The sequence below is a fragment of the Silurus meridionalis genome, chromosome 10, assembly GCF_014805685.1.
Source record: "Silurus meridionalis isolate SWU-2019-XX chromosome 10, ASM1480568v1, whole genome shotgun sequence".
Classification (NCBI taxonomy): Eukaryota; Metazoa; Chordata; class Actinopteri; order Siluriformes; family Siluridae; genus Silurus; species Silurus meridionalis.
Window position 1 is genome coordinate 25,291,387 of NC_060893.1, and position 141,214 is coordinate 25,432,600.

The window sequence follows — 141,214 nt, forward strand, 5'->3', positions numbered from 1 at the left end:
AAGTCAATGAATAGTTTTAAGATGTCTCTGCTGGCAGGTCTCCCCCTGAACGCTATTCATCCACTGCAAATGATCCAAAACGCAGCTGCACGACTTGTGTTCAATCTGCTCAAGTTCTCCCACACCACCTCACTGCTGCGCTCCCTTCACTTCCAGTAGCTGCACGTATCAGATTCAAAACACTGATGCTTGCCTACAAGGCCAAAAATGGACCAGCACCATCTTACCTCAGAGACCTCATCACACCTCACACTGCACCACGCTGTCTGAGATCCTCCAGCACTGCTCGACTGGTACCACCTTCTCTCAGAATGAAGGAGCAAAACGATGTACTACAAATCGGAGTGCGTAGCCACGGTGACACTGCACTAACTCTATCTTCTTTTATTATACCCCAGACATTGTGTATGTTTTTAAGTTTAAATAAAAAGAATTGTACGCTGTGAAGAAGTGCAGGGTGGAAACTAAACAAATTTTGGTCTTCCGCTTAATACATTCATGAGGGAACTCAGATTGTAAATATGTTCTGCACTTAAAAAGGATTGCGTTCGGTACACGTGTGCACCAACACAAAGCCCTGTACCCTGCAGTGCTGCTTTCTATATGAGACATTCATATGTTTTCTACTGGGTCTGTGTCATGATCACAAACAGGAAACCAGTTTGACAGGTGAAAAGACACGTAAACTCAGACCACAGCATTTCCACGGCTTCCTCTTGTCCCTCAGTAGCTCATCAACCTGCAATGTTCAGAGTTTCTCCTTAGTGTGCAACAGAAGATGATGATGGAGCTCTGTATTTTTCTCTCTGTCCTGCTCATGGACGGTGTCTTCTCTGCTTCAGGTGAATAGATGATATGAGAGGTTTGTACACATGCATGCTCAGATAACAGGGTGTGACTTGACCTGCTCGTCATTTTCCAGGTGCATTCAGTCAGAGCAGCACACAGGGGAAGGAAATCGTCCTGTTCTGTAAAAGCGAGGGATCTGTAAGCTGGGACAAGCGTGACGACAGAGGGAGAATCGATGTCTTCTTTGTTCAAGATGAGAAAGACACCATCGTATGTAGACGTGACCCTGATCGATTCATCGTGTTATCTGATTCCTCACTGCTGATAAAGCAAGCGACAGAGTCCGACTCGGGGATTTACCACGTATTCTAATGATGCTGCCTCTAGAACATGCCCTAATGCCGAATACACAGAAAAATGAAGTACTGATCAGAAGAAAACAATGTTTCTATTGTCAAAATTGCAAGAAAATCAATTATAACAATGGGAAAACATCTATTGTTATGTAGACATCACATAGAAATGCAAAATATATTACATTTTCACAATTATTTCTCTCTTTGTATATTGTTTTGTACTGTTAAGTGTCATCTTATCATTAGGCCAATTGTACATTTCCACACCATAAGACTGCATTCATTGTCTGATAGATGATATGTTATGATATGATATTCTTGGGATCATAAACCCTTTCTTTCCTCCAATTATCTTTTCTTCTACCATTCTGCTACTGTTATTTTCCATGTTTCTGTACTAAACAGTGTTTTCAGATGTTTTTTTAGCGTATCCAGTGGAAATTCTCCTGAGGTAAATTTACCTTCAGGAAGGTGTCACCTTCCTTTTGTTCACCTTGGAATGAATTCTTCTATCACCCACTTTAGTTGTCTTCAGTGGTCTTCTTATTTGATTGTTGCTATGTTCGCTATTTATAATTGCACAAAACTGGCAAAACTCTTTCCCTCTGATTGGTCAGTTTTGTTGTTTAAGCATAATGCTAGCCTTTTTTTTCACTTCCATTGACTCCTCTTTGGAATAATAGTGATATTTAACATTTCCATGGACAGCTGGCAAATGCAAATACAACACTTGGAATTGACCTTTTATCTTCTAAATTGATTATAAAACAAGGAGGAACCATCCCACACATGGCCACGAAACCTCTTCTCTGTCAAACATATGTTACCTTTAAACTTGTAAAAATGGGGGAATTGTTTTTTTTGTCTTCAACAGAGATCTCAAGCATCTCATACACAGCTACATCCACCAGGAGAATCACAGGTAATAGTTCTTTAAAAAAGTAGATTAGATTCAAAATGTTGAGACAGACAGGTCTTTCAGGAACAATGGCATGTGTGTGGTTATTAGTAAAGGAAACCTTTACCTTTAACAAAACAAACCATATTTTACTGCACTGTTGTGTTCAGGGAGGATTACCAGACACAACATTTAGAACAAAAACTACTACAAAATGTCTGCTAAATGAATGTCTGTCTCTGTCTGTCTGCCTTCCTACTTACCTGTATGTCTGCCTCTCTGTCTACCTGTCTGTCTGTCTGTCTGTCTGTCTGCCTTCCTGTCCATTTGCCTACCTCCCTTAATGTCTGCCTGCCTGCCTTCCTACTTACCTGTATGTCGGTCTCTCTGTCTGCCTTCCTTACTGTTTGTCTTATTGTCTGCCTGCCTTACTGTCTACCAGTCTCTCTTCCTGCCTCTCTGTCTGTCTGTCTGTCTGTCTGCCTGTCTGTCTGCCTTCCTGTCCATGTGCCTACCTTTCTTAATGTCTGCCTGCCTTCCTACCCACATGTATGTCTCTTTACCTACCTCCCGATATGTCTGACTCTCTGTCTGCCTGCTTGCCTATCTGTCTGTCTCTCTGCCTGTCTGCATACCTGTTTGTCTTTCTGTGCACTTCCGACAACATACAAAAACAGCACTTGCACAAGAACTCACAGATTAACCACAACTTCAGCTTTCACAATTACATCTGCTTGATCATGGTCTCTGTTCTGGGTTTATTTTCTGAAAGAAAGATAGCAACTGTTTTTACTTTACTGAACACAAACACTCATATAAATTACTTGTTTGTCTACAGTGTACAAGTTATACAGTAATACACAATGGACAGGTTTCTTCCTCAGGTGCAACACAAACAAGTGAAAGTATAGTCAACACTAAACAGTAAAGAAAAAGTAAAACCACTACGTATCTAACTATTCCTTTTTTCACTGCATATTGTTTTGTTCTATTGTTATCTCTCTCTTATTTCCACTGTTATTTGTCTGTAAGTCTGTAATATGAACATTCATATTTCCAAAGCTTAGCTACAAGGTTTTAGAGCATTGCCATATGTGTCATGCCAATAAAGCAACCTTTTAATAAACTCTTTATTTTCTAATTTCTTTAGAGAGCTCGACCAACACGTACACAACTGCTACCTTCAAGAGAACTACAGGTACAAGCAAAAAGTTTACAATTGTTTTTCTAATAACTTATTAGTATATTAGGTTAAACATGTTGAGACAGACAGGTCTTTCAGGAACAATGGCTTCTGTGTGGTTGTTAGTAAAGGAAACCTTTACCTTTAACAAACCAGAAACCAGAGAACAAAGAAGTCAGAACAAAACTACTACAAAATGTCTGCTAATTTCCTGTCTGTCTCTGTGCCTGCCTCTTTCCATGTCTGGTTTTCTGCCTGTCTTCCTGCTTGCCTACCTGTTTGTCTGTCCATCTGCCTGCTTGCCTGCCCTCCTGTCTCTCTGTCTGTCTGCCTTCCTGCCTCTGTCTGTCTGTCTGCCTGCCTTTCTGCCTCTCTATTTGTCTGTCTGCCTTCCTGTCTCTCTGTCTGTCTGCCTTCCTGTCTCTTTGTTTGTCTGCCTGCCTTCCTGTCTCTCTGTCTGCTTGCCTTTCTGCCTTTGTCTGTCTGCCTTCCTGCCTCTCTGCCTGTCTGCCTTCCTGTCTCTCTGTCTGTGTGCCTTCCTGTCTCTCTGTTTGTCTGCCTGCCTGCCTTCCTGCCTCTGTCTGTCTGTCTGCCTGCCTTCCTGTCTCTCTGTATGCCTGCCTTCCTGTCTCTCTGTCTGCCTTCCTGTTTCTCTGTCTGTCTGTCTGCCTGCCTTCCTGCCTCTCTGCCTGTCTGCCTTCCTGTCTCTCTGTTTGTCTGCCTGATTTCCTGTCTCTCTGTTTGTCTTCCGCCTCTCTCTCTGTCTGCCTTCCTGTCTCTGTTTGTCTTCCTGCCTTCCTGTCTCTCTGTTTGTCTGCCTACCTTCCTGTCTCTCTGTTTGTCTTCCTGCCTCTCTGTCTGTCTGCCTTCCTATCTCTCTGTTTGTCTGCCTACTTACCTGTCTCTCTGTCTTCCTTTCTACCTATCATCCTGTCCATCTGTATTCCTGCCTACTTGTCTGACCTTGTCAGGTCTCAGTTTTGGGTTTATCTTCCCAAAAGAGAGACAGCAACTGTTTTTACTGAACACAAGCACTGATATATCAACAATATCCACACGTCTCTGCACTGCTATAGCTTTTACATTTGTTCACTGTACATATAATATATATATATATATAATCACCTGTGTCAGGTGCTTTCTCGGCCGCTTTCTCTGAAGCTTGCGGCTTCCATCGCGCACATATGGTGCTCGTTTATCATCATCACCAGCTCCTATTTAAACTTCCACACTCTCACTGTCCGTTATTGTTGGTATATGTTGGTTCAGGGTGGTCGTTGTTATCGCTCATACATTTCCCGGTACGTGTCTTCCCACCGGCACTCTCTCAACGGCTGTGCTTTTTTTCCCAAAGCTGCGCCGCGCCGCTAACTAACAGCAGAGATTCACCAGTATACAATACAACACCTGTAGCAGCTGTAAGACTTGATTTTTCCGCCACTTCCGCGAGTTCTTCTGCGGCTGTACCGAGATAACCGACGTTAAATGGCAAATTATTCCCCCCTTGTGCTCGAGATATTAGGGTTCGGTGACATGGAAAAGTCGACCAATAAAAAATGTTTAGAAAAAGCGAGAATTTGGCGGTTCCACTTCAAAAACGTCGACTTAATAGGGTTGTCGAGTTAACCGAGGGCGAGATAACCGGGTTCCACTGTATATATATATATATATATATATATATATATATATAATATGCTGTACATATACTACATATTTATTTGCACTTCAATTTACACAATTGCTACTATTTGCACTTCTGGTAGATATTAAACTGCATTTCGTTGTTGTGTACCTGTATGATTCAATGACAATAACATTATATCTATCTTTATTTCTATATATAAATGACTTGTTTGCCTACAGTGTACAAATTGTACAGTAATACACAATGTCTCATGGACAGGTTTCTTCCTCAGGTACAACACAAAGAAGTGAAACTATGGTTAACAGTAAACTATTTATCTTCTCATTTCCTCAGAGAGCTTGAGCAGCACTTATACCACTGCTTCCTTTGAGCAGACCACAGGTACTTACCATAAGAAGTGTAAGTTGTTTTAAACAGAAGTGTCTCCCAAATGAATAATGTAAATGTATTTTTTTTGTCTTCTTTTTCTTTTTCTTCTTCTTATAAATATTAGTATTCTTTTTTATTATTATATCATCATATATACATCCCCACTGCAAACGTGTAGTGTTTTATGTTTTGTTGAGAGACACAATTATGCTACTTTAATTTCTCTGCAACAAACTCAGTAATGTAACAGTCTGAAGTCTGATTTTGGAAGAAGGAATTGAATGGTGTTGAAATTGGATCTTGTTCAGGATCCCTCTCACTTTCCAGATCCTTCTGTGCTCCAAAACAACCCCGAAACCATTAAACTTTCACCTCCATGTGTGAGTGTGGGGGTGAGGGAGTCTGATCACATCTTCTCTCCTGTTCTCCTTCTCACACAAGTTCTTCTGGTAGAGACACAAACATCTCATTGAAACTCCACAGAACTTTCATCCACTTATTTACTGTCCAAATCATCTGCATGCATGTGTCTCAAAAACCATTGACATATTGTCGTTTTAAAAAAATCTTAAAAAAAATTGTCAGTGTTTTTACTTTGCTTTCACTAGGACTTTAAATTGGCAAGAACTTCCAGTAAAGATGCAACACAAAAACACACAAAAAAACAAACACAAATGGGAAATGGGATTATGTATGATGTGTTATATCCTCCTTTAGTATTTTGTCAATCTCTTGCCTCATCTCTCTCTCTCTCTCTCTCTCTCTCTCTCTCTCTCTCTCTCTCTCTCTCTCACTTACTCTCTCTCTCTCTCTGTAGGTGGAGTCAGTGAGGTTAAGCGAGGGCTGATGTTTGGTGGTGTTGGTTTGGCATTTCTTTCCTTCCTCCTGGCCACAGTGGCTGCAGGCAGAGCGATCCTTCATCAAGCCTGGCAGGCCGGACGAGACTCGGTTCATCATGAATCACACTACAGATAACATTCGATTTGATCAGCCGGAAAAAAATATAAAATATTTGAATATTGTATTCTGCATTTAATCATTCCTATAGACTATAACTTGCTTTACTGTCCAGCTATAGCGAGAAAACTCTCAATATTAAATATACAGCGGAACCCGGTTATGTCGATGTCCTAGGGGGTCGCCAAAAAGCATCAAAGTAACCAATGATCGAGATAAACGAAAATCAATATGGCGGCAATATATTAACGTGCTTGAAATTTCTTTATGTACATGATGTGCGTTAATAAATGAGAATGTGCATGCACGTGTTTTTGAAGGGTTTTTTTACACAACAGAGTTGGCGCAATTTGTTTGATGAAGGCATGCTATAAAAATACATAAAGTACATGTTTGTTAACTGTCAGGAACCCACCTGCCACGCCCCCTTCGGCCCCCTTCAGCGTGTCAGGTGCTTTCTCGGCCGCTTTCTCTGAAGCTCCCGGCTTCAATCGCGCAAATATTTTGCTCGTTTATCATCATCACCAGCTCCTATTTAAACTTCCACACTCCACCGTCCGTTATTGTTGGTATATGTTGGTTCACGGCGGTCGTTGTTATCGCTCATGCGTATTTTTCCCAAAGCGCATCGCGGATTCCCCCCCGATCCTGCCGTAGTTAATTCTATGCTTTTGCTGCTCATCCCACGTTCCGCTCCTACCAAGTGCCACGCTGCGCTTCTACCCAGCGCGGCTTTCGCCTCCTGTTCATCGCATAACATTTAACAACAAAAGGCATATGTGCACTAACTAACAGCAGAGATTCACCAGTATACAATACAACACCTGTAGCAGCTGTAAGACTTGATTTTTCCGCCACTTCCGCGAGTTCTTCTGCGGCTGTACTGAGATAACCGACATTAAATGGCAAATTTTTCCCCCTTTGTGTTCGAGATATCAGGGTTCGGCGACATAAAAAAGTCGACATAACCGATAAAAAAATGCTCAGACAAAGCGAGAATTTGGCGGTTCCACTTCAAAAACATCGACTTGAAAGGGTTGTCGAGGTAACCGAGGGCGAGATAAGTGGGTTCCACTGTATTTAATTTATATTTTCTTAAAAATATCCACTAAACCTAATAAAGTGTCATATTAGCATTCATATGGGTCAATTATCCGAAAGAAGAAGAAGAAAATGGGTCAATTATCAGGCGTATGAGCACATTTTCAGGCTGGGAGATTTCAAAATAATATTAAAAGTAAAGTGCTAAACGATTAGCACAGTAGTATAGTTGAATAGTATTAGTGTATAATAGCATTGAATAGAGTAGAACTGTAATAAAGTAGAGTAGAGAAGTAATAAAAGTCAGAGTTCTTTGTGGTAACAGTTTATAAATAAACTGTGATGGTCAGGTGTTCACTTACGTTTTGGCAATATAGTATCTGTATCTGCCTCTGTTTCCTGCTGAGGACGTCGCCATTCCTCCCTGCCCCCCTAAGGACATTTTTCTTCTTCTCTGGCCTGCTGAAGATAATGCTCTTTCCCCATGTTGTGCTGAAGATGACGCTCTTTCCCCGTGTCATGCTGAAGATGATGCTTTTTCCCCATGTCGTGCTAAAGATTATGCTTTTTCCCCATGTCGTGCTGAAGATGATGTTCTTTTCCCATGTCGTGCTGAAGATGATACTCTTTCCCCATGTCGTGCTGAAGATGATGCTTTTTCCCCATGTCATGCTGAAGATGATGCTTTTTCCCAATGTCGTGCTGAAGATAATGTTTTTTCCCCATGTCGTGCTGAAGATAATGTTCTTTACCCATGTCATGCTGAAGATGATGCTCTTTCCCCATGTCGTGCTGAAGATGATGCTTTTCCCCATGTCGTGCTGAAGATGATGTTTTTTTCCAATGTTGTGCTGAAGATTATGATCTTTCCCCATGTCGTGCTGAAGATGATGCTCTTTTCCCATGTCGTGCTGAGGACGTCGCTCTGCCTCCCTGCCCTGATGAGGATGTTGCTTTTCCTCTATGTTGTGCTGAGGATGTTGCTTTGTTCATTGGAAGTTTGATTTGTTTTTTGGGGGATTGGTGCCACTGCACCTCATAAAGTCATGATTATTTGCACACCCAAATCACAGTCACTAGTGATTAGCCCTTGTATGTCGCCTCACTGTTCACAGTACAGTGGGTCACACAGTTTGCACTAGTAAAATTAGATATCCGAACTTGCATCCTCTCCCTCGTTATTATCCAACATCAATATCCACATGTGTGTATGGAAACAATAACTGGGTGTGAATACGTTCTATAAAAATGAAAACTGCACTTTGTCCCATCAAAAAACGTCTGGAGTGTACAATCTCAATTACAAAAAAGTTGGGACAATGTGCAAATTGTAAATAAAAACAGAATGCAATGATTATCAAATAACATAAAAACAAATTTGATTCACAATAAAACAAACATATCAAATGTTTAAACTGAGTAAATGTAACATTTTAAGCGGAAAATTCGATAATTATGAAATTGATGGCTGCAACACGTGGACAAAATTATTAACATTAAACAGTCAGAGAAACATTTTGTAACTAATGAGGTTAATTGACAGCAGGACAGTAAGATGAATGGGTATAAATAGCGAATCTTAGAAAGGGTCTCTCAGAAGGAAAGATGGGTAATTTTCCATTAAATTCATGAATTCATGTACCTTTCCCCAGTTGAAACATTTAATATGTTTTATATGTTCTATCATGAATAATATCTGGGTTTATGAGATTTGCAAATTATTGCATTCTGTTTTTATTTACATTTTACACAGTGTCCCAAATTTTTTTTATGGAATTGGCCCTTTGTGGTCTTTCAGGACACACCCATTGCAAGAGAAATTTGTGAGAGTAACGTTTAATTATGTTGTTGATAGAAACAAAAAATTACTTCCTTTTTTGGTTTACTGGGAATGTGTAGTAAGAAGTACCAGCTATGAAGCAAGATTCACTTAGACAACATCGTGTTTTACTGCTTCCTGTTACGGACTTCATCTCATGATGACCTACATCCTGTTTCTTACCACTTGACTATTGATGCACAGGAGTGAAAGACGTACTGGTGTGAGCGTTATTACATTGAAACACATTAACTATTCCTCCGTGTGGTTAGAACAGATGTCTGAGATGAAGCTGTGGCTTGTTCACTTTCTCCTCCTCGGCTGTGTCTGATTAATGCTCAGGCTGGTAAGTGGATCAGGAATTTTAGTAGCTTTTTTATGTTTACATGACTTGCTGTGGAATGACTTCTATTCCTGGCTAATTACTCTATGCGATTTTTTATTTACTCGTTCATTTTTCCCCACATCATCACTTATCTTTAACTGTGTGTGATGTTCTTCATGTGTCGGATGTTGCTACATAAAATACATTTTAAAGAGAGTTTATACACGGTGTGACTTAGAAAAAGGGAAGTCTGATGTAATGCGGGGAATTTTATCAGTGACCTCCTGAGTAATGCGATAATAAAGCTCTATCCTTCAGTCCATCTAGAAATGTAATCCTTAAAGAGATTGTCGCAAATGATAGGAGTTCCTCCAGGGCCAGATCTCCCCCAATCTCCCTACATGATTCAAACACATTAGCTCGTTCATTTCTTTACTGTGTAGACACACAACACAATTCTGTCTTGATTAAAAGCAGTTTTCAGTTTTTTTGCTACATTTAACAAGTAATTTCTGCTCATGTTTTCCAGCAGAATCTGAACAGAGAATACTAGAAGGCACTATTGTCACTATTCCATGTGAAAACGAAGGAGGAGTAACGTGGAGTAAACGAGCTGACAGAAAGAGAGAGATCATATTCAAGGCTTCACCCGGAGAACCCCCTGTCCAGCCCAAACCCGATCCCAGATACAGCGTATTAAGCAATTTAACACTCATAATAAAGGACGTGTCGGTGTCAGACTCGGGGGTTTACTACTGTAACAGCACCGCTGTGGTCAAGCTGAACGTCGTTCCATTACCAGGTCAGTGAATACATAAAGATACCTTGGCAGATTTATAAATGTGTGGAAAAAGACTCCAGTGTGAGAACTTTGTGACCGTCAGACGTTTCAGACATCAGCTGAGTTTGCGGTTTTTCAGTAGAGCTGTACTGAACTAAGATAAAAGTAATGTTGCTATGGTTACAGTTATAACAGGAAACCTGATGTGTGTGTTGCAGCTTTATCAGAGACCTTGAGTGATGATATGAGAGGATCTGCCACCAGACTCAGCGGTAAGAGAACGTATCGTCCTGAAGAAGGAAGGAGAAACTCTGTGCACACTTTACAGCAAAGAGAAAATGCATTATTTATTTAGAGAATCAGAAATTTGCCTATTCAGCGTATTTGTTTAAACGCAGTGAATCAATATTGTGGTTCAAATGTTGCTTTCGCTCTGCATGCTGGGAGTTGAGAGTGTGAGCATCTCAAGGGCAAGAAGAACTTAGTGTTTTTTCTTGATCGTTCTTAATTTTTCATATCTGCTTTGTGTTTCTTTCATTTCCTTTACAAGAAATCTGAAGTTTTTTCAGTGGTTGTAAAGTAACAAATTAAATGTAATAGCGCAGCAATAGTGACAATCCCGCTGATGTAATGCCTCATGGTGCAGCCAAAAATCGACCCGTTTCAGGAAGCACTTCGTTTCTATGACAGGAAACACATTGAGATTGAGAAAAGGGGCACATGGGGCGATCTATTGATCTATTCAATGAGGTTTTTATTGTGAAGATAATTTTCAAATGTGCAAATACAACTTCAAATAAATGTGATTTAAATCTCTCTCTCTCTCTCTCTCTCTCTCCACAGGAGGATTGTTTGATGTGGAACGAGTTCTTTTCATCAGTCTGGCTGCTCTGTTTCTTTCCTCACTACAGTAAATGCACAGCCTCAGCCTGGGGGATTTGACTACGTCTGACTTCTATAATGCAATTAATATATAATTAAAGGATCTGTTCTGTTGTGCATGATTGTGTTGTAATATAATGTTGATAAATGATTTTATTCTGGACATTTTTAGTGTTTTTCTAACATAATTCTGTGGACCCAATGGCAAACCGCAAATACATTTCCAGCATGAAACCTATTTCGATAAGCGCGGGTGACGCATCCAGTCTGTGTTCTGGTTTGCGACAATGTCAGCCGCTGTCATTATTGTGTCCAGATACAGTCACAGTTACTGATCATTATTTGTTCTTTAATTATACGTATAAGTTGCAAAATGCCTATGAGGTGGTATCAAAAGCTTTGTGCTGAATGTCTTCCCTCAGACACCTTAAAACTTGGCAGTAGAACTCGCTTTCGATGAATTCAAAGTGGAGCTGTGGACCTGCCTCGTCCTTTCCGGTCGTGGAGATGATGGGCTGCTCCATTGTGGAGACTGTTGCCTGGTCTCAGGGCCATACACCCATGCTTCATCGCCGTTAATGATCCTCAACATGAAGGACGAGTTGTCCACAGCATGCTGACAGAGTTCTTGGCAGACTTTGAAGCAGTGTTCCTTCTCCTGAGTCCGCAGGCTGGGAACGAACTTGGCAACACGACGCATGTTCAAATTTAATGCGAGGGTCGTCTGGACTGTTCCATATGACACACTGACAATGGCAGTAACATTGCGGATTGTTCTCCGACGATCGTCATGCACAAGTTACTGAAAGGTTTCGACATTTTCGGGAGTTGAGCTCGTTGAAGGTCTTCCTGATCCCTTATCGTTTTCCAGTGATGTTCTTCCTCTATTGAAGTGCATGCCATTAATAACACCATGAACAACTTGTCGAATCATGTCTAACGTCTCTGTGCCCAGTTTCTTAAGCAGAATTTCACGTTAACTTGCTGTCCATGATAAAACCGCAGACGTGGTAACACACCAGTTACACAGCTCCAGATGTACACACTCAGATGTCCTTTGGAACACTGACTTATGAAGGTCGGTGCCCCCTGTGACTCTGAGTGCAACCTCGTGTTGCCATCTGGTGGTGTGTTACAAAAGTAGTCTCGAAATTTTTGATACCACCTTGTATATTATAGCTAACAAACGTTTTTTAACACTCGTTATGCAAAAGCAGTTTTGGTTAATTTTGAAACATTAAATTCCCAGGACTGCTCTTTAGCACCTGGGGAAAAATGTAATAATAAATAAATGTATAAGTAAATCACAAAATCGAATATTGTGTAAACTGTTAGCAATGTGAGAGAACAATATAGAAATAATTTATAATATATTATAAAAATAAATTTAACTATAATTATGAATAAAAATAAAATAATGTGAAAAGCACATTACAGTAAACACATCATGGACTTCCATATTTGCATATTTTCATCAGATTGAACTTGGTTTCATTTACAAAAAGAAATTGCTTTAATGTGGCTTTTGCATGGAATTAAACAAAAAACACGAATTGTTTTTAATATATATATATATATATATATATATATATATATATATATATATATATATATATATATATATTGTATATATGGTAAATTGTTAGATTAAGTGATAAAAAAAAACTTCTGTAATATTGTATTTGTGTGCATTCTTCGTTTTTTTATCCACCTCTTGTATGTCCTCTTCATCCTCTTCCTTCTTGTTCACCAACTATCATATACCATCTTTCTTCTCTTCCTTCTTGCTCACCACTTTTCATACTATATCCTTCTCCTCCTCTACTTTTCTTCACCTCTCATATGTCCTCCTACTCTTCCAACCACCTCTCATACCTTCTTCCTCCTCTTCCTTCTCTTCCTCCTAGTTCAACACCTTCCTTGTTCACCATCTATCATATGTCTTCCTCCTCCTCATCTTCCTCATTCACCACCTCTCATACGTCCTCTTTCTCCTCTTCATTTGGTTTACCACCTCAATTACATCCTATTCCTCATTGTTCACCATCTTTAATATGTCTTCTTCATCTCTACCTCCTCATCCATGATATGATCCCCACTTTATAATCTAACTCTTTATCTCTCATACATCATTTTCCTCCTCATCCACCACCTATTTTCTCCTCCTTATCATCCACCACCCCTTATATGTCCTCCCTCTGCTCTGCCACCACTAATTCATCTTCTTTCTCCTCTACATCTTTAACTACCATTTCTCATTTGTCCTCTTCTTGCTTTACCTCCTTATCTTGTTTATCTTGGTTTGATCAGATCTTTTTAAAAAGGAGAACTATTTTGATTTGTGAGTAAATGATATGTGATCTGTGCAGAAGTGTAACCCGGCTGATATGTGCAAAAGGAGTCTAACTATCTGAAAGTCTTGCTAAAAAAATTTATTGATTCCACAAATGGGTTTAGGCCACTGTTTCCGGGTTTAAAGATTGGAGATTAGCATTTAAGTAAAAAAAAACTGTAATCTACAGCCGTGGCCCTAAAAGCTCCATTTGCCTGCATATTTTCACACAGATTTATGTGTGGTTATAAACACTTCTTATACACTTCTTATACTGTAAAACTTTAGTGTTCTACTTGCCCTTGGATTAATGGGGAATGTTGATGAAAAGTGCTCACCTTCCTAGACATTCTAGACAGTGGAAGCCGATGCTTGGTAAGCAGATTGGTAAGCTATCTCTGTGCTCTTTGGAACCCTGTATTTGCTCATGTTGTGAGGTATTATTTCTATCATGTGTAGTATATTTTTCAGGGTATTTGTACATGTAAGTAAAAAATTTTAATCCTTACCTATATTTTCTACTTGAAAAATCTTACTATTGTTGGAAAAATGCTGAAATTGTTGTTGAAATCCAATTCCCAGAATTAATACTTCTTCTTTTGACTTCTCCCATTAGGGGGCGCCACAACGAATCATCTGTCTCCATACCCCCTCAGCATTCTCCTACTGATATACCCCATGTCCCTCCTCTGCACATGTCCAAACCATCTCAATCACACCTCCCTCACCTTGTCTCCAAAATGTCCTACATGCGCTGTCTCTCTAATAAACTCATTTCTAATCCTGTCTATCGTCTTCACTCCTAATGAACATCTCAACATCTTCAGCTCTGCTACCTCCAGCTCCACCTCCTGTCTTTTACTCAATGCCACTGTCTCTAAACCATACAACATCTCAGGACTCACCACAGTCCTATAAACTTTCCCTTTCACTCTCACAGATACTCTTCTATCACAAATCACTCCTGCTATCACTCTTCTCCACCCACTCCACCTCCGTTATACCTCCACTACATGTTGTACTGCATACTTAATATTTCACATTTAAATATATTTGCACCTTTTTTTAAGTACCACCTTATCGTTATATAATACAATTGATCTGTTCTTACTTTTATATTTTGATTTTATGGACCTTTTACTTAATGCACAATTTGTCTGGATTCATTTCACTGCAAGTTGTATCCTGCATATAACTGTGTTGAGTGGAAGGCAGCCTTTGTGAACCCAAGACTATCTGGTTATGCCATATGTGATATTCAGACTCCATCAGTCAAAATGCCAAACAATGTCAAATATAATGCTTTTTGGGCTTGGACAATTTTAAGGATGGTTCATCAACACCTTTGTAACCTTCCTCTTTGGTGGAAACTCTAAGATTTACAAGTGAACAAGCCTTCCGTTCACCTTCTGGGTCTGGTAAAGGTCTGGTATATAAACTGCATATCTATACCAGTCTATTCTTAGCTTAGCATTCCTAGTCATGTAGCCATACTGTTCTCATGTTGTGTTACGGTACATATGATCCTACATTGTGTTACATCTAAATCCATGCTTTGTTACATCTAACCCATTTTAGTGGTTCATTCTGACCCCATTGATGGGTTACATCTGATCCCTCAATGGTTACATCTGACCCCTAGATGTGTTACCTGCTATGCTGATGATACACAGCTGTATATTTCAGCAAAGCCAGATGAGAGAGATCAGCTTAACAATGTTGAGGAGTGTGTAAAGGACACTAGACAGTGGATGCTTGATAACTTTCTTCTGCTCAACTCAGATAAGTACTTTTACTAGGACCGCATGCAGCTAGAAGCAAACTTTCTGATTCCGATTTTCTGATTTCTGAGCATCTCTAGATGGTGTTTCTGTTTCAGTGTGTACAGCAGTGAAAGACCTTTGTGTGATTATCAACCCTAGTTTTTCCTCACGTGAATAATATTACCAGGATCGCCTTCGTTCACCTAAGAAAAAATGCTAAAATTAGAAATATGATGTCGTTACAGGATGCAGAAAAACTGGTTCATGCTTTTGTAACATCTAGATTAGACTACTGTAACGCTTTACTGTCTGGGTGTTGGAGTAAGTGCAGAAATAAGCTTCAGTTAGTTTAGAATGCAGCAGCAAAAGTCCTCACTAGATCTAGAAAATATGAGCACATCACCCCTGTTTTAATCAGACACTGGCTCCCAATTACATCTCACACTGATTTTAAAATACTACTACTGACGATAAAGCACTTAACGGTCTCGCACCGCAATATCTGAGTGAACTTCTGTACCAGTATGATCCTCCATGCCTACTTAGATCAAAAGGTGCAGGTTATTTGTTAGTACCTCAAATAATATATACTACAGCAGGGGGCAGATCTTTCTCCTATAAACCCCACAGTTATGGAACAACATTCAACCAGTGTTCGGGACTCAGACACAGTCTCAGTGTTCAAGTCGAGGTTGAAAATATATTTATTTAGTCGAGTCTTTTATCAGTAGATTTTTTTTAGGTAAAGGTGCAGATCTGGAGGGATCATGGATATAGAGTGTTTGGTGAACTGGTATATTTGTATGCTGTTGTCCCTCACATTCACACGTTCACTCAGGTTTGTTGACGGTGGTGTGGTGGGTCGTCTCTTATCCCAGAGATCCCTCATGTCTGTGTTACCTTCTGGTACTCCCTTTTAGTTATGTTGCCATAACGAGTCTTGCCGAGTCCAAACTGCACAGTGACATTAACTTTCATACAACAGTAAGGACACATAATAATCAATATCATTCTGTTCCTGTCACCCTCTTCTCTCTCTCTCTCTCTCTCTTTCTCTCTTGGTCGAGTTATGTTCCTGTCCTCTCCTTTATCTCTCGAAACTGCCCACTTCATCCAGGCCTGCCTCTGGATGGTGTTCTCTTTCAAACATTCGTTCGGTATCTCACTATGGGAATCGCCTCGGGCATGACCAATCCTGGAAGCATCAATCACACCACGTCTGTCGGCTGACAGACCAATCACGACAGTGATGCGGGAGTCCCGCCTCCCTATATACACCGCTGCTGGCGGTCCCTGCCTCATTCTCGTTCTCTTCCCCGTGAAGATCCTTTTAGGAAGCTATCCTCAGCAGATCCTCTGGGGCGGTCGCTAACTGTTCACAGAGAGGCCGTTAAGGTACGCCACCGAGCGGCTGCTTCTTGGGAGAATATCCACTGTCAAAGATATTCCCTTCTGCTTTTTTCTTTTCACATCGCGTCAAGCGAGTATTTGCATTATTGTTCGAGACCCGTTTTCGAGAAGCACGTCGTGGTGATCTCGTTGTTTTCATTTTTTCCGGTGATTGCACCTCCGTTATGGCGACTGCGAGTTCATCCGGGTGCACGGCAGGAGAGTTTAATCCTGACCGTGTGCATGCGGTCTACGATCTCAGCAAAAGACTCTCATCCCCTGTGCATCGTGTGCTTGGGAGTTCGGCACGCTCAAACCGTGCTCGCTAACCCCGAGTGCTGCCCGCACTGCGCTCTTTTCCTGTCAAGGGTTCGAGCGCCGCCTGCGAGTCGCGACGCGAATAAGGAGACCCGTGTCTCTCTCCGCTGCCCGCGGAGAGGGACGAGGCTGCTTCGCAAGTACAGTGCAGCTGGGGAGAGTTGATGGACGAGGTTTCTCCTGTCCTTCCTTCACTCTTCGAATCACACTTTCTGCTGGATAACAAGGGTGTGGAAGAGGAAGATGATGAGGTCGCTCATTTTTTGGAGGAAGATTTGGAGGACGATGAGGAGGATGCTATCCTCCCTCCTGATCTTCTCTCCAGGCCTGGAAGTGCTATGGGCCTTACCCCCGTGCCAGGTGAACTGGACCTCGTGGAGGTGTGTAAGAGAGCAGCCAAAAGACTTTCCATCGAATGGCCGTCTCAGCAGGTGCATTCCGACGCTGAGAGGGATTTATATACAGGAAGAGGCTGCCATCGTGCACTTCCCCAGTTATGCAGCTGATTCCTGCTGTACCGGCGTGTGTCACAGAAATGCGTCGTTTTTGGGACAAACCCTTCTCGCATAGAGTGCCTGTTAAGGGTTTCTCTAGGCTGGAGGTGCACGATATGGAGGTTTTGGGGATGTACAACCCACCCCCCATAGAGCTGTCGGTGGCTAGCCACCTCCACCCAAATCGACGAGCTGCTCTATCCTCCTCCTCCCCTTCTCTGCCAGGACGTACAGAAAGGCTGTCTGCCTCCCTTTTTCAGAAGATCTACCGCTCCTCGGCCCTGGCGGTTAGAGCTCTGAATGCCACCTCCATGCTCACGGCCTACCAGGCAGAGCTCATGGAAGAGATGGGGAGGCAGATTGATGCTGGGTCACCAGATTCAACCTTGTGGGAAGAGATCTGCGTCATTGCAGATCTCAACCTGCATTCCTTTAGGGAGCGGTCCAGAGCTGCAGCCGCAGCATGGGCCTCGCTGTGGTAGGCGAAAGGGCCCTGTGGTTGGGTTTGACGGGCTTATCGGAGAGGGAGAAGGTGGAGTTCCTTGATGCCCCGATAGAGCCAAAAGCCCTTTTCGGGGCTGCGGTGGCGAATATATATATATATATATATATATATATATATATATATATATATATATATATTCGCCACCGCAGCCCCGAAAAGGGCTTTTGGCTCTAACCCAGCCATTAGGGAGGCACAAGCCAGTATCAGCTTAACAATGTTGAGGAGTGTGTAAAGGACACTAGACAGTGGATGCTTGATAACTTTCTTCTGCTCAACTCAGATAAGTACTTTTACTAGGACCGCATGCAGCTAGAAGCAAACTTTCTGATTCCGATTTTCTGATTTCTGAGCATCTCTAGATGGTGTTTCTGTTTCAGTGTGTACAGCAGTGAAAGACCTTTGTGTGATTATCAACCCTAGTTTTTCCTCACGTGAATAATATTACCAGGATCGCCTTCGTTCACCTAAGAAAAAATGCTAAAATTAGAAATATGATGTCGTTACAGGATGCAGAAAAACTGGTTCATGCTTTTGTAACATCTAGATTAGACTACTGTAACGCTTTACTGTCTGGGTGTTGGAGTAAGTGCAGAAATAAGCTTCAGTTAGTTTAGAATGCAGCAGCAAAAGTCCTCACTAGATCTAGAAAATATGAGCACATCACCCCTGTTTTAATCAGACACTGGCTCCCAATTACATCTCACACTGATTTTAAAATACTACTACTGACGTATAAAGCACTTAACGGTCTCGCACCGCAATATCTGAGTGAACTTCTGTACCAGTATGATCCTCCATGCCTACTTAGATCAAAAGGTGCAGGTTATTTGTTAGTACCTCAAATAATATATACTACAGCAGGGGGCAGATCTTTCTCCTATAAACCCCACAGTTATGGAACAACATTCAACCAGTGTTCGGGACTCAGACACAGTCTCAGTGTTCAAGTCGAGGTTGAAAATATATTTATTTAGTCGAGTCTTTTATCAGTAGATTTTTTTTTTTAGGTAAAGGTGCAGATCTGGAGGGATCATGGATATAGAGTGTTTGGTGAACTGGTATATTTGTATGCTGTTGTCCCCTCACATTCACACGTTCACTCAGGTTTGTTGACGGTGGTGTGGTGGGTCGTCTCTTATCCCAGAGATCCCTCATGTCTGTGTTACCTTCTGGTACTCCCTTTTAGTTATGTTGCCATAACGAGTCTTGCCGGAGTCCAAACTGCACAGTGACATTAACTTTCATACAACAGTAAGGACACATAATAATCAATATCATTCTGTTCCTGTCACCCTCTTCTCTCTCTCTCTCTCTCTCTCTCTCTTTCTCTCTTGGTCGAGTTATGTTCCTGTCCCTCTCCTTTATCTCTCGAAACTGCCCACTTCATCCAGGCCTGCCTCTGGATGGTGTTCTCTTTCAAACATTCGTTCGGTATCTCACTATGGGAATCGCCTCGGGCATGACCAATCCTGGAAGCATCAATCACACCACGTCTGTCGGCTGACAGACCAATCACGACAGTGATGCGGGAGTCCCGCCTCCCTATATACACCGCTGCTGGCAGTCCCTGCCTCATTCTCGTTCTCTTCCCCGTGAAGATCCTTTTAGGAAGCTATCCTCAGCAGATCCTCTGGGGGCGGTCGCTTAACTGTTCACAGAGAGGCCGTTAAGGTACGTCACCGAGCGCGGCTGCTTCTTGGGGAGAATATCCACTGTCAAAGATATTCCCTTCTGCTTTTTTCTTTTCACATCGCGTCAAGCGGTATTTGCATTATTGTTCGAGACCCGTTTTGAGAAGCACGCCGTGGTGATCTCGTTGTTTTCATTTTTCCGGTGATTGCACCTCCGTTATGGCGACTGCGAGTTCATCCGGGTGCACGGCAGGGAGAGTTTAATCCTGACCGTGTGCATGCGGTCTACGATCTCAGCAAAAGACTCTCATCCCCTGTGCATCGTGTGCTTGGGAGTTCGCACGCTCAAACCGTGCTCGCTAACCCCGAGTGCTGCCCGCACTGCGCTCTTTTCCTGTCAAGGGTTGAGCGCCGCCTGCGAGTCGCGCGAATAAGGGAGACCGTGTCTCTCTCCGCTGCCCGCGGAGAGGGACGAGGCTGCTTCGCAAGTACAGTGCAGCTGGGGAGAGTTGATGGACGAGGTTTCTCCTGTCCTTCCTTCACTCTTCGAATCACACTTTCTGCTGGATAACAAGGGTGTGGAAGAGGAAGATGATGAGGTCGCTCATTTTTTGGAGGAAGATTTGGAGGACGATGAGGAGGATGCTATCCTCCCTCCTGATCTTCTCTCCAGGCCTGGAAGTGCTATGGGCCTTACCCCCGTGCCAGGTGAACTGGACCTCGTGGAGGTGTGTAAGAGAGCAGCCAAAAGACTTTCCATCGAATGGCCGTCTCAGCAGGTGCATTCCGACGCTGAGAGGATTTATATACAGGAAGAGGCTGCCATCGTGCACTTCCCCAGTTATGCAGCTGATTCCTGCTGTACCGCGTGTGTCACAGAAATGCGTCGTTTTTGGGACAAACCCTTCTCGCATAGAGTGCCTGTTAAGGGTTTCTCTAGGCTGGAGGTGCACGATATGGAGGTTTTGGGGATGTACAACCCACCCCCCATAGAGCTGTCGGTGGCTAGCCACCTCCACCCAAATCGACGAGCTGCTCTATCCTCCTCCTCCCCTTCTCTGCCAGGACGTACAGAAAGGCTGTCTGCCTCCCTTTTTCAGAAGATCTACCGCTCCTCGGCCCTGGCGGTTAGAGCTCTGAATGCCACCTCCATGCTCACGGCCTACCAGGCAGAGCTCATGGAAGAGATGGGGAGGCAGATTGATGCTGGGTCACCAGATTCAACCTTGTGGGAAGAGATCTGCGTCATTGCGGATCTCAACCTGCATTCCTTTTAGGGGAGCGGTCCAGAGCTGCAGCCGCAGCATGGGCCTCGCTGTGGTAGGCGAAAGGGCCCTGTGGTTGGGTTTGACGGGCTTATCGGAGAGGGAGAAGGTGGAGTTCCTTGATGCCCCGATAGAGCCAAAAGCCCTTTTCGGGGCTGCGGTGGCGAATATATATATATATATATATATATATATATATATATATATATATATATATATATTCGCCACCGCAGCCCCGAAAAGGGCTTTTGGCTCTAACCCAGCCATTAGGGAGGCACAAGCCAGTGCATTCTTAGTGCCGGTCCCAAGCCCGGGTAAATGGGGAGGGTTGCGTTAGGAAGGGCATCCAGCGTAAAACACGTGCCAAATCAAATATGCGGATCACAAATGAGAATTTCATACCGGATCGGTCGAGGCCGGGTTAACAACGACCGCCACAGGTATCGTTAGCCGACAGGGTACCGGTGGAAATTGGGCTACTGTTGGCCGAAGGAGGAGAAGGAGAGGAGGAAGACGTCTACAGAGACGGCAGGGAAAGGAGCAGTGTAGGAGAGTGGAGGTTCGGGTTGGTACTTTAAATGTTGGTACTATGACGGGTAAAGGGAGAGGTAGCTGATATGATGGAGAGGAGAAAGGTAGATATGTTGTGTGTTCAGGAGACCAAGTGGAAAGGGAGTAAGGCCAGGAACATTGGAGGTGGGTTTAAACTGTTTTATCATGGTGTGGATGGAAAGAGAAATGGTGTAGGGGTGATTCTGAAGGAAGAGTACAGTAAGAGTGTAGTGGAGGTGAAGAGAGTTTCTGATAGGGTGATGATCGTGAAGGTGGAAGTTGAAGGGATGATGATAAATGTCATCAGTGCCTATGCTCCACAAGTTGGCTGTGAGATGGAGGAGAAGGAAAGATTCTGGAGTGAATTAGATGAAGTGGTAGATGGTGTACCTAGGAAAGAACGGTTAGTGATTGGGGCGGACTTTAATGGGCATGTGGGTGAAGGGAACAGAGGTGATGAGGAGGTGATGGGTAGGTATGGTTTTAAGGAGAGGAATGTGGAAGGGCAGATGGTGGTAGATTTTGCTAAAAGGATGGAAATGGCAGTGGTGAACACTTATTTTAAAAGAAGGAGGATCATAGGGTGACGATAAGAGTGGAGGAAGGTGCACACAGGTGGACTATGTGCTATGCAGGAGATGCAACCTGAAGGAGATTGGCGACTGTAAGGTGTTGGCAGGGGACAGTGTAGCTAGACAGCATAGGATGGTGGTCTGTAGGATGGTTTTGGAGGCGAGGATGAAGAGGAGGAGAGTGAGGACTGAAAGAAGAATAAGATGGTGGAAACTGAAGGAGGAAGAGTGTAGTGTGAGGTTCAGGGAAGAGGTCAGAGAGAGGCTCAGTGGTGTTAAGGAGGTGTTGGATGATTGGGCAACTACTGCAGGAGTGATGAGGAGGCAGCTAGAAAAGTACTTGGTGTGACATCTGGAAATAGAAAGGAAGACAAGGAGACGTGGTGGTGGAATGAGGAAGTGCAGGAGAGCATAAGGAGAAAGAGGTTGGCAAAACAGAAGTGGGATAGACAGAGTGATGAGAAAAGTAGGCAGGAGTACAAGGAGATGCGGCAGCAGGTTAAGAGGATGTGGCGAAAGCCAAGGAAAAGGCATATGAGGAGCTGTATGAGAGGTTGGACACTAAGGAAGGAGAAAAGGATTTGTACCGATTGGCCAGGCAGAGGGACCGAGCTGGAAAGGATGTACTGCAAGTTAGAGCAGTAAAGGATGGAGAGGAAATGTGTTGACTAGTGAGGAGAGTGTGTTGAGAAGGTGGAGGGAGTATTTTGAGCAGCTGATGAATGAGGAAAATCAGAGAGAGAGAAGGTTGGATGATGTGGAGATGGTGAAGCAGGATGTAGATAAGATTAGTAAGGAGGAAGTGAGAGCAGCGATTAAGAGGATGAAGAGTGGAAAGTCGGTTGGACCAGATGACATACCGGTGGAAGCGTGGAGATGTTTAGGAGAGATGGCAGTGGGGTTTTGACCAGATTGTTTAACAGGATTTTGGAAGGTGAGAAGATGCCTGAGGAATGGAGAAAGAGTGTGCTGGTACCGATCTTTAAGCATAAAGGAGATGTGCAGACCTGCAGTAACTACAGGGGTATTAAGTTGATCAGTCACACCATGAAGTTATGGGAAAGAGTAGTGGAAGCCAGGCTGAGAGAAGAGGTGACCATCTGTGAGCAACAGTATGGTTTCATGCCGAGGAAGAGCACCACAGATGCCATATTTGCTTTGAGAATGTTGATGGAGAAGTATAGAGAAGGACAGAAGGAATTGCATTGTGTATTTGTGGATTTAGAGAAGGCGTCGACAGGGTGCCAAGAGAGGAGTTGTGGTACTGTATGAGGAAGTCAGGTGTGTCGGAGAAGTATGTAAGGGTGGTGCAGGACATGTATGAGGACAGTGTGACGGCAGTGAAGTGTGCAGTAGGTACGACAGACTGGTTTAGAGTGAAGGTTGGACTGCATCAAGGATCGGCCCTGAGCCCTTTCCTGTTTGCAGTGGTGATGGACAGGTTGACGGACGAGGTCAGACAGGAGTCTCCCTGGACTATGATGTTTGCGGATGATATTGTGATTTGTTGTGAGAGTAGGGAGCAGGTTGAGAAGAGCCTGGAGAGGTGGAGATATGCACTGGAGAGAAGGGAATGAAACTCAGTAGGAGTAAGACAGAGTACATGTGTGTGAATGAGAGGGAGGGCAGTGGAGTGGTGCGGTTGCAGGAGAAGAGCTTCAGAAGGTGGAGGAATTCAGGTACCTGGGTTCAACAGTGCAAAGTAATGGAGAGTGTGTTAGAGAAGTGAAGAAAAGAGTGCAGGCAGGGTGGAGTGGGTGGAGAAGAGTGACAGGAGTGATTTGTGATAGTAGGGTATCTGCAAAATTGAAAGGGAAAGTTTATAGGACTGTGGTGAGACCTGCGATGTTGTATGGTTTAGAGACAGTGGCATTGAGTAAAAGACAGGAGGTGGAGCTGGAGGTAGCAGAGCTAAAGATGTTGAGGTTTTCGTTGGGAGTGACGAGGATGGATAAGATTAGAAATGAGTTTATTAGAGGGACAGCGCATGTAGGATGTTTTGGTGACAAGGTGAGGGAGGCGAGATTGAGATGGTTTGGACATGTGCAGAGGAGGGACATAAATTATATTGGTAGAAGAATGCTGAGGATGGAGCCACCAGGTAGGAGGAAAAGAGGAAGGCCAAAAGGAGGTTCATGGATGTGGTGAGGAAGACATGCAGGTAGTTGGTGTAAAAGAGGCAGATGTAGAGGACAGGGTGGTGTGGAGACGGATGATCCGCTGTGGCGACCCCTAATGGGAGCAGCCGAAAGAAGAAGAAGAAGAAGATATATATATATATATATATATATATATATATATATATATATATATATATATATATATATATATATATATATATATTTATATTGTGTATATATGGTAAATTGTTAGATTAAGTGATAAAAAACTTCTGTAATATTGTATTTGTGTGCATTCTTCGTTTTTTTTATCCACCTCTTGTATGTCCTCTTCATCCTCTTCCTTCTTGTTCACCAACTATCATATACCATCTTTCTTCTCTTTCTTCTTGCTCACCACTTTTCATACTATATCCTTCTCCTCCTCTACTTTTCTTCACCTCTCATATGTCCTCCTACTCTTCCAACCACCTCTCATACCTTCTTCCTCCTCTTCCTTCTCTTCCTCCTAGTTCAACACCTTCCTTGTTCACCATCTATCATATGTCTTCCTCCTCCTCATCTTCCTCATTCACCACCTCTCATACGTCCTCTTTCTCCTCTTCATTTGGTTTACCACCTCAATTACATCCTATTCCTCATTGTTCACCATCTTTAATATGTCTTCTTCATCTCTACCTCCTCATCCATGATATGATCCCCACTTTATAATCTAACTCTTTATCTCTCATACATCATTTTCCTCCTCATCCACCACCTATTTTCTCCTCCTTATCATCCACCACCCCTTATATGTCCTCCCTCTGCTCTGCCACCACTAATACATCATCTTTCTCCTCTACATCTTTATCTACCATTTCTCATTTGTCCTCTTCTTGCTTTACCTCCTTATCTTGTTTATCTTGGTTTGATCAGATCTTTTTTTTAAAAAAAGGGAGAACTATTTTGATTTGTGAGTAAATGATATGTGATCTGTGCAGAAGTGTAACTTCGGCTGATATGTGCAAAAGGAGTCTAACTATCTGAAAGTCTTGCTAAAAAAATTTATTGATTCCACAAATGGGTTTAGGCCACTGTTTCCGGGTTTAAAGATTGGAGATTAGCATTTAAGTAAAAAAAAACTGTAATCTACAGCCGTGGCCCTAAAAGCTCCATTTGCCTGCATATTTTCACACAGATTTATGTGTGGTTATAAACACTTCTTATACACTTCTTATACTGTAAAACTTTAGTGTTCTACTTGCCCTTGGATTAATGGGGAATGTTGATGAAAAGTGCTCACCTTCCTAGACAGTCTAGACAGTGGAAGCCGATGCTTGGTAAGCAGATTGGTAAGCTATCTCTGTGCTCTTTGGAACCCTGTCTTTGCTCATGTTGTGAGGTATTATTTCTATCATGTGTAGTATATTTTTCAGGGTATTTGTACATGTAAGTAAAAAATTTTAATCCTTACCTATATTTTCTACTTGAAAAATCTTACTATTGTTGGAAATATGCTGAAATTGTTGTTGAAATCCAATTCCCAGAATTAATACTTCTTCTTTTGACTTCTCCCATTAGGGGGCGCCACAACGAATCATCTGTCTCCATACCCCCCCTCCCCACCCCTGTCCTCTACATCTGCCTCTTTCACACCAACTACCTGCATGTCTTCCCTTACCACATCCATAAACCTCCTCCTTGGCCTTCCTCTTTTCCTCCTTCCTGGTGGCTCCATCCTCAGCATTCTCCTACTGATATACCCCATGTCCCTCCTCTGCATATGTCCAAACCATCTCAATCACACCTCCCTCACCTTGTCTCCAAAATGTCCTACATGCGCTGTCTCTCTAATAAACTCATTTCTAATCCTGTCTATCGTCTTCACTCCTAATGAACATCTCAACATCTTCAGCTCTGCTACCTCCAGCTCCACCTCCTGTCTTTTACTCAATGCCACTGTCTCTAAACCATACAACATCTCAGGACTCACCACAGTCCTATAAACTTTCCCTTTCACTCTCTCAGATACTCTTCTATCACAAATCACTCCTGCTATCACTCTTCTCCACCCACTCCACCTCCGTTATACCTCCACTACATGTTGTACTGCATACTTAATATTTCACATTTAAATATATTTGCACCTTTTTTTAAGTACCACCTTATCGTTATATAATACAATTGATCTGTTCTTACTTGTACTTGTTCTTTTATATTTTGATTTTATGGACCTTTTACTTAATACACAATTTGTCTGGATTCATTTCACTGCAAGTTGTATCCTGCATATAACTGTGTTGAGTGGAAGGCAGCCTTTGTGAACCCAAGACTATCTGGTTATGCCATATGTGATATTCAGACTCCATCAGTCAAAATGCCAAACAATGTCTCAAATATAATGCTTTTTGGGCTTGGACAATTTTAAGGATGGTTCATCAACACCTTTGTAACCTTCCTCTTTGGTGGAAACTCTAAGATTTACAAGTGAACAAGCCTTCAGTTCACCTTCTGGGTCTGGTAAAGGTCTGGTATATAAACTGCATATCTATACCAGTCTATTCTTAGCTTAGCATTCTTAGTCATGTAGCCATACTGTTCTCATGTTGTGTTACGGTACATATGATCCTACATTGTGTTACATCTAAATCCATGCTTTGTTACATCTAACCCATTTTAGTGGTTCATTCTGACCCCATTGATGGGTTACATCTGATCCTCAATGGTTACATCTGACCCTAGATGTGTTACCTGCTATGCTGATGATACACAGCTGTATATTTCAGCAAAGCCAGATGAGAGAGATCAGCTTAACAATGTTGAGGAGTGTGTAAAGGACATTAGACAGTGGATGCTTGATAACTTTCTTCTGCTCAACTCAGATAAGTACTTTTACTAGGACCGCATGCAGCTAGAAGCAAACTTTCTGATTCCGATTTTCTGATTTCTGAGCATCTCTAGATGGTGTTTCTGTTTCAGTGTGTACAGCAGTGAAAGACCTTTGTGTGATTATCAACCCTAGTTTTTCCTCACGTGAATAATATTACCAGGATCGCCTTCGTTCACCTAAGAAAAAATGCTAAAATTAGAAATATGATGTCGTTACAGGATGCAGAAAACTGGTTCATGCTTTTGTAACATCTAGATTAGACTACTGTAACGCTTTACTGTCTGGGTGTTGGAGTAAGTGCAGAAATAAGCTTCAGTTAGTTTAGAATGCAGCAGCAAAAGTCCTCACTAGATCTAGAAAATATGAGCACATCACCCCTGTTTTAATCAGACACTGGCTCCCAATTACATCTCACACTGATTTTAAAATACTACTACTGACGTATAAAGCACTTAACGGTCTCGCACCGCAATATCTGAGTGAACTTCTGTACCAGTATGATCCTCCATGCCTACTTAGATCAAAAGGTGCAGGTTATTTGTTAGTACCTCAAATAATATATACTACAGCAGGGGGCATATCTTTCTCTTATAAACCCCACAGTTATGGAACAACATTCAACCAGTGTTCGGGACTCAGACACAGTCTCAGTGTTCAAGTCGAGGTTGAAAATATATTTATTTAGTCGAGTCTTTTATCAGTAGATTTTTTTTTTTAGGTAAAGGTGCAGATCTGGAGGGATCATGGATATAGAGTGTTTGGTGAACTGGTATATTTGTATGCTGTTGTCCCCTCACATTCACACGTTCACTCGGGTTTGTTGACAGTGGTGTGGTGGGTCGTCTCTTATCCCAGAGATCCCTCATGTCTGTGTTACCTTCTGGTACTCCCTTTTAGTTATGTTGCCATAACGAGTCTTGCCGGAGTCCAAACTGCACAGTGACATTAACTTTCATACAACAGTAAGGACACATAATAATCAATATCCTTCTGTTCCTGTCACCCTCTTCTCTCTCTCTCTCTCTCTCTCTCTCTCTCTCTCTCTCTTTCTCTCTCGGTCGAGTTATGTTCCTGTCCTCTCCTTTATCTCTCGAACTGCCCACTTCATCCAGGCCTGCCTCTGGATGGTGTTCTCTTTCAAACATTCGTTCGGTATCTCACTATGGGAATCGCCTCGGGCATGACCAATCCTGGAAGCATCAATCACACCACGTCTGTCGGCTGACAGACCAATCACGACAGTGATGCGGGAGTCCCGCCTCCCTATATACACCGCTGCTGGCGGTCCCTGCCTTATTCTCGTTCTCTTCCCCGTGAAGATCCTTTTAGGAAGCTATCCTCAGCAGATCCTCTGGGGGCGGTCGCTTAACTGTTCACAGACAGGCCGTTAAGGTACGTCACCGAGCGCGGCTGCTTCTTGGGGAGAATATCCACTGTCAAAGATATTCCCTTCTGCTTTTTTCTTTTCACATCGCGTCAAGCGAGTATTTGCATTATTGTTCGAGACCCGTTTTCGAGAAGCACGTCGTGGTGATCTCGTTGTTTTCATTTTTTCCGGTGATTGCACCTCCGTTATGGCGACTGCGAGTTCATCCGGGTGCACGGCAGGGAAAGTTTAATCCTGACCGTGTGCATGCGGTCTACGATCTCAGCAAAAGACTCTCATCCCCTGTGCATCGTGTGCTTGGGAGTTCGGCACGCTCAAACCGTGCTCGCTAACCCCGAGTGCTGCCCGCACTGCGCTCTTTTCCCGTCAAGGGTTTGAAAGCGCCGCCTGCGAGTCGCGGCCGCGAATAAGGGAGACCCGTGTCTCTCTCCGCTGCCCGCGGAGAGGGACGAGGCTGCTTCGCAAGTACAGTGCAGCTGGGGAGAGTTGATGGACGAGGTTTCTCCTGTCCTTCCTTCACTCTTCGAATCACACTTTCTGCTGGATAACAAGGGTGTGGAAGAGGAAGATGATGAGGTCGCTCATTTTTTGGAGGAAGATTTGGAGGACGATGAGGAGGATGCTATCCTCCCTCCTGATCTTCTCTCCAGGCCTGGAAGTGCTATGGGCCTTACCCCCGTGCCAGGTGAACTGGACCACGTGGAGGTGTGTAAGAGAGCAGCCAAAAGACTTTCCATCGAATGGCCGTCTCAGCAGGTGCATTCCGACGCTGAGAGGGATTTATATACAGGAAGAGGCTGCCATCGTGCACTTCCCCAGTTATGCAGCTGATTCCTGCTGTACCGGCGTGTGTCACAGAAATGCGTCGTTTTTGGGACAAACCCTTCTGCATAGAGTGCCTGTTAAGGGTTTCTCTAGGCTGGAGGTGCACGATATGGAGGTTTTGGGGATGTACAACCCACCCCCCATAGAGCTGTCGGTGGCTAGCCACCTCCACCCAAATCGACGAGCTGCTCTATCCTCCTCCTCCCCTTCTCTGCCAGGACGTACAGAAAGGCTGTCCGCCTCCCTTTTCAGAAGATCTACGCTCCTCGGCCCTGGCGGTTAGAGCTCTGAATGCCACCTCCATGCTCACAGCCTACCAGGCAGAGCTCATGGAAGAGATGGGGAGGCAGATTGATGCTGGGTCACCAGATTCAACCTTGTGGGAAGAGATCTGCGTCATTGCGGATCTCAACCTGCATTCCTTTTAGGGGAGCGGTCCAGAGCTGCAGCCGCAGCATGGGCCTCGCTGTGGTAGGCGAAAGGGCCCTGTGGTTGGGTTTGACGGGCTTATCGGAGAGGGAGAAGGTGGAGTTCCTTGATGCCCCGATAGAGCCAAAAGCCCTTTTCGGGGCTGCGGTGGCGAATATGCGCCAGCAATGCGACCTTCGCAACAAGGATGGTGAAGCGTTTGAGGCATGCCTCCCAAGAAAGCCTCCTGCTCGCCCTCCCCAGCCCGCACGTTCATATTTCGCCCCTGCATCCAGAGAGAGACAGCCTGGTTTCAGGGCTTCTAGGCAACCCCCACCCCAGCAGTCAATGCGCGGGGAGGCTCACCAGAAACAGCCCCAGCCCAGAAACAAGACCTCTTTTGCAGCGGCAGCTGCTAGGCATCGCCCAGCGGACCCTCAGGAAGGGAAGAAAAGGCGGGTGACCTAGCCTGTGGTCTGATTTTGGGTCAAAAGAGAGGTGGCAGCACTCTCGGAGTTTCTGTAGCACCCCTCGACTTATCTCAGGAGTCTTGTCCTCCCCCTCCAGCGAAAAGGCGTTGGGGAGCGTTTCTAAGACTGTGTTCGACGAACGAAATTTCTCCGGTTGGAGTGTTGGCACCAGTTCCCCCAGTGCCCGGAAAGTTACTTCTCCCCTCTCCACCCGCGGGGTTATGCAAGAGAGAGAGCAGAATGTTCCATGTTCGTCCAAATTTATTAAAGATTTGTTGACAGCAGAGGGCGAATCTGCTCAGGTTTTGGAGGACGAAATAACCTCCTTACTGAGCAAAGGGGTAATTCGATCGGTGCCGCGAGAGGACAGCCAGCTCGGCTTTTACTCCCGGTACTTTGTCGTTCCCAAGAAAGGGGGGGGTCTCCGTCCCATTCTGGATTTACGGAACCTCAACAAACACCTCAGAAAGTACAAGTTCAAGATGCTCACTTTGAAAGCTTTGTACAGTGTTATTCGTCCCAGAGACTGGTTTACATCAGTGGATCTGAAGGACGCGTATTACCACATAAGCATTTATCCGACACACAGGAAATTCCTGCGCTTTGCCTATCAGGGCACAGCCTACGAATATTTGGCGGTTCCGTTCGGGCTAGCTCTAGCTCCGCGGGTCTTTACCAAATGTATCGAAGCTGCACTGTCACCGCTGAGAGCATTGGGTCTCAGAGTGTTAGCGTATTTGGACGATCTCCTCCTCTGTGCTCCGTCACGGCAGCGAGCGGAGGTGGATACGAGTGTGCTTCAGTCTCACCTGACTGGCTTGGGTTTCAGGATAAACGAGACAAGGAGCTGCTTGGTGCCCACACAGGAAATAATATACCTGGGTCTCAGATTGAACTCAGACCTGTATCAGGCTTTTCTGTCAGAAGAGCGCATCAGGTCAATTCGCAGTTGTCTCTCTCTTTTCCGGAGAGGAAGGAAAGTTCCATTCAGACTCTGCTTCGGCGGTGTCTGTCATACCGTTGGGACTGTTGCGAATGAGAGATTGGTTTATGGCGCAGTGCTTATGTCCGAAGCGCCACCTCAATCGCAAGGTGATAGTGACGTCACTGTGCTTACGCGCTCTCCATCACTGGAAAAATCGCGATTTTCTCGAGTCGGGAACCCCGCTGGGGGCTGTTTCCCTGAGGAAAGTAGTGACGACGGATGCGTCACTCGCAGGTTGGGGTGTGGTGTGCGAAGGCAGGATAGCGAAAGGGAAATGGCCCGTTTCGCTTCGGTGCGCGCACATAAACTTTCTGAAGCTGTTAACGGTGTTTCTAGCTTTGAAACATTTCGTGCAATTTCTTCGGTGTCACCACGTATTGGTCAGATCAGACAACACAACGGCGGTGGCGTACATAAAGCGCCAGGGCGGTACGCGCTCTCCTCGACTTCACCGTCTAGCGCGAGATCTCGTGGTGTGGGGCATGGAGCATTTCCTGTCGCTGCGAGCGACTCATGTGCCGGGAATGTTGAATGCGGGGGCGGATCTCTTGTCCAGGGGAAATCCCCTGTACGGGGAGTGGTCTCTCCATCCTCAGGTGGTGAACCTGTTATAGGAGAGATTCGGCCGGGCCGCCGTAGATCTCTTTGCCTCGCACGAAAACACTCATTGCCCTCTGTTCTTTTCTCTGGCGAGTAACGGTTCACCTATGGGTGTGGATGCGTTGGCCCACCCGTGGCCAAACGTTCTGCTTTACGCATTTCCTCCACTAAGTTTGATCGTGCCGACTCTACAAAGAGTAAGAGAAGGCGGTCACTCAGTCATACTAATCGCTCCGAACTGGCCAGGGAAAGTGTGGCTGACGGAGATTTTCCAACTCCTGCACAATCGACCCTGGCCTCTCCCGTTGCGCAGGGATCTCCTCTCGCAAGCGCGCGGAGAGATTTTTTCACCCGGCACCGGACAGAGTAGCTCTCTGGGCCTGGCCCGTGAGAGGATGAATCTCAGCGTCGATGGTTTGCCTCCGAGGGTGATTGAGACGATTCAGAATGCGAGAGCTGCTTCGACGCGCTCTGCGTATGATAGGAAATGGAATGTGTTTGAACTGTGGTGTGCTCAGAGACATATCATCCCTTTTCACTGTTCTGTGGCAGATGTGTTGTGCTTTTTGCAAGAACTTTTGGATAAGGGCAGGGCTTTTTTAACCGTTAAGGTTTATCTCGCCGCTGTTTCTGCATGCCATGTAGAGATTGACGGTAATACTATCGGTCTTCACCCGCTCGTGTGCAGGTTTATGAAGGGAGCGCGGCATCTGAGCGCGTTCTCAAAGCCGCTGGTTCCGCCATGGGATCTGTCAGTGGTCCTGTGCGCGCTCTCTCAGTCTCCTTTTGAGCCGATAAGGAGTGTGGATTTAAAGCTCCTGTCGCTGAAGGTCGCTTTGTTATGGGCTCTTTCTACCGCGAAACGGGTTAGTGAACTTCATGCTTTGTCGGTTCATGACTCCTGTATGCGTTTTGCTTCGGATTTCTCGAGAGTGGCTCTCAAGACTAATCAGGCATTTATCCCTAAGGTGAGCGAGTCAGCTTTCGCCTGCAGACAGGTGGATTTGATGGCTTTTCATCCGCCTCCTTTTTCCTCAGCGGAGGATGAGCGACTTCACTGTCTGTGTCCTGTCCGTGCGTTACGTCACTATGTTAACAGGACGAAGGGTTTGAGACGGAGTAATCAGCTGTTTGTTTCATGGGTTGATTCCCGTAAGGAAAGTCCCGTTTCCCGGCAGCGCCTGTCCCATTGGCTCGTGGAGGCTAATTTAATGAGTTATAATAGCGTGGGTCTTAACCTTCAGGAGGGACTGAGGGCTCATAGTACCTGAGGCTTGGCCACTTCGTGGGGGCTTTTTAAGGGTGTTTCGATTCAGGACGTCTGTGCAGCAGCATGCTGGGCTTCGCCGCACACTTTTGTCCGTTTTTATAGGCTGGACGTCTCGGAGCCTTCGCTGGCTCATTCCGTCAAGTCAAGTCAAGTTTATTTGTATAGCGCTTTTCACAACAGACTTTGTCTCAAAGCAGCTTTACACAAATCAACAGTGATGGTGAATGGTGTGAATTTGTCCCTGATGAGCAGCCATGTCGACTGTGGCAAGGAAAAACTCCCTTAGATGTTATGAGGAAGAAACCTTGAGAGGAACCAGACTCATAAGGGAAACCCATCCTCATTTTGGGTGACATCAAGAGTCTGATCATAAATCTTTCAACAATACAGAACACTGGAGAGTAAGAAATAACATGATTACTGGAGTATAAGATTATAAGTGATGTTCTTTCTGCAGTCTTAAACAGTCTATATGGTTAGTAGCTCCGAGTTTTATGAGCTCAGCATTTGTGATCACCACAGATCCAGCATCAGCTTCTCTATGCCAGAGCCTTTAAACACTCCAGGAGGTCCAATGTCAAACTCCACACATGTAGCGGGATCCAAATGGCACTAGTACGTCTCTAGATGGTTCGGGATGTTTGTGAGTTCGGCATCTACTTCTTCAAAAGGTCCGTAATCATCACGAGGTGGGAGGTGACTGGAGCTGGCCAAACCTCGGGGGTGTCTCGGGATGGGGAGAGAAAGAGAAGCAGTGGAGAGGAATTAGCGTAGCTGCTGTTAATGATATTAACAGCACAAGTTGATAATGTGCATGTGATCAGATGTTCTGGAGCACAAGGTTATGATGTGATGTGTGTTATGTGTAGGCTTTGCTAAAAAGATATGTTTTTAATCTACACTTAAACTGGGAGAGTGTGTCTGAGCCCCGAACACCGTCAGGAAGACTGTTCCAGAGTTTAGGAGCTAAATGTGAAAATGCTCTACCACCTTTAGTGGACTTTGCTATTCTAGGAACTACTAGAAGCCCAGAGTTTTGAGATCTCAGGGAGCGTGGCGGATTGTAGCGAGTTAAAAGACTGGATAGATACATGGGAGCCAAACCATTTAGTGCTTTATAAGTGAGAAGTAATAGTTTGTAGTCTATTCGAAACTTAACAGGAAGCCAATGTAGGGACGATAGGATTGGGGTTATGTGATCATATTTTCTTGACCTTGTAAGAACTCTGGCTGCTGCATTCTGGACTAACTGAAGCTTGTTTATTAATGATGCAGGACATCCACCTAGTAATGCATTACAGTAGTCTATTCTGGAGGTCATGAACGCATGGACGAGCTTCTCTGCATCGGATATGGACAACATATTTCTTAGCTTAGAAATATTTCTAAGGTGAAAGAAGGCTGTTTTTGTAACTTGATTGATGTGATTTTTGAAAGACAAGTCGCTGTCTAAAATAACACCCAGGTCTTTTACCGTTGAACTAGTGGTTACAGAGCATCCGTCTAAATGCAGGTTGAGATGCTGGAGCTTCTGTATACTAGTTTTTGGGACTCTGAGGTAAAATATCTATATTAGCGACGTCTGCGCCGTGGGATATTATTAAGTCTAATGTGTGGTTAAAGCGATGAGTTGGTCTGGTGACGTTTTGTTTAACCCCAAAAGAGTTTAATAAGTCAACAAATGATAATCCTAGAGCGTCGTTTACATCATCTACATGAATATTAAAATCTCCTACAAGCAGCACTTTATCAAAATTGATCAAGAGATCTGATAGAAAACAAGCAAACTCTTGAAGAAAATCAGCGTAGGGCCCTGGGGGTCTGTACACGGTTACCAGAGCGAGTTTTCGATGTATGTCTGAAAGTACAACTTTAAGAACGAGCACTTCAAATGATTTAAAGCTGAATCCTAACATCTGACTAACATTAAGAGAGGCAGTATAAATGGTTCCTACACCCCCCCCACGACCAGTCTGACGCGGCTCATGCTTATAAACATATCCTGACGGTGTCGACTCGTTTAGACCCATATAATCACCTGGTTTAATCCAGGTCTCAGTGAGACAGAGTGCATCGAGATTATTATCTGTGATCATCTCATTCCGTCCAGAGTGTGTAGTACAGTGGAACCCGGTTATGTCGTTGTCGTAGGGGGTCGCCAAAAAGCATCGAGGTAACCGATGTTCGAGATAAACGAAAATCAAAATGGCGGCAATATATTAACGTGCTTGAAATTTCTTTATGTACATGATGTGCGTTAATAAATAAGAATGTGCATGCACGTGTTTTTGAAGGGTTTTTTTACACAACAGCGTTGCCGCGATTTGTTTGATGAAGGCATGTTCTAAAAATACATACGGTACATGTTTATCTGTCAGGAATCCACCTGCCACGCCCCCTTCGGCCCCCTTCAGCGTGGCAGGTGCCTTTTCGGCCGCTTTCTCTGAAGCTCCGCTTCAATCGCGCTCATATGGAGCTCGTTTATCATCATCACCAGCTCCTATTTAAACTTCCACACTCTCACTGTCCGTTATTGTTGGTATATGTTGCTTCACGGCGGTCGTTGTTATCGCGCATGCGTATCCGTGCCTTCCCACCGGCACTCTCTCAATGGCTGCGCTTTTCTTTTCAAAGCGCATCGCGGATTCCCCCCATCCTGCCGGTGTTCATTCTATGCTTTTGGATGGTCATCACACGTTTCGCGCCGCCAAGCGCGGCTTTCACCTCCCGTTCATCGCATAACATTTAACAACAAAAGGCATATGTGCACTAACTAACAGCAGAGATTCACCAGTTGTCAGAAATCCACCTGCCACGCCTCCTTCAGAGGCTGTCATTGCCTCCACGTGCTAACAAGCTCGCAGCGCAAATCATGCACAGCTGAAGCACGTTATTCACTCACTCCCGGCTCCCATACTAACCGCTCACTCACCCACGTGTATCCTCACTCACTCCACGGCTGCGTTTACCTTCCCCAGCGCACCTCGGACTTTCGACGCTTATTATTGGACTGCCGTTTGCCGGATTATCCTGATCTACGCGCGTATTTTGTGTTGTCTCTGCCTTTGTTAAATAAAGTTTCTGTTTGCCGTTACTCCGGCTTCCGCCTCCGCACCACGCCTAACACCAGTATACAATACAACACCTGTAGCAGCTGTAAGACTTGATTATTCCGCCACTTCCGCAAGTTCTTCTGCGGCTGCACCGAGATAACATAACCATAATCGACATAACCGTTAAAAAATGCTTAGAAAAAGCGAGAATTTGACGGTTCCATTTCAAAAACGTCGACTTAATAGGGTTGTCGAGATAACCGAGGGCGAGATAACCGGGTTCCACTGTATATATTTGTGTATATATTGCAGGTATGGATATGTAACACTACTAGTAATGGCGCGCAAACCAACAGGGCCTGGGCTCCAGCGATTGGTGGTGAGTTAGCTGGATTATCGGTAATCTAGGTGTTACTAAAATATATAATTCTTTGTCACGGTGAATCCAAAAAAAAATAAAAAATTTTAATAAAGAAATGAAATGAATTAACAGTAGGTGTTTACTATCATTCTCGCTTAAACCAACTAAATAACACTTAGTGTGGTGAAGCTTTCCTCTAAAAGAATATCACATTCAAATACACAAGTCAAATGCCAATGCACAATGAGACAAATATAGCGTAGTTAAATAAAGACTATTTTATTTTTTGTTTGTAAGGAAAAAAAAAAAACCCTAAAGCTTAAAAGAACAAAAAAAAAATATTGTCAGTAGATTATATAGTGAATAAGGAATCAGAACCAGCTTGGTAGAGAACTCAACTGAATAAATTCAGCAGCTAGCTGCTGTAAAATACCACTAGGAATAAACACAATACCCGAAAACAAAACCTCCACCTTGAAAGTGTGTAAAGTGTCCTTGACCAAGCGCTTGGATTTCGTTGGGGCCCAAATACGGTGGTGCACTTAAGGTAATTCAGCGATGAACTGTCAGACTGTTTACTCACTCAGTTTTCCGCTCTGCTACGGTGAAAACTCACCAACTCGCACGGATAAATGTCTACGTGTAGGTTTTGGTCGGTCTTTCAGCAGAAATCCAGGAACCAGTCCGACGCTGAGGAGAAAAAAACGCGTATCCCGCCAGAAAATGGCTACTCGCTCCTTACTCGGAAAGGTCAGCCTCCTCTCCCTTAACACGTGGAGCTGTCCCGGTTCAAACACGAGGTCCGTAAATCCTTTCAGGGCAGTTTGTAACAGCTCAGTCCCGAAATTCCACGAAAAATTATTGTGGAGAAAGCTTTCAGTCTTTTTATTCCCGCCGGCAGAAAAGTCCAAAGAAAAAGCGGCAAAGAAACCGGAAAAAAAAACCCTCTCTTAATCCCTCGCGCCAACTCTGCTCTTTTTTTCTTTCTCAAAACCATATCCGTGCCCCTCCCCCATTCTGATCTTTGTCCATTCCAATTGGGTGATTAACAACACACCAGAACTAAATAGAACACCTCATTGGTTATTATGGGAATGACTCAATTTACATGAAATATTCAAATTTCTGTGTATGTACAAAGTGATGTTGAAACATATATAAAATATTCATATATAATAATAAAAATAATAATAAAATAAGAACACACAAGAATAATGATATAACAATGTTCACTGGGTTACACTCTCCCCCCACCAAATTCCAGCATGTCCCCATGTCTGGATTACAGAACCCCCCGGAAGAATAAAATAAATAACTGACAAAAATATGCACAAACCTGACATGAGGAATGCTAACTCTAGATTTACACTCTAGGAACTGTGCAGGGAAAAATCTTAGAGGTTCTTAAACACATATCACACAATGCTTGAGAATTACACCACCACACATGTCGGTTTCCATCAGGTTTACGAAAACACGAACACTTTGGGCTATGGTCATAAACCCTATTGACGCAAGAAGCAACCAGTGTCTCCTTAATAGGTTTTCCTAGCTCAGGATATGTAAACCTCTCAGGAGGTTTCCTTTGCCTCTCAGACCTCCTTACTTCATCAGCAAGCACATTCGACGGTTCCACCCCTGAAGTCACAGGAACAAGGGACTCGGATAGGTTATCCGTCTGGTCAAGCTGCTGTTCACATACACTTCAAGTCAAGTCAAGTCAAGTCAAGTGGCTTTTATTGTCATTTTTACTATACACAGTGGTACACAGTACACAGTAAAAACGAAACAACGTTCCTCCGGAACCCTGGTGCTACACAAAAACAACAAAACAACATAAAGTGCATCGAGTGCAGCCTGGTGCAAACAGTGCAAACAAAAGAACAGTACAGACAGACAGAGTGCAGACAGACAACACAAGACAAGACAAAAGACAAAAACCAAGTATAGCGCCGACTAGTAAACCTACTGTATACTTACATATACAGTACTGTGTGAGGTGAATGTAAAACTATACCCAGGAGAAAATACAAACAGAAAGAGCAATGTAGTGCAAAAACAGCAGCAAGGAGGTGCAAAGACAGCATGTAAACATTATACTGTAGTATAAAAGGTGCAAAAACAGCATGTAAACATTGTACTGAATATAAACATTGTACTGAATATAGTATAAATAATAATAAATATATAAATGGTGATGGAGTGGATCGAGATGAGTGATGAATGTGTTTAGTCCAGGTTGTACAGTTCAGTTCAGTAACAGTAACACACAGTGAGTGTGTGTGTGTGTGTGTGTGTAAGTGAGTGTGTGTGAGTGTGTGTGAGTTCTGTTCAGTTCTGTGTGTTGAGAAGCCTGATGGCTTGTGGGAAGAAACTGTTACACAGTCTTGTTGTGACGGCCGAATGCTTGGAACCGTTTTCCTGATGGTAGGAGGGTGAAGTATGCGTGTGACGGTGTGTGTGATCGTCCACAATGCTGTGTGCTTTGCGGATGCAGCGTGTGGTGTAAATGTCCATGATAGAGGGAGAGAGACTCGATGATCTTCTCAGCTGTCCTCACTATCCTCTGTAGGGTCTTGCGATCCGAGACGGTGCAATTCCCAAACCAGGCAGTGATGCAGCTGCTCAGAATGCTCTCAATGGTCCCTCTGTAGAACATGGACAGGATGGGGAGGAGGTGGGCTTTCCTCAGCCTTCTCAGAAAGTATAGACGCTGCTGGGCTTTCTTGGTGATGGAGCTGGTGTTAAGTGACCAGGTGAGGTTGTCCGCCAGATGAACACCAAGGAATTTGGTGCTCTTGACGATCTCCACAGAGGATCCATCGATAATCAGTGGAGATTGGTCGCCTGAGCTCTCCTGAAGTCCACAACCATCTCTTTCGTTTTGTCCACGTTCAGAGACAGGTTGTTTGCTCCACACCAGGCAGTTAACCGTTTCACCTCTTCTCTATATGCTGACTCATCGTTCCTGCTGATTAGACCCACCACGGTCGTGTCATCAGCGAACTTGATGATATGATTTGAGCTGTGCGTTGGTGCACAGTCGTGAGTCAGCAGAGTGAACAGCAGTGGACTGAGCACACAGCCTTGAGGGGCTCCAGTGCTCAGTGTGGTGGTGCTGGAGATGCTGTTCCCGATCCGGACTGCCTGAGGTCTCCCAGTCAGGAAATCCAGGATCCAGTTGCAGAGAGGTGTTCAGGCCCAGAAGGTTCAGCTTCTCGATCAGGTGCTGAGGAATGATTGTGTTGAATGCTGAGCTGAAATCAATGAACAGCATTCGTACATATGAGTCCTTGTTATCCAGGTGGGTGAGGGCCAGATGAAGGGTTGTGGAGATGGCATCGTCCGTGGAACGGTTTGGACGATACGCAAACTGCATTGGGTCCAGGGAGGGTGGAAGCTGTGTCTTGATGTGCCTCATGACAAGCCTCTCAAGCACTTCATCACGATGGGAGTGAGCGCGACGGGACGATAGTCATTGAGGCAGGAGACAGTCGATTTCTTTGGCACAGGAACGATAGTCGTTGTCTTGAGGCACGTGGGAACAACGTTACTGCTCAGGGAGATGTTGAAGATGTCAGTGAAGACATCTGCTAGTTGTTCTGCACATTCTCTGAGCACCCTGCCAGGAATGTTGTCAGGTCCAGCAGCCTTCCGTGGGTTAACTCTGCATAGAGTTTTCCTCACTTCAGCTGTGGTTAGACAGAGCACCTGGTCAGTGGGAGGAGGGATGGTCTTCCTCGCCACCACGTTGTTCTGTACCTCAAACCGGGCGAGAAGTCGCTCAGCGCATCTGGGAGGGAGGCGTCACGGTCACAAGCAGGTGATGTGGTCTTGTAATTCGTGATCACCTGGATGCCCTGCCACATGCGCCGAGTGTCTCCACTGTCCTGGAAGTGGTCGTGGATTTTCTTCGCGTGTGCGCTTTGCCTCTCTGATAGCACGAGACAGTTTGGCCCTTGCTGTTTTAAGGCCGCCTTGTCCCCTGTTCTGAAGGCAGAGTCTCTTTGTTTCAACAGCGCACGACGCTTGCAGTCATCCACGGCTTCTGATTGAGCGTGTAGTGATGGACTTGGAGATGGTCACATCGTCAACGCACTTGCTGATGTAGCAGGTCACTGATGATGTGTACTCTTCCAAGTTGATGGAATCGCCGTAGGTTGCAGCCTCTCTAAACATGTCCCAGTCAGTGCACTCAAAACAGTCCTGAAGAGCAGAAGTAGCTCCTTCTGGCCAGGTTTTCACCTGTTTCAGAACCGGTTTAGGCGTCTGATGAGCGGTCTGTATGCTGGAATCAACATAACAGAGCAGTGGTCTGAGTATCCGAGATGGGGCGGGGCTCCGCACGATACGCGCCGGGATGTTTGTGTAAACAAGATCCAGCGTGTTCGCTCCTCTCGTTGCAAAGTCCACATGCTGATGGAGTTTAGGAAGCACAGTCTTGAGATTCGCATGGTTGAAATCTCCGGCGATAATAAACAATCCGTCGGGTGAGCATTCTGCAGGTCGCTAATAGCGCCGTAGAGTTCACTCAGTGCCTCTTTAGCATTAGCACTGGGAGGAATGTACACTCCGACGATGTAAACTGTGGTGAATTCCCGTGGTAAATAAAAAGGTCTGCATCTAACAGTCACAAACTCCACTAGCGATGAGCAGTAACATGAAACAAGCACAGAGTTCTTACACCATTCCGTGTTGATATAAACACACACGCCACCACCGCGAGTCTTACCGCACAGAGCTGTGTTTCTGTCGGCTCGAAACACGGTTAGCGTCTAGCTGGATGGCGGCGTCCGAACTCTGTCGCTGAGCCACGCCTCCGTGAAAACAAAGACGCAACAGTCTCTAAACTCTCGCCGTGTGGTTTGCTGGAGTCGGATGTAGTCCAGTTTATTATCCAGGGAGCAGACGTTTGAAAGAAAAATGGACGGGAGAGCCGGCCGGCTAGGGTTAGCATTTAGCCTAGCACGGACACCCGCCCGTTTGCCGCGCTTCCGCTTCCTCGAACAGCGCTGAGGTCTCCTCTCCGCCACCGGCATCAGGTAACACCGAGGGCTGGGGGCCTGGTCTATGTGGCCGAGGTCGCAGCAAGCCGAGGTCGCGAAGGTTGTTGATAAGATCATCATGCAGATTGTTGGTTGCATGATGCCTGTACCGTAGCAGTGTCTGGTGGTCGTACACATGAACACAGCTGACTCTGGTGTCCATGTATTGTGGAAGGTCGGGCTAAATATGGTGAAAGCACCATTTTTGGATCCGGAGAGGCCGCTGCGAGCTACTGCCGCGCCGCCATCTTGGATGTATTCCACCACTTACTAATTCTGTGTCGACATCTCCTTCATCAGGAGCCTCAACTTGACTTCCCAACATTTGACCAACATTGCTGGCATCAGGCACAATAGCAGCCTTTTCCCCAAGTGAACAGTGACCTTGATGTTCAACCCCTAAAGAGTTAGGATAGTAATCCACAAAAGTACCATATTCTGAATCAGAATCGGAGGATGAAAAACCTCTCTGCTCAGGGTAAACAGGTTCAGAAATGGGCTTGTCATTTTCATTTTGTCTCTTTCTGGTTCTACGCAATGGCATAGAGCTCGAACTTTCACCTACAGGACTCACTGTCAATTGTGATTTCAAAAGCAAGAGGTGGTTTCTATGCAAAACCTTTTTAGGCCCCATACCGCTCTCTGGTACCAATTGATAAACAGGCAAGTTTGACAACTGACTCTCTACCACATATGGTATTGAATTCCACCGATCGGCAAGTTTGTGCTTGCCTTTCAAACCTAGGTTCTGAATAAGCGGTCCCCGGGGTTTAGACCCTGGGAATGCACTTTCTTGTCATACCTCAGTTTGTTTCCCCTGTTTGCTCGAGCAGATGCAGCACTTGCCAATTCATATGCATCCTTTAATTGTTGTCTCATTCCTTCTACGTAATTACCATATGTAACTGGCACCACTTCCTCAGACTGAACCCCCAATGCCACATCCACTGGCAACTTGGGCTCTCTTCCAAACATGAGGAAGTAAGGTGTATATCCAGTTGTTTCATTTGGTGTTGAGTTGTATGAATGAACCAAGTGAGCAATATGCTGGCTCCACTTTGTTTTCTGTTGTGCATTCAAAGTACCAAGCATATTGAGAAGTGTCCTGTTAAACCTCTCGGGTTGCGGGTCTCCTTGTGGATGGTATGGAGAAGTACGTGATTTTTTTACTCCCAACATAGTCAACATCTCTTTGATCAAACGACTCTCAAAATCCGGCCCCTGATCAGAGTGTATTCTATTCGGTAGACCATAATGAACAAAATACTTCTCCCACAAGGTCCTCGCAACCGTCAAAGCTTTTCTGGTTGCAAGGAAAAGCCTGAGCATACCGAGTGAAATGATCAGTAATCACCAGCACATTACTTACATTTCGGGTGTCTGGTTCAATTGTTAAGAAATCAATACAGACCAAGTCTAGGGGTCCAGCACTGCTCATGTGTGACATAGGCGCACGTTTTTGGGGCAAAGTCTTTCTCATGATGCAGCGGTCACAACTTTTGCAGTAAGTTTCCACTTCCGATTTCATTTTAGGCCAGAAAAAACGATCTGTTACCAATGCATACGTTTTCTCAAAACCCAAATGTCCATTACTATCATGAAGGGACCTCAGTACTGATTCTCGGAACTCAGTCGGAAGCAACAATTGCCATATTTCCCTACTGTCTGGTTTAATCTTGACTCTGTACAAAAGGTCCTGACTGACTAGCAATTTATCCCACTGCTTCTTTAAGAATCGCATATCTGGATGGTCAGACTGAATGCTATCAGCAGGGTGTTTCTGCCTGATTGCAGACCACACTAACCCAAGACAAGGATCCTTCTGCTGAGCCAAACTCAATTCACTAGGCCACAAGTCAGGTAAGTACCCAGTGGTCAGGTGTGTATAGGCACATGAAGCTATTTTACCTTTGTGTATGCAAACATCCTGCGGCTCATGTGGTGCTAGAACATTACCACTTCCGGCTTCGTCCTCTGTACCTACAGATTGACAAAGAGTAAATACCTCAGAAGCTGAGAGCTCATGCAAGCCTTCTTCACTTCCAGGGTTGCAATGTGGTCGTCTCGACAGAAAATCTGCATCAATGTTTTTCCTCCCCTGTCTGTACCTTAAACTGAACTGATAAGTAGATAGCGCTGCTAACCATCTGTGACCCGTAGCATCTAATTTATCAGAAGTCAAAACATAGGTCAAGGGATTGTTGTCCGTTCTGACCTCAAAAGTTACTCCGTACAGATAATCGTGTAGCTTATCAACTACAGCCCATTTAAAAGCCAAAAATTCCAGCTTATGTGCTGGATAGTTCCTTTCAGAGTCAGAAAGACTCCTACTAATGAATGCCACGGGGCGCAATCCTTCAGGATGGTGTTGGTAAAGCACTCCGCCCAGCCCATCCATACTGGCATCAACATGTAACACATAAGGCAGTTCAGGGTCAGCAAAAGCTAACACGGGAGTTTGCGTCAAACAATGTTTCAGCACCTGAAATGCCCTTTCACAACCATCATCCCATCGTGAACCAAATGGATCGGATGGCCGGAAAGGCTTATCAGCAACAGGCTTTGTGATGTTTCCCCCACCTTTTTCATTTCTGTGGATAACCCTTAAGCAGCTGGTTGAGTGGCCTGCACAAACTAGAGTACCCTTTCACAAAACGCCGATAGTACCCACAAAATCCCAGAAATGATCTTAATTGGGTAACTGTCTGAGGTCTTGGCCAGTTCACAACTGCTTCTACTTTAGATGGATCAGTAGCGATGCCATCTTGTGACACTATGTGCCCAACATAAGTCACAGAAGTCCTGCAAAACTGGCATTTGTCCAATGACAACTTTAAACCTTCCTCTTTAAGCCAATCCAGGACTTTCAGTAGACGTTGGTTGTGCTCTTCAAGCGTTCTACCAAAAACAATCAGATCGTCCAGATAAACCAGCACCTCTAGAAAATTCATGTCACCCAATGTCTTCTCCATGGCTCTTTGAAAAGTTGCAGGTGCCCCAGTAATCCCTTGTGGCATGCACTCAAACTGGTAAAACCCTAATGGGCAAATGAACGCAGTCTTTTCTTTATCTTTTTCTTCCATGGGAATCTGATAATACCCACTTCTCAAATCTAGTACACTGAACCACTTGCTTCCAGCTAAACTATGGAGTGCCTCTTCAACTCGGGGGACAGTGTACTGATCAGGCCTAGTGCGTCGGATCAATGTTCGGTAAACGACACACATTCGCAGTTTACCGGATTTCTTACGCACAACTACGATAGGAGAGGCATAAGGGCTTCTGGATTCAGAAATTATACCACACTTTTGCAATTCCATTAAATGATTTCGCACGTCTTACAAGTCACCAGGAGGTAAGCGCCGAGAACGCTCACGAAAAGGGGTTTGATGTGTCAGCCGTATTTCATGCTTTGTATTTTTTGACCGTCCCACATCCCATTCATGGCAAGAAAATACATCCTGTCTCTTCATCAATTCTTTACACAAGTGCTGCTTGGCATCTTCAGGTAAATTCGAATCCCCAAAATCAAACGATGCAGGAGTTAGTGCCTTTGACACCAAACTTTTGGCTAAGGTGGGCTGAGGTACAATCTCAACAGGATAAAGATGTGCAATGGCCATGCCCTGTTTCACAATGACATTTTTGGTAGACCTGTTTCTTAAGGTAACAGTCACAATGCGATTAGATATTGCAGACACTGTCTGCACTTCAGATCTCACTAGCAAGTCACCTGAAACACTAATGTCATCAGACTGATCGATCAAGACATGCATGTCTGTAGGTTTCAAAGACAGTTTAGGTTTACCCCGAATTTTACGCCATTCCCCAGGCCCTACAACAACTGGTTTACGCTGGGTGACCCACACAGTACCATGCCTCTCACAATCATCAGGTGAATCGTCCTGCTTCTGAATCTTCTCATAAACCTCTCGTACTACAGGGTGTATGCACAAGGTTTGTAAGAAATGGTCACCTAGCTTCCGTTTACAAGCCTCAAACAAACGTCTAACAATATTAGTGTTAGTCCCTAACAAAATGGCAATTTTTCTCTCTGCTTGAGAATCTGGACACACCAGTGCAAGTGTGTCAACAACTTGTGGTAGTCCTACCACATTTTCAGTGAATTCAAGCTTAATGGAGAGATAACCATCATATGGGTATTTATGTGAACTCAAACCCCATATCTCAAGATTTTCCACCGGTAACAGTGGTAAGTGTTTCAAATAAGCATCATAGAAACTTCGATAAAGGATAGTGACTTGAGAGCCACTATCAAGCAAAGCTTTGGCATAAACGCCTTCAATTTGAACGGGCACTTCTGAAGTTGGACCAATCAAACCGGATGGAATTCCTGAAGAACAAGTCCTTTCTCTTTCAGAACAAGTTTTGGAACTGGATAAAATAGGAGCTCTGTGCCGTTCCATCACAGTACCCCCTAGAAGTTTCCCAACATCTTGCTCTTACTAATCAGCTTTTGATTCACTTTCCTTAGATTTTCAGTTCACTGACACACCCTCTTTGTGTGGCCATCCTCACCACATTTGTAACAGAAAATTCCAGACTGAGCCACCTTAGAGGTGCTCTTCTTATTGGGAACTTCTGTAGCACTAGCATCAGCTACCTGGCACACAGGGCCAGTAGCATTGGAAGAAGGCTCAGAAACAAGGTTGTTTGTGACAGCCTGTAAAAGCTTGGACACTTGTGCTGTGAGAGCACCCACCTCTTGCTTTATACTGTTCAATTCAGACATGGAGGAGACTGGGGCAGCAGAGGTAGCAGCAACTACTACTTTCTCACCCTCCCTAGCCTTGATCCAACCCTCTTCTTCCCTTACTTCCCGTAGCAACTGCGAAAAGCTAGGAGGATCGCGTAAGGTATGGGTCACTCTCAGCCGTAGGTCTACCATATCAGTCATGCGGGCACCTCTAACTACCTGCTCCATGCGCATACGATCTAACTCAGCTACTACCACTCCCCCTTTCACAAGCAGGCGGTGAAGAAGCTTGTCCAGTCTATAAATGAAATCAGAAAGCTTTTCGTTCTCCTTTTGGCAAGTACTCCGAACGTTGCAAGCAGATCAGATGCACTTTCAACATCACCGTAGACAGTTTCAAGAGCAACTAAATAATCAGCAGACGTAGCAGCAGGATTACTAACTTTCAGAAATCGGATTATGTCCGAAGCCGGTCCTCTCGGACTTTCAACAATTCGCTGTCTTTTTACAGAATCAGCACACTGCCACTCGCTAATCATTTGGCCGGCCTGCTCCATCCAGGGGTCATACTCTTCCTCCCCAGCCGGTACGGGTTTCACACCTGAAAATACTCTTAATCTCCTGTAACCTGACGGGTCACTGGGCACATGAATACACTTATTTACAAGGCGATCAATAGCATTCACCAAGTCAAGATTTACATTTACATTGGAGGACTGACTTCGGCCCAACATAGCCTTTACATCCTCCAGTGACTTTCCTTCCTGCTGCAGCATAGATTGCAACTTTTCTTGGAAAACAGCATTCCCCACAGGTGGATCTGCCACCATTCTTTCAGGTACATGTACCTTCCAGGGCCCCACCTCATTAGGAATACCTATCTCTGGTGGTACAGTGTCTGAATCAATATCATTACTAGTTTCAAGCAACAGGAACAACTTGGTCCCTGTAGGATCTCTCCGTCTACCATGGATCCTGGTACGACCAAATACCTTCACTGTATTGAGCACATCTGCAATAGTCTCATCCCTCACATCTATTGGGATATCACTAAGTAGCAAACACCGAGATGGATTTATCTGTGCCTGACGACCCCATTCACCAGCTTTAGAAATATCCATTTTTTTTTTTTACAACCCTACTAAACAAAAACAATATAATATATATTTACTTTTAATTTTCTTTTAAGAGAAGGCTCCAAAATGTAACACTACTAGTAATGGCGCGCAAACCAACAGGGCCTGGGCTCCAGCGATTGGTGGTGAGTTAGCTGGATTATCGGTAATCTAGGTGTTACTAAAATATATAATTCTTTGTCACGGTGAATCTAAAAAAAAAAATAATTTAATAAAGAAATGAAATGAATTAACAGTAAGTGTTTACTATCATTCTCGCTTAAACCAACTAAATAACACTTAGTGTGGTGAAGCTTTCCTCTAAAAGAATATCACATTCAAATACACAAGTCAAATGCCAATGCACAATGAGACAAATATAGCGTAGTTAAATAAAGACTATTTTAAAAACAAAACCTCCACCTTGAAAGTGTGTAAAGTGTCCTTGACCAAGCGCTTGGATTTCGTTGGGGCCCAAATACGGTGGTGCACTTAAGGTAATTCAGCGATGAACTGTCAGACTGTTTACTCACTCAGTTTTCCGCTCTGCTACGGTGAAAACTCACCAACTCGCACAGATAAATGCCTACGTGTAGGTTTTGGTCGGTCTTTCAGCAGAAATCCAGGAACCAGTCCGACGCTGAGGAGAAAAAAAAACGCGTATCCCGCCAGAAAATGGCTACTCACTAAAGGTCAGCCTCCTCTCCCTTAACACGTGGAGCTGTCCCGGTTCAAACACGAGGTCCGTAAATTCTTTCGGGGCAGTTTGTAACAGCTCAGTCCCGAAATTCCACGAAAAATAAATGTGGAGAAAGCTTTCAGTCTTTTTATTCCCGCCGGCAGAAAAGTCCAAAGAAAAAGCGGCAAAGAAACCGAAAAAAAACCCCTCTCTTAATCCCTCGCGCCAACTCTGCTCTTTTTTTTCTTTCTTAAAACCATATCCGTGCCCCTCCCCCATTCTGATCTTTGTCCATTCCAATTGGGTGATTAACAACACACCAGAACTAAATAGAACACCTCATTGGTTATTATGGGAATGACTCAATTTACATGAAATATTCAAATTTCTGTGTATGTACAAAGTGATGTTGAAACATATATAAAATATTCATATATAATAATAAAAATAATAATAAAATAAGAACATACAAGAATAATGATATAACAATGTTCACTGGGTTACAGATATATATACATGTATTTGTTTATATAAATGTGTTTTTGGTCATGTACACGTGTGTACGTAAGGGAATGACAACGGGTGATGAAAACATCGTGGTTCGGATGTTTGTCATTTCTCTCACTTTTCCACTCTCTTCAATGAGAGGGATTATCTCTTTTTATCACATCACTGAGTTGGTTGACGCCTGCTTCGGACAGCATATCTGCAATACGGGAGTTGTCTATATCCCATAGTGCAGAGGCGATTTCTTTAAGACTGCAAGGGAAGCTCGGCTTCCCTTATAATGTCACAAAATTAATGGTCAAATATGTACTATTGTATTAACATTTTATTGACTAAAAATGCGTTAGAAAACGTTCATCTCAAAGACGAGTTCGTTCAGAATCAGTTACATATAGCAGGTCGGCTGACTCGATTTCCTTCTCATACATTCCCGCAGCGTCACAGTGCATTTCCCTATTGAAGCCCAGCGTCCATTGACTTCAATGGGGCTGCTTTGAACGGTTTTTTTCAGCGCTTCGAAACTAGACGGTCATTGGATAAACGCTGCGATTATGTCCCGCCCACGGACGCTCAGCGTCTCTGGGGTGAATGGGAGTGGGCTGGCCCGGACTCCGAGCTTCTGCGTGATGATTGGAGGGTCTGTCGAAGACTGCATCTCCTTTTGACTGACAGCGATTCTGTACTATAAGGAATCACTGAAGCTATTCGCTCAGTCCCATCGCGGATTTCTCAAGTTCAGTCGAAATAAAACTGCTGCAACCTATTTCTTTGATATTTGCTTGGCGAAATTGCTTGATTTTCATCATACATTTCACACAATTATACACCACATTCCTTGTTTCAGTTTTACAGAGTTTAATATTTTTTTAGATCGTTCATTCATTCATTCATTCATTCATTCATTCATGGCCATCACTTTGATTCAGGAAGACTGAGGTCAGAACTTCAAGTCCTGTATTCAGATCAGGACTTGCAGGGTAACAGGGGAAAGCTGTGTGATTACTTGGTGTTCCTTAAAGACATGGAGTTGGACAGTGCAATGCCTCAGCTTTACAAACTGTTCTCATTAGTGGCAACAATTGGAGCTACATCTGCAGGTGTAGAAAGGAGCTTCTCCTGTTTAAAGCGACTCAAGTCCTACACCCGAAACACAATGGGCCAAGGCCGTTTAAGCAGCCTAGCTCTGCTGGCCATTGAGAGGACACTGGTCAAGTCACTTGAAAAGACTCCTAGTTGGTACGACAGGGTCACAGACCATTTTCTTGAAAAGGAACGTAGGGCAGAATTTACTTTTAAATAAATAGACAATTTTATGATGTAGGCCGAAAATGAGCTTCCCCTCTCTGACAGACCAGTAGCCGCCACTGCCATAGTGAGATACTGAACAAATGTTTGAAAGAGAACTTTAGGTTACTTACGTAACCCCGGTTCTCTGATAACAGGAGTGAGGTATCTCACCACACTTCCCTCCTTGCAGTGCACGGAGAAGAGATATGTGAGAATAAGGCAGGGACCGCCAGCAGCAGTGTATATAGGGAGGCGGGACTCCCGCATCACTGTCGTGATTGGTCTGTCAGCCGACAGACATGGTGTGATTGATGCTTCCAGGATTGGTCACGCCCGAGGCGATTCCCATAGTGAGATACCTCACTCCTGTTATCAGAGAACCGGGGTTACGTAAGTAACCTAAAGTTCTCTTCAATTGGAGGTGACTCTCTGCAGCTGGGAACAGTTTCACGTCATCAGACTGGAATAGTGTAACAGGAGCTTCGAGGATGGATTTGGATTGTAGTTAATGTCAAGAGTCTGCTACACTGACTCAGGACTAGTTTGCATCTGATCACCATCACTGCACCTCAACATCATTTATCTGTAATAAATGATCATTCAGTGACACCCAGATGAGGATGAGGTTCCCTCTAGAGTCTGATTCCTCTCAAAGTTTCTTCATTCTGCCATCTCAAAGAGTTTTCCTTCACCACAGTCACCACTTGCTCACTCATTAGGGACAAACTTACACTTATAAAGAACATCTTATACGTTCTTTATTACCACATTATCTGTGTAAAGCTGCTGTGAGACAATGTCTATTGTTAAAATGGTTCTACAAATAAAAATTAATTGAAATTTTCCATCTGACACCCAGATGTGGTTTTCAAATTACTGGAACCTTGTCCTGTGGTCTGATGTGACTAAGATAAACCTGTTTGCTCTGTCTGCACAGATAGTGTTCAGCATGTGGCCACAACTTCAGGCCACAACTAAACGGAAAAACACAATCTACAAAGTAACACAGAAACTGGAGCACGTGAACCACATGCTCACACACATACAGATATAATACTCTTGAAACTGTATTTATCAGTTTCTTCTCAGCATGAGATGAAGACTGTGAAGATGCATTGTATTTTCCTCTTTCTTCTTGTTACGGAGTGTGTGATCTCTGCTCATTCTGGAAAGTAGAGTGGACCAGTAAGACAGAGCTTCTGAATTTATATTTATCGAGCAGAACGATTTTTATGAAGATTTGAATGTGTGTTATGGGACGCCACAATCAGTTTGTATATTGAAGTTAGCAGCATGAAGGTGTATTGAGTAGCATTTCCACCTCACAGCTCCCTGGTTCGATCCTGAGCTCGGGTTTCTGTCTGTTCTGCCTTCCTCTGAGTTCTCCAATTCCCTTCCATGTTCCACTATGCCATTAATCATGAATATAGTGTGTAGCATCCAGCTTGTATTTTACCCCTTTTGGGAAAAGCTTCAGATTCAGTGTAAGCAAGAAAAACTTACTCAAGATGGATGAATTAAGAAGGAATGCTTATTCAAGTGAATCTTTTTGATTCATATTTTACTGTGGATATGGAATTTGAGGTAAACCTTTTGATTTGATTTAATTTAGGTCTCTAGCAGTTGTATCTATGTTGGTGTTAAATTTGTGTTTGTTGTTCGTACAAAAAAATCTGACTTATTTGTAATAAATCATTTCTACATTGACAGGCCAGTTTAGCCATAGTGGCACAGAGGGCACCGACATCATCCTCCGCTGTGAAAATGAGGGAAAAGGTGCTTGGAGCAAACGCACTGATGGTGGAAGAGCAGAACGCTATATATTCCTGAATAATGAAGATACAACCATGTACAGACATGATCCAGACGACCGCTACACTGTGTTACCTGATATGTCACTCATGATAAAGCGTCTCTCTCTTACAGACTCGGGGATTTACTACTGCAATGGCAACGCAATGATAAATCTGACTGTGACTCCTTTATTAGGTCAGTGACATGTGTACTGTTCAGTGCCTGGGCACCTTCTGTGCACCTTCGCTGTATGTTCAGATCTTTTCTTTCTGCACATTTGGGCTTTTCCATCACTTTGGTAATGGTTCATATTGGTACTAGAGCTTTTGTGGTTCATTTCTATATTTTTTATTTGCTTTTATGATTCATCGTGCTGATCTTGTGGTATATATCTTTATGAGCAAAAACACTATATAGCAAACCCTAAACGTTTTGGACATTTTGTGATGACATCAGTGGTGCTGGACTTGTGTGTTAATGTATCTATAATCCTGAGTATAAAATAATGGACTAAACACCAGATGGTGAAATATGAAGCTTTTATTGGGCATATAACGAATCATTATGACCAAGAATCGTTCCATTCAGGAGGGGTATCTCACTGTTTAGGATGACTTAAATCCCATTCCATTAAATCACACCAAACTGACACTTTTGAAGACTTGAGCAAAGCCTTCAAGCTCCACATGCTCAGCTGTAATGACTGTAATAACAATAAGCCGCTCTGGAAAATAGTGTCTGCCAAATGCCATAAATGTAGGTGTTCACTGTTTATTTAGCTTCAGAAGAGTTGATGAACTCCGACGTCTGAAATTTTACAAACATTATCATGATTTTTATCTTCGTGTACAGAAAGTCTACAGCAAATTTCGCAATGAGATGCATTAAGTGACTGATTAAGCATGCATTAATGCATTAAGAGGCACCCGAGAGTCTCAGAAATGCATTCACTTAATTCTTGCTCATCTGAATGTTTTGTTATTCAGACCTCTCAAAGCTTTACATGGCTGTTTAAAGTTGAAGTACATCTGAAGTCTGAATATTGATGTGTATTAAATCCTGTATTGACAGTAATAAATCCTCAGTTTGAGTTTGCAAAAACAATGAAAATGGACAAATCCAAGCTTAAGACAATAATCAAATATACGAGGTGGTATCAAAAAGTTTTGAGACTAGCTCTGTTTTAACTCTGTCTCGTTCTCTAAATGTCCTTCCTCAGACACTTAAAACCTGGCAAAATAACTCACTATTGAGGTTCTAGCCACTGGGGATGAATTCTGAATGCACAATGTAAAAAAATTGGACTGTTCCGTATGACACAACTACAATTTCAGTTAAACTTGTTGAAGATCTTCCTGATCCCTTTTTTCCAGCAAAGTTCTTCAGCTCTTGAGGCGTGTGTGCCACTCAAAACACCTCAAGCGAATAGGTGCAGCATTGCTGTAAACTTGCTGAATTGTGTCAGATGATCTGGCCAGTTATATACAGTGAGGAAAATAAGTATTTGAACACCCTGCTATTTTGCAAGTTCTCCCACTTAGAAATCATGGAGGGGTCTGAAATTGTCATCGTAGGTGCATGTCCACTGTGAGAGACATAATCTTAAAAAAAAAAAAAATCCAGAAATCACAATATATTATTTTTTTACTATTTATTTGTATGATACAGCTGCAAATAAGTATTTGAACACCTGTCTATCAGCTAGAATTCTGACCCTCAAAGACCTGTTAGTCTGCCTTTAAAATGTCCACCTCCACTACATTTATTATCCTAAATTAGATGCACCTGTTTGAGGTCATTAGCTGCATAAAGACACCTGTCCACCCCATACAATCAGTAAGAATTCAACTACTAACATGGCCAAGACCAAAGAGCTGTCCAAAGACACTAGAGACAAAATTGTACACCTCCACAAGGCTGGAAAGGGCTACGGGGAAATTGCCAAGCAGCTTGGTGAAAAAAGGTCCACTGTTGGAGCAATCATTAGAAAATGGAAGAAGCTAAACATGACTGTCAATCTCCCTCGGACTGGGGCTCCATGTCAGATCTCACCTCGTGGGGTCTCAATGATTTTAAGGTAGGTGAGAAATCAGCCCAGAACTACACGGAAGGAGCTGGTCAATGACCTGAAAAGAGCTGGGACCACCGTTTCCAAGGTTACTGTTGGTAATGCACTAAGACGTCATGGTTTAAATTCATGCATGGCATGGAAGGTTCCCCTGCTTAAACCAGCTCATGTCCAGGCACGTCTTAAGTTTACCAATGACCATTTGGATGATCCAAAGGAGTCATAGGAGAAAGTCATGTGGTCAAATGAGATCAAAATAGAACTTTTGGGTCATAATTCCACTAAACGTGTTTGGAGGAAGAAGAATGATGAGAACCATCCCAAGAACACCATCCCTACTGTGAAGCATGGGGGTGGTAGCATCATGCTTTGGGGTGTTTTTCTGCACATGGGACAGGGCGACTGCACTGTATTAAGAAGAGGATGACCGGGGTCATGTATTGCGAGATTTTGGGGAACAACCTCCTTCCCTCAGTTGGAGCATTAAAGATGGGTCAAGGCTGGGTCTTCCAACATGACAATGACCCGAAGCACACAACCAGGATAACCAAGGAGTGGCTCTGTAAGAAGCATATCAAGGTTCTGGCATGGCCTAGCCAGTCTCCAGACCTAAACCCAATAGAGAATCTTTGGAGGGAGCTCAAACTCCGTGTTTCTCAGCGACAGGCCAGAAACCTGACTGATCTAGAGAAGATCTGTGTGGAGGAGGGCCAAAATCCTCTTGCAGTGTGTGCAAACCTGGTGAAAAACTACAGGAAACGTTTGACCTCTGTAATTGCAAACAAAGGCTACTGTACCAAAAATTAACATTAACTTTCTCAGGTGTTCAAATACTTATTTGCAGCTGTATCATACAAATAAATAGTTAAAAAATCATATATTGTAATTTCTGGATTTTTTTTTTAGATTATGTCTCTCACAGTGGACATGCACCTACGATGACAATTTCAGACCCCTCCATGATTTCTAAGTGGGAAAACTTGCAAAATAGCAGGGTGTTCAAATACTTATTTTCCACACTGTACGTGGAATTTCACATTTGCGCTTTGTTCTAACTTGCTGTCCATGAAGAAATCATAGCTGTGCAAACCAAAACTTGTCTTAAAACTTTTTGATTCCACCTCGTAGATAAGTAAGTGATCTAGGTATTTAAAAATTACGCTGTGGTAAAACAGTGTGTTATTGCTGTTTCCATATTAATATACACTGCATGTGTTTTGGGGAAATGAATAAATAAATAAATGTTCATGTTTTGGCAGACGGATTTAGTCAAAGCCGCACTGCAGGGCGAAACATCAGACTGGCCTGTGACTACGACAAGGAAGTCTTCTGGGCAAAACACACTGGTGACAAAATAGAGTTTATTCATTTTGATGAAGAAGAACAAGATGCGTTTATATGTGGTCATGATCCAGACAACAGATATATTGTTTTGCCTGATTCATCGCTTCTTATAAAAAAAGCTTTAGCTTCAGACTCTGGGATTTACCTCTGTGATGATCTAATCGTTAAACTGACAGTCCTGCCGTCACAAGGTGGGTAGATTTTTTTCTTTTTTTACAATTTTAAAACAATGGTAACACTTTTTTGGTATATTCAAAGAATTGTGACAAAATGGATATTTGTTCTGACATTGGGTCATATCAAGAATTCGATTAAGTACAAGAGAATACAGTTGTGGGTCATGCACTTCAACCTCAGGCCTTCAGGGGTGTCCTGCCGGAATCAATCCTCCCCTTAATGCACCCAAAAGAAAAGCTATAAAATGAATAGAATAGATTATTGGGAATAATTCAACACATATTCATAAACAAAAAAATCATAGTGTTTAGGCCAGCAGAGAAAGTCTTGCTGACCCTGATGGCCTTGCACAGGGAGAATATAATACTGAAACTGGTCCTTACTATGTAACAGTTTCTTCCCACAAGTTTCATGGTGTTAGACTGGACTGGGCTGATGGATAATGTACTTTAGTGCCTCTTTGGCACAACAAAAGAGTGTATGTTTCATATAAACCCTACCTGACTGTGTGACCGGATAACATCAGAACAGTACCCACAAAATAACGACTAATAAAATCAGCCATAACCAAAACCAATGACCCAGATCTAATTTCCGGTTTGATTTTGAAACAGGGTGGTCGGATGTTTTTCATCCGGATTATTATTATTATTATTATTGTTCAGATTGACTGTTCTAATTCTAGGTTTGTCAGATTCCTTGATGAACACCTACACGGCTGCATCTGCCTCCAGAAATGCCACAGGTAGGACAAGAAAAATTGCAAGCAGCCTTTTCCATGTGAACCATGTGAACCACACATTTACAGACATTTGTTGCCTAAGAATCAACAGGAAAGCAAAGCTATAATTTCAGACTGATGTGTAGTTTAAATCATGCGATGTATGTCTTGATCACAAACAGTGGTGAAATTCTCGGACTGTAGGTGCAAAGACCCAGTTGAACAAAATAGTTAGCAGGGTGTCATTGATGCTGCAGCTGCTGCTGTATTGTCTTTTGCTATTTTGTTGCTATTTTTGTTTGCTGTTATGCAGAACCCGATTGGAAAGATGATGTCTACCAAATTTGGTGCTGATTAGACATAATTTCCAGAAGGAATAGCAAAAAAGCAGGTTTTAGCAAAATCCAAGATGGCCAATAGGTCCATTCAAGTTGATCTGGATTTCAGATGTTGGTGTGTTTGGATTTTGATAGGAACGACAGACTAGTTTAAGGTGGAGGTTGGATTGCATCAAGGATCGGCTCTGAGCCCTTTCCTGTTTGCATTGGTGATGGACAGATTGAAGGACGAGGTCAGACAGGAGTCCGGATGGACTATGATGTTTGCGGATTATATTGTGATATTGTGACCTGAGATGTTGTATGGTTTAAAGACAGTGGCATTGACGAGGAGACAGGAGGTGAAGCTGGAGGTGGCCGAGATGAAGTTGAAGATGCTGGACATGATTAGAAACAAGCTTCATGATTAGAAACAGCACATGTAGGACATTTTGGAGACAAATTGATGGAGATTGTTGGACATGTGAAGAGGAGGAACATGGAATATATAAGTAGAGGAATTCTGAGGATGGATCCACTAGGCAGGAGAAAGACCAAGGAGGAGGTTCATGGATGTGGTGAGGGAAGACATGCAGGTGGTTGGTTTGAAAGAGGCAGATGTGGAGGACAGAGTGATATGGAGATGGTTAATCTGCTGTGGAGATCGCTAAGTAGAAGAAGAAGTAAGTGTGTTTGGATTTCAGATGTTGGTTTTGTTCAGACAGGTCTCAGGATGATCTAACTTAAACTAGATAAAGATTGGACATTTGGAGGAGTAGTTGGCAGTTACAGTAGATAGATGGCAGCATTTTTAGCATGTTATTGTAACATTTGGCCAGGAGGTGGTGCTGTAACATTGTCCTGAAGATGATAAACTAGGTTTGTGTCAAATTTGTGCACAAATACAGCCTTACTTCCTGTTTGATCTTTTTGCTGACAGATTCCCTGAGGCATTTTGAAGGATTACGTTTTAAAAACAAGATGGCAGAAATTGTATTCATAGTGGGATTTTTGTTTTTACATTTTGGGGATATGGTTCAAAAGTCAAAAGTTATGACCATTTACATACTTCCAAATAAGTTTTTTGATTTACCCAGTGGTGTTACTATAGCTCACTGGAAACATTTGCCCATGTTTGGTCAGAGCCCCTCTCTTGTTCAGTATTCTTTTCACCAAACAGATTATGGGCTGCCATAAACACCCTATTAAAGGTTTTTTATAGAAATGTTTTTAATATATTTATCTTTTCCTGTTGTTTGTTCTTCCAATCATGCTTTGACAGTCAATGCCACGGAGAACTGAGAAAATAGTGGGGAAATGACTTGGAGAAAACACAATTCTGAAGGGAAAATGGACGTCTACATTTCTCTTTTTAAGGGTGAAATCTTCATATGCAAACTTGATCTGGACAAGCGCTTTAAGATATTACCTGATTCATCACTCAGTATAAGGAATGTCTCTTTGTCTGACTCCGGGGTTTATTACTGTAAGGATTTCCCAATGGTCAATTTGACCATCACACCATTATCTGGTAGGTAAATATCGGAGTGATTGATGACTTGTCAATCAATTAAACTAACAATTCTACAAACTAATATCTATATTCCCATTGAATGTTTAATCATGATCCTTCTCAGTGTTTCAAGCAGTCAATCTTCTCAAAAATACATCTCTTTAAAACTAAAGAAATTAAACCATTTAGTCAGGAGCTGTTAAAGTGATAAATTCCCTTGCTTGCATTACTTTATCTCAAGACAGATTTGAACAGCAGGGATTATAATAATTTTCTAGAAGAACAGGAAATGTTGTTAATAAAGTTTGGTGTTACACATGGTTCTGTTCTAGGCCCACTGCTCTTTTTACTTTTTTTTACTGTAAACGTTTTTATAAACTTGCTGTTAGCTTTAATTTTGAGATGATTAAAATGCATGTCTGCAGCAGGTGTACACTTTAATAAATTAAGACATTCTTTTGAAAAAGGAATCAAGAAAGTTCACATGTACCTTAAAAAAAAAACATCGAAACACAGAGTCAAATGTCCAGCAGGGAGATTATAGGACTTTTAGAGACATTTTCCATGTAGACATTTTCTTCTTAGTTTAAAATAGATTTAATCTACTTTTTTCTCATGAAAATATAAAGGTGGTCATAACAAACTTTTCCACCTCGCTTTCTAAACCTTTTGTATCCTTGTGTAACATAAAGGAATTATTTTTTTCCCCCTGACTTACACATTACAACAAGAAAAACATTCACCTTTATTTTTTTCAGCCGTGTTTAACCAGACTCGTACAGAAGGGAACAACTTCATGCTCTACTGTCACAGCATGGAAAGCGCTTTCTGGACCAAAGGCACCAATGACAAGAGCTATGATGTCATTTTTGCTCAAGATAAACAACACACCGTCGTGTACAGACGTGACCCAGACAAACGTTATGTTATATTACCTGATTCATCACTTGTTATAAGGAATGTCTCAGTGTCAGACTCTGGGATTTACTACTGTAGGCATTCTCCAGCGGCCAATCTGACCGTCTTCCCGCAGAAAGGTGAGAACGTACAGGGTGGTGCAGGGAAATAGGGAATTTTGGAACTAGGAGTTGGTAAATCTGGGGTGTCGGTGATTGTTTAGAACCAGTATGAGCTCCTTTAGAACCCCTTGCTATTAGTTATAATAAGGCAGTGAAGTGGTGCACAATGGCCTTTCAATATAAAATCATTTACAAGGATGCTAATAGTGTGAGTGTAACAGGAAATTTCAGCTTTGTTACCAGTGTGGACGTTCAACAGTCCCCAAGTGCTGTTGAACAGCCTGCACATCAGGATATCAGGGAGGTGGTAGCTTAATGGTTAAGGACTTTGGATCAGAAGGTCGTGAGTTCAAATCACAGCCACAGCGAAGCGAGCTCATGGGAACTCCTCGTTCCAAAATTTCCCATTTCCTTGCACCATGCTGTATTTATGTAGTAATCTTTTTAAATTATTATTATTATGTATTTATTCTGTAAATGTTTGGATATGTGAAATATTGTTAACTAAAAGACAGGCAAGAAACATACATGCCACCATGTAAACACCAGTTTGCTGTTTATTAGTCTTCTTTTTCAAATGTGGATTACAGTACTGATGTGCAAAAGGCTTTTTTTATTTATATATATATATATATATATATATATATATATATTTTTTTTTTTTTTTTTTTTTATCTGTGAAAAGCAATTGGAATAAAAGAGCTTCAGCTCTGAGTGTTGCAGGAACAAAAACATAAAACAAATCATAAAAACATTTATATTAGAAGTTCTTGGTTCAGTAGAAAAACTATTTAAGTTTTGAAATAATTCCTAATGAAAAAATATTCTAACATACAATAAATCTCTCTGCCTGTAGGTGGAGTGAGTGAGGTTGAGCGAGGGCTGATGTTTGGTGGTGTTGGTTTGGCGTTTCTGTTCTTTCTCCTGGCCACAGTCGCTGCAGGCAGAGCGATCCTCTGTGGATCCTGGCAGGTCGGACGAGACATTGATCAGAGAAGAAGCTGAACTGCTACAGCTTCTTTAATCAGGCGAAGAATTTTAGAAGATCAGTAATTTATTAATATGCACCACTGATTCCAATGCTTTCTTTAATTTTTTTTTTACGTTTTTTATAATACAAAAATGTCGGTAATGTTCCATAAAAACTATTAAATTCTCTCTTTTTTTAAGTATTTTTTTTAATAAGTCCCTTCTTCTGCCTAATTTTGCATGAAATAAACTCCACAAGTTTCTTAACAGCTGCAGCAGCACCCTGACCCTCAGCAAAGATCTCTGGGGAAAAGGGGAGGAGTTTGTGTGAGGTAGGAGACGTCATTTATCCAGTCACGATCAGAAAGAGTCAGTATGAAGATTAGAGCTAAAGTTTAACATTGAGCTGCTTCTCATCCATCTCCAATAGGGTTTTAATTCTACACACTGCTGATGTTTCTGTATTTCCTCTCGTCACTGTGCTGTTGCTCTTCCTGTAGTTTCTGCTGAAATAAAGATGAGTTTTGGACGTTGTGTTTCTTTTATTGGAGTTAATGGTGATGATCAGTGTGATGAGAGAGTGGGATTAGCTGCAGATTCAGTGCTGTGTGTTTCAGTGCTTCACTGAGTTTCACTGAAGGAAGTTGAACATCTGGTGAAGTTTCTGCTCTATTCTTGGAGAAATGGAACTCGTTCAGGCATGTTAATGCAAATCTCACTTACACCTCACTGCTCCTCATGGGGTTTCAGCTTAAAGTTGTCTACTTAACACAGAATTAATATTGAATCTGTTAAGGTTCTTCCAAACATCTTAAACAAAATGTTTTAATTTTAGACAGTTAAAAAATAAACCTTTTACTTGACCCTTAGCAAGTTTGGCAATTAAAAGGTTTTTCTATTCAATTGTGTGGGAAAAATGTTAATTAGACAAATAACTCATGTTTGAATTTACTTTAGGTGAGATTGTGGAAGTCACTGAATTCTATAACAAATCAATCAATTGAGGATCTCTCACACTTCTGGAGGTAGAGGTGGTGAAACAAAATTGCTTTGAGAAGACATGAGGAAGAAAGTTTGAGAGGAATCAGACTCAAAAAACTGTTTAGTCAAAAAGTGCAATTATAAAGTATGTTTTGTTTGATGTGATCAGCTGTTCACTGTTGGAGTCTTGAGTACAACAAAGTTCATGGAAATTCTAATCTAAACCCATCAAAGTAGAATTTTCCATATGAAATGCAGTCCAAATTTATCTTAATGGTTAGTAATTGTGTGCTATAGACAGTAATTTTGTGTATCTTCAGCTTGTCAATTTTTAGGGCATCCTCTCACAAAGCAAGCTGTGTCAAGATCATTAAAAGGGAGATCCAGAAGGCAACAGAGACATGAGGGATCCCTGGGACATACAGTATAATTGTCAGGGCTCCGAGAGAGGCAAAGCCAGTGCCTGCACGGAGCGCTTCTCCATCCTATTAACCACCAACACCTGAGCCTCATCTACCTGATCTACTTAAGGACCTCGGCTCTGCTCTCAGGTTGTCTGTTATTGCACGTTGTGCTAGGAGAGCTAGACGTATTCCGTAACTACGTGTGGACCTCGCCTCTTCCAGGCGCTTCGGGAGTTTTCCCATCATTCTACGATAACGTTATCGGACTTTGTGGACCTTGCCTGTCCAGGGCGTCCTGCGGATATCTGCTCTACCCTTCGGTATCCAGAATGGACTTAGTGGACCTCGTCCCTCCAGGGCGTACCACGGATACACCTGCTATTGCTGGTTTTCCCTTCTCTCACTTCCTATCGATTCTTCTCATGAAAACTTGTTCAAACCACTACGGCCTCCACCTCCGTTTCTCATATACCAAGGTCTTTTACTGTACATGGAAAGACTGAAAAAGTATTCAGAGGTATCATGTAATCCAAAATCTTACATATATCTGCATGTGGTCTGTGTTAGAGTACTGCTGTTTTATTAAGGTTTAGTAGAAAATAAACATCCACTGTCTAATGTCATTTACACACTTCTCAACATTGTTAAGCTGATCTCTCTCATCTGGCTTTGCTGAAGCATTCTGTATATTGTCAACATAGCAATGGAAGCTAATATCATGTTGCCAAATAATTTCACCCAAAGGCAGCATATATAAAGAAAAAAGCAATGGGCCTAAGACAGATACCTGCAGAACACCAGACTTTAACTCAGGAAATGAGGAAAACTCACCATTTACTGTACATCAACAAATGATCATGACCAGTCAAATAAGACATAAACCAGGAGAGAGCTGTTCCCTTTATTCTAACAACATTTTCAAGTCTATCAAAGAAAAGATTAGGATCAATAGTGTCAAAAGCTGCACTACATTTAAGCAACACAAGCGAGGAGTCAAAACCCTGATCAGAGGCCAGTAGCAGGTCATTTACCACTTTAACCAGGGCTGTATCTGTGCTATGATGAGGCCTAAATCCTGATACATTTTAGGAATGTTATTTCTATTCAGGTATAAGCATGATTGCTGCACTACAAAATTTTCTAGAATACTGCAAACAAATGGGATGTTTAAAATTGGCTTCTAGTTGGACAGCTGACAGGCATCGAGGTCATGTTTTTGAATTAGGAATTTGAACCCCATTTAAAGCTTGCATTAGTTTAATGTAATTTGCAATTATCTGTGCTGTTTTTAGGTTGCCATATGCTAGTCCCCTTTGCACCCACTGCAACTAAGAATGGTTTCACATGAACAGCATAAAAATCCATGAGGTTACTGTTGAGGGTTAAACTTAAGAAGCATTCAAATGGATTTGGACTGTGATTAATTTAAAGAGTTTGTTACAACAGCTTAGGGTTTTTAATTGCCCTGAAAATTTGTGTCTATCTGTGAACATTTGATAACCTCAACAATGATAGAACTATAATAAGTGATCATTTGGTGTCACCCAGTTGAGGACGGTTTCCCTTTTGAGTCTGGTTCTTCTCAAGTTTTTTTCCTCATACCATCTCAGTAGGTTTTCTTGCCACTTTCGCCACTGGCTTATTCATCATGTTCATGTTTTTGTCTGCTTGACAGGACCATACAAATTATTGCTGCACACTGCAACAAGTAGGTTTGCAGGCCATCGTCTTAAAAGGAGCCTCTCTGAAGTTGTTTACAAGAAAGTTAACAGTTTGCTAAAGGCAATCTGTCCAAGAGCATGAGTTACTGGAACCATGTACTGTGGTCTGATGACACTAAGATAAACTTGTTTGGCTCAGATGGTGTCCAGTATGTGTGGTGATGCCCTTGTGAGGAGAACCAAGAAAACTGTGTCTTGCCTACAGTCAAGCATGGTGGTGGTAGCATCAAGGTACTGGGGAGCTGCGGTTTATTGAGGGAAACATGTACTGTGACATTCTAAAGCAGAACATGATGCCCTCCCTTCAGAAACTAGGCCGAATAATGACAACTGCCTTGCTGAGAAAGCTGAAGCTGAAGGTGATGGAGTGGCCAAGTATGTCTCCAGACTTGATCCCTGTTTAGCACCTTGGGGATCCTCAAGCGGAAGGTGGAGAAGCACCATGTGTCTAACATCCAGCAGCTCTGTGATGTCATTATGGAGGAGTGGAAGAGGATCCCAGCAACAACCTGTGCAGTTCTGGTGAATTCCATACCCAGGAGGATTGAAGCAGTGCTAAATAACACTGGTGTTCACACTAAATATTCACACTTTGGACACAGTTTTAACATGTTCCCTTAGGGTGTACTGACTTTTATTGCCAGTTTGGACAATAATGGCTGTATGTTGTTATTTTCAGAGGGCAGTAAATCTGTACTGCTTTACAAACTGCACATTAACTACTCGAAAATGTATCCAAGTAACATTTCTATACTATTGTCCCTTGAGGAGATACTAAAATGGTTGCTGAAATGGGGTGTACTTACTTTTGATGTACACACAGTTTGTACACAAATGAAAACCTTCTCTAGGGCCGCATATTATTGGTTATTAATTAATAAAAACGTATCCACAGTTCAATAAAGACTTATGTGGATCAGTGTGGTGTGTTTCCTCAGCACCTGCAGTCTCTCCCAGCTGCAGCAGTGTTTCTCTGTGCTTCTTACTGACTGAGGTTTTTGTATGACGCTCAAACACTGTGTGATCACCCAGCTACCACTGATCTTATGTAAACTCTGACAGTAATAATCTCCTGGATCTTCAGCCTGGAGTCCACTGATGGTCAGAGTGAAGTCAGTCTTAGATCCACTGCCACCGAACCGAGCTGGAGTTCCTGAGAACAAGTGACTCACATAATGTACTAGGAGTTTAGGAACTTCTCCAGGTTTCTGTAGGTACCAGGCGAGACAGTCATATGATACACCAGATGGCCCACAATCATGCCACACAGCAGTGCTGAATTTACAGTTGATGGTAACTGTGTCTCCTGGAACAACAGTTTGCACTGAAGGAGTCTGAGTCACAGTCACCTGACCTCTGGATCCTGTAGAGAAACATAGATTGTGTGTGTATGCAGTAAAGTGGTGTAGAATCAGTATTAAATGAAGTGTGTGAGGCTGTGAGTCGATGTTAAACTCTCACCTTGAGTCCAGAGGGCCAGTGTGCAGATGAAGATGCTGATCAAAGTCATGGTTGCTGTGGGTGAAGATGCTGAGCAGCAGCTCTCAGTCATGAAGTGTTCAAGTCACAGGAATATAAACCCTAACCGAGCACTGAAGCAGGAGCTGCTGATGCAAAGTGTGTGTGTGTGTGTGTGTGTGTGTGTGTGTGTGTGTGTGTTGCAGTGTGTAGGTTTTTGTACAGCGGTTTCATTAGAATGTATCACTGTGGTGGACTTTTGGTGGAGGCTCCAGACTTATTATAAACAGTAAGTGTATTTTGTTATTTTTAGACAAAAGCAGTTCATTTTACACTCTTTTTCTCACATGATTTTTATTTATAAACTTCAGATAAACATAATATTAAAGGTATATATTTCCCTGGAATCCAGGTCAAAGTTTTGTAATGGACAGTCCAATCATTTTATATTGTTGTATTTGTTACAACTATAGAATATTGTTTAGAATCAACATCCAGCTGAAGCCAGCAGTGACCAAATTTAGATTTTTTTCAACTGATGTTTAGTAACTTGTTTTATTTGAATTCTTCCAAATTCTCCAGTGTTTTCTCCATACACTGAAACGGCTTAACACTATGAACAACCAGTTTCTTTATTTGTTTCATCTGACCAGGAAATACTTCTGTAAAAGGCTGCCGATCATCTGTATCTGGATTTTATTTCTGAGTCTCTTAATAGTGAATGTACATATTTTCCTGTACATATTTTCCAAGTTCCTCACCGATGAACTGTTTGTGTTTGAGTTGTTTGTCCAGATCTTGGTACCTTTATTTGTTCTAAAATCAAGCAATCAAACTTGTGTTGGTTCACAATTTATTTTATTCACCGGGTCCTGCCAGAGCTGCTTGTAATTTCCCATCAGAACCTTTAAAATGCCATTTCACTGATTTCTGGAATCCTCCAGACAGAGTTTTAAAATGATCCCTGTAGTGCAAATGTACCAATTGAACATATTTCTAGCTGTTTGTATGATGTGTATGTGTGTGTTTGTATTTTCAGAGGCTCCCACTGTGTCTCTGCTCCCTCAGTCCCCCCTGCAGTCGTGTGATGGCTCGCTGCTCTGCCTGCTGTCTGACTACTCTCCACAGGGGGCACTGGTGAGCTGGATGGTGGATGGCTCAGAGGTGAAGGACGGGGTTCTGACCAGCGCAGAAGAAGAGAAGAAAGGCCGTTACAGCCGCAGCAGCACCCTGACCCTCAGCAAAGACCTTTGGGGAAAAGGGGAGGAGTTTATCTGTAAGGTCTCCCATAGCAACGCCATTCATCCAGTCACGTTCAGAAAGAGTCAGTGTGAAGACTAGAGGATACAAGATAGAGTTTAACATCGAGCTGCTTCTGATCTACACACTGCTGATGTTTCTGTATTTCCTCTCGTCACTGTGCTGTTGCTCTTCCTGTAGTTTCTGCTGAAATAAAGATGAGTTTTGGACGTTGTGTTTCTTTTATTGGAGTTAATGGTGATGATCAGTGTGATGTGAGAGTGGGATTAGCTGCAGATTCAGTGCTGTGTGTTTCAGTGCTTCACTGAGTTTCACTGAAGGAAGCTGAACATCTGGTGAAGTTTCTGCTCTATTCTTGGAGAAATGGAACTCGTTCAGGCGTGTTAATGCAAATCTCACTTACACCTCACTGCTCCTCATGGGGTTTTAGCTATATAAGTTATATAAGTTATTTTATTCAGTTGAAAAAATATATATATTTCCTGAGCCTCAGTAAGGTTGGGAATTGAAAGGTTTCTCTATTCAATTGTGAATAAAAAAATAATTAGACCATGAACTCAAGCTTGAAGTTACACAGGTGTTTAAAACTACATAATCCTTCATGGATACAGTATAATGGGATTGTGGAAGATTTTAAACTCACTGAGCTTTATATATATATATATATATATATATATATATATATATATACAGTGTGGCATATTTAGTGCTCAAGCCACAGGTGATGGTGGTGAGATACAACTCCTTGAAAAGACATGAAGAAGAAAGTTTGAGAGGAACCAGATACAAAAAAACTGGGTAGTGTGATCAGAATGATTCCCTTCTATAACTCTCTCACTTAGGGTTTATACTTTGTGATCAATGGTTCGTTGTTGGAGTCTTGAGTACAACACTGATCATAGCAATTCCAATCTAAATCCATCAAAAAAGAATTTTTTTCATATGAAATGATTAGTAACTGTTTACCATCCACAGTAATCTTGTGTATCCTCGGTTGTCAATTTTTTTTGAGGAATCCTCTGGTAAGACAAGCTGTGGACTGTGATTAATATAAAGAGTCTGCTACAATGGCTTAGGGCACCAATTGCCATGAACAAATTTGCATGTAAATGGCCATCAGTGAACATTTAATTACCTCAACAATGATCAAACGATAATAAACTCTTTGAGTCTGGATCCTCTCAAGATTCCTTCCTATTACCATCCAATGGAGTTTTCTTACCAATTTTGCCACTGGCTCACTTATTAGGGCTGAACTTAAAGGAACTAAATTTACTCAATGTAAAAGTATATTTGTAACCTATAGATTTCTGTAAAGCTGTTTTGGGACAATCAGCATCATTAAAAGAGTTTTACAAATAATGTTGAAATGAATTGATTTAAATTGAATTTCTAAAACTTCTGCTTTTCTCTGTTTGAGAGAAGCTTCTTTGGGTACAGATCCCAGGACCACGATAAAAGATATTTTTCTAAAAGGATATTTTGCTTGTGGTCTTATTATTAAATTCTGCACACACAATTTGTACACAAATGAAAAACTTCTTGAAGGCTGCATATTATGATTAATAATTCATAAAAAAATGATCCATAGTTGAATAAGGACTTCTCTGTCAGATCATTAGTGAGATCAGTGTTGTGTGTTTTCTTGCATTGTTAGTGTGTGTTACTGTGTGTATCACATCCTCAGCACCTGCAGTCTCTCCCAGCTGCAGCAGTGTTTCTCTGTTCTTCTCACTGACTGAGGTTTTTGTATGACGCTTAAACACTGTGTGAACACTGATTTGCCACTGATCTGAAGGTCAGTAAGGCAGTAATAATCTCCTGCATCTTCAGCCTGGACTCCACTGATGGTCAAAGTGAAGTCAGTATCAGATCCAATGCCTTTAAAACGAGCTGGAATCCCTGACTCTAATTTATTAACATGATGGATCAGAAGTTTAGGAGCTTCTCCAGGTTTCTGCAGATACCAGTGTAGATAAGTACCACCGTGCACTTTATGACTGCTTTTACAGTTGATAGTAACTGTATTTCCTGGAACAACAGTCTTCACTGAAGGAGTCTGAGTCACAGTCACCTGACCTCTGGATCCTGTAGAGAAACATAGATTGTGTGTGTATGCAGTAAAGTGGTGTAGAATCAGTATGAAATGAAGTGTGTGAGGCTGTGAGTCGATGTTAAACTCTCACCTTGAGTCCAGAGGGCCAGTGTGCAGATGAAGATGCTGATCAAAGTCATGGTTGCTGTGGGTGAAGATGCAGAGCAGCAGCTCTCAGTCATGAAGTGTTCAAGTCACAGGAATATAAACACTCACCGAGCACTGAAGCAGGAGCTGCTGATGCAAAGTGTGTGTGTGTGTGTGTGTGTGTGTGTGTGTGTGTGTTGCAGTGTGACGGAGGTTTTTGTACAGCGGTTTCATTAGAATGTATCACTGTGGTGGACTTTTGGTGGAGGCTCCAAACTCATCGTGAACAGTAAGTGTGATCTAAGTGTTTGTTATTGTGATTATTTCTGTAAGCATCTGCATGTGTATCTGCTGCAGTAAGAACAATGATTTTAATCACTTTTTTTAAATAGATGTTATTGTCCCAGATAAACCACAGTTTGGGATTTATTTATTTATTTATTTATTTATTTATTTATTTATTTATTTATTTATTTATTTATTCAATCTTTCTTTAATTCCATTTGTCCATTGTTATATGTAAGAGACATGGTGGTTCAATTCCCATCAGTGTTGCCCACTGAGGGCCAACAATAAAAATTCCTGTGGCTCCCTAGTTAAAAAAAAATGACTAGGAAATGTTTGACTTGCTGCTGTAGAATGTCCAACTTTGCCTCTGTTGTAGTTCACAAACTCTATTTGCTTTTCTTCTCCAGCGGGTCTGAAAGCTCCCTCTGTGTCTCTGCTCCCTCCGTCTCCTCTGCAACTGTCTGAGAAATCGTTCTTGCTGCTCTGCCTGCTGTCTGACTACTCTCCACAGGGGGCACTGGTGAGCTGGATAGTGGATGGCTCAGAGGTGAAGGACGGGGTTCTGACCAGTGCAGAAGAAGAGAAGAATGGTCGTTACAGCCGCAGCAGCACCCTGACCCTCAGCAAAGACCTCTGGGAGAAAGGGGAGGAGTTTATCTGTATGGTCTCTCATAGCAACGTCGTTCATCCAGTGATGTTCAGAAAGAGTCAGTGTAAAGACTAGAGGATCCAAGATAGAGTTTAACATCGAGCTGCTTCTGATCTACACACTGCTGATGTTTCTGTATTTCCTCTCGTCACTGTGCTGTTGCTCTTCCTGTAGTTTCTGCTGAAATTTTAAAGCTGCTACTCTGATTAGCTTCAGAGTTTAAAGAAAGTTTACATACAGCTAAAGACATTCACCCTCATTCACATGCATTTCCTGAGTGTCTAATTTGATCTACTTTACCCAGTCAGGATTGTGGGTCTCCTTGTTAGGATACAGTTTTTCTGTTTAGTTCACACCGTTTCCCTGAAAGTTCAGGTCAGAATTTTCTAAGCAGCCCATTACTTTCAATTTGTTGTATTTGTTACAACCTAAGAGGTTTGTTCATTGTCCAGCTGAAGACCATGCAGGAACCAAATTAGAATTTTTTTTGTCTTGTTTAGTGACTTGTTTCCTTTGAATTCCATAAAAATTCCATACATTGATAGGGTTCATCTCTGTAGAGGACAGGGGGGTATGGAGACGGATGATCCTCTGTGGCGACCCCTAATGGGAGCAGCCGAAAGAAGAATAACAATAATATAGGGCTTATCTGTATAAAAAAAAAAAAACAGTTCCATTATTTGTTTAATCTGACCAGAGAATGTTTTTGTATTAGGCTGTGGATCATCTGCACCTGGATTTGTTATGTTTCTTAATGGTGCACAGGATTTTCCGACTTCCTGACTTATGCACTGTTTGTGTTTGAGTTGTTTGTCCATATCTTGGTTCTTTTATTTGTTCTGAAATAGTCTATGAGTAGGAATCAAACTTGTGGTGGTTCACAATATTATTTTGCTGATTTTTCCAACTTTTTTATAGTCACTCTTTTAGTGTTCAGAACATCTACACAATATTTCTAGCTGTTTGTATGATGTGTATGTGTGTGTTTGTATTTCCAGAGGCTCCGACTGTGTCTCTGCTCTTTCAGTCCCCCCTGCAGTCGTGTGAGGACTCGCTGCTCTGCCTGCTGTCTGACTACTCTCCACAGGGGGCACTGGTGAGCTGGATAGTGGACGGCTCAGAGGTGAAGGACGGGGTTCTGACCAGTGCAGAAGAAGAGAAGAACGGCTGTTACAGCCGCAGCAGCATCCTGACCCTCAGCAAAGACCTCTGGGAGAAAGGGGAGGAGTTTATCTGTAAGGTCTCCCATAGCAACGTCATTCATCCAGTCACATTCAGAAAGAGTCAGTGTTAAGACTAGAGGATTCAAGATAGAGTTTAACATCGAGCTGCTTCTGATCTACACACTGCTGATGTTTCTGTATTTCCTCTCGTCACTGTGCTGTTGCTCTTCCTGTAGTTTCTGCTGAAATAAAGCTGAGTTTTGGACGTTGTGTTTCTTTTATTGGAGTTAATGGTGATGATCAGTGTGATGAGAGAGTGGGATTAGCTGCAGATTCAGTGTGTGTGTTTCAGTGCTTCACTGAGTTTCACTGAAGGAAGTTGAACATCTGGTGAAGTTTCTGCACTATTCTTAGAGAAATGGAACTCAGGCATGTTAATGCAAATCTCACTTACACCTCACTGCTCCTCATGGGGTTTCAGCCTAAAGTTGTCTACTTTTGTTAATGTTGTTCCAAACATCTCAGACAAAAAACGTTTCATTTTTTATTTTATTCAGTTGAAAAAATATATATTTCCTGAGCCTCTGTAAGGTTGGGAATTGAAAGTTTTTTTTTCTATTCAGTTGTGAATAAAATAATAATTAGACCATGAACTCAAGCTTGAAGTTACACAGGTGTTTAAAACTACATAATCCTTCATGAATACATTATAATGGGATTGTGGAAGATTTGAATCTCACTGAGCTTTATATAAAAACAAAGTGATTACACTGTCACACTTCTGCAACTTTACAAAAATAAATAGATTGACAATGTTAAGTATAAATTAATTAAGTTACCCCTATACATTTATCTCCAATGCTCAAGCCACAGGTGATGATGGAAAGATAAAACTCCCTGAAAAGACATGAAGAAGAAGGTTCGAGAGGAACCAGATACAAAAAACTGGATAGTGTGAACAGAATGATTCCCGTCTTTAACTATCTTGCTTAGGGTTTTGGAGTCTTAAAGGCAACACTGATCATAGCAATTCTAACCTAAAACCATCAAAGAAGAATTTTTTCATATGAAATGATTAGTAACTGTTTACCATCAACAATAATCTTGTGTATTCTCAGGTTGTCCATTTTTTTGAGGAATCCTCTGGTAAGACAAGCTGTGGACTGTGATTAACATAAAGAGTCTGCTACAATGGCTTAGGGCACCAATTGCCATGAACAAATTTGAATGTAAACGGCAATAAGTGAACATCTAATTACCTCAACAGTCTTCCCGGAGTCCAAACTGCACAGTGACATTTACTTTCATACAACAATAAAAAACATAATAATCCATATCCTTCTCTTCCTGTTACCCATCTTCTCTCTCTCTCTCGCTCTCTCTCTGTTATTCTCTCTCTCTCTCTCTCTCTCTCTCTCTCTCTCTCTGTCGTTCTCTCTCGGTCAAATTAATTATGTTCCTGTTATATTCTTCTTTTCTCGGATCTGCCCGCTTCGTCCAGGCCTGCCTCTGGATGGTGTTCTCTTCAATTGGAGGCGAGTCTGTGCAGCTGGGGACGGTTTCACATCAACAGACTGGAGATCAATGAAATAATGATGGTGTAACAGCTTTGAGGATGGATTTGGATTGTAGTTAATGTCAACAGTCTGCTACACTGACTCAGGACTAGTTTGCATGTGATCACCATCACTGCACCTCAACATCGTTTATCTGTAATAAATGGACATTAGGTGACACCCAGTTGAGGATGGGTTCCTTTCTGAGTCTGGATCCTCTCAAGGTTTTTCCTCATACCATACAATGGAGTTTTCTTACCAATTGTGCCACTGGCTCACTTATTAGGGCTGAACTTAAAGGAACTAACTTTACTCAATGTAAAAGTATATTTGTAACCTATAGATTTCTGTAAAGCTGTTTTGGGACAATCAGCATCATTAAAAGAGTTTTACAAATAATGTTGAAATGAATTGATTTAAATTGAATTTCTAAAACTTCTGCTTTTCTCTGTTTGAGAGAAGCTTCTTTGGGTACAGATCCCAGGACCATGATAAAAGATATTTTTCTAAAAGGATATTTTGCTTGTGGTCTTATTATTAAATTTTGCACACACAATTGGTACACAAATGAAAAACTTCTCGAAGGCTGAAAATTATGATTAATAATTCATAAAAAAAATTATCCATAGTTGAATAAGGACTTCTCTGTCAGATCATTAGTGAGATCAGTGTTGTGTGTTTTCTTGCATTGTTAGTGTGTGTTATTGTGTGTATCACATCCTCAGCACCTACAGTCTCTCCCAGCTGCAGCAGTGTTTCTCTGTTCTTCTCACTGACTGAGGTTTTTGTATGACGCTTAAACACTGTGTGAACACTGATTTGCCACTGATCTGAAGGTCAGTAAGGCAGTAATAATCTCCTGCATCTTCAGCCTGGACTCCACTGATGGTCAAAGTGAAGTCAGTATCAGATCCAGCGCCTTTGAAACGAGCTGGAATCCCTGACTCTAATTTATTAACATGATGGATCAGAAGTTTAGGAGCTTCTCCAGGTTTCTGCAGGTACCAGTGTAGATAAGTACCATCATGCACTCTATGACTGCTTTTACAGTTGATGGTAACTGTGTTTCCTGGAACAACAGTCTTCACTGAAGGAGTCTGAGTCACAGTCACCTGACTTCTGGATCCTGTAGAGAAACATAGATTGTGTGTGTATGCAGTAAAGTGGTGTAGAATCGGTATGAAATGAAGTGTGTGAGGCTGTGAGTCGATGTTAAACTCTCACCTTGAGTCCAGAGGGCCAGTGTGCAGATGAAGATGCTGATCAAAGTCATGGTTGCTGTGGGTGAAGTTGCTGATCAGCAGCTCTCAGTCATGAAGTGTTCAAGTCACAGGAATATAAACCCTCACAGAGCACTGAAGCAGGAGCTGCTGATGCAAAGTGTGTGTGTGTGTGTGTGTGTGTGTGTGTGTGTGTTGCAGTGTGACGGAGGTTTTTGTACAGCGGTTTCATTAGAATGTATCACTGTGGTGGACTTTTGGTGGAGGCTCCAAACTCATCGTGAACCGTAAGTGTGATCTGAGTGTTTGTTACTGTGATTATTTCTGTAAGCATCTGCATGTGTATCTGCTGCAGTAAGAACAATGATTTTAATCACTTTTTTTTTTTTTTTAGCAAATGTTATTGTCCCAGATAAACCACAGTTTGGGATTTATTCATTTGTTAATTTTTTTATTTATTCATTTAATATTTTATCTTTCTTTAATTCCATTTGTTCATTGTTATATGTAAGAGACATGGTGGTTTATTTCCTATCAGTGTTGCCCACTGAGGGCCAACAATAAAAATTCCTGTGGCCCAATTTAAATGACTAGGAAATGTTTGACTTGCTGCTGTAGAATGTCCAACTTCTGTTGGAGTTCACAAACTCTATTTGCTTTTCTTCTCCAGCGGGTCTGAAAGCTCCCTCTGTGTCTCTGCTCCCTCCGTCTCCTATGCAACTGTCTGAGGAATCGTCCTCGCTGCTCTGCCTGCTGTCTGACTACTCTCCACAGGGGGCACTGGTGAGCTGGATAGTGGACGGGTCAGAGGTGAAGGGCGGGGTTCTGACCAGTGCAGAAGAAGAGAAGAACGGCCGTTACAGCCGCAGCAGCACCCTGACCCTCAGCAAAGACCTCTGGGAGAAAGGGGAGGAGTTTATCTGTAAGGTCTCCCATAGTAACGTCATTCATCCAGTCACGTTCAGAAAGAGTCAGTGTTAAGACTAGAGGATCCAAGATAGAGTTTAACATCGAGCTGCTTCTGATCTACACACTGCTGATCTTTCTGTATTTCCTCTCGTCACTGTGCTGTTGCTCTTCCTGTAGTTTCTGCTGAAATAAAGCTGAGTTTTGGACGTTGTGTTTCTTTTATTGGAGTTAATGGTGATGATCAGTGTGATGAGAGAGTGGGATTAGCTGCAGATTCAGTGTGTGTGTTTCAGTGCTTCACTGAGTTTCACTGAAGGAAGTTAAACATCTGGTGAAGTTTCTGCTCTATTCTTAGAGAAATGGATCTTGATCAGACGTGTTAATGCAAATCTTATTTACACCTCACTGCACCTTCTCTCTCACTAAGGTCTAAGCGAGTGAAACTTATAGTGAGCCCTCACAGCATCCAGGTGTCTCAGTGCACGAGCATAGTGTCTGCTCTTAGTCAAGCTCTAAAAACATCTTTGAACCAGAGGAGTTTGTTAAAAAAATGAGGAAAGACACCAACGTTACATTCCAAAAGTGAGAAGAAACCCAGGTGGCCAGTTTGAAGAAAAGATTTGGGTGGTGAATGAGAGAGGAGTTTGACATAAAAAAAAAAAAAACAGAAAAAGTGAAGGTCAAGTAAATGTTAAAAATGTCATATTAGATGCTGCAAAGTCCACGTTTGTTAATGACTTTTCATTTAATGACTTATTTTTCTGTAATAAAGTCTACTTTTTAGCAGCACAACTCTGGTCTTGAAAGCTTAGTTTTCCATGAAGACTTTAATTTTCTTAATGTAAATTTTTTTTTTGTTAAATTTGGGAATCTTATTCATGCTCAAATTTGGGACTGATGGAAGTTGAACATCTGGTGAAATTTCTGGCCACATGTTTTCATAATAAAAATAGACTGCAGTGCATGTTTTAGACCTTCGGTAGTTCAGAATTTGCAAAGAAATGTAAAGCAGTCCAGCAGCTCAACATGTGGCTTTAATCGTCTTTTTTATCAGTCGTGGCACTGACGTTTAAATACTAAAATGTATTCAGGTGTTAATCCAAAAATATGATCCAATAATATAAAATATTAAAAGTACACTTTTTTATTATGGCTACAGTCCTTTATATGTACATGCTTTGCCTTGTGTTTCTCCCTTTTGTCCAGCAGATGTCCCCATTTTCCACATATTGTTTTTACTCCTGTGATTTTACGTTAATCCTTTCCACCTGTGAGTAATTGTGTGTGTGTGTGTGTGTGTGTGTGTGTGTGTGTGTGTGTGTGTGTGTGTGTGTTTAAGCTCCTCCTGTGAGGTAGTTATCTGCTTGATTCTCAATGTTGTGTGACCTTTATATTGTGATATTGTTTCCATGTATCTCCATCTCTGTCTCATTTTGCCCTTTGGGGTTATCATTGCTTTTGAGAGTTCTTAAGTTTCTGAGGAAAATGTGGAGTTTTTTCTCCCTGTTTTGCATTGTAGATTCTTGCTTTTATATTTTTTCTTACTTCATACTCCTTGATTTTCTTAGATTTTTTTAATTTCTGCAGTCTTTCATTTAATAAACTGATGGAACTCTGAAGTGCCCTGGGTACATCTCAGGAGGGTCTGACTCTAACATGTGTTAACCATTGTCAGAGTCCTGCTTTCAAATCATATGAGAACAAACAACCTGTAATTTAAAAACCTTTTTTCCAGGACACTTTATATATGATCTCAAAGTAACAGTGTTCTAGTGTACATTATATTATACGAGGAACAAGGAAGAAACTTTGAATGTTGGAGGAACACAATTGTATATGGATGTCAGGGCAGCAAATTTTCCTTTCGCTTCAACTAGGAGACCCAACCCTGTTCCATCATGACAATGCCCCTGTGCACAAAGCCAACTCCATTAAGATCTGCTTTCCATGGGTTGATCTCCAACCCTACTGGGATGAATGTAAACACTGACTGGACCCCAGGCCTCCTCAATTCACCTACATCACTACCTGACTTTACTTACACCCTTGTGTCTCAATTAATCTCTACAAATCTCCACAAAATCTAGTGGAACATCTTCAAGAGTGGAGCTCTGGAACAGGAAATGGAGACTGTGGAATGGGAGGTTCCAAAATACCAATCACACATAACAATACCATGGGCACAGCAGCAGGAGGACATCAAGGACCATCTCTCAATTTCTATACACAATTTACATTTAAAGTGAAACTCCATTTAGGGTGAAGTACAAATTATTCTCAATGTACTCCATGCATTTTTTCATTACTATGCTACAGTATAATAAACTTCATTGAAGTCTTCCATGTCCCTCATTATGGTGCATTTCTACTGAAGGTCGTGGTTTGATCATGTCCATTCATTTTTCCCACAAAGTGCTGGTGTGGGTGGAGGTTTTCATTCCACCCAATCAACCAATCAACTAACCAAAATGTTTTTTTTGTTGTAGCTGAGAGTGAACGCAAGCTTTGTGATTGTTATGCTAATTATTGTAAATGAGATGAGGATGTTGAGGTAAAAAAAAAAACACAAACAATTTGTAAATGTGTTAAAATTCATTTATGCACCATACAATCGTGAAAGAGAAAAAAAAAAATGATTAGAAAAAAACGTTACAATCGTCTTCTCAAACGCGGTGCTGAATAACGATGCTGTAGGGAACGGTTAATGATTCTCTTCTCCTTTCTGCTCCTCATTTCTTCCCAGGAGAAAAAGGGCTCGAGGTATCTCCTGCCGCCATGTCGCCGGGCCGCAGACTTCCATCGAGCCGATGTTTGCTCATCGTAGGTAACCAGATCCTAGCGCCCAGAGGGAATTGGGGACAATATTATGTATTTATGTAAATACTCTTCCATATGTACAAATGTAATAAAGTTCATATTCAACACCAGACAGTCAGATCCTGCAGATTACTGTGAGACAGCAGCCAAATGCAGGACAGGACACGGACTCTACACGGGGTTAAAAAGAAAATATAAATATAAAATGAGAACACTTACATAGGATGATGACGAACAAAACCTCTGAAAAACAAGAACGAACAAACGAATCATTTCAGTCTGAAATCATAGTTACATGTTATTGCGTGTTAAACAGCTACTAACTAAACCGAATCGTTTATCTACACGTCTATTATTAAGGAACTTCGTCCACCACGGTGATAGTGAGCTCTGGATAGTGGATGGTGATTGGTCAGAATGTGTAGCGGCAGTCCTGATACGTCATCGTTTCTATAGCAACAGCTTCTCTACAGGCATTAAGCAAGCTTTTATTTTAAATACATGCATTTTAATACACACATTCTCTCTCTCTCTTACACTCACACACACACACACACACACACACACACACACACACAATAAGTCAAAACATCAAACCCATAATATGACTGAATGTATTGTTGTGTGTATCAGTATATCAGTGACCTTCAGCCTGTGAGCCTGTGAGTCGTCCGGCATTTTCTATAAATAAATCCTAAATTTTAACATTTTGTCCTCGAAGTTGATGTTAGAAGCAGGAAAAAGGGGTGAGGATTTGAGCGAGTTTGACAAATTGAGACGTCTAGACGACTGGGGCAGAGCATCTCCAAAACTGCAGCTCTTGTGGGATCAGTGGTGAACCGGCGACAGGGTGGTGGGGGACGAGGATCACTGATACACGTTAAGAGCGAAGGCTGGTCCGTGTGGTTCTGATCCAACAGATGAGCTCCTGTAGCTCAAACTGCTGAAGAAGTTCATGCTGTTGATGCTCGATGGGTCAGGACTGTTTTAGCAGCAAAAGGAGACCAACACAATATCAGGCAGGTGGTCATAATGTTCTGCTGATCTGTGTTTTAAATATCCACAACATTAATTGAGATGTGTTCTGATGACCCCATCGTACTTTGTAAATCTAGTAAGGCGAGACATGGCCTAGCCAGGAGTCTTAAAGAATGGTGATCATTTTGTTAAATTATTAACAAATTACAGTTGATAATTTAGCGTCACGCAGCACTTTACAGTACCGTAATGCAATGCAGTGGGCTGTTGTTACAGTCACTAAAAAAACAAAAACAAGAATTTATTCACATTCACTAATGAAATGGTAGAACTATGAAGAGAGGATTAAGAACTCATGAGTTCTGGTTGGTACGGCTGTCCTCAGACATTCCCAAGAAAACCCCCGAATCATTTGATAATCATGTTAAACCTTTGTCTGAAAAAATCCTATACATATGAACCAGAAGCTTCTCACCTTCTAGGCATCGTGTTGTTTCCCAAGTCAGCAGGATCAAAAACAGAGTAATGTTCTCTGAAAGACCAGAAAAACACATCTCGAGTCTTATTTTAAACATCTCAGATTCTGGCTACAATTCATCCAATCCATAGTCTTACTTCGTGCTGTTAGAGCCGTCGGGGTCAGCCGAGAGCGGAAACCCGAGAGCCGGGTTCAGGAGAAGTACACTGAGATACCACCAAGGGAGCATGATGAGTCGCCTAGGACGTGTGCACTTACTGCATCCAATGTGGACTTCATTTATACGCTCAGATCGTTCCCACGCTTTTCATCACCTTGCAGTTTCCCAGGCCTTTGATGGATGCTCAGGGGGGCATCAGGGGGCAGCACAGTCCCTAGCAGTGACAATGTTTGGATAAGACAAGACTGACCCATCCATGACCAGCATTTAGAATGTAATCGATGATGCTTTGGTTTGCTGAGAGAAAAATCGCAGTTTATATACATTATATTACCAAAAGTTTTGGGTCACCTGGTCATTAATGTGGTATGAGATTTTGGAGCATTGCAGACATTTAGTCCCAATTAGCTCTTATATTTCCCTTCACTCTTCTGGGGAGATGTTCCACTAGATTTTATGGAGATTTGTCAAGATTAATTCAGCCACAAGGGTGTTAGTAAAGTCAGGTGTAGGTGAGGTGTTCACTTAAGTTGTTCAAGGTGTTCAAGGTGTTCTAAAGGGTTGAGATCAGGGCTCTGTAGCAGGACGCTTGAGATCTTACACTTGTGCAACTGTGCAAAGTGCTTAGTCTGTAGTTTGAGCACTACAGGAGGATCTGTACAGCAAACTGAAAGGATTACTTCAGATTTCTACTTCCAAAGTGAAGGAGTTGGTGGAGATGGTAAAAAGCTGTAGAAAAAGGTTAAGGAGATGGTGAGAAGCTGTAAGAAAAGGTAAAGGAGATGGTGAGAAGCTGTAAGAAAAGGTAAAGGAGATGGTGAGAAGCTGTGGAAAAAGGTGAAGGAGATGGTGGAGATGGTGAAAGGGTGAATGAGATGGTGAAAAGGTGGAGGATGTGGAGGCTTTAGTGTTCAGAGAGACCAGAAGAGCTTCAGGGAAATCAGATTGTGTGCATCTCAGTCACTTGAGCTCTGGTTCCTACAGAAAAACATTTGTATCTGCAATAATTTAAGCACTAATTAATAGAAATACTGATCTACACTTGAAAGTGATGTGCAAGAACCTTCAGCCCATCGAGGTTCTTCCTCTTCCTCACATTTGTTGTGATAAATGGAGGTCAGCAAGTCGAAAGGCAGCAATGATTGACTACATATTGATCGTGTTTGAATGGAAATACGACTCGGCTGCGTTCATCTGGACACATATTAACTACATTCAGCCTTGTGCTGGAGGCTTTTGAAGGACAGGCGTGTCAGGAGGCAGATCTTTGTACATGATGGATCGGGAAAATGGGTTAGCAAGATTAGCCATGTGTGTGTTTTGCCTCTGTAGTGTCACATAATTTGTTCACAAGTTTTTATTAATGTACCTAATTTTATGGACTTCTACACCATCCTTCACTCTTCCAGTTCCAAAGTTTCCAATGGAATTTATGCCAGAAATGATTGCATAACAATAATCAAGATATCATTATACTGTAAAAGAAACATGCAACTATATGCTAATTACCAAATTTTAATTATTTATTGCAACAAAAAGCATCTTGTCTATCACTCATCTATCTATCTATCTATCTATCTATCTATCTATCTATCTATCTATCTATCTATCTATCTATCTATCTATCTATCTATCCATCCATCCATCCATCCATCCATCCATCCATCTTTTGTCTTCTGCAATGATCTAATAAAGTAAATAATAGTTTCACTTCACACTTCAGGTCTGTAGGTGGCGGTGTTGCGCGTTAAACTGAACAACATCGAGAAAAAAAAAAAACACACCGAAAAAGAAGAAGACGACTAGGAAGCAGGAAGTGCATCAGCAGGCGTCGAATAACAAGAAGAAGAAGAAGAAGGAGGAAGCTGAAGCTGAAGACGACGTTAAAAAATGGAGAAGCTCGTAGAGATCGCGTAGGAGAAGAGCTCGCGTTCCACCCGAGAGTCAGCAGGAGAGCAGCTGAATATCTGCCCCACCGCTCCATATTTACCCTTTTAACCCCCCCCTACCCTGTATTTCCCACCCCGCTACTCCTGTCCTCTACATCCTGTAGGTGAGTAACTTCACCTTCTCACTCCCTACACAAGAGCACTACTGAGGGTGTGAGACAGCGGCACGTGCACTCCGTCACAGTGCACTCTCTGTACAATAAAGAGGTATTTGGGATTCAGCCTGTGTTTGGGCCGCGATACGGCGATACTTTCGGTTTGATATCGTTTCCTGTTTGTGTGGCAAATATAACACATAATTTACAATATAGCTGTAAAGATATTTAACATTTAATATGCTAGTTAGTTAGGAAGCATACCTTATTTTTCCTGTCTTTCCAGATAGTGTGTGTGTGTGTGTGTGTGTGTGCGCGCGTGCGTGTACTTCTACTTGTTTTTTAGTGAAGAGTGAAGTGAAGAGTCTCTTGTAGCTGTGTGTGTGTGTGTCCATGTCCTTTAGGAGCGATGGATAAGACCCTGAGCAGCAGTGCGGCAGTGGTCCAGGTGTGTTTCCCCAACGTGCGAGCACAAGTGCTGGACAACCTGAACCGCCAGCGAGAGGAAGGACGTCTGTGTGATCTGTCCATCCAGGTTCAGGGGCAAGTGTTCAGGGCGCATCGGTGTGTGCTGGCGGCATCCTCGCCGTACTTTCACGACCAGGTGTGTATCTCATCCCACTCCTACATCCACACACAATCCCTCCTGTTCTGTTCTATTCAGAGATACGGCAGCTATAAAGATGTATAGCGCCAATGTTTTGTTTTTTTCCTTTTAATTATAAGCCAGTGGTAAAGGAAACCCTCCATGTGACTTCTTGAGGAATCAGCCTCAAAAATGAACCCATCCTCATCACCAAATATCCATCATTTACAGTTCCACCACTGGTGTACTGTTTCAGTGTCAGGTGATTAAATGCAGAAATTGTAGTCCTGAACCATTGTAGCAGACTGTTGATATTAATTCCAGTCCAAATGTATCTTCAAGTTCTTGAGTTGCTCGATAATCTTTAGGCTGTTGATGTGGAACCATCCTCACACAGAGTGGTCTCCAATTGAAGAGAACTTGATCGGGTGTCGAGATGATTCGACACACAGAAAGAGAGAGAGAGAAAGGATTGTTATGTTTTCTCATTGTTTCCTTAATGTTTAAAGACACTGTACAGTGTGATCAGGGTGTAAGTAGGGACTCCTGCAAGACTCGCTCTGGGAGCAGAACTAAAAACGAAATCCAGAAGGTAACACAGACATGAGGGATCTCTGGGATAAGAGACGACCCACCACACCACCATCAACAAACCTGAGTGAACTTAAGAGAGTGAGGGAACGACAACATACAAATACCCCAGTTCACCAAACACTCTATATACATGATCCCTCCAGATCTGCTCTTTTGCATAAGAAACACTTACTTACTTTGTTTTTAGCCCAGACTTGTACACTGAGACTGTGCCTGAGTCTCAAACACTAATTGGAAGGCTGTTTAATTACTGTAAGGTTTAATGACCTCCTGGTTGAATCTTCAGTGAATACTTTTGCACTCAGGCATTTGTTTCACATAAATATTTTTTTAAAAATTCAATGTAGTAGTTTATTCCTGTAAACAACATTTCAAAACACCAAAATCCCCTTGAATTCAATCACATTTTCAATCACATTCTCTGTTTTCAGCCCAGACTTGTACACTGAGACTGTGCCTGAGTCCCGAACACAAATTGGAAGGCTGTTCAATTACTGTAAGCCTTTGTAGGAGAAATTTTGCCTGCACCCCACTGTTTTCTTTATTATCTTGGAAACTAATAAAAAGCCTCCACCTTGTGTTTGGCGTAAGCATGATGGATCATAATGTTACAAATAATGTTACTTCAGCCAGTCCCCCAGCCCCCTCGTCCCTCGTCCCTCCAGCCAATCCCCGACCCCCGCCTTTGTCCCTCCAGCCAGTCCCCCGTCCCTCCAGCCAGTTTCCCCACCTCGTCCCTCCAGCCAGTTCCCCTCGTCCCTCCAGCCAGTTCCCCTCGTCCCTCCAGCCAGTTCCCCCCTCGTCCCTTCACCCAGTTCCCCCAATCCAGCCACCTATTCACCCCCACCCGTACTGCCACCCAGCCCAAAAAAAATACATTGGGGTTAGGTTTAATGACCTCCTGGTTGAATCTGAAGGGGGAGTGAATACTTTTGCACTCAGGCATTTGTTTCACATAAATATTTTTTTTCAAATTCAATGTACTTGTTTATTCCCATAAACAACATTTCAAAACACCAAAATCCCCTTGAATTCAATCACATTTTCTTGTCTCAGTGCTGCCAAAATTGGAAAAGCCCAAGCAGGCAGCTTAAATCCAGGCCGTTCTCTGCGTGTCCCCTCAGGTGCTGCTGAAGAACGTGAGCACGGTGTCTCTACCGTCTGTCATGGACCCTCTGGCCTTCGAAAGCGTCCTGAATTCAGCCTACACGGGCCAGCTGAGCATCGTGCGTGATGACATTGTCAACTACGTCACAGTGGCCAGCTTCCTGCAGATGTGGCACATCGTGGACAAGTGCACAGATATCCTTAAGAGATCACGATCTTTGACCCAAGCCAGCTCGGGTGTAGAGTCCGGCAACTCTAGGCACCAAAGCCCCAGCAGTTCGGATTGCTGCCTGGCCGAAACCGACGAGCAGAAGAAGCCCCTTGGAGTAGAATGTGCCACTCTTCCACCTCTGGCCACCTGGAGAAGGCCACAGCAAGTGCCCCAGCAGGGCAAATGGGGCAAATCCAGATTGTTTCTGCCACCCCAGCACAGAGCAGAGTCTCCCCCATCTGGGGAATTAGAGCGGCCATGTAGCCCTGAGGCTGCGAACGAAAAACGCAACTGGATGCGCTCTCGTCTCCGGGATAACAGGGAGGTGGACGAGGATGACAGGAGGCGAGGGGAGAGGTGGATGGAGGCAGATGAAGGTGTGGGGGAGGAATCGGAGTTGGAGGATGAGGAGCGACGGGCCGGTGAGTGGAGCGTCTGCATCACTGCTGTTTAACTTTAACTCCTGTCCACCAGGGGGAGCTCGCACTCTCTCTCTTTCTCTCGCTCTCTGTCTTTGTGCTTTCTTTCTCCTTCAGAGCGGATCAGACATTTTCTGCACCGCGAGAGTGTGTGTGTTCGTTGTTGTGTATGTGTTTTTACAGTCTCTTCTGCTCTTCTCCTTCAGGAGGCTGTGGCTCAGGGGCAACTCTTAAAAAGGAGGGAGAGACGGGGGGAGAGGGTAAAGAAAGGGGCAAAGATCAGGACGAAGGGTTTCTGCCGGCAGCTCAGGACGCACAGGAAGTGCTGGTTTCTGCTCACTGTTCCCTTTCTGCACGCGCTCAGTGGCAGCCGGCAGCCGATTGGCCGACGGAGCAGTGCGCAAAGTTAATGGAGGATGGCGACAAGGACGTTGAGGAAGTGGACTTCGGACGATTTGCAGAGGGAGGATTTGAGGGAGAGACCTATGACGAGATCGAGGACGGGACTGGACAGGTTTCTCAGAGGCCTTTGCTTCCTGTGTCTCCTGGAAATGCTGGAGGTGGAGTGGACTTTGTGCTAGGGCCTTCAGAGCTTTCGTGGACATCAGGTGCCCTCTCATCCCCGTCTGTCCCCCCTTCCTCCTCTCCCGTGCCCTCCTCCTCGTCTCCGCCCTCCCTCACACCCTATGCAGGCAAAGTGCACTTCTGCCACTGCGGTAAAGCCTTTACCCTGAAGAGCATGCGAGACCGCCACGTCAAGATGCAGCACCTGAACCTGCGCCCCTTCGCCTGCCCCGTCTGCGCCAAGAGTTTCAAGATGAAGCACCACCTGACCAAGCACGTAAAGACACACGGCGCTTTGCGACCTTACGAGTGCTCCTTCTGCGGCAAGAAGATCATCTGGAGGGACAGTTTCCTCAAACACCAGGCGCGCTGCCAACACCTCGCCAGCAGGTCAGCTTGCGCCGACGAGTCCGGACAGGACGAGACGGAGATGGAGTACGAGGGTTTCCCTGGTGAGGGACAGGTAAAGATGGAGCAAGCGGAGCATGATGGAGTTCAATTGGATCACGTTCTCAAGGAGGAAGATGGAGGCAGCTACACTTGATCATATCGATAATAAAATTATGTGATCCTGTAGATGTGATGAAACATCTTCATGGCTTCATAGTCCAGCAGTGCAAGACAACATCAGCTGCTCTTTTTCAAATCTCCATCAGTGTTTGTGATCGATCGAGTCCTATCTTGACCCCGCAGAAGAAACTTCTAAAGACTTTACACATCATATCCTTTAAGGTCCAGGTTCGAGAACATTTTTTTAAAATATAATTTATTGTGCAGTTTTAGGCTTTAAAAGAAATCCCTGCTGAGTGCTTCATCCATCATCAGGGTTCCTGAGGAGATCGGGAACAGTGTATCTGTTGTATCTACTGCTGTGGTTTTCGTGTTTTACTTTTCAATTTAATTACTTTTTTTAAGAGCGAGTTCTAATTTTTATTTTAATGGCGATTTCTTTTCTGTTTTTGAAACATGTAAAGTGGATTTTTTGTGCTTTCTCACTGTGAGTGGGTCAATAATGAAATGCAAGCGATCACTAATTAGACCACCGGATTATTATAAACACGTTCCCGTTGTATAGTAGTTAATTAACCCGACAAATGAAACTCGGGTGTGGGTGAGTGTGAGCGCCGTGAAGGAAGGAACTGGAAGGAACATTAGTGCTAGCTTACTGCTTAAGGCGTTAGACTTTAGATCAGAGTTCAAATCCCAGCCTCACCAAGCTGCCACTCCTGGGCCCCTGAACAAGGCCCTTAAACCATCCACTGTTCAGTTGTATGACAGAATAAAGACATGTCGCTCACATTACAATACATAATGTACCAACATGGTGGTGCAAGTTTTGAGATGAATACAACTTTTTTGTTTGCTTGTTTTTAAGGAAACTACTTTTTAACATTTGTGAGTGTGTGTATAGAAACATTTATCTTTTTACGTCAAATTTTACGCCTGTATAACCAGATCTGCCGTGTTTTGAGTGCGCTAGTCTGAGGTAATACTCCAAAATATGCCAAAATGCAGTCTTCTTGTTTTATTACTAATAAAACAACTGAAGAGACGATCAATATATGCATCTTGAATGACTTATTAGGAGTTAATTAGAACTCACTTATGTTAGCCGATACACGATTGAAGCCCCACCCCCTTTACCTCCCCCAGTTCTAGATTGGATAAGCTGGTGCTTACAGTAAATGGGAACATTTAAAGTGTATTATTATGGAATAAAATCATATCTTCTCTAACATTAGACAAGTGTATATTTGTTATAAAAAGATTGATTTATTTGAGGTGCTGGTAGAGATTTTAGCCTCGAACAACGGCTAAAGCATCAGAGACGTCACCTTCGGACTGGACTTCATGTCACTTTTAGTCATTGTTGGACTTCTGATTAGAAGGCCATGAGTATAAAATCTCAGCACCACCAAGCTACCACTGACTGGCCCTTGAGCAGGGCCTTTAATTCTCAGCTGTATGTCGCTTTTGATAAGGGTCTTAAAATTCATATCACATGAAGACACGCCCTGGTATAACCTCTTAAATAAAAAAATGAGGATGTGCTGATTTTACTTGCTGAGGGTTTGACCCATCATCTCATTTTATACAACACGTTTTCAAAACCATATCAGATCACCATAAAATCCGAAGCGGTCTAAACATTGAACATGGTGTATTTTAGCATTGGTGCGTGGTGTCATATCCGGTTACCACCGTATTTGCAGCAGGAATCTGTAGAACCTTTTATTCTGAGCACCCCAATGCATCACCGATGGTCTCATTTTGTGATTTTACTTATTTATTTATATTTATACACTGATGATATTCAGTAGCTCATCAATGTTCTGATGCAAAACCAGCAATGGTGTAAGATTGCTCTTTCTTTTTTTAATGGAAGCTGTTTGATGTTGATTGATGGAACACAGGGTAGAGATTTAATAAAGCAATAGGAGCCAAGTGTAGAGATTATATGTAAATAAAAGTGAGTAAAATGGCTTCTTGAGCAACGATGGCCAGTGTGGGATGTGATTTGGCTGAGGAACCCAAGAGGAAATATGAAGAGTATAATGGCATAACTGATGATTTTATTTACAGAGATTTGTTGTTTAACCCAAAACATAAAACATTCCCTGCTGTTTGTTTTGATATCTTCATATGAGGGTCCAGGGTATAGTCAGTGTTTAGAATGAGTTTCTGGACTTCATCGCATGGGACATTGGTCATGCTGACGGTCCAGTTACCGTCCAGATACGAAGTGTAAATAACTGTACAAAGCAGACACCAGAACCGACCTGATGAAGAACATGCAAGGTTTCCCCCCCAAACCATCCCAATCCAGGCATAGTTCTGGAAGTTCATCATGGGCTCCACTTTCAGAGCCAGAACAGGATGAAATGGAGGACTTCAATTTATTAATGACTTGTCACGTAATGAATTTGCTTGTACACACGAGTGCTTGATTACACACTGAATAAACATCCACAATCAACAAAATGTTCCTCCAACGGGTTTCATTCTTCTCATTCCCACAGGATTGTTCATTTCTGGGTTCTAACTGGACAGAAAGTCACCCTTTACGGGTTGTAATAATGTTTCACAGGGACTTGTATAGTGTATACTGTGCATGACCAGTTTCTGTTAAAGTTTTGGTCACCAGTTTCAGCATTTTGTAACAAGTCAGAGGGAAAGAATCTTTTCTGCATCTTCAGGACAGAGAGAAGATGCAGGTGAAGGAGCGAATATAAACTCTGTTGATCTTTAATAATTAAAGCTCCATTTTACTTCAATTATTTTATTAGCACAAACCCAAGCTCATTAATATTTATCATTTACAATCATATTTTACATATTTTACAGAAACATGTTATACATTGCCTTATTAGCATCTGAACACTTAATTCTACTTCCAAACTCCTGAAGAATATAAAATATAATGTGTATATGTATATATACATATATATATACTCAGAGATCCCTGTAGTAACAGATCATGCTAAATAGATGATTCTGTGGAAAATGTTGGTCACCTTTTATTCTTTTACAGACTGGTTACTGTTTCTCTCAGATTTCTAATATTGCAAATGTGTGCTCTAAAATGCTTTATATTGATTATTAAATATTTGTGTAAGAGGATAATGGCGCTAATCATATACAGCTAAGTAACACTAGCTTGTTACCATGACAACCACAGAGCTGGGACCCTCCCCACCTTACGAACGATTTACGTCCCGAACTAGCGTTCGTACCATGAACTTGTTCGTAAGTTGTTACTGTGTTTGTTATTGACTACGCGGATCTTTTAATGATGTAAGAGCTATAAATACTCTCAAATAAACAATAAAATATACTGAAACTAACCAAAATACTGTATACAAAAAAAAAAAAAAATCACTTACAAAAATGTATTGGCCTGAGTCCAGTGTTCATCATGTAGACTGGTTACGGTCGGCGATTAGCTCGCAGCGGCTCTCCTCCGTTTAGAATTGTTTCGACTCCGACCAAATTTCACTTTGAGGACAGGTTTGTTTGCGAAAGTTTGTAAAATGAATGTTCGTAAAGTGGGGTGCATCTGTATTCTATGTTTATTTTTAATAATAATGATAATAATAATATGGTTATTATTATATATGTTATTATTAATATTTGGAAACATTTGACTTGTTAACTCACCACTGACACAACGCCGATCAACAATGACCAGATTAGATCAGATTTGAAGTAGCAAGTGATTGGCTGGAGATATCGAAATAACACGACCTTTAATGAACAAGATTCATGTGTGTCTGAAATCTTCCACATTTTCACTCATTCATAATTTCACTCGTTTGTGCATTCGCTTATTCAGTCCTTCACTCGTGCACCTATTCCATCATTCATTCGTTCACTTACTCACTATTTTACTCATTCATGCATTCACATATTTAGACATTCGCTTGTTTACTCATTCAGTTGTTTACTCATTCATTCATTGACACATGACTGGATCACATACAATACGTCATAGTAGAGTCGTAACTCCATTTCCTCCTTTAAACCGCACAAACGTCAGAAGTCTAGACTGGGATTGAAACATTTTTCGACAGAACCACCAGACGCACTTCCTTATTAGCAGCTTTTTAATAGAACAGGAGGAACAGAAGGAACCATTTTTACTATTTGCATGTGTGTGTTTAAGTTTAAAGAGACTTCTGCATTGCAAGTTCTTCCTCAAACAAGTCTTTAAACACTGGACTTAAAGCAATACGGAATACAAACTGTGGACATTTGACGTTTTGTGAGATGTGTACCGATAGAGGGATTAAAGCACCGCTGCATCTCTCTCTTTAGGTAGAGATGAAGCAAAGGAGAAATCCCACTGCACCACTTTCAGGTGGTTGCTAAAAGGCATCATGGGTAATATATAAAACTACCAAAAGGACAGTATCTCATAAAAACCCTCCTTTTTTATACAACCTCTTTTCAATTTTACATCCATTCATAATGTAAGCAAAATGTAAACATTTTAATTTATTAGAGGATCTGATGAACATCATCTTATACAGTCTTGGCAACCTTTTATTTGGATCTCGTCCAATGTGTGGATCTCATTTCACAAAACCGCCGAGATCACAGCTTCTTGTGAGTTTCTCAGGACCGAGTCTCTTCCTGCCTGCCAGGCTCGATGGGCGATCGCTCGACCTGCAGCTACTGTAGCCATGATAAACATCAGACCAGCCAAAGCAGCACCACAGAGCATCAGCACTCGCTCAATTGTACTATCTATAGAGAGAGAGAAAGAAGGAATTAAGGAGGTATTATTGAATATAAAGGGCATGGAACACTAAAACTCATGGATTTATTACATTTATAAAGTGGCAAAAACACATTTTCGAACGTCGACTTTGTATTTTGGAGAACAAAAGAAGAGTGTTGAACAAAACATTTAATAATCCAAATGGTTCACCACATAATGGGAGAAGAATCTGACAGTGACAGGATGTGAGGCTGTGTCTCATCTATGAAAAACCTGCTAGGCGTTTTTAGGAACATGGCCAGTCCCTCCTACTTGTCAAAGCTACAAAAGCATGCTAAAAAATGTTCTAACTGGCATTTTTGGTTCGCATCATCTCAACACCCTGCTGTCCACCTGTTCAACTAGAAATTTCCACTTACAGTTTGAGATGTCCATCACTTTATTTTTACTTAACACATACACTATATTACCAAAATTATTGGGTCACCTAGTCATTAGAATCAAATGTCCTTTCTGAGCGGGACATTCTGCATTTAGTCCCAATTTGCTCTTATAATCCCTCCCACTAGATTTTGGAGTGAACTTCTGGAGATTTGTTAGTAAAATCAAGTACTGATATAGGTGAGGTGAGGAGGCCTGGAGTGCAGCCAGCATTCCAGTTCAGCTCTAAAGCAGGAGATCTTCCACTCCAACCCATGCAGAGCATATCTTCATGGAGTTGGCACTGCTATGCTGGAACAGGTTCGGGTCTCCTAGTTCAAGTGAAGGGAAAATGTCATGCTACTGCATCCAAGCACTTCCTATACAACTGTGTGCCTTCAGCTTTGTGATAACAGTTTGGGAAAGAACCACATATGGCTGGGAAAGTCATGTGACCAAATACTTTTGGCAATATAGTGTACATTAATAGGTGAATCTACAGAGCTAGTCGCCGACCATAACGAGTCAACATGATGCGCACTCGACTCGGCCCAATCAATCTTTTTATTTATTAATTTAATTACATTTTTTGTCATTTTTTTTTTTTTTTAACATTGTATACAGTATTTTGATCATTTCGATTTGTTTAAGTATATTTAATAGTTTATTTGATAGTATTTTTAGCTCTTACATCTTATATGCGTAGTCAATAACGAACACAGTAACAACATACGATCAAATTCATGCTACGAACGCTCGTTTGGAGCGTAACTCGTTTGTAAGGTGGGGAGCGCCTGTATATATAGAGAAGGAAAATAATTTGAGCAATGCGCCACATCGTGACAGAGTTGATCCCAGTACTGGATGTTGACGTGTTCTGTAGAGTGTTACTCAGCTCATGCAGAGGCCCATGTTAAACTAGCGTGCTAATATTTGCTAATATCCCGTGCAACCATTGTCTCATGTGAAAGACTTTTCTCACAAATTGCCAAAATTATGCAAAAGAAGAGATTGTACAACTCAGAAAAAAGTAAACAAGTTAGTTTTTCTTAGAAACTGGTTGAATGAGAAATAAGAAATGAGGTCAGTTTGACTGTGTTCCTGTTTCATTATGGCCATTGTAGTGTAAGAGATCAATAGTAATGTACAAATGTTCAATAGAAACATGGCATGGGTGTTATAGTGATATTGTGCTCAATAATAAAATAATTGTCCATGTTTATTCTTGCCTAAGTGATCATTTAAATTTTTCAATTCGTATGCCAATATTTATGATTTAATGCGATAAATTAATTATATTAATTAATCAGCGTACAAATTTTAATCGCTTTACAGCCATAATATAAATAGATGGATCCCTGAAGATCTGCTTTACATAGTTTGGAGAGGAAGATCTTGAGTGGCCTGCTATAGATCTCACCCCTAAAGAACACATATTTAATTAAAGTGAACACTGACTGCACCTCAGGCCTCCTCACCTACATCAGTACCTGAATTCATAATGTGGCTGATGGACACAAATATCCACAAGAACAATGCAAAATCTAGAGGAACATCTTCCCAGAAAAGTGAAGGAAATTATAAAAGCAAATTGGGACTAATTATGGAATCTGATGCTCAAAAAGCTCTCTCTCTCTCTCTCTCTCTCTCTCTCTCTCTCTCTATATATATATATATATATATATATATATATATATATATATATATATATATATACACACAGTACAGACCAAAACTTTATATATATATATTATATATACAGTACAGACCAAAAGTTTGGACACACCTGCTCATTCAAAGAGTTTTCTTTATTTTCATGACTATGAAAATTGTAGATTCACACTGAAGGCATCAAAACTATGAATGAACACATGTGGAATTATATACATAACAAAAAAGTGAACTGAAAATATGTCATATTGTAGGTTCCTCAAAGTAGGCATCAAGAGAATGCCAAGAATGTGCAAAGCAGTAATCTAAGCAAAAGGTGGCTACATTGAAGAACAATATGACATATTTTCAGTTAACTTTTTTGTTATGTATATAATTCCACATGTGTTAATTCATAGTTTTGATGCCTTCAGTGTGAATCTACAATTTTCATAGTCATGACAATAAAGAAAACTCTTTGAATGAGCAGGTGTGTCCAAACTTTTATTTGTACTGTGTGTATATATATATATATATATATATATATATATATATATATATATATATATATATATATATATATACACACACACACACACACACACACACACACACACACAATATGTGCAGGATATATATACAGTATCTACTACATTAACGCTCTTATTATAACATTTTTAACTATAAAAAATGACTTTTTGATGATTTACTAGTCTTAATATTAACACCACTGATAACAGCAGAAGAGTTTTTGCTCTACAGGCTTCTTACTCGTGTTCTCTGTAGTGTTTCGTTCTGTCGGCACCGATGGACATGGACCTGGAATACTTCCTAGCAAGCAAAAACATTTAGGTATTCATTTCATATTCAAGAAGAAATCTGGTTTATAGACTGAAATATTTCATTCAGTTGAATTTTCCCCACACTCACCTGTGACCACGCTGAGGTCCATCGCGTTCTCATTGCAGTAAAATCGTCCAGCGTCTGAGTGACGTACATTGGATATAATCAGGTTTTTTCCTTTCGAGCTGTAGCGACGGAACTCAGTCAGGTGTTTCGTGACCTTATCGTTTTCATTGGTGAGGATATTCGTCCTTTTCCCGTGAAGGACCGTGCTCCAGGTCAGGCGAGCGTCGCTCACGTTGCCACAGTTAAGAATGCAGAAGTTTTTTTCTTTACAGTACACTGTAAGGGAGAAAACACAAAGGAATCAAGAGAAGAAAGAAAGAAAAGAAAAACATTGCACTGCATCTGTCATGTAATGCATCTGTAAAGTGCCTAATAGGAACTGGAACATTTGTGACATTCAAACTTGAAATTATGTTTGTCTCCCATTATGTAAGTTGACTGAATGGGAACGTGAGTACAGAGTATATGTTTTGGGTACTTTTTTGATCTCCACTGGTACTGGTACTGGTACTGGTACTTGTATAAGCCATCTGTCTACACTGATGTTTTTAAACAGTTTTCAAAAAAATCACTCATCCAACTCTTATATCTCTGCACATGCATGAGAAAACAAGTGTCTGCTATGTTTCCCATCATGTGTTCATGTCCTTTTCATTGCTTTAATTCAAACAAAAGTTGAAAGAGTCACATGACTAAAATTACAAATTTTTGAATATTTATATATTTTTTAGAGCATGGGCTCTGCTAGTAAGCCGTACGATTAAAAACGTAACTGGGGACTAAAGTTGGAATGGGATGTTCATAAAGAAGCACATAGAAATGTTTTGGTTGGGTGTCCACAAACTTTTGACCATATAATGTACCCAAATGTGACTGACCCTATATTTATGATTATTTTTAGCATAATTTCTGTTGTAAATGGTTGATTACGTATATCATCCACAATTTATAAATACTGTCATATTGTCTATCTGCAGCTGTTTCTGATGGTTAAATCAAACATTAATCAGTGTCCTATAAATAAATAAAGTTTGTATAAATCACTGGCTGGAATGTGATTGTATCTGATTAAACCACAGCAGCAGTGTATTATTAATAAAGCAGGTCTACTTACTGCTATAAGCAATGTGCAGGTTCCAGGAGAGCATCAGGACGAGGAACAGGTTCAGCTCCATCCTCTGGGTTACAGAATAAATGACATTTTTCATATTTTGTAAAACCTTTTTTTTTATTATTCAAGTCAAGGAAATGGTCATCCCCTGTGGTTCAGATTGGGCAACTTTCAAATGAAAAGGGAACTTAAGGAGTGTAACTGAAGATGAAGTGCAAATAGAGAACTAAATTTAACCAGAAGAGCTTCAGAGGTTCTTGGCTTATTTTGGTGCAACTAAAAAGGTTTTGCTTTGATTAACAAGTAATTATGTACCATTGAACACTTCTTATGTATTACTTAAGAAGTAATTATGTACCAGAAATTCATTATTTCTTTTTTTTTTTCTTTTGAAATTCAGCCAATTCCAAAAAGCTGCTTGACTACTGAAATGTGGAATTACACAGATTCTGGAAGTTGAGGTTACATTTAAAATACGAGGAACAGACGCATCACAGGAATCAACTGCAGTAAGATGTCAAGACTCAATATTAAATATGGGAGAAGATCAGAAATACAACCCAAATTCTAAGCTGGGACAATGTGCAAAACATTTTTTGTTTTATGAGGTGCCAAATGTTTTCAAATGGTGAAAGCTCTAGACTGCAGGCAGGCCAGTTCAGCACCTGAACCCTTCTACTACTAATTATAATACATTCAGTATGCAATTAGTATTGTTTTGCTTACATATGCAAGGGATGGAAGCAATTGTTGCTCTAAAACCTGTATATACACATTCAGAATTAATGGATCCTTTCCAAATGTGCAAACTGCCAATTCCACAGGCACTAATGCACCACCATACCATCAGAGATGCAGCTTTCTGAACTGAGCGCTGTTAACAAGCCAGATGGTCCCTCTCCTCTTTAGTCTGGAGGATGTGGTATCCATGGTTTCAAAAAAGAAATACAAAATTTTATTAACCTGACCACAGAACAGTTTTCCACTTTCCCTTAGTACATTTTAAATTAGCTTTGGCCCAGAGATGATAGCAGCAGGTTTGGACATGTGCAGAGGAGGGACATGGGGTATATCAGTAGGAGAATGCTGAGGATGGAGCCCCCACGAAGGAGGAAAAGAGAAAGAGCAATGAGGAGGTTTATGGATGAGGTAAGGGAAGACATGCAGGTAGCTGGTGTGAAAGAGGCAGATGTAGAGGACCGCCCCCTAATGAGAGAAGCCAAAAGAAAAGGAACTTCACGCATGCCTTTTTCCACTTGTGGATGACATGGCAAACTGTGTTCACAAACAATGATTTCTGGAGGTGTTAATGAGCCCATGCAGTGATTTCCATTACAGAATCATGACTATTTTAAAAGCAGTTTCGCTTGAGGGCCCGACGATAACCATCCAGGATTGATTTTTGCCCTTGTCCCTTATGCAGAAATTTGTCCAGATTCTTTGAAACTTTTGATGATATTATGTTCTGTAAATGATGAGATATTTAACTGTTTTGCAATTTTATGTTGTGGAACAATTTCAGAATAATTTCCCACAATTATTTATGGAACCTTCCACAAAGTGGTTCTACACTTTTGACAGGCTCTGAACAAAGAAATGAAACCAGCAATATTCCCCAACTAAATGTACAGACATACAGAGTGCAGTGAGGTGTAAGTGAGATTTGCATTAACATGGCTGAACCAGTTCCACTTCTCCAAGAATAGAGCAGAAACTTTTTGAGATGTTCAACTTTCTTTGTTCAAACTCAGTGAAGCACTGAAACACACACACTGAATCTGCAGCTAATCCCACTCTCTCATCACACTGATCATCACCATTAACTCCAATAAAAGAAACACAACGTCCAAAACTCAGCTTTATTTCAGCAGAAACTACAGGAAGAGCAACAGCACAGTGACGAGAGGAAATACAGAAACATCAGCAGTGTGTAGGATTGAAACTCTATCAGAACTCTATCACTGAGATTAACATCACCACTAGATGTTAATCTCTGATATTTTAGTCTTTACACTGACACTTACTGAACGTGACTGAATGATAGACATTGTCATGGTACACTGTACATATAAAGTGCTCCCCTTTTTCCCAGAGGTCTTTGCTGAGGGTCAGGGTGCTGCTGCGGCTGTAACGGCCGTTCTTCAGTTCTTCTGCACTGGTCAGAACCCCGTCCTTCACCTCTGAGCCGTCCACTATCCAGCTCACCAGCGCCCCCTGTGGGGAGTAGTCAGACAGCAGGCAGAGCAGTGAGGACGGTCCCTCGGAAAGTTGCAGAGGAGACGGAGGGAGCAGAGACATGGAGGGCTTCACTGAAGGACTCGCTGGAGAAGAGAAAATCATTTATAAAGTATTAGAGATTTCAGTATTTTTAAGGAAATGATATGAACTTTCACTGTAATAAACTCTAATAAAAACTGACTTCATATTTTACTGGATAAAACTAAAGAAAACATAAATCACAACCTTACTGAATAATAATATTGTACTCACTCAGACAAACACCACAAACTGACAGCATGTTCTGTCTGGATTTTCATTTTTACAAAACGTCATGTATGAAATTCTGACCTGCTTCAATATTACCATCAATTTATACTTTAATATTTAATATAATTATTCAATATTTTATATGTGGCAACGTCTTTATTTATTGATTTACAGATTCTTTATTATTTTGATTGTTACTAAAGCCTCACATGATAAAAAAATATAATTTAATCTGAAATTTATTTATATTTTTTTTATTTATTCCATTTCTAATAATGAAATAAAATCACACTTACTTTTAATAACGAGTTTGGAGCCTCCACCGAAAGTGTACCACAGTGATGCGTTCTAATAAGGGTGAACATTATATCAGTGGTGGCTATGTGTTTACACAGTGTTTGAGCATCATACAAAAACCTCACTGAGAAGCACAGAGAAACACTGCTGCAGCTGGGAGACACTGCAGGTGCTGACGAGGAGGATGTGATACAGCACAATATTACAAAAACAGCCTTCTTCCACCTTGTACGTTCTGCATCTATTTCTTTAAAGGTCCATAATCTTCATTAGGTGGAACATGACTGGAGCTGGCCAAACCTCAGGATGCCTCGGGATGGGGAGAGAAAGAGAAGCAGTGGGGAGAAATTAGCATAGCTGCTGTTCATGATATTAACAGCACAAGTTGATGATGTGCATTTGATCAGATGTTCTGGAGCACAAGTTTATGATATGTGAAAAGTCCACTAAAGGTGGTAGAACATTCTTACATTTAGCTCCTAAACTTTGGAACAGTCTTCCTGACAGTACTCGGGGCTCAGACACACCCTCCCAGTTTAAGTGTAGATTAAAAACATATCTTTTTAGCGAGTTCTACACATAACACACATCACATATCATAACCTTGTGCTCCAGAACATCTGATCACCTGCACATTATCAACTTGTGCTGTTAATATTATGAACAGCAGCTACGCTAATTCCTCTCCACTGCTTCTCTAATTCTCCCCATCCCGAGGCTTCCTGAGGTTGCTCCAGCCCCAGTCACGTCCCACCTCATGAAAATTGTGGAGCTTTAAATAAGTAGACGCCGGCCGACCCCGCAAACATCCAGACAAACAATCTAGATACATACCAGCACCATTTGGATTCCACTTTATGTAGAGTTTGGACATTGGACCTTTTTGAACAATTAAAGGCTCTGGCATGGAGGACTTGTTGTTGGAGCTATGATGATCTCGGATTTTGAGCTATTTTATGAGCTGCTCAGTAGCTCCTCAACATGAACTATCTGTAGAAGACTGTAGAAAGAACATTACTGCACCACACGGACCAGCATTCACTCCATACGTGTATCAATGAGCCTCGACCGCTCACGACTCTGTCGCCGGTTCTGCATTGTTCCTGGGTGTGCGAAGTGTATGATGCATGTTGAGTCCGTTTGTACAGATCAGTCACACAGTTGTGTGTAAGTGTTTGTGTGTGAGAGAGATCAGTTCAGATGTTTGTTGAGATGTTTGTCAGTCACAAAGTTGTGTGTGTGTGTGTGTGTGTGTGTGTGTGTGTATGTGTGTGTGTGTGTGTGTGTGTGTGAAAGAGAGTTCAGTTCAAATGTTTGTTGAGGAGTCTGATGGCTTGCGGGAAAAAACTGTTGCACAGTCTTGATGTGACGGCCCGAAGGCTTCGGAACCATTTCCCTGATGGTAGGACGGTGAAGTGTGTGTGTGACGGGTGTGTGTGGTCATCCACAATGCTGTGTGCTTTGTGGATGCAGCGTGTGGGGTAAATGTCCATGATAGAGGGTAGAGAGACTCAGATGATCTTCTCAGCTGTCCTCACTATCCTCTGTAGGGTCTTGTGATCCGAGACGGTGCAGTTCCCAAACCAGGCAGTGATGCAGCTGCTCAAGATGCTCTCGATGGTCCCTCTGTAGAACATGGTCAGCCCCCCCCCCCAATAGATTGGTATTTTAACATATCTTTCATTATTTAGCTCTCCAGCTGTCAGGGTAGTGACCACGAGTAGAAAGCAAAACTAACTCTATCATCATTTAACCGGCATTCAGCACACAAACACAAGTCCGGCAGCATTACTAACTGTAAAGCGGGTTTAGTCCGTAATGCGAGTAAAATCCATCAGGAATCTATAATCCATCAAGAGAAGTATAAGCCGTAAGGCGGGTATAATCCAGAAGGCGATGAGAATCTGTAAAAGCGATTGGACGAAGGAGCAGGAACCAGCGGGGAATGCTGGCAGTCAGGAGCCTGGTAAATCACCATAGCCATTAAGTAGGTCCGACAGTGCGTGGGGTGGAACCGGGACCTTATAAAGGGGAATCAGAACGAGAAACAGGTGCGGATGATTAACGCTGAGAGCAGCAGAGAGAGGCAGCGTGAGAACCTCCGAGGGGGGCGTGGCAGGTGGATCCCTGACACATACATGCTTTGTAAAGTCATTGTTAAAGAGGTTACACAGTGATCCAACTTTTTTCGGGAGTTGGGATTGTGCTGTATTACTTGTTAAAGTCTTGTAGTTAAGGGAACGGTACTCTTTTGGAGTTCTTATTGACTGATCATAATATTCTCCTTCATGTACTAGAAAATGTTTTCCAGTTGACTGATGTCTATCAGTTTCTGGATGTAAACTTTATTAATGCATAGTTGTTGCTCGGCAAGGTTTTGTGTGTTTTTATGGATTATTGTAGCCTTACTGTTTGGATGTGCTAGTAAGAGGTGTTTGTTGAGGGTGTGGGAGCTGCTGCGACTGTAAAGTCTTCTTCAGTTCCTTCGAGCCATTTGGTGTCCAGCTCACCTGTGAAGAAAAGTCAGACAGCAGGCAAAGCAGCAAGAGACAGAACTGTAAGGTATAGGAAGTGGAGTCCATGGTGGCCATGATTGAAAGCTGTGGTGTTTCCTGAAAAACTGAGATTGAGTTGCACTGAGACATGACAAATCCACACTTGTTCATGTAATGACTTAAAAAATGATTTAAGGATGATTAACTGAACCTTGGTACTTATTAACATTCTATAATTTTGAGATGGCAAATGGGCTGCCCCCTGGTGGTTGTGAATAAAACACATAATATAGACATTCGTAGACCAAATTAGCGGTAACTCAATCAGACACACTCTACAGGTCTAGGAGGTTGTGGGGGTTTGGTGTGTGTTCGCACAAGTTTCCGTTCCTTTGATATTTATGAAGATAGATTCAGTGATACAGTAAAATGTGCCACACAACCATTTCAACTGATATGTAAAAAACAATGTGCTACTGTGGCTAGCAAAAAAAAAAAAATAATGTTTTAGTCAAATGGACAATTTACATAAAAGCTTTCATAAATGTAATGTTTGGTAGAATATTATTATTCTTTGAGCTGAAATTGAGGAGCAGTGAGGTGCAATTTCCGTAGTTACATCCAGGTGGTGACGTTTTATTTGGACGGGCAATGCATTTAAATTCTAGAATTTTGCAATGGCAGATGCGCTGCCCCCTGCTGGTTGTGACAAAAAACACAATCTTCATCTTCTTCTTACTGCTTCTCCCATTAGGGGTCGCCACAGTGGATCATCCATCTCCATACTCTCCTGTCCTCGACATCTGCCTCTTTCAAACCAACTACCTGCATGTCTTCCCAGTACAGCCATTTTATAGACTGAGACAGCTGTCAGTAATTCAGCACACACTTTCTAAGACTAGGAGGATGTGGGGTGTGTGGGTGGTGCCTTCACACATTAGTTTCAGTATTATTTATAGAGATAACTTCAGTGTTACAGTAAAATGTACCACACACCCATTATAACTTACACATAATGAACGGTGCACTTTTGTACGCCTGAAGTAAATTTAGCTTTGAGACCATTGTATAATTAATACATTCATTAAAATCTGTTAAATCAAGAAAAGAGAAGCTTTCAGTGTTAAAATTAACTACTGCTTACTGTCGCTCGGCCAAAATGTGTTGTGACCAACAAAATTTTTAAAAGATTTTTTTTTTAAATAAAATAAAATCTTTTATGAATGTGATGTTTGGAAGAACATTAGCAGCTAAAATATTAATCCTTTATTTGAAGTGAACTGAAGGAGCAGTGAGGTGTAAGTGAGATTTGCATTAAAACGTCTGATCGAGTTCCATTTCTCCAAGAATAGAGCAGAAACTTCACCAGATGTTCAACTTCCTTCAGCAAAACTCAGTGAAGCACTGAAACACACACACTGAATCTGCAGCTAATCCCACTCTCTCATCACACTGATCATCACCATTAACTCCAATAAAAGAAACACAACGTCCAAAACTCAGCTTTATTTCAGCAGAAACTACAGGAAGACCAACAGCACAGTGACGAGAGGAAATACAGAAACATCAGCAGTGTGTAGATCAGAAGCAGCTCGATGTTAAACTCTATCTTGGATCCTCTAGTCTTCACACTGACTCTTTCTGAACGTGACTGGATGAATGGCGTTGCTATGGGAGACCTTACAGATAAACTCCTCCGCTTTTCCCCAGAGGTCTTTGCTGAGGGTCAGGGTGCTGCTGCGGCTGTAACGGCCGTTCTTCTCTTCTTCTGCACTGGTCAGAACCCCGTCCTTCACCTCTGACCCGTCCACTATCCAGCTCACCAGTGCCCCCTGTGGAGAGTAGTCAGACAGCAGGCAGAGCAGCGAGCCATCACACGACTGCAGGGGGGACTGAGGGAGCAGAGACACAGTGGGAGCCTCTGGAAATACAAACACACACATACACATCATACAAACAGCTAGAAATATTGTGTAGATGTTCTGAACACTGCAGTGTCCAGGTGGAAGCTCAGTGGTTAAGATGTTGGACTTCTGATGAGAAGGTCATCATTTAAAATCCTGGCACCACCAATCTGCCACTGCTGGACCCTTGAGCAAGAAATTAACCCCCAAAATGTATTAATAAGATAACTGTAAGTCACTCTGCATAAGAGCATCTGCCAAACGCCATAAATGTCATATAAATGTGTTTCAGCAGGTCAGTTACTCTTCACGTTGAGGAATCACTAGAACTTTATTCAGCTTTGATTCTCAATGGGATTTATTGCTACACTTAGTATAGTTGTTATAGTTACTTTTATAAGATTAGAGATCATTTTAAAACAGCGAATTACAGACTTTAATTCCAGCTTCAGTTCACTTTTTCAGAATAACACTTACATGCTCCAGATTAAATATCTCTTTAAACTCTGAAAGATTCCTAAAATCAGTGTTAGAACATTTTAACGATCCTGAAGATTCCAATTAAAACTAATTACTCAAATATTTATTTTTCAACACAGCAGATTTCACATCAGATTAATTTAGTGCAAAGTGTCAATAACATTTACTTCTAATATGAATTTTTTTGATAAAAGTCATGTGAGAAAAAGAGAATAAAATGAACAGCTTTTGAGTTGAAAAAAGAAAATACACTTACTGTTAATACTGAGTTTGGAGCCTCCACCAAAAGTGTACCACAGTGATGCCTTCTAATGAAACTGCCGTACAAAAACCTCCTACACACACACACACACACACACACACACACACACACACACACACACACACACACACTTTGCATCAGCAGCTCCTGCTTCAGTGCTCGGTGAGGGTTTATATTCCTGTGACTTGAACACTTCATGACTGAGAGCTGCTGCTCAGCATCTTCACCCACAGCAACCATGACTTTGATCAGCATCTTCATCTGCACACTGGCCCTCTGGACTCAAGGTGAGAGTTTAACATCGACTCACAGCCTCACACACTTCATTTCATACCGATTCTACACCACTTTACTGCATACACACACAATCTATGTTTCTCAACAGGATCCAGAGGTCAGGGGACTGTGACTCAGACTCCTTCAGTGAAGACTGTTGTTCCAGGAGACACAGTTACCATCAACTGTAAAACCAGTAGCACAGTGGATAGTGGAACCAGTGCATTCTGGTACCTACAGAAACCTGGAGAAGCTCCTAAACTGCTTATATATGAGGCTACAAAATTACAGTCAGGGATTCCAGCACGTTTCAGTGGCAGTGGATCTGATACCGACTTCACGCTGACCATCAGTGGAGTCCAGAATGAAGATTCAGGAGATTATTACTGTAAGGGTGAACATTATATCAGTGGTAGCTATGTGTTTGAGCGTCATACAAAAACCTCAGTGAGAAGCACAGAGAAACACTGCTGCAACAGGGAAACACTGCAGGTGCTGACGAGGAGGATGTGATACAGCACAATATTACAAAAACAGCCTTCTTCCACCTTAGAAATATTGCTAAGCTAAGAAACATGTTGTCTATATCTGATGCAAAGAAGCTCATCTACGCATTTATGACTTCCAGACTGGACTATTGGAATGCATTACTAGATGGATGTCCTGCATCATTAAAAAACAAGCTACAGTTTGTCCAGAATGCAGCAGTCAGAGTTCTCACAAGGTCAAGAAAATATCACCATATAACCCCAATCTTATCGTCCCTGCACTGACCTCCTGTTAAGTTTCAAATCAACTACGAACTACTGCTACTTACAAAACACTAAATGATTTATCTCCATGTATCTCCAGACTTCTAACATGCTACAATCCGTCACGCTCCCTGAGATCTAAAAACTCTAGTAGTTCGTAGAATAGCAAAGTCCACTGAAGGCGGTAGATCATTCTCACATATAGCTCCTAAACTCTGGAATCGTCTTCCTGACAGTGTTCGGGGCTCAGACACACTCTCCCAGTTTAAGTGCAGGTTAAAGACGTATGTTTTTAGCGAGTTCTACACATAACATACGTCTCACATCATAACCTTGTGTTCCAGAACATCTGATCACATGCACATTATCAACTTGTGCTGTTAATATCATGAACAGCAGCTACGCTAATTTCTCTCCACTGCTTCTCTTTCTCTCCCCATCCTGAGGCATCCTGAGGTGGCTCCAGCCCCAGTCACGTCCCACTTCATGAAGATTGTGGACCTTTAAAGAAGTAATTGCCGCAAACATCTCGAACCATTTAAAGACGTACCAGCTCCATTTGGATTTCACTTCATTTGGACTTTGGACATTGGACTGCTTCGAACATTTAAAGGCTCTGGCATGGAGAAGCTGGGGTTGGATCATGAGCTTGAATGTTGAGCTATTGTATGAGCTGCTCAGTAGCTCCTGGTTCCTCAAAGTGAATTGACTGTATAAGACTGTAGAAAGGACAATACTCATAATCACACACACTCATGTTAGTTCTCACACTCCAGTGTTCTGTATTGTTATAAAGATTATAATCATACTCTTGATGTCACCCAAATGAGTATGGGTTTCCCTTTTGACTCTGGTTCCTCTCAAGGTTTCTTCCTCATTCATCTAAGTGTGGCATGACACACCGAGGGCTGACGAAAGGAAATGTAGCGACTACGCCACCCTGGCACTTGGCCAGGGAAAATAACTTGCATTTAGGCAACACAGGTTCGTGTATAAAGAATCAGCGGAAGACGTGGGTAAAATTAGTATGGATTTTTATTAATGATAAAAGTATCTGATGCACCTAATGGAAAACCAAAAACAGGAATTACTCAACCATAACACAGATAACTTCAATAATCAAACACCTTTATAGATGTGGATGCAGGAGCCAAGGCATAACAACGGGGATCACGGGCACTAATCGGCCTCCACAGCACCACACAACTTTTGGTTGCACCTGTGTAGACACTCACACACACCACGGCACACAGCACAGCACTCGTGAAGCAATAACACCACCACAATCCGCCCCGCCTTCGGCACTCGGCTCCTGTAACCACAAACGGATGGAGTTACACATAAGAAGGGTCAAAAGGCCACTGATGGGATACTGTGCAGGTCACAAACATATGGATAGTGTGCACAAGTAACACACAGGAGGTGAGGGCACCTTTAACTCTTTGCTGTGCCTTTCACCCCCCTATATACATAAACTTAAAAAGGGACAATACCAAAAGGGAAAAGAGGGATAGTAATCCGTCTTCAGTAAACAAAATAACTCAAGATACAAAATGTAAAAATAATAACAAAATAGTTCAAGAAACATTAAACGCAAACAAAACCAACCTTTAACATTTAAATGTAAACACAAAAGAAAAAGGGCCACAAAACCCAAATAAAAGCAACCAATAAGCTTCAGATACGCACATACACACACACACACACACATACACACACGCACACGCACACGCACACGCTAAATTATAAGCAAAGCAACAGCGCCTCCTGGGCGATAATTCCACATTATTCACCCATAGAAGCGCAAATCTGTAATAAAATTAAAATAGAACGTTAAACAACTCACCATACATGCGAAAAGTTTATTACCTTTAAAACACATACCATTGGGATGAGTGATCCGGAAACACAGGTTACTATAAGGGTAAGCCCGAAAGCTGCAGGCTCGTTCTGTAGATCTGAGATTATAGTGCACAGGGGGAACAAGAACCGCCGATGAGACAACACGATCTATAATCAATTTAACAAGTTAATACAACCCACTATTTGGAAATGTAGCACGGTTAGAACTTAAAACATACCGTGTGTGGGGTCTTCCCAGAAATCGCGTACACAGCACTTCTGTGCACCCGTAGGCTCACTCGATTTAATAGATCTACCACACCATGGTACAACGTGTAAAGGCAGGCACTGTCGGTATTATTAACGCCGCTCTCTCTCCGGCTCACCTTGGACTATACGCTAACACAGACGCATAGGAATTACATACGCAGTCTTCCACAAGAAATAAAAGCATTATAGCCGTTTCACTTACCTGCCGCGAGGAAACACGCCAACCCAACACCAGCCACACGGTTTACCCAAACAGACAGCTCTGACTGGCGACTCGTGATGACGCAGACAGGGGCGTAGCACCCGTGACAACAAAATGCTCCCCAGCCAAATTTATACATCCCCCTTGCCCAATGATAGGACAATCAATGAGCACATCAACCGACTAATCCGGAAGCAGGAAGGGACTCGCCAATCCTATCACATAAGGGAGTTTTTCCTGCCACAGTCACCCCAGGCTTCATCATCAGGGATAAACACACATCATTCCCTTCAAATCTTAAGATCTGTAAAGATGCTTTAAGGCAATGTATATTGTGAAAAGCACAATTGAAATAAACCTGGACTTGAACTTGAACTTGAACAATAACACACACTGTGGTGGTGTGATCTTTCCCAATGCAAAGTGCCCTGGTTTATTCTTGATATATGACTTGTGCGTGCAGATGATGTGTGAGCTGTGGGGTGTGTTGGTGGTGTCTTTACACATTAGTTTCAGTATTATTTATAGAGATAACTTCAGTGTTACAGTAAAATGTACCACACAACCATTATAACTTACACATAATGACCGAAGCACTTTTGTACACCTGAAGTAAATGTTTAGCTTTGAGACCATTGTATAATTAATACATTCATCAAAATCTGTTAAATTAAGAAAAGAAAGGCTTTCAGTGTCCAAAGTAACTACTGTTTACTGTCGATTGGCCAAAATAAGTTGTGACCAACAGAATTTGTAAAAGGATTTAAAAAAAACAATATAAAACCCTCATGAACTTGATGTTTGGAAGAGCATTAGCAGCTAAAATATTACTCCTTCCTTTAAAGTGAACTGAAGGAGCAGTGAGGTGTAAGTGAGATTTGCATTAAAACATCTGATTAAGTTCGATTTCTCCAAGAATAGAGCAGAAACTTCACCAGATGTTCAACTTCCTTCAGCAAAACTCAGTGAAGCACTGAAACACACACACTGAATCTGCAGCTAATCCCACTCTCTCATCACACTGATCATCACCATTAACTCCAATAAAAGAAACACAACGTCCAAAACTCAGCTTTATTTCAGCAGAAACTACAGGAAGACCAACAGCACAGTGACGAGAGGAAATACAGAAACATCAGCAGTGTGTAGATCAGAAGCAGCTCGATGTTAAACTCTATCTTGGATCCTCTAGTCTTCACACTGACTCTTTCTGAACGTGACTGGATGAATGGCGTTGCTATGGGAGACCTTACAGATAAACTCCTCCGCTTTTCCCCAGAGGTCTTTGCTGAGGGTCAGGGTGCTGCTGCGGCTGTAACGGCCGTTCTTCTCTTCTTCTGCGCTGGTCAGAACCCCGTCCTTCACCTCTGAGCCATCCACTGTCCAGCTCACCAGTGCCCCCTGTGGAGAGTAGTCAGACAGCAGGCAGAGCAGCGAACCATCACACAACTGCAGGGGGGACTGAGGGAGCAAAGACACAGTGGGAGCCTCTGGAAATACAAACACACACATACACATCACACAAACAGCTAGAAATATTGTGTAGATGTTCTGAACACTGCAGTGTCCAGGTGGAAGCTCAGTGGTTAAGATGTTGGACTTCTGATGAGAAGGTCATCATTTAAAATCCTGGCACCACCAATCTGCCACTGCTGGACCCTTGAACAAGAAATTAACCCCCAAAATGTATTAATAAGATAACTGTAAGTCACTCTGCATAAGAGCATCTGCCAAACGCCATAAATGTCATATAAATGTGTTTCAGCAGGTCAGTTACTCTTCACGTTGAGGAATCACTAGAACTTTATTCAGCTTTGATTCTCAATGGGATTTAATGCTACACTTAGTATAGTTGTTATAGTATCATGTTAAAACAGCAGATTACAGACCTGAATTCCAGCTCCAGTTCACTTTTTCAGAATAACACTTACATGCTCCAGATTAAATATCTCTTTAAACTCTGAAAGATTCCTGAAATCAGTGTTAGAACATTTTAACGATCCTGAAGATTCCAATTAAAACTAATTACTCAAATATTTATTTTTCAACACAGCAGATTTTATTTAATTTATTCCTGGATACATTATAAATAAAAAAGTGAATCTTTAATATAAGACGAAATGCATATTGAAGGGCGGTAATTAAAATCTTAAATTTAGTGCAAAGTGTCAATAACTAATATGAAGTTTATGGATAAAAGTCATGTAAGAAAAAGAGAATAAAATGAACAGCTTTTGAGTTAAAAAAAGAAAATACACTTACTGTTTATAATAAGTCTGGAGCCTCCACCAAAAGCCCTCCACAGTGATACATTCTAATGAAACCGCCGTACAAAAACCTCCTACACACACACACACACACACATACACACACACACACACACACTTTGCATCAGCAGCTCCTGCTTCAGTGCTCGGTGAGGGTTTATATTCCTGTGACTTGAACACTTCATGACTGAGAGCTGCTGCTCAGCATCTTCACCCACAGCAACCATGACTTTGATCAGCATCTTCATCTGCACACTGGCCCTCTGGACTCAAGGTGAGAGTTTAACATCGACTCACAGCCTCACACACTTCATTTCATATCGATTCTACACCATTTTACTGCATACACACACAATCTATGTTTCTCAACAGGATCCAGAGGTCAAGTGACTGTGACTCAGATTCCTTCAGTGCAAACTGTTGTTCCTGGAGACACAGTTACCATCAGCTGTAAAATCAGCACTGCTGTGTGGCATAATTGTGGGCCACAGGGTGTAACAAATGAGTGTCTCGCCTGGTACCTACAGAAACCTGGAGTAGTTCCTAAACTCCTTGTGCGTTATGGGAGTCACTTGTTCTCAGGAACTCCAGTTCGGTTCAGTGGCAGTGGATCTAAGACTGACTTCACTCTGACCATTAGTGGAGTCCAGGTTGAAGACGCAGGAGATTACTACTGTCAGAGTTACCATAGTGATGGAGTGATCACACAGTGGTTGAGCGACGTACAAAAACCTTAGTCAGTGAGAAGCACAGAGAAACACTGCTGCAGCTGGGAGAGACTGCAGGTGCTGAGGGGGAGGACGTGATATAATGTGGAGAGTAAAAAGAAGAATACACAAACTCTAATGCACTACTGTATATATACACATACACACACACACAGGTATAATTCTATTGATTCATTTCGGTGTCTTAGTGCATTACTAGTCACATTTTGGACACATTTTCTCTTTTAGTAGTTTTTCCCTTTTTTATTACTTTCAACATTGTACATTAATACTGAAGAATCCAAACTATGCAAGAACACGTGAAATTATGTAGTCAACAATAACGTGTTAAATAACCCATAATCTCACCATGTTCTCGACTTGGTAGGACTATTGTTCAACGTCACGCAATCCTAAACACAACCTGGCTCCCGCAAAGCCGCATGCACCCGCCCACAAACGACAATGATTGGATCATGCACGCTCAGTTGGCATAACCGACGTCTTAAATAAGCCTTTAACGGCAGCCAATAGGCTGTCACACCAGTCATTCAGGCGACTGTCACGTTTACGACGGCGGTACCTAGACTGCCCTACTACACAAGGCTTCTTAACATGAACCAAATCACCAGGTTGAAATCGTGAAGACTTAGCATTTTTTTTAGTATCTGTGTACTGTTTAACCTTGTCTTGTTTGCTTTTTACAAGTTGTCGTAGCTTGTTTCTGTCTGTTTCTTTTACGGGAAGGTCCATCACTTGTACCTTGGTCCTCATACAGCGGCCATGGAGTAACTCAGATGGTGTAACACCTGTGGTGCTGTGAGGAGTACTTCTATAGTTCATTAAGAATGTTTGAGTAAATGTCTTCCAAGGTTCGCCTTGAATTGAAACAGTTTATAAACAGTCTTTCAAAACTCGATTAAACCTCTTGACTTCTCCATTTGCACGAGGATAATAAACAGCAGTTCTAAAATGGCATAAGTCTCTTTCCCTCAGAAACTCAGAAAACTCATTAGAGATTAACTGAGGTCCATTATCTGAGACCAACTCCTTTGGATTTCCTTCTCGGAAAAAAACAGTAGTCAAGAACTGCTTAACAGTAGATGTGTCAACTCTGGACACAAAAGCAACTTCTGGCCATTTGCTGAAGTAATCCTCAAGTGTCATTGCATACCTGCAATCTGATGGTGCAGTGTCAAATGGTCCGACAATGTCAATGGAGACCTTTACCTATGCAGCAGAAGGGAATTCAACAGGATTGAGAGGAGCATCACATGTAACAGCAGACTTGTCATTTTGTCTGCATGTATGGCAGTTTCGAATCAAAGCTTGAGTCTGACTGTCCATCTTAGGCCACCAGTACAGTACAGTACAGGACTATCCCTTGATGTGATTCTTGAGCCAGGTCTATGAGGTCTCTTTTGTAATGACTCCAGTACCAAAAGACGGTACATTCCTCTGATGAAGAATCCATCCATGACAGAAAGCTCATGTCGAATAGGGGAGTACGACTGTAAGTCTGGATCAACATCCTTTTTGTGTTTTGGCCAACGTGATTGGTGATAAGTATGCAATTTAGCGAACATCGGCAGTTCTTACATGCAGACTGAAACTCATCTTTGTAGATTGCACTGGAAGCAAATGAAATCATAGCAACAGACTCAATAAGTTCAGCATAATCTGGTTCTGTGTAAGAGGCAATCTTGATAAACAATCAGCAACACTGTTCAATGGACCAGGTCTGTGTTGAACATCGTAGTCAAACTCCATTAAGCATGCGGACCATCTGGCAACGCGTAAAGTGGCCCAACTATTTCCTTTGCTTGTGAGAAGAGTGAAGCTCAGACGCATGACAGTGCTTCCTTCTTGACAATGGAGTACCTTTGTTCAACATCGGACAAGGAGCGTGAAGCGAATGCAACCATTCCAGTGTCATCCAGCTGAGTCAAGACAGCACCAACACCGTGGGCTGAGGCGTCACAGGAAAGTATTGTGCTGTGATTGGGGTTGAATAAGGTAAGAGCAGGGCTGTCTACTATTGCTCGTTTGACTTTATTGAAACTTTCTTGTGCTGCAGTAGTCCATTGAAATTCACAGTTTTTACGAAGCAAAGCTCTCATTGGCTCAACGAAAGTAGCATAATCAGGCACAAACTTACTGTACCAGGCCCTTAGTCCCAGAAAAGAACGTAGTGTAGCTGCATCAGTAGGAGAAGGTGCATTTGTACTAGCAGTAGTATGAGCATCCTCTGGGTACAGGCCATCTGCTGAAAGTTTGTATTCAAGAAAGCTAAGAGTCGTTAAGTTGAATTTGCATTTATCTGCGTTCAGTTTCAGACCAGCTTCACTAATCCTTTTTAGAACAGCCTTAAGGTTTGTATTGTGACTGGCTTCCGAAAAACCATGGACAATCACATCGTCCAAGGAACAGAAGCAGAAGCAGAAGGTGCTGAACACAGTCCATAAGGTACTCTACGGAACTGGTAGAGGCCTTCATGAGTAATGAAGAGAAAGAATGACAATCTTGTACCACAGCCTTGTTTGGTTCCCGTAGATCAACGCAGAGACGAATTGTATTGTTCGTTTGTTTTGTGACTACAATTGGAGAAACCCACTTGGAGGAATCAATCTTCTTAATTATGCCATTCTCCTCTAGCATCTTGAGTTCAGTTGATACAGCTGCTCGCAATGATAGAGGTAAGTGACAAAGTTTTTGTTGTACAGGTTTAACTTCAGGACGGATCTTCACTTTGCGTGTGAAATTTTTGGCGCATCCAAATCCAGCGGCAATTGGTATGGGAGCAGAACTTCCATTAGAAGCAGGTGGAATACTGGAAGGTTGAAGCATCGCACAGTGTTTAGCAGGTTCAATCAAGGGACCCCCTTTAATCTCAATGTCCAATGCTTGACATAAATCACGTCCGAAAACAGGAGTTCCTGATTTCACGATGTTAAACTCACCAGCGAAAGTCTTTCCACATTATGTCACATTCAGTGTCAGGTATCCACACATAGGTATTTTCTCTTTTGAGTAAGTCAGAAGCTGCACTTTAAGTGGAGACAGGGCACATGATCTGAAGTGTTCTTTAAAGATGTGTTGCGGTAAGATCGATACACCACACCCTGTATCTACCATCATCTTAATGGTGCAGGTCTCTGTAGGAAGTACGGGTGTAGCTATGGTAAATGTACCCATTATGGCTCCATCATCTGTATGGCGGTCATTCACACTAAGAACTGTCAATTCAGGTAAGCATACTTCATTTACTGATTTTGATGATGATTTACACACCCTTGAGAAATGTCCGACTTTTTCACAAGTTCTACATTTACAGTATTTTGCGGGGCAGCACTTATCATTTGCAAGGTGGTTAGCAGAACCACAGTGATAGCCATCCTAATATCCTCATCGCCACTTGTTATGTTGAAGGAAGATTAGATAAATAAGCAGGCAGGACACGAGCTGTAGCTTAACATCTCCATGCTTCTTTACTTACTTACTCCACATTACCATTTACACAACTTTTACATCTATTAACGTGCATATACCACCTAGTGATCATAAATGGTAATAGCAATTCAATTGTAAGAGAACACAACACCCACTAACAGGTGCTATGATGAAGAGAGTTCTTCATTTCACTCCTCATAATGTTATAATGTTATAATGTTATGATCGGTGTAAATGCTAAATATAAAACTATAGAACCATGTAAAACTATCTGCATTTTTCTTGGATTTTTATCAGGTGTTGATTAGACAGAGATATCCAGACCACAAGTCACACATAGTCCAAAATCACTTGACGCTCAAAACCCAAGAGTCAGGAGGTCTGCCACTTCGCCCTTTGTGGGAATTCTGTTTGGGGATTCCCTTTTGGCAGGGCACTCAAACTAAGGAAGAGCTGTATAGTACTATTATTTCACACGACTCATCATAATCACATGGCTGGACATTTCCTAGACATTTTATAGACCGAGACAGCTGTCAGTAAATCAGCACACACTTTCTGAAACTAGGAGGATGTGTGGGTGGTGTCTTCACACATTAGTTTCAGTATTGTATATAGTGATAACTTCAGTGTTACAGTAAAATGTACCACACACCCATTATAACTTACATGAACGATGCACTTTTGTACACCTGAAGTAAATTTAGCTTTGAGACCATTGTATAATGAATACATTCTTGAAATCTGTTAAATTAAGGAAGGAGAAGCTTACTGTCACTCGGCCAAAATGTGTTGTGAACAACTGAATTCGTAAGGATTTAAAAAAAAACAATATAAGATCTTTCATGAATGTGAACAAGAACATTAGCAGCTTAAATATGAATCCTTATTTTGAAGTGAACTGATGGAGCAGTGAGGGGTTTCGAACACCCATTCAAGATGGCGCCGCTGTGTTTGGCATGTCACTTGCTCCTCTGTTTTTTCATGTTTGTTTTTGCTACCATCTCGTCTTTTACTGTTTATGATCGCACCACGCTGCTGGAACTGCATCTTACAACAAATCGCCTCTTAAATACCCAGTCCTTTAAACCGCCACTGTTGACATTAATTCCTCCTTTCCTGAGACGCCCTGTCTGTCTGCTACCAGGCAGTAAGCGCCGCCGAAGACGCGGTCGGAGAGGCGGGTTACATGTCAGGCTGAGGACTCACCTGGATTCTCCGTCTCCGATGTGTAAAGATCAATCAGGATTTGGCAATGCTAGAAGATTGTGGGAATGCTACCGATGGCTTCGGCCGGTTAGCTCCAACACTGGCGTTCCATTTCTGTGTCCCCGCCTGTCAACTTGACCACGTTCCATTTGTTACACCAGATCGCTCAATACCAAAACATTTGTCCTTAATGATGTCATCTCCTCTCACAATCTGGATCTGTTTATCTTTACCGAAACCTGGCTTCCCCCAGGTGGCGTCAGTGCCTTTTTGGAACTTCTCCCCTCTGGTTACCTTTACCTAAACACTCAGCGGCAAACGGGTAATGGCGGGGGGATAGCCACCACACATTGACAGTGCCTGAATTGCTGACAGCTGTCCACTAGAGGGTATTCCAGCTTTGAGTTACAAGTATTTGTGCTCACGCTACCCAGTCCTATTTTATGTGCAGTAATCTAACGGCTGGCCAAATTAAACAAGGATATTTTAATTGAGTTCTCAGAGTTTCTGACAGAGTTTCTGGCAATGTTTGACAATATTCTAATCTGTGGTGACTTTAACATTCATGTTTGGTGCCCCTCTGATAAATCTGCTAATGATTTTAAGGCACTTTTTAGACTCATTATATCTGGCTCAGTCCATTTCCTGTCCCACTCATAGGTTAGGTCACACTCTTGACCTTATTATCTCTCGTGGGGTGATTGTGTCAACTTGTGAGGTCATGGATTTTCTAATCTCTGACCATTCTCTCATACGTTTGACATTTGTGCTGTTTCACCTGCACCAACGTCTACTGCCCCTCATCATCGCCGCATTTTACCTCATCTACAGTCGATGATTTTGTTGCTGCCTTCTCTGTTTCTGATCTCGCCTCTACTGCTGAATTGGCATCGCCTTTTTGTCCTGACCTTTTCCTCTCCTCCTTCCACACCATCTGCTCGCAGATTATGGACTCTGTTGCGCCCTAGAAGGTAAAGTCGACCTATGGTTCATTGGACCCCTGGCTCAATGATACAACTTGGGCCCTCAGGCGCCGGTGTAAACAGGCTGAGCGAAAATGGAAGGATAGACTGCAGGTGTCACTGGAGATGTTTAGAGACAGTCTTGCCACCTATCAGAGTGCACTGAAGGAAGCTAAAGGACAGTACCTTTCTGCTCTCATCAATAGCAATAGCCACCGCCCTGGCATTTTATTCAGCACTATTAATTCTGTCATAAATCCAGTGTCTGTCACCTTGAATGATGTTTCTGTAAACACATGCAATGCATTCAAACAATATTTTTTGGACAAGGTTTTGTCTGTTAGGCAAACCATTACACAAGTCTCCACTGTTGCCATGTCTTCTCGTGCGGTGCAATGTGTGCTAGAGAACTTCGATTCAGTTAATCTTGTGGACCTCAAAAAAGCTGTCCACGAGTTGAAGCCCACCACCTGTCCTCTAGACGCTGTCCCTGCCAGGATTTTGAAGGAGGCTGTTGACATCAAAGGTTCCTTCCTTGTCTCCTTCATAAACAGCTGTTTTAGTGTGGGTACTGTTCCCGCTGCTCTCAAACACACTATTGTTAGACTGTTGCTCAAGAAACCCGACCTTGATCCCTCCATACTATCCAACTTCCATTGAAGGAGAAGCTTGTTTTCACCCAGCTTCAGTCTCACCTTCAACTGCACGGCATTGGTGATACATTTCAGTCTGGTTTCAGGTCTAGACATAGCACCGAATCAGAATTATTTAGGGTCCATAATGACATTCTTGAAGCTCTGGATAGTAAAAGCTCTGTGGTTTTGGTGTTACTGGACCTAACACCGTGGATCATGCATCCTCATCTCTCATCTTAAACATGTTGGTGGTCTGCAGGGTGCGGTGCTAAATTGGTTCTCTCTTCCAGACACAAGACATCTCTTCCAGATACAAGAGAAAGTTGGTAGTGAGAGGAAAAGATTGGGAAATAGAAGGAATTATGTCGTCATCACAGGATTTAAAATCGGACATACTGCATCAAACCATAGTCTCTTTAGAATCGGAAAGCATGAATCGGGTGTATGTGAGAAGTGTGGGGAATTGAAAACAGTGAGCCACATATTAGAAAGATGTCCTGCATATGAAAGGGAGAGATTTCAGTTAATTCAGCAATTAGGATGGATAGGAATGGACAATATCTCTCTTACGGTACTGCTGGAAAGCAAGTTCAGGCAATCGAGAGCTCAAGAATTGTTATTTAAATACCTAAAAAATACAGGAACGATAGATAGAATTAGAATTTTTTTTTTTTTTTTTTTTTTATTCCACCCCTCTTCTTTCCTTACTGTGTTCACTCCAGACTCCAGATCAGTAGGTGGCGGTAATGCACCTTTTTGTTGGTCTGCCAAACCGCCATAAAACACCACAACAAGACAAGACAAGCAGTAGTTACTCGAGTCTCTCTCTCTCTCTCTCTCTCTCTCTCTCTCTCTCTCCCTCCCGCCTCTGTGTCTTGCACATGTGCGGGGCTCTCTTGCAAATGTGTGAACACATGGTCACTGTGCCTTGACCGAGCATGGTCCTTCGAGCTAGATAATCAATCAATCAGTAGGTGGCGGTAATGCACCTTTTCGTTGGTCTGCCAAACCGCCATAAAACACCACAACAACAACAAGCAGTAGGCACTCAGCACTGACCATTTAGCAGTGCCCGTCAGGCTCCTGAACAAACATCTGGACTGAACTCTCTCTCTCACACACACACACACACACACACACACACACACACACACACACACACACACAACTGAGTGACTGTGCACAACCGGACTCAACACACATACACTTCACACCCAGGTCTCAGCACCATTCACACCTCTCATTATAGCATAATGTTTACATGCCGTTTGTTGCTGATCTCCGGAACTTGCTCTATTTGCACATTATTCTGTGAATCCATTGGTCACTGTTCACTTTATCTTGATTGCTGCTACCATATTTTTTTACACTATTATAGGATTGCAAAATTCTGTTTATATTTGTTTACATTTCTGCTACTGTGCACCTTATCCTGTCACGACAAGTTTTACTGGCGGAGCTACTGCTGCTTTTATTTTTATATTTTGTGTATTTTGTATTGTTCTGCACTGTCTTGTGTTGTCTTTTGCACTGTCTTGTGTTGTCTTTTGCACTGTTTGCACCAGTTGCACACATGCACTTTATGTGGCGAGGATCTTAGTTCCTGGCCCTGTGTTCTTCTGTACTGTGACTGTTGTTTTTATGTTGTTTTATGTAGCACCTGGGTTCAGGAGAAACGTTGTCTCATTTCACTGTATACTGCATCAGCTATATATGGTTGAAATGACAATAAAAGCTTCTTGACTTGACTTGACTTGACTTGACTTCAGCATACATTCTACATCACGCAACCTACCAAACAGCAGCTAACAGAAGACAGCAAGAATCACCTCATATACAATCAATTCTATACTTAGTAAAGTTGAGTGTTCTGAATCCTGTACCGTGTTTTGACTGACACGCTGGGGCGAGTACAATCCCCTGATCAGTGCACACCAGATAGTGAAAATCCTTATATGGTCCTTCGAGCTAGAGAGGAAAACTTCCAAAAATGTGTTCCTTCGAGCTGGATAAGTGTGCTTACCACAGAAATAGGATGTCAGAGCAACCTTCCAGCGAGTATTCGCGCCCATGACACAGAACTCAGCCCCCATCCCACCTTAAAGACTATGAGGTGAAATACTATGCACAGCGTTCACGTGAACAAGAAGAGGAAACACAGCAAAACACAATGAGAGTTGAATCTAGTATGTTACCCATCGATTACAGTGATTCTCTTCCTTTAAGTTCACATGCTGAAGACATTGACGCAATTACGGGAGCTACTAGCACTCCGCATTCGGATACTAACATACAACCAGAGAGACCGTGGCTCACCACACAGCTTTTCGAAAGTGATAAAGAGGAGGAACCTTCTTTACAAGAGGACGAGGCTGCCCTCACACCCGTTAGGCATAAGTCAAAGATTCATGACATGGAGAAGGAGATTAGGTAACTCTGTGAAGATAAGGCAGCCATTCTGGAGGATCTCTGACAATTTAAGGTCCTTTACAAGGATATGCAGAATTTAACAGTAAAGTTAGTTTTGGTCCTCTAACACCTCAGTTTGCACCTATCGTGCGTAACCTGGGTGTTATTTTTGACAAAAGTATGCATTTCGATAAACAGATCAGTGCAGTAATGAAGGCGAGCTTTTACCAGCTAAGACTATTTAGTAAGGTCAAATCATTCTTGTCCCGAGCTGACCTTGAAAAAGCTATTCATGCCTTCATCAGCTCGATGAGCTTGAGCAGAGCGACTTACAGTTATCTTTACTTATTTGTGAAATGTAAAAATCTCCTCTGATTCTCTGTAAATATCTCAGATTCAACAGCACAGACAACACCGTCAGCACCATTAGTTTGCCTAATCCCTCTCTCTCCTGCTGAACATTTCATCAGTTCTTCTTGCTCCTGCAGGAAGTGATTTACAGATAGAATCTGTCATTTACACAATCGAAATCTTGTATTACAGCTGATGAAAAATCACCACCATCATCCCAAACCCCCAAACCTAATGTTTCTACATAAATAAATAAAGTGTGTATGAGTTTCTGTAACCAGGTTTTCTAAAGAAAACTACAAAAACATCACTGAGGGAAACAAAAATGACTGAATAAGTACTTTGACCAGTTAGTGTATAATGAGGGCATGCTATAATCCCAGCCCTCCACAAGAGGGAGACAGAGAGCAGCTTCTCAGTAATTAATGCCATTCACCTTCACCTGTGTCTGGATTGTTTATATCATTCTCACAGCTCAATCTCTTAGTCTTCAGTTCAGTCCGTGAGGACCAGACTAAACTTGTTTTGGTGCTTTGAAATGGAGGACTTTCCTCTACATTTTTTCTTCTCCTGGTTCATTTGAAAAAGAGACTTTTCACTCGTTTTGTCAGAGTGATCAATTTAATGCTATAATCATTTGTCACTTATTGAATTCTATTTATAAAAACTGCCTGCAAATGGTTTATATTTATCCTCAATATTTCTAATTGATTTGTGCAAAATTCATGTTGATGTCAAACCATAAAACTGAGATATTTTTTTTTTTATTGTAATTAAGCTTCGTTAGTATCTGTACAAGTTACAGTTAATTATAGTGTATTTTTGTGTTGATTTTCAGTTTCACTCCTTTTTTCATGTCTACATGCTCAACAAGAGCTTAAACAGAGCTAAAAACATGTATCCTGACTCTCATGTATGACAGGAGTTTGGCTGGCTGATAATTTTGGTTAAGAACACCAATCAGACGATACAACTGAGAGTTCATTCTCATCTTATTACTTTTCTCATTAAGTTACACACAGGGTTTTGGTCTTTTGGGGAGTTTCTGTTCCTCCTCCTTATCTGCTCCACACTCAGGTTTCATTTCTTGGGGATTGATTGTGGCTTTTTCAGGTTCTTCAGGTCTCCTGTATACTGAATCCTGGGTGTGGTAACAGTGTGGTGTAACCACATCAAAAGCATTACACTGTTATGTAAAGTTATTATTGGCAGTTACAGCTTTAAAGCATCTATAATAAGTACGATAATTTTCCTTTACTTTCATTGTGGTTTAGTTTCAGCTCATTACTCACGCTAAATTATATTTCATTCCCCAATGGTACAAAAGTCACTGATGAACTCGTAAATTCTACATTTTCAAAGGTGTTCCAGGCAGAATAATGAAAGACCCTGAAAGGACTTTTGCAGTTATTGTGGCTGTATGTTTGAGATTGTTGTCCTACTGAAATCACAGTTTTCTACCCAGAATCAGGTTATTAGCTGATGAGAACAATTCTCCTCTAATATGTCTGAGGTGTATGTTGCCATCCTGCTCTGCTTCCTGTTCACAACCCTGTTTTTGATCCCTGTTCTTCCCTGCGTTGCCCTGTTTCCTGTTTGGAATTTGGACTGTTCCTAGATTAAGTTTTGTCTCTGCCTGTATTGTCCTGTTTTTTTGGTTTTTGAACTGAGGACTGTTTTTTGGATCCTTATTTTGGATTCTTCATTCTTAATCACATCAACCACCTTATGTGATCACTGTTTACTGTACATAAGCACACCTTGTATCCATAAGCATACCTTGTATATACACCTTTTCCTCATATATATATATTTTCTTTCTTTTTCTTTGTTTTATTTTTCTCCCCATCTTATTCCCTCTTGCTGGACCGTCGTATAAAGCATTTTACTGCATGTCGTACTCTGTATGTATGTGTATGTGACAAATAAAATTTGAAACACAATATATTAAAAACTGAGAATTTGTTTTCACGAGTTTACTACTTATGGAGCTAAAAAAATATATAAACTGCCAAAATATGAATCCTATCTAAGAGGCTTTCGAACTGAAACCCCATGAGGTATACAGTTGTGTTCAAAATTATTCAACCCCCACTGAAATTGATTGTTTTGGTCGGTTTGACATTGATTATGATCATTCAGTCATCCTGCTTACAATTAAATCAAAGAGGCACGTGTAGGTCAGACAAATATAACATAACATTTATAACGAAATAACCACAAATGTCTTTTCTGAGCTCACATCATTATCAGTTTTATTCAACCCCCAAGTGACATTCAATCTTAGTACTTAGTACAACATCCTTTTACAGTTATAACAGCTTTTAAACGTGAAGCATAGCTTGACACAAGTGTCTTGCAGCGATCTACGGGTATCTTCACCCATTCATCATGGGCAAAAGCCTCCAGTTCAGTCACATTCTTAGGCTTGCGCACTGCAACTGCTTTCTTTAAGTCCCACCAGAGGTTCTCAATCGGATTTAAGTCTGGTGACTGCGATGGCCACTTCAAAATGTTCCAGCCTTTAATCTGCAACCATGCTCTAGTGGACTTGGAGGTATGCTTGGGATCATTGTCCTGTTGAAAGGTCCAACGTCTTCCAAGCCTCAGGTTTGTGACGGACTGCATCACATTGTCATCAATATCTCCTGGTACTGAAGAGAATTCATGGTACCTTGCACACGCTGAAGCTTCCCAGTACCTGCAGAAGCAAAACAGCCCCAAAGCATGATTGACCCCCCGCCATGCTTCACAGTAGGCAAGGTGTTCTTTTCTTCATAGGCCTTGTTCTTCCTCCTCCAAACATAGCGTTGATCCATGGGCCCAAACAGTTCTAATTTTGTTTCATCAGTCCACAGAACACTATCCCAAAACTTCTGTGGTTTGTCCACATGACTTTTGGCATACTGCAGTCGACTCTTCTTATTCTTTGGGGACAGCAAGGGGGTGCGCCTGGGAGTTCTGGCATGGAGGCCTTCATTACGCAGGGTGCGCCGTATTGTCTGAGCAGAAACTTCAGTACCCACATCTGACAAATCTTTTCTCAGTTCCTCAGCAGTCACACGGGGACTTTTCTCCACTCTACGCTTCAGGTAGCGCACAGCAGTCGAAGTCAGCATCTTCTTTCTGCCACGACCAGGTAGCGTTTCAACAGTGCCCTTTGCCTTGAATTTGCGAATGATGCTTCCTATGGTGTCTCTTGGTATGTTTAACATCTTTGCAATCTTCTTATAGCCATTGCCCTTCCTGTGAAGAGTAATCACCTGTTCTCTTGTCTTCCTGGACCATTCTCTTGACCTCACCATGTTTGTAACCACACCAGTAAATGTCTAGAAGGAGCTGAGTATCACAGTCATTTTAAAGCTGCCTAATTGGTGCTTATTATGCTTTATTGCTGCTCCCTGATATCCACAGGTGTTTTCAATACCTGATTGAAAACACTTCATTGAACCTCTGTTCTTTAGAGTGGTAGTCTTTAAGGGGTTGAATAATTATGTCAATGAAGAATTCACAAAAGAAACATTCACTACTGTATTACAAAACTAATTGATGTCATTTTAGTTGCATATGGTTCTTTAAGAAGTCCTTGTAGGATTTCATTCTGAATACAATTACAAATGTACACTAAATTCCCTAAAACCATTTACAGCATTGGAGGTTGAATAATTTTGAACACAACTGTATCTAAGATTTGCATTACCATGGTCGAATGAGTTCCATTTCTCCAAGAATAGCGCAGAAACTTCACCAGATGTTCAACTTCCTTTAGTGAAACTCAGTAAAGCACTGAAACACACACACTGAATCTGCAGCTAATCCCACTCTCTCATCACACTGATCATCACCATTAACTCCAATAAAAGAAACACAACGTCCAAAACTCAGCTTTATTTCAGCAGAAACTACAGGAAGAGCAACAGCACAGTGACGAGAGGAAATACAGAAACATCAGCAGTGTGTAGATCAGAAGCAGCTCGATGTTAAACTCTATCTTGGATCCTCTAGTCTTCACACTGACTCTTTCTGAACGTGACTGGATGAATGGCGTTGCTATGGGAGACCTTACAGATAAACTCCTCCCCTTTTCCCCAGAGATCTTTGCTGAGGGTCAGGGTGCTTATGCGGCTGTAACGGCCGTTCTTCAGTTCTTCTGCACTGGTCAGAACCCCATTCTTCACCTCTGAGCCGTCCACCGTCCAGCTCACCAGCGCCCCCTGTGGAGAGTAGTCAGACAGCAGGCAGAGCAGCGAGCCATCACACGACTGCAGGGGGGACTGAGGGAGCAGAGACACAGTGGGCTTCACTGTAGGACTCGCTGGAGAAAAAAATATTTATAAATTATTCATAAATTATTAGAGATTTCAGTACCTTTGAAGAAATGGCCTGAATTTACACTGTTAAATCAAAACACTACTTAATAATCTCATTATAGACGAACTAAAATAAAACTATTATCTGCAGAAATATTTTCATAGGGATTATTTCACTAAATTCTTCAGTGTTTGCTCATATTTATCAATGTAGAGAATTATAGAAAAACTCATTTTTAATAGAATTAATAGAAATTGTTATTCAGGTAATTCAAATGTCTGTACATCGATGCTGTTCCTGGTGAAATGAGAGCCGTATCTATTTAAATGGATTTCAGGTCCACCAGTGAGAGCAAAATAAAGGAAAATGGTAGTTATGGGATGTCTTTGTCTAGTTTTTCTGGGAAAATCATGACAGAGTTTGAAGGAGACATTTACACCTTCTCGAGAACTGCCTGTGTTCCACCACATCTGTCACGATTCTCACTCAGACAAACACCACAAACTGACAGCATGTTCTGTCTGGAATTTCATTTTCACAAAACGTCATGTAGGAAATTCTGACCTGCTTCAATATTACCATCAATTTATAGGTTTAATATTTAATATAATTAATTAATATTTAATATGCAGTATCCTCTTTATATATTGATTTACAGATTCTTTATTATTTTGAAAGTCATTACTATTAAATTACTACATTCATATTTATTCCATTTTTGAATTAAAAAAAAAATCACACTTACTGTTAATAACAAGTTTGGAGCCTCCACCAAAAGTGTACCACAGTGATGCGTTCTAATGAAACCACCGTACAAAAACCTCCTACACACACACACACACACACACACACACACACACACACACACACACACACACACTTTGCATCAGCAGCTCCTGCTTCAGTGCTCAGTGAGGGTTTATATTCCTGTGACTTGAACACTTCATGACTGAGAGCTGCTGTTTAGCATCTTCACCCACAGCAACCATGACTTTGATCAGCGTCTTCATCTGCACACTGGCCCTCTGGACTCAAGGTGAGAGTTTAACATCGACTCACAGCCTCACACACTTCATTTCATACCGATTCTACACCACTTTACTGCATACACACACAATCTATGTTTCTCTACAGGATCCAGAGGTCAGGGGACTGTGACTCAGACTCCTTCAGTGAAGACTGTTGTTCCAGGAGACACAGTTACCATCAACTGTAAAACCAGTAGCACAGTGGATAGTGGAACCAGTGCATTCTGGTACCTACAGAAACCTGGAGAAGCTGTTAAACTGCTTATATATGAGGCTACAAAATTACAGTCAGGGATTCCAGCACGTTTCAGTGGCAGTGGATCTGATACCGACTTCACGCTGACCATCAGTGGAGTCCAGAATGAAGATGCAGGAGATTATTACTGTGCAGCAGAACATAATATTGGTGGTTTCTGGACTGGTGATCGCTGGGTGTTTGCACAGTGTTACAGCAAAAACCTGTCAGTGAAAGTGTACAGAGAAACACTGCTTCAGCTGGAAGACACTGCAGGTGCTGAGGATGTGATACAACACAGTAACACACACTGTGATCTACATAAAAAAAAACAATATACTAACTCATTAATGCTCTCACACACACACACACACACACACACACACACACACACACACACACACACACATAATACAAATAATCACAGTGTACTTTTCAGTCTTTGGTGAAATATTCCTCAGCGTGAAACAGGTAGTTTTATCAGGAAAGGTATTATTCCACATGCTAACCTTTGAGATATAAATTATTCTTTAGTGGTTCTTTGACTGGTTACTAGGTTTATTGGCTTGCTTTATCATACCAGATTCCCATTGCCAGTTTTTCAGTCCAAATCAACCACTACACATCTACATACTGTGCACTACCAAAGACACCGTGTACAGACCCCCAGGACCCTACGCTGATTTTCTTCAAGAGTTTGCTTGTTTTCTATCAGATCTCTTGATCAATTTTGATGAAGTGCTGCTTGTAGGAGATTTTAATATTCATGTAGATGATGTAAACGATGCTCTAGGATTATCATTTGTTGACTTATTAAACTCTTTTGGGGTTAAACAAAACGTCACCAGACCAACTCATCGCTTTAACCACACACTAGACTTAATAATATCCCACGGAGCAGACGTCACTGATATAGATATTTTACCTCAGAGTGATGACATCACAGACCATTACCTCATACTGTACACACTACCGGTAGAGCAGATTAGCCGTGTTGCACCACGTTATCGACCTGGTAAGACTATTGTTCCAACCACTAAGGACAGATTCGTAAATAACCTGCCTGATTTATCTCAATTTCTCACTAAACCCATAACTACTATTAATCTTGATGAGATAACTAAGAACATAGACCTTATCCTCACTAGCACATTAGACACCGTTGCCCCTATCCGGTTAAAAAAGGTTAGAGACCAAGCACCTGCATCTTGGTATAATAGTCATACACATGCCCTCAAGAGAACAGCACGTAATCTGGAGAGAAAATGGAGGAAAACTAAATTGGAGGTATTTAGAATAAAGACAGTATGCTCAGCTACAGACGGGCGCTAAAAGCTGCTAGAGCTGAACACCTGAGCAAACTTATAGAAAACAACAAAAACAATCCCAGGTTCCTTTTCAGTACAGTAGCTAAACTAACTACAAATCAGGGCTCTGAAAATTGTGTTCCATCACAGTTTAGTAGTGAGGACTTTATGATTTTCTTCACTGAAAAAATAGATAACATTAGAAAAACAATTGTGGCAGTTCAACCTCTTACAGCATCTCCTGAGACAGTGTTACCTTCAACTCCACAACTCCACTGTTTTACATGTATAGGACAGGAAGAGCTGTATAATGTTATTGCCAAAGCTAAATCGACAACATGTCAGTTAGATCCAATTCCTACTAAATTACTGAAGGAAGTGTTATATACAACTGGTGAGCCTCTTCTAAATATTATTAACTCCTCACTATCTTTAGGTCACGTCCTAAATCCCTCAAGTTAGCAGTTATTAAGCCCCTCATTAAAAACCTAATCTGGATCCAAACACGTTATCAAATTACAGACCAATTTCAAATCTCCCATTTATGTCTAAGATTTTAGAAAAGATTGTCGCTGCACAGTTATGTTCCTACCTGCAAGAGAACAATATCTTTGAAGAATTTCAGTCAGGTTTTAGGCCCCATCATAGCACAGAAACTGCTCTAGTTAAAATAACTAATGACCTGTTTTTAGCTTCAGACCAAGGCTTCATCTCGCTGTTGGTTTTACTAGATCTTAGTGCTGCATTCGACACTATAGACCATGATCTCCTCCTAGATCGCTTACAAAATTACATCGGCATTCAGGGACAGGCATTAAGCTGGTTTAAATCCTACCTGTCCGATCGTTACCATTTCGTAGATTTGAATGGAGAGCTATCCAGGCTAATGCAAGTAAATTATGGCGTGCCGCAAGGTTCAGTTCTAGGACCCTGCTCTTCACAATATACATGCTTCCGTTAGGAAATATTATTAGAAGGCATGGAATTAGCTTCCATTGTTATGCTGATGATACTCAGCTATATATTTCATCTAAACCAGGCGATACAGCTCAATTAACCCGGATGACTGAGTGTGTTAAGGAACTAAGAGATTGGATGACCCATAACTTTCTACTTTTAAATTCTGATAAGACTGAGATTTTGCTCATCGCCCAAAACTGGTATACAGACGCTCCAGCATCTCAACCTGCATTTAGACGGATGTTCTGTAACCACTAGTTCAACGGTAAAAGACCTGGGTGTTATTTTAGACAGCGACTTGTCTTTCAAAAATCACATCAATCAGGTTACAAAACAGCCTTCTTTCACCTTAGAAATATTTCTAAGCTAAGAAATATGTTGTCTATATCCGATGCAGAGAAGCTCGTCCATGCGTTTATGACCTCCAGAATAGACTACTGTAATGCGTTACTAGGTGGATGTCCTGCTTCATTAATAAACAAGCTTCAGTTAGTCCAGAATGCAGCAGCCAGAGTTCTTACAAGGTCAAAAAATATGATCACATAACCCCGATCTTATCGTCCCTACATTGGCTTCCTGTTAAGTTTCGAATAGACTACAAACTATTACTTCTCACTTATAAAGCACTAAATGGTTTGGCTCCATGTATCTATCCAGTCTTTTAACACGCTACAATCCGCCACGCTCCTGAGATCTCAAAACTCTGGGCTTCTAGTAGTTCCTAGAATAGCAAAGTCCACTAAAGGTGGTAGAGCATTTTCACATTTAGCTCCTAAACTCTGGAATAGTCTTCCTGACGGTGTTCGGGGCTCAGACACACTCTCCCAGTTTAAGTGTAGATTAAAAACGTATCTTTTTAGCAAAGCCTACACATAACACACATCACATCATAACCTTGTGCTCCAGAACATCTGATCACATGCACATTATCAACTTGTGCTGTTAATATCATGAACAGCAGCTACGCTAATTCCTCTCCACTGCTTCTCTTTCTCTCCCCATCCCGAGGCATCCTGAGGTTGCTCCAGCTCCAGTCACCTCCCACCTCGTGATGATTACGGACCTTTAAAGAAGTAGATGCCGAACTCACAAACATCCTGAACCATCTAGAGACGTACCAGTGCCATTTGGATCCCGCTACATGTGTGGAGTTTTGACATTGGACCTCCTGGAGTGTTTAAAGGCTCTGGCATGGAGAAGCTGATGCTGGATCTGTGGTGATCACAAATGCTGAGCTTATAAAACTCGGAGCTACAGTTTGTTTAAGACTGTTTAAGACTGCAGAAAGAACATTACTTATAATCTTATACTCCAGTAATCATGTTAGTTCTCACTCTCCAGTGTTCTGTATTGTTGAAAGATTTATGATCAAACTCTTGATGTCACCCAGATGAGGATGGGTTCCCTTTGAGTCTGGTTCCTCTCAAGGTTTCTTCCTCATAACATCTAAGGAGTTTTTCCTTGCCACAGTCGCCACGGCTTGCTCATCAGGGACAAATGCACACCATTCACCATCACTGTTGATTTGTGTAAAGCTGCTTTGAGACAATGTCTGTTGTGAAAAGCGCTATACAAATAAACTTGACTTGACTTGACTTGACATAAGGGCTACACAGTACAACAATTATGCAACAAAAACAGCTTGAATTTCGGAACACAATTAAAAAGTAGCTGTGACACATTCCAATTTAAAATAAAACTCACATGGTTGTTCCAAGGTAAGTTGATATTTGATATATAAATGCTGAAGTTTTAAAGAAATAGACAAAAAAATAAAATGCCATTTAGGCATATTCATAATAACTCACTGTAACTTATATAATTTTAAGGTGACAAATGGGCTGCCCCCTGCTGGTTATGACAGTTACATATGATATTGCCAGGTCATATACAGAAACAGCTGCCATTCAATCAGCATATCCTTACCAATAACAATCTGACTAAAGAATCAATTCTTCCCTTAGCATCGGTTATACGCCTACATTTTTAAAACTAGCAATTATCTGTATATTGATAAATGTTATAGCATAGCAGTTATGCTCATATCTACATAGGAATAACTTTCCTGAAATGTATCAGTCAGGATTTAGGCCTTATCATAGCACAGAGACAATTAAAATTGTAAATGACCTGCTACATGCCCCTGACCAGAGCTGTAGCTGTGACAATTGTTTGTAATATTTTCCTTGCCAGACAAGAAAATGTTGGAATTAAAGAATAGCTCTCGTTTTTACATTTATGGCATTTGGCAGATGTCCTTATCCAGAGCAACTTGCAATTATTTCAATCAGCTTGGTTGCGCTGGGATTTCAACCATGACCTTCCAATCAGATGTCCAACCTCTTATCCACTGAGCTACCACTTCCCATTCTCTCCTGTTGGTCATAGGTGACTGATTGTTATTAGTTTGTTGATGTAAATTGTAAGTTCTCTACACTTACTAAGGTAAAGTTTGGTGTTCCACAAGAATCTGTCGTAGGCCCACTGCTGTTTTCTTTATATATGATATCTCTGGGTGAATTTATTTGTACACATGCTTTTAGCTTTCACTGTTATACTGTTTTAGCAAAGCAGATGAGAGACATCTGCTTAATAATAGATACGGTGTAGACATGATAGATAATAATATAATGATGTGGATATGTAGGTTTTGGGTTGTTTCATCAAAACATTTCAGAAATCCAAATTGGCTGTCAAAGTCAAACTTAAAAAAAATATCAGCAAATTTCAGTTGATCAGCAAACAGAACAAGAACAAGATAGAACACAGAAGAATAAAAGAACGTACAGCAAAACATCAAAATCATACAGCAACCACTGACTTGGTATGCTTTGTATCAACGGAAACACTAGTTCCTTTTTCAGTAGAATTTGTACATATGCTAAAACAATTTAACATATGTATTGAACTGTTTTAAGTGACCTTTCTTCACAATGTCCAGCTTTTTTTAAAGTCTGCCTTGAAAATGGCCTTGTAAGCGTAAAATGTATCTGTAACCAAATCAATTTTCTCTTCTCTTGCTCTTCTCGCTTTGACTATCTGCTACATTGCTCCTGCGTCCGGCCTTGCCAGCATTATCGTTCTGCTCTTTGGTCTCACTGCCATCAATATAGGATACGATGTAAGCAATTCTCACCCAGTTGGTTAGTAAAGAATACAGTTGTAGCACAAGACTGAGAGAGCACTGGGTAAGGAACAAACTGTAGGCATATGGCACTCCAGAGAAGCAATGGGGCAGTATGAGCTGGAGCTCCTGCTCACATGGGGAAGCGATGGCTGGAAGGACAGGAGCCTGAGTCGGTGCAGGTGCCTTGGTAGATGGAAGCCGATCCATGAGCTGCTGGAAGATCTTACCAGCAGGGCTCTGTGGCTGAGAGAAATAGCCAGGTCTTAGAGAAATGACCCAAAAGCTGCTGATTTGGCATAGGCTGCTGTAGTGCTTCATTCTCAATAGGTGACAGAGCTCCTCAACATTCTCTGCTGGGTTCATGACTGGCCAATTCCCTTTCAGGAACTCGAGCTGCGTCGAAACGCTTTGGGAACGCTTCGCGTTGTCCACGCTCTGAATCTTTGTGAAATCTGGCCAATAGACAAGTCGCGACGCCATTGGCGGGGGACGTCTTGTAAACCAGGAAGCTACAAAGTGGGTGATCGATGGTAGCGACATTAGCTACTGTTTGTTCAGGTAAGCACTTTGTGTGTCAATCTGTGCAAGCAATGGCAAAAAGCAAGCAAAACTTTCACGTGTGTCCCTCCTTGCCCCAGTTTCTTTACAGGGGGAGACACACATGAGCTGTGTGTTGTTTGCTTGGAAGTGGAGCATGCTCAGTCAGCTCTTGATTGTCCGTGCTGTAGCCGCATTGCTATGCGCACGCTCTGCTCAGCTCCCAGAGAGCGCTCTTCAAGGCTTAGCGGGTGTCTCCCTCCATTTCCGCCCGAGAGATCGCTGTGGATGGAGAAGACCCGCTGCCTCTCAGGAGGCTCCAACTGCTGCAGGGCACTGCTCCAGCCGCTCTGGGAGGGTCAGAGACCAGTCTCGAGAGGCTGGTTTCCCTAAGAGATTTCCTGGCAGCTTGGGAAGGCCTGCCAGATGTATCTCGGTGGGCCCTGCACACAATAGAGAGGGGATACTCGATTCATTTCGGGTCCTCTCCTTCCCGGGTTCAACGGGTTGTGTCCCACCCTGGTGGGTGTCAGTGTGTAGGCCTGCAGAGAAGGAATTGCTGATCCTTATGGCCCACCACTGGCATGATTGAGAGTGTTGTAGTGTGTTGAAAGTAAAGTGCATAATGGCCTGCTGGTCAGGACTATGTGTGAAAATGATGTCTGATGGTCCCTGAACCATTTTTTTTAACTGGTTGAATCCTGCCATTGTCATCTTAGAAAATGCTTATGCAATCAGGGAAGACAATAAACCTATTGATGAAAAATATGGTCATTCAGTATACTTGTATACAGTATACTTCAGTTTACTTCATTTTTAAACCCATAAAACTGCTGAACTTACACCTGACTTACTGTAGCAACCCTATATCATAACACTTCCCCCACAGGATTCTACAGTAGGCACTGGGAATAATGGGTGCTTCACTTTCTCTGCCTCTTTTCTTGCCTTGATGTACCCTTCACTCTGGTACAGGGAAAATCTGGACTCATCAGACCACAGACTTTTTTTTTCATTTCTCCAAAGTCAATCTTTATGATGCCAAGCAAATTGAAACCTTTTTCTATGAGACCTAATGATACGTGGTCGGAAACTTTTAAAACAGAATGACATCTTTATCATGACCATGGGATGTGTCTTCCCACATGACTGTGTAAGAAATAAGAAGCTCCTCATTGCATCAGATAGAGTTCAATAGCTTGTTGCAGCTAAAACATAGCAATCACTGCAGTAAATATTATATGAAGCTCTTAGCAATTTCCGTAGTTACATCCTGGTGGTGACTTTTTATTTGATCAGGAAATTTAAAGGATTTAAAAATATATATATAAAATCTTTTATGAATGTGATGTGAAAATATGAATCCTTCCTCTGAAGTGAACTGAAGGAGTAGTGAGGTGTAAGTGAGATTTGCATTAAAACGTCTGATCGAGTTCCATTTCTCCAAGAATAGAGCAGAAACTTCACCAGATGTTCAACTTCCTTCAGTGAAACTCAGTGAAGCACTGAAACACACACACTGAATCTGCAGCTAATCCCACTCTCTCATCACACTGATCATCACCATTAACTCCAATAAAAGAAACACAACGTCCAAAACTCAGCTTTATTTCAGCAGAATCTACAGGAAGAGCAACAGCACAGTGACGAGAGGAAATACAGAAACATCAGCAGTGTGTAGATCAGAAGCAGCTCGATGTTAAACTCTATCTTGGATCCTTTAGTCTTCACCGCCCCCTGTGGAGAGTAGCAAGACAGCAGGCAGGGCAGCATGGACGATCCCTGAGACAAGTGCAGAGGGGACGGAGGGAGTAGAGACATGGACGGCTTCACCGTGGGACCAGGTGTAAGGTAAACAGACACAATATGGCATTCACACACAGATGGAGAACTGGTGTTCCAGCCAATTTATTGGTCAAGCTCAAATTAAAGGCAAAACATTTGTGTAAATCTGACTTCAGAGTCTCACACAACACATCATTACTGAATAAGTCCATTGTAGTACACAGACCAACACGTTGCACCTTCAGATTAGGAACAAATAAATGGAGAAACATCAAAACACTTTATTTGACACTTCATTTATAGATAAAGTCACATGGTGTAAACTATAGGCTGTATCTGATATTATTTAGTATTTAGATGAACCTCACACACCAGCAAATGTTCACACATTTGAACACTGGAATTATTATTTCATTGTCCATTGAAATAATATCACCATATATTAAAAATGAGAGTCCACCTTTCCTAGCTGAGAATCATTTTAACAGCAATTCTTTACAAGATGCTATTTTCACTAACATGGCTTCTCTCTCTCTCTCTCTCTCTCTCTCTCTCTCTCCTTTCATGCTCTTCACCACTCACTGGAAAAAAGAGAACACAGATTAGTCAGTTCCCCAACAGGTGTGTGATTCTCACCTCCTGTTTCTCCCTGCTCTGACCTCTATTCACAAACCAGCACTCTGCCATGCCCCCATATCCACAGAGCCCCACCCTCCTACTCAAGCCAGAGACCCTCCGGCCTGCAGCCCACTCCATCTCCGACATGAGAGGAAATCGTCCCCAGTCTGCTGCCATGATTCTGTCCACTGGACCTGGATCTGGTGCTCTGTTTTTAGTGGGATCCAGATAGAGGCGAAAACATGCCCGAAAACCTTTTCTGCAATTTTGTAACCTGTGCTCTCTGTGATGGTGAGAGGTGGTCTCCACAGTTGGCCAGGGTAAATTGGGCTGCAATTCTTTGACTTACCTTCTGTCCCAGCTTCTCCCACCAACACAGCTAGAGACAGAGGCTACCAGCTCTCTGAGGTGGTACACCTGCAGTGTGTCGCCTTTATCTGTGTGACCAGCCTCATACTCGACATCTCCAACTGGCCGTGTAACCTCATAGGGTCCTTGCGACTTTGCAAGTAATGTACAGCTTGACATGGGTAGTAACATGAGTAATTTATCTCCTGATGCGAAAGATCCATCCTCCCAATTATTGTGGATGACATCTTGCACCCTGTGTGGCTTCCAGCTATATAATAACTAAAATGGGAAAAACTCCATGGAGGCTTGTGGGACCTCTCATACTGCGAATAATAGGGGCTCGAACCACTTATCCTAGTTCTTTGCATCCTCTTGAACGAATTTCGTGGAACAAGAGCTCCCTGCAGCTCTTCGGGGCCAACAACTGGATCGTCTCCTCTTTTGTGTAAGTGTACTGCGTCACTCAATAAAGCTTGTCTTTAATAATGAGAAAGAATCAACGTCTGGCTGGACTTGCTGACCATCGATTACTCTCACTTGTGCAAAGGTGTGTGAGAGTGTTTCATTTTGTCTTTGATCCAGTGGGAAATCCCTAAGGGGAATTCCCCACAGAGAGGGGTGGGTGGATCACTCCACTGTCCCAGTGTCTGTCTGACACAGAGCGCATGTTGACAGCTCTGGCACCACCCCCCCAGCCAATGCAGCACATATCCCACACTGCTTAACTCGAACTGTGATGGCCACTAGTGGATATTTGTTGATATCCTTGTACACACACTTCACCTTCACCCGGTGTGCAGTATTCAAAGCCTCGCATCTGTCAGAGTTACCCACCTGTAAGGAAGGAAACACAGACACGGGGAGGTGAGAAGTAGGAGAGGGAGTTGAATGGACCTCTGACAGGTGATCAGTTTCAGGGGGATTGGCCACCCTTTCCTAGGAAGTAGGAGTAACTCTTGAGTAAGTCTTTTTTTAAAGATATATGAAATGGTGTGATGCAGGAACCTCAAATAAGAAAGAAACGACCAAGTTCCAAAAAGCAGTGGGGAACTTGCAGAGTTCCTTGCAGTTGATGTGTGGCATGCTGAGATTGACAGCTGGTAAAGCTGCTGGCTGCTCTAAAAGTTCCATTGAACACTTCCATTGATCAGTGGTTGGTATAGTTCTTGTCTGTGTTGTAGTCAATTAGAAATTAACTACACATGATACCAGAGACCTTCTACAAGCAAAACTGGATGAGCCTGGAAAATAATCGATAAATAGATTTGTCCTTTGGGCTCTTTATAACACTGCAAACAACCCAAGTCACTTGGGGAGGTTCCAGCTCAGTGGTTAAGGCGCCGAGTTATGGATCAGAATGTGTTGGGTTTAGGCCCCAGTATCACCAAGCTTCCATGCTATGGGGCTATGAGCAAGGCACCTAACTCCCTGTGCTCCAGGGGTAGTTTATCATGGCTTCCTAACGTCACTGGGATATGCAAAGATATAATTTCACTGTGCGGTAAAGTATGTGACGAGTATAAAGCACCTTTCTTTCCTAATGCACACATACCCACTTTATAACTTTCTTTCGGCTTCTTCCATTAGGGGGTCGCCACAGCAGATCAGCCACGTTTGATTTGGCACGTTTTTACGCTGGAGGCCCTTCCTAACGCAACCTCCCCATTTATCCGGGCTTGGGACCAGCACTAGGAGTGGCTGGGGTCAGTTCCCTGACCGGGGATCAAACCCGGGCCGCAGCGGTGAGAGCCCCGCATCCTAACCACTAGACCACCAGGGACCCTCACACATTGAATTTCTTATAAAATGTCTTGTTTTTATTGCATACTTACAAACATGCTCTTGAACTCCTCTCGCCATTTCTCTCGGTGTTTGTGTTTATATCAATATAATCTCGAAGCTGAACCATGTAGTGCACATACAAGACATCAAACGAGCCACGTGATCTTCATCCACTTTATAGAGCAATAAAAAAATAAACATGGAGGGAATGATTTGGAGACATTTGTGACAGAATGAAACTACAGTTAGACACAACGAAAAACGAGCAAAGTAGAAAAAGAAATCAGACACTAGACTGCATGTAGGCATTGAGGCGATCATCAGGTCTAACATTTCTATTGCAACAGTTATAAAAAGGCACCACTATATTATCTAGGAGACGTCGTCAGTAAGCTAGCCAACGTTTCGTGACGTGACTGGTAGCATATGGAACATGCTAGCTCAGTTAGCTAAAGGTCAGTTCGCTAAGGTAGTGTAATGGAATACAGTATTTGTGACAGTTTCATGGACCGAGATAATGGCTTAGACACGAATCGACATGACAGCGCGATAATACGCCCTGAAACGGTGCGGTAGGGTGCCAATATTTAAGTCTCCCCGATAACCATGTAGTGCGTGTTGGACGTTAAACATTTTAGAACTGATTCTCGGTACAGACGCCAAAAAACAACAGAGTTCAGTAACTGCAAAGAACTTTAACAAACAGAGCAAGTAACATCAAAATGGCTAAAATGAAGAAGAAAACGCCAAGAGATTACTGTGTCTCTGAAGCAGTCTAGCTCTCAAAATTGGGGAAAAAACATAAGTGTAATTCTCAAGTCATGGTCACGCTAAACCCTGATGCTACATCGTCACTATTACATGTGCGCTAGGCCGTACTGCATCTACTGGCTCGTACCAAACTTTCCAGAAAACCTCGCAATGGAGGATGTGACCAATATCCATATTAGTGAGCTAGATGGCTCTGATACGCTAATTTACCACGTGATGAGAGGCTACACATGTCAGAGCAACAGCACAGATCGACGTGTTATGGCGTGACCTCTTCAGAAAATCCAAGATGGAGGAATTAGCACTGGGTCTCACCCTCATCCCGTTTCCTAAAACTCGGCTTTAAAACATTATAAAATCAATGGCAAAAGACACGCTGCTTTTTTACACGAGACGTCACCGTCACAGCAGGTCGGAGAAGAAATTTCTTCTAGCGTGAAACCCCTTTGCTCGTTCGGGATCGGGCCGCCTGCTATTCGGTTTGGTAGGTTGATATTCTTTCCTCGTCTTTTTGCTACAGTGGGAGTCAATGACGTGGAAAATCAGGAGAAGCGCTACAGCACGACGCTCATACACTCGCTCGTTTCCTGCGTAACTGAAAACTAGCTTACGTACAGGATTCTAACTAAACAACTAAAACCTGCTTTCTGGGGTTTTGTAGCTATCATATCCAAGGTAAAAAAAAAATATTAAAACTCCAGAAACAAAATAAAAAAAGACCTGCTTTTGGGAGGAACAAAAACAAGGAAAAAGTGCAGTACACTTCTACAGAATTGGCAGTGCGCATTTTACCCCTATCTAGGGCACGAATATGGAGATGCAGGTTTGATACGAGCCAGCGAGACGTTCCACCTTCCAGAGAGCAGCACAGAATCACGCCGTGTCAAAAACAAACAAAAATCATTACTTTCAATTCTTTCAACTGTAATTGTGCATTGGTTAGGTATTAATAAAAAGAAAATAAGGAAGTGTAAATGTGTGTGTGTGTGTGATCTGAGCTGACAGGAAATGGGCCTCTTGTTCAGAAGGAAGTTAAGATGTGCAGTGGTATGGATCCGGTCAGCACGTGACGTCAAATGGACTTTGGATTTTTTTTTCTTTTTAGTGCACTTCTATTACAAAGGCCCCAGACTCTCAATCGCTTCCTCACTCAATCGTACACTCAGTTACAAACTCTTACACCACCACCACCCCCCAACACACACTCTTACCCCCCTCACACACACTCGTCTGTTAATCACAATCACACATTTACACGTCTCGTTTTCTGTTTATCGTCCCCTGAGTCTCTGAAGACCTGCGTCTGTCTCTCTCTCGGCGTCTCACTCGTACTCGGCGATGATCACCATCATCCCCACGCCGAACAGCATGGCTACGACCTCCAGCACCGACTGACCCAAACTCGCACGCCCGCTCAGCAGCTCCGGCAGCACCGTCACCGTGGCGATGTAGACGAAGCCGCCAGCTGTGAAGGGAAGGATCCAGGCGGTGGCGGCCGCACCCACTCCCTCGGCCAATAGGGAGCAGGCGGTGCCGGCTAGTGCTCCGATGGCCGTGAGGAGCTGGAGGCACATGGCCTAAAGAAAATACGATGCAAGAGGTCACGTGACCAACATACAGGCATGGAATATAATGACGTCAAAATTTAAGTGGAGAAACAGGTACAAAACCGTATAAACATACTAGAGGTCAACCGATGTGGGTTTTACTTTTGCCGGTGGCGATATTTAGAAATCGATCAGCATATGGCTGATATTTGATGCAGATTTTTTTGGGAATTTTTTCTCTTTTTTACCTTCATCTAATTAAATCTAAATCTACTACAAGACTCTCCAGTCAGTGCACTTGTTAGCAGGTCCGTTAGTACCATGATTTCTGGTGTAAACACTTCAGATATTCACAGTTCTAGCTCGTTCTGTTCCCTCTCTGGGTGCTGAATACAGACTACTGCCACCTGCTGGTAGGGGAGAGTTATGTTTAGAACGTACACGCACAGTTTGTTGAGACAGATTCGCCTGCATAATAATCTGCCTTATTTGCAGCACAATCGACTGATGCTGATTCTCTTAAAAATCTGCCCAATTAATCGGTCGACCTCTAACACATACATACATACATACACTATATTGGCAAAAGTTTGCAGACACCTGGTCATAAGTACGTGTGTGACTTTTGAGCATCACATTCCACATTTAGTCCCAATTTACTCTTATAATTCCCTCCACTCTTCTGGGAAGATGTTCCACTAGATTTTGGAGTGTGTTTGTGAACATTTGTGTTCATTAGACACAAGGTTTTATTAAAGTTCTCAAGACCTTCCTCTCAAAAGCATGTAAACCAGATCTTCAACAGGAACATGCTGGAACAGGTTTGAGTTTCCAAGTTCAAGTGAAGCAAAAGTTTTATTTTACCGCACCCAAAGACAGTTGAGTGCCTCCAGCATTGTGGTAACAATTTGAAGAAAAAACACATAGAAGGAAAGTTCAGCTGTCCCAATACTTTTGGAAATATAGAGTAAATATACATTTATAATTAAATACATTTTTAAATATTATATTTTTGGTTTCTTTTTTTTAAGTGTGATCATGGACGTGAACTTTAGTGTAAGTGTGATAAATGTAACTATCTCACACAGATAGTTGTAAATATGTCTCTCTCACACACACACACACACACACACACACACACTTCTAAGACCATGACCTCTTCAGTCGACCAATCAGAACACTGAATAAGCGCACCTTCTTCTTGGTGCATCCTGATTGGACGAGGATGGCGAAGTCCCCGATCTCATGTGGCACCTCGTGCAGGAGGATGGTGATGGTGGTTACCACGCCGACGGCGGGACCCACCAGGAAAGAGGCGCCGATGGCCAGACCGTCGGTGAAGTTGTGGGTGAAATCAGCAGCCAGGTTCAGATACCCTGATACTTTAATATCTACAGAGACGGGGGAGGGGGAGACGTGTCAGAATATAATAAAAGCGAGAACATGATGAGGTCATCAAATATGCTGTTATTCACTCTTATTCCAAGCAAAGCTACTTCCTGTCTTCACTGACAATATTGTAGATATAAAACACTCCAGCCATCAAAGAGACATTAAACTATCCTCTAGTACAGCACTCCCTGTTCCACATGAACAAACCGTTGCTATAGAAACCGTAACCATGAGAAAAAACCTGCTGCTATAAAGAATTTACTGACTGCTTTCGACCAATCACAATGCAGAAAAACAACGCCACTTACCCGAGCTGTCCTCTTTCGCTTTCTTCACCTCCTTGTCCTTTTTTTGGTCTTTCTTCACTCCTTCCTTCTTCTTCTTCTCCTCCTTCTCCTCCTCCCCATCGCTGTCCTTGCATTTGGGAGCAGCTGTGAGGATACAAACAAAACGTTCTGGAGATGGAACAGAAATCTAGGTGAAGATCCCGATCCTGAGAGTCTTACCGTGGGAGTGAGAGTGGGAATGTCCTCCTTTCAGCAAACGCACAAACTTCTCCACCACCAGGAACGCCATGATGCCTCCGAGAACCCACAGACCCACTGACATCATGTGATCATGTGCTACACCTGAAAACACACACACGTTCTTGAGCTCCTTAACATTGTTTCTCTTTTATTTCTTTCGTACTTGGAGACCAGCGTACCGTGAGAATGACCGTGTGACTCCTCGGCGTTGTCTGATTGGTCCTCGTTGCCATGGTGAGAATGAGGAGCTGGATCGGCAGAAAGAAAAGAAGGATTTCCATCGATCGTTATTGATCATAGCTTATAATATTAACACTTTTAATGGAACCACAATCTTCAAAACGCTACATTTTGACATGTAGAGACTAAATCATGTACTGATCCAATCTCAACACCATATTTTATACATCCAAGTCGGGTTAAAATTAGGAATGTGAAGGTGTAACACGTGTGTGTGTGTGTGTGTGTGTGTGTGTGTGTGTGTGTGTGTATACTCACCCAGTGCGTGAGGGATGAGGTGCAGGAATGCGTCCCCAAGCAGCCCCCCTGAAGCAAAGCTCAGCAGAATCTTCAGCAGGTTCTGGTGCTGATCCGAGTTTGACTGCACCGGGATGAGGAAGAGGATGAGGAAGGGTGCGGCGCTGATCAGCAACGTCGCTCCCACCGCCTACGAGAAAACGGGGTACACTGATGACTTCGTGTGAGCGGATGATGATGATGTCAAGGAAAAAAATAAAAGGGGGAGGGGGGGTTTAAAACTTCAACAAAATCACAGTTTATTCCATAAAAAAAAAAAAAAAAAAAAAAGATAAAAACCTTTCATTAGATAAACCGTGAAACAGTTTAAGGTAAATATCTCGCGTCCTTATGTACAATGTTGAAGCTGCACCTCTGCTGACCCCTGGTGGCTGATCTTCCTTACTGCGACACACAGCCCTTTGACTCAAGGCATCTTCTCAATCATTTTTACTGAAATTTGATTGGTCAGGAGCTCTGACAGGCGTGCGGTTTTAGATAGTTTCTAACATAGAAACATTTGTGTATTCTTTTATAAGGTTTTCTATAACGAGGAACTTATTAAAACATATCTGGAAGGAGTCTCCAGTGTGAGTGATTACTTGTGAAATATGATTACCTGCATCCATAACTCTACAGTGTCCCGACTCCCAGCCTGAAACTCGTGCATGCCAGGACTGTAGGCGTGGCCGTGTCCGTGAGCATGTCCATGATCGTGGGCGTGTCCGTGATCGTGGGTGTGATCGTGGGCATGTCCGTGATCGTGAGCGTGTCCGTGATCGTGAGCGTGTCCGTGATCGTGGGCGTGTCCGTGATCGTGGGCGTGATCGTGAGCATGTCCGTGATCGTGAGCGTGTCCGTGATCGTGGCGTGTCCGTGATCGTGGGCGTGTCCGTGATCGTGGGCATGTCCGTGATCGTGGGCATGGGCATGGCCATCTCCATCATCAGCTGCATAGTCATGTTCATGATGCAACTCGTAATGGGCGTGCCCATGGTGAAGCTCCTCCTCCTCAGCAGGCAGATTTGCTTCGGCGCTCCATTTACTCGCGCCGTGAAACATCTTCACATCACCGTGTTGGTCCTCCTGGTGATGGTCATGATGGTGCCCGTGGTGATGGTGCCCATGGTGATGGCCGTGGTGATGGTGCCCGTGGTGATGGCCGTGATGGTGTCCATGTTCACATGACCACGCTGTCAAACCGAACATCAGCAGCAGCACAGAAACAACAAGGGCCCTCATCTCACCTGGAGGGAAAGAAAAACACACAGTTCACTTTACAACCCGTGACCAGGATGTGCACGTACGCCTGGCGTAACTCTGTGTAAACACTGCTGCATTTAACTAAGCCTGCGTTTACACGTGATCACCGTGATGCAACATCGAGTACATAAGAACACGTTTACACTTCATCAACATCAACTGACTTTTCTCTCTGAGGGAACCGATCAGATCCGTCTTTCCAGCGCAGTAGATAAATAAGTCTGCAGAACCCTGACACAGAGTCGATCTTTTGAAAATCATTTTCAGTCGTGGGACATTTTATAAATCTCACAAAATGAGGAGAATGAGGAGGCTGAAGAGAGCAATCAGGTGGATCTATTCTGCTGTGGAAATGTTAAAAAGAATCAAATGGATCTGAGAACTCTCTTCTTCACACAGAATCAGTTCTTCTGCAACTTCTGGCTTTTGCTTTGGATGCCAAATGGCAGAAAATAGAAATGTAATTAACAACAGCACTGGAGGAAAACACGCCTCAACCAGACACTGAACCAAACGAAGTACCAGGAGTAAACAGATTCCTGGTTCTCGTTAGTCCCCGGTACACATGATCAACCCCACTATAAATAAATAACACACAGATTTATCATTTTCTACCTGATTAGTGAAGAGCAGGAACCTGTAATAAACACATCCTACACTTTATTTTGAGCAAATCAATCAAAACAAACAAATCAGGACCCTGAGTCCTCAATACCTCCCTGCTGGAGACTCTACACTGCACTGGAGTGAATAAACACCCCTATGAAGGGTCTTAATGTAGTAATGTAGTGTAAGCTATTTGGAACACAGCCTTTGTTCTTCCTCTGTAATATTTAAATTCCTTTCTTTCTTCATTCATTCATTTCTTCAGGCTTCACTGGAGTGTCTATGAAAAGGGAAATCTGTGTTTTTACAGTATATATGCATTAAATAAGTATAAAACACATGACTTTAGTTATAAACACTGTTATGGAGTAAACAGGAGGAAACCAGTGCAGATAATTAGCCTGTTAGCATGCTAGCATCGTGTTACATAACACAGGCGATAAACTCCGGGTTTTTCTGCTGTATAATAAGATATAATGTTATATGATCTACTCACCGGCTGTGGAGCGTGTTAGCGCCCTGGACAACTTTATATTTCTGTATTTTTATCTGCTTGCAGGCTGCAAGTCATCTGATGCTCTCTGTCTCCTTTCCTGTCTAACCGACGTGGCGCTCAGTCCGGCCCCCAAATCTCGCGAGATTGACTCAGTGACTCTCGCGTGACTTCAGAGCGACACAATATGGCGGCGCTGTGGGAATAAAACTTCTTCCTCTTCTTCTTTCGGCTTCCTCCAATAGGGGGCGCCACAGTGGATCATCCGTCTCCATACCCCCCTGTCCTTCTACATCTGCTTCTTTCACACCAACTACCTGAATGTCTTCCCTCACCACACTTCACTACACCCCATGTCCTCCTCTGCACATGTCCAAACCCTCTCAATCTCACCTCCCTCACCTTGTCTCCAAAACGTCCTACATGCGCTGTCCCTCTAATAAACTCATTTTTAATTCTGTCCATCGTCGTCACTTCCAACGAATATCTCAACATCTTCAGCTCTGCTCCCTCCAGCTCCACCTCCTGTCTTTTACTCAATGCCACTGTCTCTAATCCATACAACATCTCAGGTCTCACCACAGTCCTATAAACTTTCCCTTTCACTCTTGCAGATACCCTACTATCACAAATCACTCCTGCTATCACTCTTCTCCACCAACTCCACCCTGCCTGCACTCTTTTCTTCTTCATGAACATTTGAAAAGATATATTTTGACTCATTAATATCATTCTATTAGTATTTTCACATAAATTGAGTTAATTTAGTGAAAAGACGTGTCACAAAAATGATGAAGAAGATGATGATGATGATGATGATGAAGATGAAGATGATGATGAAGATGATGATGATGATGATGAAGATGATGATGATGATGATGATAATGATGATGATGATTATTATTATTATTATTATTATTATTATTTACACTTCCTCACTTTTACACTGCACACATTTTCGATGTCTTTTTTTATCCTAAGTTGTATATATTTTTATAGCACCAGCACAGTATGACAAATACAATGTACATGCAACCCAACATACCTTGCAATAAAGGTGATTTCTGAACGCACCAAACTCCATGTTTTTGGTTATAAGATCCTACAAAAGCTATTGTTAGCTTGGTCACTGTTTGGTTTTGGTTTATTTATTTATTTATTAATTTATTTTTACCATTTGACCTTGTAGAATTGCTGGATAAGAAGTGGTAGCTCAGTGAGTAAGATACTGGCCTTCTGCTTTGAAGGTCATATGTTCATATCCCGTCACCACTGTGGGGTCTGTGAGCACGGCTTTTACCCTCAATTTCTCAGCTGTATTACTGAGAAAACTGAACATCATTCTGGATAAAGGCAACTGCTAAATTTGACATGATTTTAATTCAATTGCTTGACAGTAAGATTTAAGCTAAAAATAAACCCCATGCTGAATTTTGGACTTCTTTGTGGAATTGCATGGAAGTAATCTGAAATGTCCAGCTCAGGATAAACCCAAAGAGAATGCTCCTGGTGTTCCTGCACTCATCTAAAGCACAGGGTCACAGGTATTATTTAGGGATTTTTCTGCTCTCAAGACATCTGAATCAAATAATCAGAAGTCAGAATCAAACATCATTTGACTACAACTTATACACTCAAAAACGTCTGACTACAAAACACCAAAGAAAACATTCTGGAATTTCTCTTTGTATCTTTGTGAATATTTAATTAAATCTGGCATTGACTTAAAGCAGCTTTATAGAAATGTATAGAATACAAATATACATTTCAGCATCATAAATTTGTGTCTATATTTGTATATCTGGGGACGAAAACTCTCAGAGATGACATGAGGAAGAAACCTTAAGAGAAACCAGACCCAGAAGAAAACCCATGCTCATGTGCACGACACTAAATGTCCATTGATTAAAGGTCATCACTGTTGAGGTGTACTTCACTTAGTGTAAAATTGTTCACAGTTAAAATCCATTGTATCAATCTGTTTACATTAATTACAATCTAAATTCATCTCCATAGTTCTTGAGTTTAACCCTCCACAGGAACCTCATGGATCTATAGCTATAAAACTGATCCATGTTACCATTTGAGAAGGTAGACACATCATGAACATTCATTTATGTTCTATAGCGTTGGAGCTCTATAGCAGGAGATATTTTACTCAAAGTTATTTAAGCAGATCTTTATGGAGCTGGCTTTGTGCACAGGGACATTGTCATGCTTTGGTGAAAGGAGAATTTTATCCAAAGCATCCAAAG

At 42.1% G+C, this 141,214-nt stretch overlaps 4 protein-coding genes, 4 long non-coding RNA genes, 1 pseudogene and 6 gene segments (V, D, J or C); 7 read left to right on the forward strand and 8 right to left on the reverse strand.

Moving 5' to 3' along the window:
• Nucleotides 1-9,147: 9,147 nt before the first annotated feature.
• LOC124392034 lies at nucleotides 9,148-11,208 on the forward strand. 2 transcript variants are annotated; one of them, XR_006927086.1, is made up of 4 exons: nucleotides 9,148-9,403; nucleotides 9,912-10,184; nucleotides 10,382-10,435; nucleotides 11,007-11,208. It is a non-coding gene; the product is annotated as an uncharacterized LOC124392034 (long non-coding RNA). The 2 variants fall into 2 exon arrangements; XR_006927085.1 differs by having other exon boundaries at nucleotides 9,158-9,403; nucleotides 9,915-10,184.
• An 18,315-nt stretch (nucleotides 11,209-29,523) lies between these two features.
• LOC124392055 lies at nucleotides 29,524-36,984 on the forward strand (annotated as a pseudogene).
• Nucleotides 36,985-46,242: 9,258 nt separating this feature from the next.
• LOC124392056 (paraneoplastic antigen Ma1 homolog) lies at nucleotides 46,243-47,097 on the reverse strand. The gene has a single exon (XM_046858742.1). It carries the CDS (start codon nucleotides 47,095-47,097, stop codon nucleotides 46,243-46,245), a length of 855 nt encoding a protein of 284 aa, XP_046714698.1.
• Nucleotides 47,098-57,335: 10,238 nt separating this feature from the next.
• LOC124392057 lies at nucleotides 57,336-60,015 on the forward strand. Its single transcript, XM_046858743.1, has 3 exons — nucleotides 57,336-57,516; nucleotides 58,257-58,535; nucleotides 59,374-60,015. The coding sequence occupies exons 1-3, from the start codon at nucleotides 57,336-57,338 to the stop codon at nucleotides 59,520-59,522; spliced, it is 609 nt and encodes a 202-aa protein (XP_046714699.1). The 3' UTR covers nucleotides 59,523-60,015.
• A 3,059-nt stretch (nucleotides 60,016-63,074) lies between these two features.
• Nucleotides 63,075-64,237, reverse strand: LOC124392027. The segment is given in 2 exon segments: nucleotides 63,075-63,955; nucleotides 64,054-64,237. Coding segments are annotated over 2 exon segments (558 nt in total).
• A 2,344-nt stretch (nucleotides 64,238-66,581) lies between these two features.
• On the reverse strand, nucleotides 66,582-67,779 carry LOC124392028. The segment is given in 2 exon segments: nucleotides 66,582-67,398; nucleotides 67,497-67,779. Coding segments are annotated over 2 exon segments (504 nt in total).
• Nucleotides 67,780-67,832: 53 nt separating this feature from the next.
• LOC124392058 lies at nucleotides 67,833-69,857 on the forward strand. The segment is given in 3 exon segments: nucleotides 67,833-67,848; nucleotides 68,188-68,487; nucleotides 69,428-69,857. Coding segments are annotated over 3 exon segments (612 nt in total).
• A 1,942-nt stretch (nucleotides 69,858-71,799) lies between these two features.
• LOC124392032 lies at nucleotides 71,800-72,491 on the reverse strand. The segment is given in 2 exon segments: nucleotides 71,800-72,274; nucleotides 72,373-72,491. Coding segments are annotated over 2 exon segments (447 nt in total).
• Nucleotides 72,492-79,495: 7,004 nt separating this feature from the next.
• On the forward strand, nucleotides 79,496-86,217 carry zbtb22a (zinc finger and BTB domain containing 22a). 2 transcript variants are annotated; one of them, XM_046858735.1, is made up of 4 exons: nucleotides 79,496-79,866; nucleotides 80,159-80,358; nucleotides 82,059-82,674; nucleotides 82,878-86,217. In XM_046858735.1, exons 2-4 carry the CDS (start codon nucleotides 80,164-80,166, stop codon nucleotides 83,777-83,779), a joined length of 1,713 nt encoding a protein of 570 aa, XP_046714691.1. In that variant the 5' UTR covers nucleotides 79,496-79,866; nucleotides 80,159-80,163; the 3' UTR covers nucleotides 83,780-86,217. The 2 variants fall into 2 exon arrangements, with proteins under 2 accessions (XP_046714691.1, XP_046714690.1); XM_046858734.1 differs by having other exon boundaries at nucleotides 79,496-79,763.
• A 13,099-nt stretch (nucleotides 86,218-99,316) lies between these two features.
• LOC124392033 lies at nucleotides 99,317-103,960 on the reverse strand. 4 transcript variants are annotated; one of them, XR_006927081.1, is made up of 5 exons: nucleotides 103,814-103,960; nucleotides 103,581-103,740; nucleotides 103,369-103,457; nucleotides 100,466-100,544; nucleotides 99,317-99,746 (listed from the first exon to the last, which is right to left on the reverse strand). It is a non-coding gene; the product is annotated as an uncharacterized LOC124392033 (long non-coding RNA). The 4 variants fall into 4 exon arrangements; XR_006927083.1 differs by lacking the exons at nucleotides 99,317-99,746; nucleotides 100,466-100,544 and adding an exon at nucleotides 102,517-102,811 and having other exon boundaries at nucleotides 103,384-103,457; XR_006927082.1 differs by lacking the exons at nucleotides 99,317-99,746; nucleotides 100,466-100,544 and adding an exon at nucleotides 102,517-102,811.
• On the forward strand, nucleotides 100,556-101,423 carry LOC124392029. The segment is given in 2 exon segments: nucleotides 100,556-100,758; nucleotides 100,857-101,423. Coding segments are annotated over 2 exon segments (495 nt in total).
• A 913-nt stretch (nucleotides 103,961-104,873) lies between the features above and the next one.
• Nucleotides 104,874-106,183, reverse strand: LOC124392036. Its single transcript, XR_006927088.1, has 2 exons — nucleotides 106,076-106,183; nucleotides 104,874-105,303 (listed from the first exon to the last, which is right to left on the reverse strand). It is a non-coding gene; the product is annotated as an uncharacterized LOC124392036 (long non-coding RNA).
• Nucleotides 106,184-106,233: 50 nt separating this feature from the next.
• On the forward strand, nucleotides 106,234-107,744 carry LOC124392030. The segment is given in 2 exon segments: nucleotides 106,234-106,354; nucleotides 106,453-107,744. Coding segments are annotated over 2 exon segments (456 nt in total).
• Nucleotides 107,745-119,676: 11,932 nt separating this feature from the next.
• On the reverse strand, nucleotides 119,677-121,025 carry LOC124392035. The gene is made up of 2 exons (XR_006927087.1): nucleotides 120,860-121,025; nucleotides 119,677-120,118 (listed from the first exon to the last, which is right to left on the reverse strand). It is a non-coding gene; the product is annotated as an uncharacterized LOC124392035 (long non-coding RNA).
• Nucleotides 121,026-132,004: 10,979 nt separating this feature from the next.
• slc39a7 (solute carrier family 39 member 7) lies at nucleotides 132,005-139,115 on the reverse strand. The gene is given in 9 exon segments (XM_046859847.1): nucleotides 132,005-134,192; nucleotides 135,357-135,553; nucleotides 135,863-135,985; nucleotides 136,061-136,183; nucleotides 136,261-136,329; nucleotides 136,580-136,748; nucleotides 137,217-137,467; nucleotides 137,470-137,844; nucleotides 138,963-139,115. Coding segments are annotated over 8 exon segments (1,557 nt in total). The 5' UTR covers nucleotides 137,840-137,844; nucleotides 138,963-139,115; the 3' UTR covers nucleotides 132,005-133,937.
• Between the last annotated feature and the right edge of the window lie 2,099 nt (nucleotides 139,116-141,214).

Bases quoted from the DNA above. Each gene is read 5' to 3' on its own strand.
- LOC124392056 (XM_046858742.1), bottom strand. From the start codon at position 47,097: ATGGATATTTCTAAAGCTGGTGAATGGGGTCGTCAGGCACAGATAAAT.
- LOC124392057 (XM_046858743.1), top strand. From the start codon at position 57,336: ATGGACGTCTACATTTCTCTTTTTAAGGGTGAAATCTTCATATGCAAA. The intron at 57,517-58,256 runs GTAGGTAAATAT...TATTTTTTTCAG, and splicing joins GACCATCACACCATTATCTG to CCGTGTTTAACCAGACTCGT. The intron at 58,536-59,373 runs GTGAGAACGTAC...CTCTGCCTGTAG, and splicing joins GACCGTCTTCCCGCAGAAAG to GTGGAGTGAGTGAGGTTGAG.
- zbtb22a (XM_046858735.1), top strand. From the start codon at position 80,164: ATGGATAAGACCCTGAGCAGCAGTGCGGCAGTGGTCCAGGTGTGTTTC. The intron at 80,359-82,058 runs GTGTGTATCTCA...GTGTCCCCTCAG, and splicing joins CGCCGTACTTTCACGACCAG to GTGCTGCTGAAGAACGTGAG. The intron at 82,675-82,877 runs GTGAGTGGAGCG...CTTCTCCTTCAG, and splicing joins GGATGAGGAGCGACGGGCCG to GAGGCTGTGGCTCAGGGGCA.